The sequence below is a fragment of the Carettochelys insculpta genome, chromosome 30 (genome assembly GCF_033958435.1).
Source record: "Carettochelys insculpta isolate YL-2023 chromosome 30, ASM3395843v1, whole genome shotgun sequence".
In the NCBI taxonomy this organism is placed as follows: Eukaryota; Metazoa; Chordata; order Testudines; family Carettochelyidae; genus Carettochelys; species Carettochelys insculpta.
The window spans coordinates 12438073-12567418 of NC_134166.1; the positions used below are offsets into that span (position 1 = coordinate 12438073).

The 129346-nt window shown below is 50.1% G+C and overlaps 4 protein-coding genes across 4 annotated transcripts; 1 reads left to right on the plus strand and 3 right to left on the minus strand.

Annotated features, from left to right (window-relative positions):
- Positions 1-11237: 11237 nt before the first annotated feature.
- Positions 11238-19290, plus strand: LOC142003674 (kallikrein-15-like). The gene is made up of 6 exons (XM_074980815.1): positions 11238-11303; positions 15282-15364; positions 15538-15691; positions 16486-16739; positions 17341-17477; positions 18595-19290. Exons 1-6 carry the CDS (start codon positions 11293-11295, stop codon positions 18745-18747), a joined length of 792 nt encoding a protein of 263 aa, XP_074836916.1. The 5' UTR covers positions 11238-11292; the 3' UTR covers positions 18748-19290.
- Positions 19291-31155: 11865 nt separating this feature from the next.
- LOC142003959 (kallikrein-14-like) lies at positions 31156-82384 on the minus strand. The gene is made up of 7 exons (XM_074981353.1): positions 82279-82384; positions 80588-80747; positions 36376-36464; positions 35778-35934; positions 35081-35334; positions 32786-32922; positions 31156-31308 (listed from the first exon to the last, which is right to left on the minus strand). Exons 1-7 carry the CDS (start codon positions 82319-82321, stop codon positions 31156-31158), a joined length of 993 nt encoding a protein of 330 aa, XP_074837454.1. The 5' UTR covers positions 82322-82384.
- LOC142003962 (serine protease 1-like) lies at positions 59310-80634 on the minus strand. Its single transcript, XM_074981356.1, has 4 exons — positions 80550-80634; positions 63779-64032; positions 61301-61437; positions 59310-59741 (listed from the first exon to the last, which is right to left on the minus strand). Exons 2-4 carry the CDS (start codon positions 63939-63941, stop codon positions 59580-59582), a joined length of 462 nt encoding a protein of 153 aa, XP_074837457.1. The 5' UTR covers positions 63942-64032; positions 80550-80634; the 3' UTR covers positions 59310-59579.
- Positions 82385-89811: 7427 nt separating the features above from the next.
- Positions 89812-97562, minus strand: LOC142003961 (trypsin-3-like). Its single transcript, XM_074981355.1, has 5 exons — positions 97517-97562; positions 95222-95384; positions 91809-92062; positions 90246-90382; positions 89812-90059 (listed from the first exon to the last, which is right to left on the minus strand). The coding sequence occupies exons 1-5, from the start codon at positions 97560-97562 to the stop codon at positions 89892-89894; spliced, it is 768 nt and encodes a 255-aa protein (XP_074837456.1). The 3' UTR covers positions 89812-89891.
- Between the last annotated feature and the right edge of the window lie 31784 nt (positions 97563-129346).

Below are 129346 nucleotides of genomic sequence, written 5' to 3' on the forward strand. Positions count from 1 at the left end.
GATCTCAGTGAGGGTGTTTGTGTGTCTGAGCAGCACCTGGCGTGAGAGGGCCTTGAAGTTTGTGCCTTGCATCTGCCGGTGACAGTTCTTGAGCTGAAGTGTGGGAGGGAATGGGTGAGACCTTGAGGGTGGTTTGGAGATGTCGAGGGGGGACCGTAGCTTTCCTGTCCCTGGGGGCCTCTTGACAGGTTCCCTCCCCATTGCTGTTGGGCAGCTGATGGCGCAGTCTGCGATGCCAGGACTGGGCACCCTCTGCATGTGCCAACAAGCAGGGGAAGCCCTAGAGCTTGGGGCCTGCCCTTGGGGAAGCTTGGTTCCCACAAAGGGATGGTTGTCTCTGGGAGGGCACAGTGTCCTGGCAGTGCCTGCTGGGGTCCTCAGGGAATGCCGGCTGGAACTGAGGCAATTCACGGCAACTCTTGGGTCCAAAGGTATCCCCGAATGGGCAGCGGGTGGCTGCTTTGTGCCTCTCCTAGGAGAACAGCCACTAAGTCCCAGAGCAGGTGGGTCATTCTGGCTCACCTGCTGCCCCTCCCTAGAGCTGGGTAGCTCAGGTCCCTACTGCAGATGAGGCATCTTGACTTTCACAGCTGTGGGTCCCATGTGGCTAGAAGGGCCAGGCCTCCGGGCTGCTCTGACATTGCCCAGCCCAACTGTCCTCCTGCAGTTTTGCACAGTGGCAGCTGCTTGCAGGGATCTGGGCTGGTTTGGTGCTGCTCCTCTGGTGCACCATGAGATGGGGGAATTGTGCTCTCTGGGAGCTGGACTGTGCTTCCCACGATGCACCGCAGATTCCCCTCACGGAGGGAGATGGGGATTTTGTTCGGATGGCTCGTTCCCTGGTTGGTGGCTGTGGTAGCGTGCTAGACTACAAGTCCCAAGATGCACTGTGGTGGCAGAGCGAGGTGTATTATGGAAGATGTAGTTCTGCCGCAAAGCCTGGGTCCAGGATGGGCAACGCCAACTTGCTGGTGGGCTGCGTGAGTGGCCCTCCTTCACCTCAGTGAGTGCAGCAACCCACTGAGGCTCCACTAGTGACCCCCGCATTCTCCCCTCACTTGTGCCCTTCCATGGGCTCTTGTGCAAAGTGCTGGTGATCTCGTGCACTTACCTGCTCCTCCCCCCCAGCACTTTCAGAGCACTTGAATTGACTGGTTTGTGCTCTCCCCCTGCTCCTTCCCCTCCTGCCTTTCCTCCCAGACCTGGAGTAGTGCAAACAGCTGATCCACAGTGTTCCCGCTCTTGGAGAGAGGGGGAGGTGTGGGAAGTGTGAGGCTCTGATGCCCCAGTGCGTGAGAGGCATTGGGTGGGGGGCAGCCCTGGAGGTCGGCAGGTGGTGTCCCAGTGGGCTGCAGGTGGCCCACCCTGGCCTAGATTATGGAAAATGTGGGGAGGATCCCGACAGAGCAAGGCACCTGGATTAGCAATCCCATCATGCACAGCGGGGCTGAGCACAGGTGAGTGGTGTATTATGGGAGATACAGGTTGCATAGCTCAGCTCCCCATTCTCCTGGGAGACACCCTTGCCGTTGGCAGAATTTCTCTGCTGAGGCACTACATTCGAGAGGGCAGAGACTGAGCACGAGGCACCTCGTGGGAGACAGTCTGACGAAACCCAGATCACTGGGGGGGAGAGATGTGAGGCGGGTGAATTGTGACTCCCATGGTGCACTGTGGTTGAGCTGGTCAAGAACATTGCATCCTGGGAGTGGTAGTTTGGCTTATGACTCCAGTCTCAGCGAAGTCTACGCTCATGGTGTCCAAAGGGAAATGAAAGATCGCCACGCTTGTGGTTGGTGTCTTTCTATACTTGCCACAGCCCGCTTCCCGCCCGGCCAGGCTCCCTCTCCAAAATCAATGCCAGCGAATCACTGGAGCATTGCAGGGGACAAGGCAGTGGGACAATGGAGCATCATGAGAGATGTAGTCTAGCAAAAGTGTCCGGTGCGGAGAGAAGAACGGGGGAGTGGTACACCTGAGATAGATGTCTGATGTGGCACCATGCCAAAAAAAAAACACCTTCCTCTGGGGCATATTCTCCTCCCCCGCCCACCAGCCGGGCGTGTCCCTGTGTCCCTGCAGCCACTGCTGGAAGCTGGAGTCCTAGCTATCTTTGGAGATACAGCAAGGGCACCCTTTGGGGATGGGGTAGAGGGAGGACAGTGGTCCCCAGGCCTGGCAGTGCTGAGCCATAGCCACCCTGGTTAAGACCAAAGGTCCAGCTAGCCTAGCCTTGTCCAATGCCAGGTGCCCCAGAGGGAAGGACCGGACCAGGGAATCATCATGATTCTTCCTGTGCTCTGTTTGCAACATCTGGCAAACAGGCTGGGGGCACCACCCCTGGCTAAGAGCCAGCCATAGACAGGTCTTCCATGAGCCAGAGGAGGGATAGCCCTGTGGTTTGTGTATTGGTCTTTGTAAGCCCAGGCCTGTGAGCTCAGCCCTTAGGGGGGCTGTTTAGGAGTCTGGGGCAAATAGATTAAAACAAAAAAAATTGGCAGGGAGGGTGATGGGTCCTGCTGTGAGCACAGGGGGCTGGACTTCATGGCCTCTGGAGGTCTGTTCTGGCTCTATGAGATAAGTTATCTCCATGTATTAGAGAATCCATCTAGCTCCTTTTGAACCCCGTTATAGCCTGGGCCTTCACAACACCCTCTGGCAGGGACTTCCATGAGTTGCCTGTCACGAGGGGTGGGAGCAGGTGCCACTGGCAGTTGCTCAGAGTTTGCCGGCCCCTGAAGTCTTCCCAGTGAGCATGGAGCAGTGGTCAGTAGATCCCAGCCTGTGGGCTTAGCTTGCCTGGGGCTGGTCTCCTGGGAATCAGGGGCAGGTTTCCCTGGGGGCCACTTAGCTCCTCCAGTGCACCCAGCATGCCTGAAGTAAAGAGGCCAGGACCCTGGCAGTCTGCACTGCACCTGGGGGGGGGCTGTAGCCCAGCTTGTGTGGGGCAGCATCTACCATTGAATTCTGGTGCTGGCTGAGCTGAGGTTGTCAGCACTTGGTTCCCAGACAGCCATCGGGGCCTCTTTGGGTCAATCACTGCTCAACTCCCCCCTCACCCCCTGTGATCATGGGGTCCTCAGCAGGACACAGCAGGTGTGGGTCAGGGTTAGAGCTTGCTGGAGCCCAGCCAGGCAGAGCCCTGTCCCTCCACCTAGCCCCGTATAACCTCTCCGAGCCCTGGAGATGTGCCAGGCTCCCTTCAGCCCACTTCCTGGCTGTCAGTTCACAGTGAGCTCCCAGCGCCCCGTATAAACCAGCATCACCCCACCAATGCGCATCCCCCCCACCCCCGACAAAGCCCCTTTGCTTTCCTGCAAAGAGACGGTTAGAAATCAGAGACCCGTTCTCCCCAGGGCAGGTGAGTTCGGCAGGGCAGGGACAGGCCCTGTGACCCTGATGCGTCTCAGTCCAGGGCGAGGGCCCTGCTGGAAGATGCTTCACTCCAACCTGTACTGGGGGTGGGTCACCCCAGGAGTGGAAGGGGAAGTTCTCCGGCCTGGGAGGCAGAGGACGGCAGAGTGCAGGACTGACTGGTCCCCTCCATCCAGAAGCAATGGAGTGACTGATTGTACTACCTTCCCATGGGCTCTGGGAGCCACTGGGCTACTGACTGTCCAGGATGTTCCCTGCTGCCCAATGGTCTCTGTAGGGGAAGGCCAAGGTCAGCTGGACCCAGTTGCGTTGTGGGAAATGGGCTCTGTACAAGGCAAATCTCCAGGTTTCCAGGAGGGGGCCGCTCCTTGCACCTGCTGTAAGCCCCAGAGCAGATTCCAGGCTCCTCTAGCCTGCTCCCATCATGCATTGCGATTATTGGGGCTTGTCCCATCGTGCATTACATGAACTTCATCCTGCGCTCATTGTGCAGCTCCCATAATGCACTGACGTTCCCCCATCCTGCTCCCGCCATGCCTTGCAGTTAGTTATCCCTGCTCCCATCACACACTGCAATCCTACTCTTCCAGGAATCAAGAATCTACCCCTGCCCTAAGCGTGGAGCTAAGCTGCACCTGATTCCATTGCCTGGTCTCCTCTGCCTGCTGCCCTGGGGGAGGTGCCCCCATGGGTGGGTGCTATAGAGGGCATTTGGGTGCCCAGGGCTGGTTGGCAGACCCCAGTAGAAATGGCTGGGGGTTGGGGCTACCCCATGGCTGGTTCCCTGTGTAGGACAGCAGGTGACATCAGGGCTGGGCACAAAGAGGGTTGGGGGTGTCTTGGTTTGCAAGGCTGGGATGCAGCAGTAAGACAGAGGCCTCCATTTTATTTTCATGTCTTCATCCCCCTTGTAGCCCGGCTAGGGCCCGGGTAAATAGACCATTTTCCTGCGGGGAGCCAGGCACCGTCGCACGGTGACCATAACGGGGATGGCTTCCTTGCTGCCAGGCACTGTGGCGAACTGCAGTGGAGAGGAATGGGTCAAGGGAGGGGGGAGCACCCCGAGGGGCTGAGCTGGAGCACCCAGCTCCTCTCAGGACCCCCAACCCCCATGCAGCCAACCTCCTCTGTGTCCCCAGCCCTACATCCCTCTAATGCACCCGACCTCTGCCAGTGCACCCATCCCCTATCCCCACTGCACTCAGTCCCTCCACTGCATCCAGCCTCTCCCATGCACCCATCCCCATCCCTCACTGCACCCAGCCCCTCCACTGCACCCATTCCCTATCCCCACTGCACCCAGCCCCTCCTCTGCACCCATCCCTTACTCCTCACTATACCCAGCACCTCCAGTGCACCCATCCCTCACTGCACTCAGCTCATCCAGTGCACCCAGTTCCTCTCCTCCACTGCTCCCAGCTTCCCCAGTGCACTCACTCCTTATGCGTCTAGCCTCCCTTGCTCCCAGACCCACATCTCTCCATTGCATCCAGCTGCCACCCCTCACACTCAGCCCCCAGGTCCTGTTGCCCCACCCTCACTCACAGTGTAAGGGGGGCTCCAAGGCCCTGGCCCTGCTGCGTTGAGCGCCCGCACGCGGATCCGGTACTGGGTGCCAGGACTCAGGTTCTGAAGCCGCTCGGGTGCCTGGGCACAGAACCACTGGCTGCAGGTCCCACTGGGCTCCTGGAGGCGCAGCTCATAGAGAGACACCCAGTCACTCCCACGGGGGGAAACCCACCACAGCTGGGGACAGAGGGCAGAGCTGGGAACTGACTGAGAGATGCCCAATCCCAGCCCCCCCCGCTTGGAACAGACCAGAGACCCCCAATCCCAGCCCCCCCAGCTGGGCACAGACCAGAGATCCCCAATCTCACCCCTCCCAGCTGGGTACAGACCAGAGACCCTCAATCCCAGCCCCCCTGCTTGGAACAGACCAGAGACCCCCAATCCCAGCCCCCCCAGCTGGGCACAGACCAGAGACCCCCCATCCCACCTCTCCTAGCTGGGCACAGACTAGAGACCCCCAATCCCAGCACCCCCCAGCTCAGCACACATCAGAGTTCCCCCCCAATCCCAGCCCCCCCCGGCTGAGCACAGACCAGAGACCCCCCATCCCACCCCCCCAGCTGGGCACAGACCAGAGACCCCCCAATCCCAGCCTGGGCACAGACCAGAGACTCCCCTTGCAGCCCCCAAACTGGACAAAGATTGGAGACCCCTAGACTAAGCCCCCTGGCTGGGCACAGACCAAAAAGCCCCTTAAAGCCGGTGCCCCCCAGCCCAGTGCCCTGCCCTGAAGCCAAGGCTCTCGATCCCTCGAACCCACTGAGGCCCCAGTGCCCCCAGCACCCCTCCTGGAGGCCCTGCTCCTGACCTGCGCGGTGGCGGCGCCTGCGAGGTGCTGGCAGACGACGGGCGCCCGCGGGGGCTCCATGCAGACGGGCGACTCGGCCCCACTGTCGGAGGTGTCACCGTCGCTGCCCTCGGGGCCCGGGGGGCTCAGTGCTGGGCGCCGGCAGGAGCGGCTGCCCCTTGGCTTAGCCTCTCGGAGTCCCCCCAACTCCCGTTGGGCCAACAGCTCCTCCAGGCTGCAGTGCAGGCTGCTGGCCCCCATCGGGCCGGCCCCGGCCCCGGCCCCGGCCCCCCATGTTCGGCCCTCCACGCTGCCGGAGCTGGCGCTGTCTGTGTCCCACAGCAGGGAGGGGGGATCTCCGGGGTCCATGGGGCTGAGGGGAGCAGGGGCAAAGTCACACCCCACCCAGGTCTATGAGAGCCCCGGTGCCCACCCAGATCCCTTCCCACCCCCCAGTGCCCACAGTGGCCCCCAACCCCCACACCCCCAGACTGCCCCAGTGCCAGCTGTGACCCCAAACCCCCCCACCCCCAGACTGCCCCAGTGCCAGCTGTGACCCCAACCCCCCCCCACCCCCAGACGACCCCCAGTGCCAGCAGTGATGCCCAAACTCCCACCCCCCCCGAGCCACCTGTGATCCCCAAACCTCTTCCTGCACACTGGCCCCAATGCCAGTCGTAACCCCAAACCCCTACTGCCCTCAGGGGACAAGCTATGGGGCAGATGGCTGGACTGGGTGTCTGGGCAGTGCCTGGCACAATGGGGTCCTGATCCCAGCTGGGGCAGGGCCTGTCTCTGACTGGATCTTGGCAGTGCCTGGTCCACCCCTCCCCCCAGAATCCCTACCATGCTCCCAACCCTTGACCCCCCACAGCCCTGTGACCCCCAGCTACCGACCCCAAAGCCTGAGCCCCGACCTCTGCAACCTCAGCAGTGACCCTGACACCGCCACCCCAAAGTCTCTCCCCGATAAACCCAGCCCCACATTCTCCCCAACTTCTGAACCCTCCCCCAGCCACCACCCCAAACGTAATGCCCCCCACAGACCTCAACTGTGTCCCCAAATACACCCCATCCTCTGTAACCTAACTGCCCCCACACCTGCCCTGCGCCCCCAACCCCCCAGTCAGCACCACCCTGACCCCAGCGACCCCTTAGGCCACCGGGACCTGCCGTCCCCTCCCCACAACCCCTCTGCTCTCAAATCTGCTCACCCCTTCCCCCAGCCTGGCTAGTGCAGCCCCTCACCACGGCAGGGAGGGTACTCAGTGCAGGGCAGTGGTCAGCAGGGGCGCAGGGAGTGGGGGATGTTTCTGCAGCCGAGGGGCAGGGCCAGGCTGGTGCAGTTTAAGCCCCATTGTGACCCGCATTGGCCTGGCCCCACTGTGACCTGCTGGATAGCCCTGGGTGACTCTCCACCCTTTTGGGGGCCTCAGCAGGCTCCACTCTGTGTATGTGCAGACAAGCTGTGGGGCAGATGGCTGGACTGAGGGTCTTTGCAGCGCCCGGCACAATGGAGCCCTGAGCCCAGCCAGGGTAGGGCCTGTCTCTGGCTGGGTCTGGGCAATGCCTGGTGCAAGGAGGCCCCGATCCCAGCCAGGGCAGGGCTTGTCTCTGGCTGTGCGTCTCCCTGCACTGCCCTAGCAGCGAGCTGGCAGCTATAATGACGGACGCAGAGCCAATCTGCCAAACATGCCCAGAGCGTAACCTGCACAGTGAGACCAGCCTGAGTCTGCAGTGAGCCTGACCCCTCCTTCCAGGCTCTCCCACATTCCCCCCCGGGGGCTGCTGGCCCTTGGCCTGGCCACAGCCCAGGCAATAAACCCCTTTGGTTTTTATTCCTTGGGATCTAGCGCCCCTATGTGGCCCCATGTTCTCCATTCCCTTAACTGTTCCAGGCGGATGCAGGGAGAAGTTTGCCTTAGATTCACCAGCTCTTATCTCTTCCCGGCCCCACAATGATCCGCCTCCCCCCCGCCCCTGGGCTGTGAAAAAGAAATTAAAAGAAAAAAAGGTTTCATCTGGTTGTTGCCAACATTTTGGGGCTTTTTTGATTGAAACATTGTTTTGTTTCAAATTTTACTGCTCTTTTAATTAAAGACCTGAAAATGAAAGAAAATCCTGACAAATGCAGAAAGGCGTCATCTTTGTGTCAACTGGGATCTGGTCTTAACATAGAATCTTAGAATCCCAGGACTGGAAGGGAGCCAGGAGGCCGTCGAGTCCAGCCCCCTGCTTCAAGCAGGATCAACCCCAACTAAACCATCTCTGCCAGGGCTTTGTCAAGCTGGGACTTAAAACCTCTGGGGATGGAGATTCCACCACCTCTTCAGGTAACCCACCACCCTGCTGGTGAAATGAATCTTCTAGGTCAGCTCTCCAAAAACACAAACAGTTATTTCCACAGCTGTGTGTGACATCAGTCACCTTAACAATCGGTCATGGCTCCAGATAACTGGGGCTTTATGGACAAAATGGTTATTTGAATTGCAACTTTGTAAAAGTGTGTGTGTGTGTGTGTGTGTGTTTTGCAGGCATCTCCAGTCCTGCAAAAAATGTTGGGTGGGGGGCAATTTTGCACTGTGACATTTTAAAATGCAACACATGCTGTTTTTTTTCTGGTTTGAGCTGGTGTTTTGTAGGGCTCATTAACAGCAGCCAGACTGGGGCAGACCAAAGATCCATCTAGCCCAGTGTCCTGAGACAGGTCCTGCTCTGGCTGGGATCGGGGCCCCCTTGTGCCAGACCCTGCGCTGCCCTGCCCTAGCCAGAGACAGGCCCTGCTCTGGCTGGGATCGGGGCCCTCTTGTGCCAGGTGCTACTCAGCCTCAGCCAGCCTTGCCTCAGCTGAGCTCTGGGTCCCATAGGCTCTACATGCAGTGGCCAATACTAGGAGCCCCAGAGGAAGTGAACTGAAGAGGTAATCATCAAGTAACCCCCGTCCCCGTCCCCAGTGTAACTACCCACAGGCAGCCTTGAACCTGGGAAGTTTAGTACAGGCACCTCTACAGCCTGAACTAAAGGCCAGCGGGCTCTCAGCTTGGTCTGTAGAGGACACACTCCACTTCTGTGGAGTGGTCTAGGTACCACTACATGGGCTAGTTAACAACACACAGGTGTGTGGGTTACAGAGGCCAGGGACACCACCCTGCCTGGCCTGGCTCGAGCCATTGAAGGACCTGTTCTCTGTGAACTTAGCCACTTCCTTAGAGGCTTAGCCAGGCAAAAAGGGTAAGAGCCCCCCCCCCAAGCGAAACAAATCCTTTGGGGATGACCCAGGTGGAGAACATAAGAACATAAGAATGGCCATACTGGGTCAGACCAAAGGTCCATTCAGCCCAGTATCCTGTCTGCCGACAGTGGCCAATGCCAGGTGCCCCAGAGAAGGAGAACAGAAGACAATGATCAAGTGATTTATCTCCTGCCATCCATCTCCTGCCCTTGTACTGAAGGCTGGGGCACCATACTTTACCCCTGGCTAATAGCCATTTATGGACCTAACCTGCAAAAATTTATCAAGCTGTTTTTTAAACCCTAATAGAGTCCTGGCCTTCACAGCCTCCTCCGGCAAGGAGTTCCACAGGTTGACTGTGCGCTGTGTGAAGAAAAATTTCCTTTTATTAGTTTTGAACCTACTACCCATCAATTTCATTTGGTGTCCCCTAGTTCTTGTATTATGGGAAAAGGTAAATAATTTTTCTATATTCACTTTCTCCACACCATTCATGATTTTATATACCTCTATCATATCGCCCCTCAATCGCCTCTTTTCCAGACTGAAAAGTCCCAGTCTCTCTAGCCTCTCCCCATATGGGACCCGTTCCAAACCCCTAATCATCTTAGTCGCCCTTTTCTGAACCTTTTCTAATGCCGATATATCTTTTTTTGAGGTGAGGAGACCACATCTGCACGCAGTACTCAAGATGTGGGCGTACCATAGTTTTATATAGGGGAAGTATGATATATTTTGTCTTATTATCTATCCCTTTTTTAATAATTCCTAACATCCTATTTGCTTTACTGACTGCCGCTGCACACTGCGTGGATGTCTTCAGAGAACTATCCACTATAACTCCAAGATCCCTTTCCTGATCTGTTGTAGCTAAAAGAAGGTCTGTGGGCTAGAAACGAAACCAGTGTTGGGCTTTCCCGGCTGGGGAAAATGTTCGTGATTTTGTCTCTTTAATCCCTCTTTGAGCTAAACATTGTGGAATTCATGGAAAGATTTGGCTCAGCAGTGGGACTTTACCCACCAAAGCTTGTGCTCCAAAATATCTGTGAGTCTATGAGGTGCCACAGGACTTCTTGTTTTTGAAAAGATTTGGGGAACCCGGTGCTGTCCGGGTCAGGGCACTAGGTGGCAGCAGATGCCAGAATGATGCTACCAGGTGCACCAGCCTAAGCTCCCTGAAAGCAGGTTGCAAAGGGTTCTCTCTAGGTGGGCGGGGCCACCAGTCCCCCCATTTTCCCAAGGGGGCAGAGCCCTGGAGACCTGAGCACGGGAGTAATCGATGTCCCAGGGGAATTAGGCCCCATGGTGTCCAGCTCTGCCAGACAAACCCGTTGAGCTACTTAGGGTCAGGGCGTTGCCCCAAGAAATGTGGCTTATAAATCATTCAGCTGCTTTTGGAAAACAGCCCTGTGCCAGGCCTTGCCCCAGCCAGAGACAGGCCCTGCTCCAGCTGGGATCGGGGCCCCCTTGTGCCAGGCCCTGCTCCTGCTGGGATCGAGACTCAGTTGTGCCAGGTGCTGCTCAGCCTCAGCCAGCCCTGCCTCAGCTGAGCTCCGGGTCACATAGGCTCTACATCCAGCTGCCTCCACAGCCAGGCTTGAATTCACTCCCAATAACTCGTTCCCCTCCTTTGACCTTAGTTCAAGGAAGGGGAGGGTCTGCCACTACTGGAAAGCCCCCAGGCAAGTGACTCCTTGGGCCCAGAGCTCTCATGCCCAGGCAAACCCGGGGTAGGGGGCTGTAGGACCGAGGTTAGCCTTGGGGCAGACCCAGGCAGGGTTACTGTGGGGATAACACTCATGGTCCATTTCCAAGATCCCCTTCCCATCCCCAGCACCTAGAGCCAGAGGCTGCTTTGCCTGTGAACCCCAAGGAGCAGCCCCAGAGAACAGCTGGAGGCAGGGGTGGGGTGCGCAGGGGGACCTCCTGCTGGGAATTCCCAGGCAGACCCCTGTGCTCTCTGCTGTGCCAGAGCACACCCTGGGGCCTGAAAGGGTGAGTTTCAGGGCTGGTACATAGCGGGGTATCCGCTGGTTATTCTGGGCACATTAGCCTGGCCGGTGTTGGCACCCAGGGTACGTTGCGGCTGAGGCTGGGGCACAGCGCTGTGAAGCTTTGTTAGTAAGACTAGCTGCCATGCCAATTAGAGTGAGCCGCCTCCTAGTTATGCAGGGGTGGGGAGGCCAGCTGGCGTCTGGCGCTCTGTAAATGCGGCCTGGCCCCGCAGGGCAGCTGGGTGGGTGGTTAAAAGCAGAGGGGCGGGAGGCCCGAGAGGGCCAGTGTTGGCATTCTGTGGAGCTGAGTGGATGGTGCTGAGCCCTGGCCAGGTATGGCTTCCAGGTGAGTGGGACCGGGGATGTCGCCAGGCTGGGCTGGGTTCACTGGCTTAGGCCACAGGGAGCCGGGTGTATGGATGCCAGGTGGGCCATGAATTCCTAGGGTCTGAGCCGGGAGTGGGGATTTTGGGGAGGCGGTGGGGGCAGTCCCAGATCTGACACCTCCAGAACCCTGGGACTGGGGGGCAAATGCTGGGAACTCTCATCAGTTATTTATAGCCAGCTGTCAGCTCCTTGGAGAACTGTGTGCAGGGCTGCAATTGTCTGTCTATCCTTTCTTCTCTGCCCCCTCTATCTATCCACATATCCCTGTCCACCCTATCTGTCTATCTATCTACCTATCTATCTATCCCCACACACACCCTGCCCTGGCTGACTCAGAGAAGCAGAGACCATGGACAGGGGAAAGTGAAATCTGCCATGCAGCATCTGTCTTTTAAGTCATGCTGGAGGAGAGAGTGAGCAAACTTTTTATGTGGGGCCCCACTCTTCATCCCTGCAGTTAGCAGCGCCCCCCGGCCCTGACCTGTCTAATGTCATTGGAACCAGAAACGTCGGTTATGTGCTGGGCTGGACTCGAGGGTCTCCTGTGGTCCCTTCCAGCCCTGGGATTCTAGGATTCTATGTGAAAAGCCCCCAAACCCTTTCAGCAGGTGTAAGAAAATAAGTCTGTAGCATGTGAAAACGTCATTGATCAGTCTGTAAACGCAAATACACAGACGTAAAACCAGGAACGTGGGTCAACATGTGTAACGAGATGGATGAGCCTGAGACCCAGCTGCTGGTTGTGCTGCACCCCCCTTACAAAATGTCATGACCCCCCCCAAGGGGGCCCACCCCCCACTTTGCTCACTCAGTGTCTCTCTGCGTGGGTCCCATCTAGCTGAGATGGTAGACGGGCCTGAGAGTGGGTGGGGGGGGGCTCTGGGGTGTGGCTTGGGTTAGATAAAAACATCTTAACTTCCCCACAGGCCTCCTCTGTCTGCCCGTTGGCATGGGGGGAGAGAGGGGGTGGGAGGCAGGGAGAGGTCTATACGGGATGCAAGTGTGACCGGGGGTGCCTGGGGCACCCCTCACTGGAAACACCACAATCGAGACTGGCTACAACGGGTTAAGCAGAAACTCCTCGCTCGGATGGGTGATGCTGCCGTTAGACTCCCCAGAGTGGGCTCTCAATCTCTTGTGCTGGTTATTGAGACATCCCAGTGAGAAAGAAGAAATCCCACAGCCCCCTCTAATGCAGGCCAACTCCTGGCTCCCAGCCAGCACAGTGAGAAGTTTTTAATAGAACCCTAGGGCTGGAACGGACCTCAGGGGGCCATCTACTTCAGCCCCCTGCCTAAAGCAGGACCAACCCCTACTCAATCATCCCAGCCAGGGCTTTGGCACGCCGGGACTTAAAAACCTCTAGGGATGGAGAATCCACCAGCTCTCTAACTAACGCATTCCAGTGCTTCACCACCCACCTGTGGAAATAGTTTTTCCTAATATCCAACCTCCACCTCTTCCATCACAACTTGAGCCCATTGTTTCTTGTTCTGCCATCCATCACTTCTGAGAACAGCCTCTCTTGAACCTCCTTCAGGAAGCTGAAGGCTGCTAGCAAATCACCCCTCAGGCTTCTGCAGACTAAATAACCCCAAATCCCTCAGCCTCTCCTCGCAGGCCATGTGCTACACCCGTCTGATAGTTTTGGTTGTCCCACGCTGGGCCCTTTCCAAGGCAGCCACATCCTTTGTATACGAGGGAGGCCCACAACACCACACACATAGCCAGAACTGAAGCAAGGGGTTGTTTTGGATTTGAACCCATGGCCCCCTTGTAGCATAAGGGGGATTCATAACCCTAAGCTAGTGGGTCTTAACCTGGGGTATGTGCCCCCCCCAGAGGCGTGCGAGGTTGCTAGAGATGCCAGATTTTTTTAGAAGGTGAATCATTAAAAACACGAATTAAGCACAAGCACAGAAGTACAACTGCTTTGGTCCGTCAAACCGATGTATTTATTAACATTATACATTTTTCACCATCATCGTAACAGACAAACAAAAATTTTATTTTCAAGTTTGTCAGCTAATTGTAGTGAAATTATCTCGCTGCAAAATACAGCGTACCGCCGCCTTGTGGGGTTTCTTGATGCATGTGCAGGTCGTGACGGGGCAGCACAGCAGCTTTATTGGAATTCAGTTAGCCACTAACTGGTAGCGCATCGGTTACCGTTTACATCCGCAGAAAAACGCTGCAACATCTCTGGGTACTGCTTGCGTATTTTTGTACGCCTGCTGTAGTATTATTTGTGGTGAGTAATGACATAAAACCATTTTACAGATATTTCATATGCATTTAAAAGTGTACGGGGCCCCCGCAGCTCCGGGTTTGAGTTTTTGATAAGGGGAGCGAGAACATAGTTTGAGACCCCAAGGGGTGCAGGCTGCAGTAAAGGTTAAGAACCATTTCTCTAGGGCAACAAGCCACCCTAAAGGGAGGTGGCTCATACAAGAGTGTATGACTAGAGCTACGTCTACGCTAGCCCCTTCTTAATGAGCGAGGTCAGAAAATGCTAATGAGGTGCTTCCATGAACATGCAGTGCCTCATTAGCATAAGCGTGCGCTGCATGTGTAGACGGGGACCTTTCTAAAGGATCCCCCAGTCTTCGAAAGCCCCTTACTCCTGTTTGGTTTTAGGAATAAGGGGCTTTCGAAGACTGGGGGTTCCTTTCGAAAGGTCCCCATCTACATGGGCGGCGCATGATTCGAAAGCAGTACTTTGGAATCGCCATGGCTGCCATTACGCTAATGAGCCGTTGCATATTCATAGCAGCGCCTCGTTAGCATCTTCCGATCTCACTCATTACCGTGCCCCTTTTGAAAAGAAATGCTAGTGTAGACGAAGCCTAGCAGAGAGGCCTAGAATCCGAGTCCCCTAACAACCACTGCCTGCCCCACATCCATTAGGCTATGCTACCTTCGACACAAAAGCTCTGTGCCTTTTGTACAAACTGTTCTGGTTGCTTAGGGTCAGCCCCAGTCTGGGAGATGTTAAACAGGGAATCAGTCACCTCCCTTTAGAGTTCATTAGGTTCCTTGCAGTCTTAGAGAGTTTGCTGGGCCACAAGTTTCCGGCCCCAGCCCTAGTGTGGATGGGCCAGTCAGTCCTTGCTTCCGAGCTGGTTTGTAGCCAGGTTCCTCCCAAGGGCAGAGGTGGCCATGGAGACTCCAAGCTGGGCTGAAGACCAAATGGAGAAGATGCAGCTGCTTTTTACAGACGTGTGGCTGCTACTTGCTATGTCCCCCACGCACGCGGCCCAGCATGTGGCCTGGAAGCCTCAGAGCTCAGTCAGTAGCTTTGCCCGTATCCCTGGTGTTCTCTCAGTGGGCCAGGGGAACAGCTGAGAAGCATTGGTGAGCCATCCAGCAGGCAAGGCCCTGCAGCCCCAACCTGCCTGTGGGTGTGGCCCAAAGCAGAGCCCCAGTCGTGTAACAAAGAGGGACATACATGGCTCCCTAACCCCCGGTACAAAGCGGACGCAGACACAGGCATGAGATTATCCCCCCGGCGGGTGATAGCCAGTCTGCAGAGCGCTGAGCCGGCAGGTGGGCCAGTCTGTACGAGTGTAAGCACCGCATCCTTACAGGCCCCCCCATTCCAAACAGCGCCACTGGAGGTGGGCGCAATGGAAGGAGGGGTGCGTGTGGGAGGGTTGGATGGAGGGAGGAAGGCAGGCAGGGATGTGTATAGGATGGATGGCCGGGTAGGTGTCTCTGCTCAGTTCCCAGTGTCTACGGGCCCGCCCTGGATGTGCCGAGGACCGTCCAAGCCATGGTCACTGGGCACCCCCTGCTGAGTGCAATTCCCCCAGGCTGGGCACCAGGAAGTCCAACAGAGCCAGCCACCAACCCCCAGCCGGAGGCAGTGGGCAGAGCCTGTGGACACACCCTCCATCCCACTTCCCTAGTGACACCCCCTTTCCATCTCCCCTCCCAGAGCCAGCAGCCCTCGGCTCCGCCCAGCTCCGTCCTCCAGCTCCATGAAGGTGCTGAACATTGTGCTGCTCCTGGGAGCTGCAGGTGAGTGTGGGCGTTAGCATGCATGTCTGCACCCGGGTGCTGGCGTGTGTGGGCACCTGTGCGTTAGGCGGGGCCTTCGGTGAAGGGGCGGGGCTAGCGGCACTAGTCCGCCATGCTGCCTGGGAGCTCTGGGGGAGATGCCGCTGCCAGGATGTCTGTGTTGTATTTTCCAGTTGCACCCCAGGCCAGCATGCAGCTCCGGGGGCAGCCGTGCCAGCCCCACTCCCAGCCCTGGCAGGCAGCCATCTTCGACCGCTCCAGGTACAACTGCGGGGCCACCCTCATCAGCAACACATGGGTCCTGACAGCAGCCCACTGCCATACCGGGTAGGTGGGCCCCAGTGCTGGGTGGGTGGGTTTGGGCCATGGCCATACTCAGGCAGAGCAAAGGTCCCTTCAGACCAGTGTCCTGTCCTCTGATGGTGGCCAACGCCAGGTGCCCCAGAGGGAATGACCAGAGCAGGGAATCATCAAGCGACTCATCGCCTTTCCCCCATTCCCAGCATCTGGCAGACGGGCTGGGGACACGATCTCATCCCAGCCTGGCTTGTAGCCATGGAGGGCCTCATCCTTCTTAAACTTCTCTAGTTCTTTTTGGGACCCTGTGCTAGTCTTGGGCTTCACAACATCCCAGGGCAGGGAGTTCCGCAGGTTGGCTGTGCGCTGAGGGAAGAAATATGTCCTTGGGAGAAGGGGTGTGTCCAAGGGCGGAAGGGGGCGGAGTCAATGATGGAAAGGGCCAAGGGGGTCAAGAGCAGAAGGGGCGGGGCCATGGGCAGAAGGGGTGGGGCCAAGCACAGTTGCCTTTAGCACCGCCATGGATGCGCCGCTGGGCCCACCACAGCCGCGTGGAGTGGCACAACAGTGTCCCCACACTTCCACGGGCCTGGAGGTCCAGGGCCCCTTAGGAGGCTGGGCCCCGGGCAACCACCCCATTGCCCCCGCTGTGGGCAGGCCTGGGTACAGCTCCAGCTCAGTGCCGCTCTCCGCACTGGCCTGGCGACAGGCCCTGGCAGCGCCACCCCCGAGGGCTTGCGGCGCCACCTCGGTTCACCGGAGAGCTGAGCTCCGGCCAGCATGGGCGTCACACACCCGGCTCTGTGCTCCCCCGCCCCCTGCAGTGCCATCCACGTGCGCCTGGGGAAGCACAGCCTGTACACCCACGAGAGCACCGAGCAGTACAAAGCCGTGTCCAAAATCATCACCCACCCCGGCTACAACTACACCAACCACAGCAACGACATCATGCTGCTCAAGCTGCAGACGCCAGCCCAGCTCAACGCCTACGTCCAGCCGCTGGGCCTGGCCTCCCACTGCGTGGCGCCCGGCAAGCAGTGTTCCGTCTCGGGCTGGGGCAACACCATCAACGCCCCGGGTAGGGCGGCTGGCCCAGGGGGTGGGGAAGCCTTGGGAGTCGGGGAGCTGCTGGCGGGGGGGGATGGGGGAGCCAAGGCAGGGGGCATCAGAGGGGCTGGAGGGATCCGAGCGATGTTCCAGGCTGCCAGCCCCAAAGCAGCCGCTCCAGGGAACCTGGGCCAGTGCCTGAGGCAGAGAGGCCGCGAGTGACAGGGGAGACTGGCTGTCTATCCATCCCCATCTTTGTCCCCCCAAACACTCTAGCTGTTTATGTGTCTAGCTCCAGACACCCCCACCTCCCCGGGTGCTGGCATCCCAGGAAGAGCTGTGATCGGAGGCAGATCCCGTCCGGGGCTGCCTCTAATTTTTCCCGTCGGTGGGTGGAATAAGTTTTGTTCCGTGCACTGAGGCATGTCTGGGTGTGCACCACCCCCAGACACACTGGGGGCGCTCTGCTGATCAGCTGGGCAGCACCTGACTCTCTCCTGGCAGCTGCTCGCGTCCCATCCCTCGTGGCCTGGTTCTCCCGCCGTCCGTCTCGGCTGCGGGATCCCGGCTCGATGGGCCCCAGTGGAGCTGCCCAGCCCGCCCGGAGCTCACTGGCCGCATGTCTCCTTCAGAGAACGTCTCCATCATCCTCTACTGCACCAAGGTGCTGACCATCTCGGAGGAGGAGTGCGCGGCCACCTTCCCCGGGCACGTCAACGGGAACATGCTGTGTGCCGGCTTGGAGGGCGGGGGCACGGATTCCTGCGAGGTGAAAGGGGGGGGCTGGGAGGGGCTAGGGCATCTCTGGGGGGGCTTACTGGAGGGGGAGGTGCAGAGGCTGGTCTGGGGGCGAGGGGGCGTCTCAGGGGGTTGCTGGGGGATGGGACGGTGCAGGGGCTGATCTGGGGGCGAGGGGGCATCTCAGGGGGTTGCTGGGGGGGATGGGACGGTGCAGGGGCTGGTCTGTGGGCGAGGGGGCATCTCAGGAGGTTGCTGGGGGGGATGGGACGGTGCAGGGGCTGATCTGTGGGCGAGGGGGCATCTCAGGGGGTTGCTGGGGGGGATGGGATGGTGCAGAGGCTGGTCTGTGGGTGAGGGGGCATCTCAGGGGGTTGCTGGGGGGGATGGGACGGTGCAGGGGCTGGTCTGTGGGTGAGGAGGTGTCTCAGGGGGTTGCTGGGGGGGATGGAATGGTGCAGGGGCTGGTCTGTGGGCGAGGGGGCGTCTCAGGGGGTTGCTGGGGGGATGGGACGGTGCAGGGGCTGGTCTGTGGGCGAGGGGGCGTCTCAGGGGGTTGCTGGGGGGATGGGACGGTGCAGGGGCTGGTCTGGGGGCAAGGGGGCATCTCAGGGGGTTGCTGGGGGGGATGGGATGGTGCAGGGTCTGGTCTGTGGGCGAGGGGGCGTCTCAGGGGGTTGCTGGGGGGATGGGACGGTGCAGGGGCTGGTCTGGGGGCAAGGGGGCATCTCAGGGGGTTGCTGGGGGGGATGGGATGGTGCAGGGGCTGGTCTGTGGGCAAGGGGGCGTCTCAGGGGGTTGCTGGGGGGGATGGGACGGTGCAGGGGCTGGTCAGTGGGCGAGGGGGCATCTCAGGGGGCTGCTGGGAGGGATGGGACGGTGCAGAGGCTGGTCTGGGGGAAGGGGGCATCTCAGGGGGGTCACTGGGGGGATGGGACGGTGCGGAGGCTGGTCTGGGGGTGAGGGGGCATCTCAGGGGGGTCACTGGGGGGATGGGACGGTGCGGAGGCTGGTCTGGGGGTGAGGGGGCGTCTCAGGGGGGTCACTGGGGGGATGGGACGGTGCGGAGGCTGGTCTGTGGGCGAGGGGGCATCTCCTGCCGGCCCACAGGGCCTGTCCTTGTTTTGTGACCGCTGTGGGTTCCTTAGGGTGACTCCGGTGGCCCACTGGTGTGTGACGGGAAGCTGCAGGGAGTCGTGTCCTGGGGAGACGTGCCATGTATCTCCACCCTGAAACCCAGCGTGTACATGAACGTCTGCAAATACTACAACTGGCTCACGGCCACCATGTGGGAAAACTGAGCCCCCCCACCGCTTGTGACTGGGGCCCCAGAATAAACCCGGAGCATCAGTGCCTGCACCTCCCCCCGCTTCCTCTCACAAGTGGGGTTCCCTCCGTTAAGAACTTGGAAAGAAAAATGCTGTTTTTGCATTTCTGTTGGAGATATTTTTCACATAAATCCTCCTGTTTTTGATGAAAATGATCAAAACTGACCTCTTCATAAAGGTGCCGTTTGCTTTTCCAGTTTTTTTTCTTCACTTTCCAGCTCAACTCCCCACCAGAAATCTCAAATCTGAGAGAAAATATACGTGAGGCGTTTTCCTTTCACTGTCTCTCTGAGAGTGAAACTTTAAAACTCTCCCCGCACCACATTTTCTATTGGGAAATAAAACAGGAAAAAAGCAAAATATGGAATGAGGAATTGCCCCTCAAAAAAGAAAAAAGAAAAGAAAAAGAAAAATTTTCTTTGGAATATGTTGTCCCTGAAAAACCCCAATGAAAGTGAAAGATTTTGAATGCGAGACAATATTTTTTCCACTGGAAAAAAGGAGGAGAGGGGATTTTTTACTGGAAAAATGGGATAAAAAAGTAAAAAATGTCAACTGTGCCAGAGTCTTTTTTTCACCAGAAAAACAGGGGAAAGAGTGAAAAAACTTTACTCAAAATGTTTTTTCCTGAAAAAATGAGATTAAACAGTACAAAAAAAGTCTAACTCAACAAAACATTTTTTATTGAAAAACAGAATACAATTGTGAACAATTCTGAATGGAACAAACCCTTTTTTACCTTGGAAACTGAAAACTCATGAAAGAGTTTGATCTCAACAGAATCTTTTTTCGCTGGAACAGGTTGTGTGTGTGTGTGTGTGTGTGTGTGTGTCTGTGTGTGTGTGAGAGAGAGGATTTGAGTAGCTGGAAATGGAACAAAATCTTATTCCCAGCAAAAAAAGCAAAACAGGAGTAAAGTGGTAAGGGTGTTCCAAACATTTTTTCTCACTTTTTCATCTTTCCCAGTAAGAAAGTATAAATCAGTGCAAGGAAATGGAGTTATTTAATCAGCTTTTTAAAAAGAAAATTTGCCACTTTTTTCCCCAGAGCGGAAAAAATGGACGTTTCCTCGACTTGTCTCAGATGAAAATAATGGATTTTGTCTTCTGCCTAACGGCTCCGTCTGGACTGCGTTCCGGGGGTGGAGGGGAAGTGTTAATTATTGTGCAGAATTCTCGAGGCCAGCAGTGATTCTTGGACCTCCTGGGTCACAACTGGCCCCACATACTTCCCAGAGTCGACCCTTTAGCGAGAGAAACATCCAGCTGTGATTTAAAAACGGTCCATGTGGGACTCCCTGGGGAAGTCGCTCCAGTGGGTCCCTTCTCTCCCTGACAGAATGTCACTCCTTCTTTCTCAGTTTGTCTGGCTTCAAGTCCCGGCCCTCGGATGGGGTTAGCTCCTCTTCCGGGAGATCAAAGAGCCCATTATTAAAGCATTAGCTTTCCTGGGTACATATTGAAAACCAGGGATTATATCGTGCCCGAACCTGTCCTGGGTGAAGCGGCTCAGACTGTGCGCCTGGACTCTCATTGTATGGCAGGTTTAGAACATAAGAATGGCCGCTCTGGATCAGACCACAAGTCATCTAGCCCAGCATCCTGTCTTCTGACTGAGGCCAACGCCTGATGCTCCAGAGGGCGTGAACAGGTAATTACCAAAGCCATCCCTTTCCTGACATCTATTTCTAACCTCTGACAACAGAGGCCAGGGACGCCATTCCTACCTATCCTGGCTAATAACCATGGATGAACCTAACCTCCATGGTTTTATCTAGTTCTTTTTTGAAGGCTGCTAAAGTCTTGGTCTTCACAACCGCCTCTGGCGAGGAGTTCCCCGGGCCGACTGTGCACTGTGTGAAGAAAAACTCCCTTTTGTTAGATTTAAACCTGCTCCCCATTAATTTCATTGGGTGACCCCTAGTTCTTACGTTAGAGGAACAAGGAAATAGCTTTTCCTTCATCACTTTCTCCACACCACTCATGATTTTATAGACCTCTGTCATATCCCGCCTTAGTCTGCTTTTGTCTAAGCTGAAGAGTCCCAGCCTTCTTAACCTCTCTTCATACGCACCTGTTCCACACCCCTCTTCATTTCTGTTGCCCTTGTCTGAACCTTTTCCAATGCCAAGATATCTTTTTTGAGATGAGGCGACCGCATCTGTACACAGCATCCAAGATGAGGGCATAGCATGGATTTATACAGAGGCAATAAGTTAGTCTCTGTCTTATTCGCTAGCCCCTTTCCAATGATTCCTAGCATTCTGTTTGCTTCTTTGACTGCTACAGCTTTTAAAGCTTCTAACCTTTAATCAGCCTCGTGGCCATGGGTTAGCGGGTGAACTCTGCTTTGGGGAGGCAATCCTTCTGTCTCCACCCCTTCCACTCATCACCCCCCACCTTTGAGCTGCCCATTCCAGCAGTGCCCGGTCGAGACTCCTCAGTCCACCACCTCACTGCGCAGTTCCCAAAAGGAGGGACGCAGTGAGGACTGGGGAGCTTCGGGGGTGGAGGAGGCGGTGGGGTTCTCAGGATGGTGGAGAACCCCAGCACCGTCTGGTGGCAGGTCGGTGGCAGCACTGGCTTGTTACATGCACCATCCATGCTCATGGCTCTTCCAAAGGCATGGAAGGACTAGTTAGCTCATGTAAACCTCCTGGCAGAGGGAGCTGGAAGCAGCCCGGCCTGGGATTAGTTTTAGAGGTTCCTTTTGAACAGTATGTCCCAGGCTCAAGCCCTCACCCAATACATGAGAAATCGTCACACCTACACTGTTCTCTCTAACTTTTTCCACCCACGTGTGGAATAATTGAGTTCTGTGCCCTGAGGCATGTAAGGATGTGTACCTCCAGCAGAATCACATGCCGCCGGCTGTGGGGGTCCAGCTAATCAGATGGGCAGCACCTGAATTTCTCTTGGGTGGCTGCCTTGGTTGAGAAGTCCCACACCAAGCCCAAAATAAAAATAATAACCAAATTGCGTCAAATGAAACATTTCCTTTCTACTTGCATATCTGTATGCCCAGGTCGAGTTGCAGCCTGAATATTTACTGGATTCATTAAACCTGCTCAGGATTAAACACCTTTGTCTTTCTGCTCTGGCCACACAAAAGAAAGACCTCTCTGCAGGTAACTGCTTCGATTCAAAAGATCCCTCTCTCTTCCCATTGGCTCGCCTGGCTGCTTTGCCAGCAGAGACCCCCGTGCTCTCTGGGTTTAACTCTTTACGTGACGTTGCTTGTCTCTTGGGTGAAAGGTACAAGGACATACTCCGGACATAGGTTTGCCGACTCAGTTAGCTGGTGGCTTCCGGCACTGATGGCTGTGCTTTGTAAGCCATGCAATGGACAGCCAGTGCAAGAGAAGGACCACCCCCTCTCCCAGGGCTGTGTGATGCGTGAACCAAATGGGGTGATCAGCCATCTGAAGTTACCCACTCTCTGGCCATGACTGCCAAGGGCTGGTGCTAATGCTGTATATCGGTGCCTTGCACGCACGTCAGGACCAAAGGACAAATGGGGGAAGAAATACTTCTTGTGGCTCCTCCAAGCCCCACCCACTCTATAAGCCCCACCCACACAGCAGGCAGGGTCTCTGTTGTGTCCACCCCCTGCCAGTGACAAGCTCCTAACTCGTACTGTGACCCCTGGCACAGCATGAGTTTGATCTGCCCCGTGGGTTTCCCCACCAGGCACCTTTGAACATCAGCCAATGACGTCTTCTGTAACCCATTGTGAGTTGAGTGGGTGGGGCTTGGCAACATCCCAGCCAACGGCATCATCCGCAGCCTGCGGTGGGTGGGTTCTCCTGATGTCACGAGTGGGTGGAGCTGGGCCGATGGGCAGAGCTCAGGAGAATTCCCTCCCACCTTGTTGCGTCCCAAAGGACATTCCTGGCTCTCAGGGAGGGCAGAGGAGAGCATCCAAGGAACAGCTCAGCCCTGAATCCATCCACCATGTTGGAAAGAGACCGAGGGTGGGGGCTGGCTGTGGCCTCTCCCCACAAGTTGTGCAAACCTCCTTGCGTTGCCTTAGGGCAGCCCAGCCCTGTCCAACTGTGACCACCCGCTCCCCACCCAATCCCCCTGCAGCTTCTATCCATTGGGTCCTGTCTGTACGGAACTTTGGATGGTCGGAACTTCACAGATCTAAGGCCAGTGAGGTCCACGCTGTCCATCCAGCCTGACCCACAGGCCTCGTGCGGGCTGGAGAAGCTCCACTCTGGATCTCTGCCCACAGCCCATATCTGCAAGGTCGAGCTAGAGTGGAGCTTTCAGAAGGCATCTTCCAGTTGCAGCTCAAAGACTCCTGGTGGTGGCGAATCTGCTTCCTGCCCCAGCTCTCTGAGCTGCCCCGTTCCTGTCTCTCCAGGAAGCTGGGCTTGTTTTAAGGTGCTGCATTAATGCCAAAAAGTCCTGGGTTCAATTCCTTCCTCCAGCTCCCCATTTCTGTGAGGGCTTCAGTTCCTGCTTCATTCATCCTTCGTCTGTCTATTCTCTTGGGCCTATAATACGTCCCAGGGCCTGTCTTTGGCTGTGTCTGGGCAGTGCCTGGCACAACGGGGCTTGCGTCCCAGCTTACTTTTATTTTTCTCACCCTTGTTCTGCTTCAAGACCCTGTTTCTGCCTGGCCTCTTCCCTGTGCCCTGCCTCTTTCTGCCCTGCCTCTCCCACCCATTTGCCTCCTCCCCATGGCACCTCCCACCAACTGCTCAGTGATTGAAAGGCAGCCCAGGGGTCCTGATGAGCTGCTGGCCCATAACCAGCTCCAGGGCGGTACCACTGTGGCTGGTGTGTGCTGAGCCCTCTATATTTTGTTACATGGGTGACTGATTGTGATGGTCTGTGCAGCTAAGAGGGGGGACACCGTCTGAATGAATTGCACAATGGATCCCCAGTTGGATTTGGGCAAACATTGGGTTTTTGGGCCGCTGACCAGGCTGAAAAGAAGCCAGAGGGAAAAATGCATTTGGGCTCAAAAATTTTTTTAAAAAAGTGTCAACAATGGAAAAGAAAATTCGTTTAGTTGAAAAAGTAACCTTTCAGTTCATTGTTTCAGAGACTGCAAGGCTAGACGGGGTCATTGTGACCATTTAGTCCAGGGGGTCCTAACCTTTTCAGTAACACGGCACACTTCAATGAGACAAAACAATTCCATGGCACAGCCACCTTTTTCAGCTGAATCGATTGCTTATAAACATCACATTTGCTTATATTTACTGTGGTTACGGTCTTACCAGAGAGGTTTGCAGCATACCGGTGCGTACCACAAGCTAACCAAGGATCATAGAATCATAGAATCCTGAGGCTGGAAGGGACCTCAGGAGATCATTTAATCCAGGCCCCTGGTTCCAGCAGGATCAACCCCAATTAAGTCATCCCAGCCAGGACCTTGTCAAGCTGGGACTTAAAAACCTCAAGGGATGGAGATTCCACCACCTCTCCAGGCAACGCATTCCAGTGCTTCGCCACCCTCCTGGTGGAGCAGTTTTTCCTAATATCCAACCTACTCCTCTCCTTCTGTAACTTCAGACCATTGCTCCTTGTTCTGCCATCCGTCACCACTAAGAACAGTTTCTGTCCATTCTCTTTAGAGATCCCCTTCAGGAAGTTGAAGGCTGCTATTAAATCACCCCTCACTCTTCTCTTCTGTAAATCAAATCATTTTGTGATCAAATGCATTCACGTTTCAAATCTGCCACGGAACACACTGTCTTTGGCAGCGAGTACGGACACGTTTTCAAAATCAACTCAATGCCCTGCTAGGGATGTTGAGTAAACCACTAAAAGCAGGTTCCCGTCCCAGCCAGTTCCTGTAGGCTCCTGCCCTTCCTCTCTCTCCCTTGCTGCTCCCTTGCTGCAGCAGAGAGTGGGGGCAGCCTTCCTGCCTTCTCATTTCAGCTGCCTGCTGTTGTGAGCAGGGTCCTGTGGGGTCAGCATTTCCCCTCAAGGTGGCTCTGCTAGGAGCCGCAGCAAGCGGAAATTGAGAACATTTCATGGGACGCTCAGGGTAGGTCCATACAGCAAAGTTATGTTGAAATAAAGCTGCGATTTTGAAATAACTATCCAAGCGTCTACACAACACAGCCATGCTCTTGAAATACTTTCAGAATAGCAGCTGTCTTAAGTTGAAATTGGTAAAATTCATTCTATGAGGAATAAAGCCTATTTAGCAATACCTATTTCGAAATGGAAGAGTCAAGAATCCTGAAGCAACTCCTCTGCGGTGAACTCTCCCAGGGCAAACGAAATCAAGGTGGGCCTCGCAAGAGGTACAAAGACTGTGTGAAGGCCAACATTGCTCATGCTGGTTTAAAACCAGAACTGCTAGAGCAGAGTGCCAAAGACCGACCAGGCTGGCATGCTCTTGTCCGACACGCGTATGACAACTTTGAAGAGCAGCGACGCGTACACCTCATTGGTGCTCGTGAGAGGAAGAAAGCAACAGCAGCAGCCGCACGAACAGAGCCAGGACAATGCCCTCACCCCCACTGTGAACACCCATGCCATTCAAAGCTTTGACTCCTCAGCCACATGTGAGTCCACAACCGATGAGCCTGTGCAAGCTCAAGACGTCATCGTCGGACATGACGGACTACCTACGATTTCAAAATAGGGGCTGTTTAGACAGGCTGTGTCTACACATGCATTCCTCTTTCGAAAGAGGACTGCAAATGAGGGAAATTGAAAATGCAAATGAGGCATTGATTTACATATCTTGCGCTTCATTTAAAACCCATCCTCAAAAGAGCCCTTCTTCCTATTTTGTTTCAAGAAGAAAGGTTCTTTCAAAGATGGGGTTTATTTTCTAAAAAGCCTCATCTCCACTGCGTTTTTCCTTTTGAAAGAATCTCATCCAAAAAGGGATTATGCAAATGAAGCACAATATATGTAAATCAACACCTCATTTGCATTTTCAATTTCCTTAATTTGCATTCCCCTTTCAAAAGAGGAATGCAAGTGTAGACCCAGCCAAAAAAGCAGATCAAACGAGTGATCTGCTCTTTCAAAAGAGAGTGTCCACACAGCCTGTGCTCTTTCGAAAGAATGGGGTGGAGATTGAAAAACCAGCTGCCCCGAGGGCTACTTTTTTTTTTTGAAAGGAGCTTTTGAAAGAAAAAAGCAGTCAAGTAGCACTTTAAAGACTAACAAAATAGTTTATTAGGTGAGCTTTCGTGGGACAGACCCACTTCTTCAGACCATAGCCAGACCAGAACAGACTCAATATTTAAGGCAGAGAGTGTCTGTTTGGGTCTGGCTATGGTCTGAAGAAGTGGGTCTGTCCCACAAAAGCTCACCAAATAATAAATAATTTTGTTAGTCTTTAAAATGCTACTGGACTTTTTTGCTTTGATAGTATAGAGACTAGCACGGCTCCCTCTCTGGCCCTTTTGAAAGCAGGCGCTCTTCCTGAAACGAGTGTGGAAGAGCGATTTCGAAAGGCGTGCCGCATTCTTTCAATTTACTTTTTAGAGCAGATGTAGTCTTTGGCTCTGTACCCTATGTACTCTGTAGAGTAGACATAGCCTGGCTGTGTACCCTTTTGAAAGGGGAATGCAAATGAGGCAAATCTGAAATGCAAATGAAGCACCAATTTACATATCTTGTGCTTCATTTGCATAATTGCATTTTCAGAAGAGAGTCTTTCAGAAGAAAACCAGCAGCGTAGATGGGGTACTTTTGAAATAAAGTGCCAGTTTCAAAAGCACCCTTCTTTCTGAAAAAACCTAGGCAGAAGGGTGCTTTCAAAAACGGGGCTTTATTTTGAAAGAACCCCATCTACGCTGCTGGTTTGCTTTCAAAATGCGCTCTTTCGAAAATGTGATTGTGCAAATCTGTTGTGAACAAGACACGAGAAGTCCTTCTTCTGCTCTACTCTGCGCTGGTTAGGCCTCAGCTGGAGTATTGTGTCCAGTTCTGGGCACCGCAGTTCAAGAAAGATATGGAGAAATTAGAGAGGGTCCAGAAAAGAGTGACAAGAATGATTAAAGGTCTAGAGAATGTGACCTATGAAGAAAGGCTGAAAGAACTGGGGCTTGTTTAGTTTGGAAAAGAGAAGATTGAGGGGCGACATGATAGTGGTTTTCGGGTATCTAAAAGGGGGTCATAAGGAGGAGGGAGAAAACTTGTTCTTCTTGGCCCCTGAGGATAGAACAGGAGGCAATGGGCTTAAACCGCAGCAAGGGAGGTTTAGGTTGGACATTCGGAAAAAGTTCCTAACTGTCAGGGTGGTCAAACAGTGGAATAAACTGCCAAGGGAGGTTGTGGAATCTCCATCGCTGGAGATATTTAGGACCAGGTTAGATAGATGTCTATCAGGGATGGTTTAGACAGTTCTTGGTCCTGCCATTGGGGCAGGGGGCTGGACTCGATGGCCTCTTGAGGTCCCTTCCAGTCCTAGTGTTCTATGATTCTATGAAATGAAACGTGAGATATGTAAATTGGTGCTTCATTTGCATTTCTGTTTTGCCTCATTTGCATTCCCCTTTTGAAAGGGCGCTGTAGTGTAGATGCAGCCATTGTGTGCACATACCCTTCCTGAATTTGAACTTAGAGGGGTGTGTAGGGGCGAGGGAGCCTGACAGGCAAGCTTAAAGCTGGAGCCTGAACAACATAGGGTTTACTAGGCTAATAGCAAAAGTCAAACTGTGAATGAAACCCAAGTCTCGCTCACAGGGATTTGGCAGAGGCAGGGCTGATCAGAAACAGACACACACTCTAGTAAGGCAACAGGACATGTTGCATGGTACCAGGACCCTCCCCATAGCTAACAGCTTAGTACCAGGGACTTTCCGACCCAGGGTCGGGATGACAGCAGGGGGGGTAATGTTGTTTTGATGGTACCACTCTCTACAAGGTGATGGGTGGTGTCGAGTTACGTCAAAGGGCGTCAATTTACTACACTTACGGCAGGCACCTGGGATACGTCATAGGCACGTAACTTGTTTGTACCTGGGTATAAAAGTGTATGTCACCGGGACTGCATCGTCCGGCCCGGGAAAGAGTTAGATGGTCCTGCCCACTGGATAGTGCTGAGTCCATGGTCATGGTGTGTGCATGCACTAGTGAAAACTCTGGGCACCTCAATGTCCGGAAGGCTAGAGCTCATATGGTTCCAGTTCCTTTGTATCTCTCTTGGTTTGTGGTTATTGGGAGTCCTCAGAAATCTGCAAGGCAGACTAACTGTGCAGAACCAGCACTGGCATTCAGAGGGGGCAAATACGCACACAGCCAAAGGTTATCAACACAGCAGGGAGCAGAACAGATGCTAAAACACCACACTGGTAACAGCTTCTTGCTACAGTATGAAACATAAGTCCATTTATAAGTCTTGATACACCAGTGAAGGCCATTAGCAATACTCGAGAAACTTAATGGCCCAGTGCTCAAGATAGTGATCTGGGAATAGTCTAGTTTTTACTGTGAGCTTGGACTTTGGTTGCCCTACTTGTGTCCATGCCACCTTATGCTGGAATCCATTATGAATTTTGCACTTTTCAATAGGAGTGGGGGGAACTGAACAAAGATTTTTCACCCTGGGGAAATTCTATATGAGGAATGGGAAGCAAACAACAGTGGTCTCCAGCTGGCTTCACAGACTGCTCCTCATCCCAAGGGGAGACATGAAAACACCCAGAAACAAAAGGAGAGGGTGGATAGAAACTGCCAGACCCAGTTCAGTAAAAACCTCAGCTCTGGCCTGAGACGGACTTCACCTGAAAGAAGAAGGAGGTTAGAAATTTATGATTTGTAGCAACGTCTCTTCATGTAGAAGGCTTAGCTGGCTTCTTTTGTTTTATTTTGCTTAGTAACCTACTTTGATCTGTGTTTTCACTGGCAACCACTTAAACCCTAATATTTATACTTAGTAAAATCACTTTGGTTTATTATCAAACCCAGTGTAAATAAATGTTACCTGGGGAGACAAAACCTGCACATCTCTCTCTCTCATTGAGAAAGGGGGCAGATTTCTTATGAGTTTGTAAACTTTATGCAAAGTGAGACAGATTTATCTGGGGGTTTGAGCCCACTGGGGCGGTGCACCTGGGTGCTGTGTCAAGTCCTTTACCAGAGCTGGACTGTTCACTGTTTGTGTTTCTCTGCTGTGGGCTCGAGAACAACAAGAAGTCTTGTGGCACCTTACAGACTAACAGATATTTTGGAGCATAAGCTTTTGTGGGCAAAGACCCGCTTCATCAGGTGCATAACTCAGTGCCTTTGCTGGAGCAGAGCAAAGCTATTGGCCCAGCAAGACAGGACAGTGGGACGCTGCACAGGGTAGATTGAGGGGCTCAGGGATATGATCAGCCAATTGGGTAACACTTAAGGGATCTCTGTGACCTAACCTGTCACAACCACAATGTGAGGACATCTGTGACTCAGCCAGAGGTGAGGAGTCTCTTGCAGGACTGGGGGTTGGACTGGATGACCTCTGAGGTCTCTTCCAGCCCTAGGATGCTGCAGTACCAGAGTGGGAGGAGAGAGCCTATGCTCTGTGAGGTACAGGACATCAGACTTCATTATCTCAGTGGTCTCTTCCAACCTTAACATCTATGAGCATCAGCAGCCAGCAATTTGCCTTGTTTTCAACGTGACCCCTTCTTAAAGATTTCAAAAAAAACCCAAACATTTGGAGCCGCGGACTCCGGAAGGGGAAAAATTCTTTCCCACACAAGCAGCCCAAGGTTGAAAACCAGCTGATGCTGCACTTGGAATCACGTTTTCTCAGGTGAAAGAAGAGCAAGAATGTGGTGAAATTGACCCAATTCTGCCAAATGTTTCTCTGGTGCTGAATCTGCATTTTCTTCTTTTTGGTGGGAGAAAAAAAACCCATGTCTGAAAAACAACATTGCCTCACTCTAATCCTGGCCTCTAGGTTTCTCCTGGAACATCCATGTTAATTACGCCTGCCCTTGGAAACAAAGCAAATTAACATGGCTTTACGGCCTGCTGGAGGCATGGCGTTTTTCTCCATTCTGCCAACGCCTTTGAAGTCAGCGTTGGCACATGCCTGCTGCATCGTAATTAAAGCCATTGTAAGAATCCACGCCACTTAGTGACTTCAAAGCCTGGAGCCACCTCCACTAATCCACAGAGTGCTTCCGTGGGAGGGTTTCCACCTGTAGGCTGAACTGCATGATGGGAAATGGGGGCAGTTCACCCATAAGCCGCCACAGCTGATTTCAAGTCCCCTGCTTTATAGCTTGTGAAAGAGAGAGGATGATTCTGACACATGGCAGGGGTAACCTTTTCCCATGGTACTGGGCAGTGCTGGGATTTCAGGGGAGTTCACAAGCCAGAAAGTAGCCTGAGATGGTGCCCAGAGTAGCTATGATGGGCTAAATGGATGGGGGCAGAATCATTTCAGAATAAACAAGTGTGAGGGTTTGTCTTTGGCAGAAGGTCACTTTGGGGGTAAAAACACTGCTTTGAGCCTCAGATCCAGCTTCAACTTTTTCCCCTTCCCCAAAGTCCCCTGTGTGAACTCACTTCAACGTTCTCTGCCTCAGTTGACCCATCAGAGACATGGGGCTATTGCTACTCACCTTCCACAGAGGGGCTGGGGAGGGTTCACAAGCCTCTCAGAACCATGCTGCCTTGTTCCTACCCATGTCTGAGAACAGGCCATGGGGCTGTCAGTTAGAAACGACTCTTCTTCCTTACAGCCTCCCTCAGCCTGCAGAACTTCCCCCAGAGATACCTGCCTTCAACCAAGGCTTCAGAGTTGAGCAAGTGCACCCTTAACTCTGCCCCTTCATCTATTTCAAGCCCATTATCTGGTGGGTGAGCTAGAACAGAACTTTTAGACACATCAGATGTCAATGAAAAGACTCCCAGGAGGAGATAATCAACACTGTCATTAGGGCATATCTTCCAAGTGTAATGCCAACAGACCCAGGTTGCAAGCACCAGGGATTGAACCTATGATCAGAGGGGCTAAAGACCTGTGCTCTACCATGTGAGCTAAAGGCCCCCTGGCTCTCAGCCCAGGCTGCTGAATCTCCCCCAGAGATCCCTGCCTTTGGCCAAGGCCTCACAGCTGAGCTAGCATACCCTTAACTCTGCCCTTTATCTGTATGCCCTTAACTCTGGCCCTTCATATAGTTCTTGCCCATGGTCACATGTGGAGTGTCTGGTGCCCCCTTCTGGGGAACATGCCTTTGTGCAGGAAAGGCCACTATTTCGACTTTTCCTTCAGAGATCAGTCCAATTCTGTTCTCAGGCCATCTCCACACAAAAGCTAGCTGGACTCAGGGGACTGGAATATCCATCCCCCTGGCTGCACTGCATCCGCTGTTGCTCTGGCAGCCGGTGACTGTATGGCTGGAAGAAGACACAGAGGCTGGGTGTGTCTCGTGTGTTTTATTGGGGATCCTGGGGTGACTCACTCGGTCCGTATGGTTCCCTGGATCCAGTCAAGGAATTTGCTGAGCTTGGTGTAGACGCCTGGTTTTTTAGGTTGGGCGCACTCCTCTAGCCCCCAAGACACAATGCCTTGGAGGGTCCTTCCACACACCAGGGGACCCCCGGAGTCACCCTGTGGAGACAGAACAATGTGTTATCAGCCAGGTGCTCCCCCCCTGAGATGTACATGTGGGCTGGTGGAAGGGCTGAAGGCTCAGTGGAGACAAAGGAGATCAGCCCATGTTGGGAGGTGGGGAGCTGCACATATGCAAATCAACTGCTGAAATAATTTGCATAGAACATCACATGGAACAGAGCTGGGCGGAACCCCATGTCGATTTCAGTTCAGAAGCTCCACCCCTAATATTCCTGACCAAGCCTGGTCTGTAGCCCTCTGCTTGCATCTACAATCAACTTCTTTTCCGGTTGCTCGGACTCCTTGAAGGCCCAGTAGTGGTAGGTTTCATCCCTGATACTCCAGATGTGGGGAAGCTTCTACAACAGCCCTCCCTCCCTCTCCGCCCCACATGCTGCTGTAACAGGGTGAGAAGGGTTTGGTGTACAGCCCATGATAATCATTCTCTGCCTACAGCAGATCCCCTCTCTTTCTGCCCCTAGCGCTCAACTCAGCAAATGTTCCAATAAAACCTTTTTCCATTGCCAAATGGTGATTCGTCAGCACTGAAATTTTTCACGGGAAGGGGTTGTTTTGGAAAATGTTTCAGAAAAAAGTTCCGGAAACAATCAAAACAGCTTAGACAAATTCAGATTCGGCCAATTCCGGTCTCTGGGTTCGAAGTAACTTTTTGCATCAAAGTTTAAAGTAATCAGCATGATTTTGTTTCTTAAAGGGCTGGCATGGAATTACAATGTAAAGAGCTGATTACTAAACGGCTGGCAAAGCAAACCGTTGGCTTGTTGGTTGGCCAACATTTTGGAGAGGTCAGCTTTTCATCTTTATTCAGGATGGGAAAAATTTGGCAATCATTGAAATCCTAGAAGCATAGAATCCTAGGGCTGGAAGTGACCTCAGAAGGTCATTGAGTCCAACCACCTGCCCAAAGCAGAACCAACCCCAACTAAATCATCCCAAACAGGACTTTGTCAAGCTGGGACTTAAAAACCTCTAGGGATGGAGATTCCACCACCTCTCTCCGTAACGCATTCTGGTGCTTCACCACCCTCCTGGTGAAGCAGGTTTCCTAATATCTAACCAAAACCTGCCCTCTGTAACTTGAGACCATTGTTCCTTGTTCTGCCATCTGTCACTACTGAGAACAGCCTCCCTCCATCCTATTTAGAGCTCCCCTTCAGGAAGTTGAAGGCTGCTATCAAATCACTCCTCCCTCCTCTTTTGCAAAGTAAAGAAGCCCAAGTCCCTCAGCCTCTCCTCATAGGTCATGTGCTCCAGTCCCCTCTTCATTTTGGTTGCCTTCTGCAGGACCCTCTCCAGTGCATCCACATCCTTTCTATACTGGGGAGCCCAGAAGTGGAGGCAATATTCCAGACATGGCCTCGCCTGTGCTGATTAAAAGGGAATAAGAACTTCAGGACAGGCAATCTCTTTCCCAGGCATGTCTACCCAACGTGTCCGCAATGACATCACAGACCTGGCACGAATCAATGTTTCCTTCTGTCACTCCAGCACACAGCATGTTGTCGGTGATCAGACCAGGGTAGGATCTTTGACATTCTGACTCGGGGATGATCTGCAGGTTGGCGCACTGCAGCAAGGCCGGGAATGAGACTGTTGGCATACAAGAAAAAAAGTGCAATCATTGGTAAATGGCGCTGAATTCTCATTTGCACTGTTCTGGCGCCCAAAAAGGGAAAATTGGTGCGTGTGGGACTAGGCTGAGGACAGACAGACTAAATAGCAGTGCAGCAGAAAAGGACTTGAGGATTACAGTGGATGAGAGGCTGGATATGAGTCACCATTGCGCCCTTGTAGCCAAGAAGGCTAACGGCATAGTGGGGTGCATTAGGAGAAGCATTTCCAGCAGATCTAGAGAAGTTATTATTCCCCTTTATTTGACACTGTCAAAGCCTCATTTGGAGTACCGCGTCCAGTTCTGGGCCCTCCAGTACAGAAAAGATGTGGATGCATTGGAGCGGGTCCACTGGAGGGCAACCAAAATGATTAAGGGGCTGGAGCACATGACCTATGAGGGAGAGGCTGAGGGAGTTCTAGTTTGCAGAAGAGAAGAGTGAGGGGTAATTTGATAGCAGATTTCAGCTTCCTGAAGGGGAGCTCTAAAGAGGATGGAGAGAGGCTGTTCTGGGTAGTGACAGACGGCAGAACAAGGAGCAATGGGCTCAAGTTACAGGGGGGAAGGTCTAGGTTGGGTATTAGGAAAACCCATTTCACCAGGCGGGTGGTGAAGCACTGGAAGGCGTTACATGGCGAGGTGGTAGAATCTCCATCCCTGGCAGTTTTTAAGTCCCAAAATCCTGGCTGGGATGATTTAGTTGGGGATGGTCATACTTGGGGCAGGGGGTTGCACTTGATGACCTCCTGAGGTTCCTTCCAGCCTTAGGATTCTATTTTATAATTCTATTAATTATTCATTCAACAGTTTTTGCCCCACAACGTGCCCTTTTGTTGAACACTATCATGAAACCAGGGTGTTGCCAGCCATTTTTTCCCAACTTAAACCATGATTGGATACCGGAGTTTCAAAATTGCTGAAGAGTTTCTCAAAACTTGTTCAAATTGGGAAACGTTGCTGGAGAAGGAGCTGGAGTGGAAAGAATTTTTTATTTTGAAACTTTAAGGGGAGGGAGAAAAGAGGGAAAATTTTGAAAGCCAAAGGAAACATTCTGAAGTCGACCAAACAAAAGGCTAGGATGGACCTTCCCCAAGCTGAAATTTTGGTTCAGGATGGGAAATTTTCTCAGTATTTGGAAAATTTCACATAAGAACAGCCGTACTAGGTCAGACCATAGGCCCATCAAGCCCAGTACCCTGTTTTCCAACAGTGGCCAATGCCAGCTGCCCCAGAGGAAATGAACAGAACAGGGAACCACCAAGTGATCAATTCCCTCTTGCCCATTTACAGCCTCTTGGAGAGACTGGAGACACTCTCCATGCCCATCCTGGCTAACAGCCATTAATGGACCTATCCCCCCTGAATTTATCTAGTTCTTTTTTGAGCTTTACTATAATCTTGTTCTTCACAACATCCTCTGGCAAGGAGTTCCACAGGTTAACTGTGCCTTGTGTGAAAAAAATAGTCCCTATTGTTTGTGGTAAACCTGCTGCCTATTCATTTCATGTGGTGACCCCTAGTTTTTGTGTTGTGAGAAGAAGTAAATAACAATTCCTTTGTTATTTTCTCCACACCAATCATGATTTTATAGACCTCTGTCATATCCCCCCTTAATCACCTTTTTTTCAAGCTAAAAAGTCCCAATCTTAATCTCTTCTCATAGAGCAGACGTTCCATACGCCTAATAATTTTTGTTGCCCTTTTCTGAACCTTCCACATGGAATGGAAACAAGGAGAAGTCCTGTGGTACCTTACAGACTAAAGGATTTTTTGGACCACAAACTTTCATGGGCAAAGACCCGCTTCATCAGATGCACGAAAGCTTATGTGCCAAAAAATGTGTTAGTCTATAAGGTGCCAGGGGACTTGTGTTTGCAGATACAGACTCTCACGGCTACCCTCTGGTACTTGTATAGGATGGGAATTCAACCCCCTCCCCCCGCCCCTCCCCACTCTCTGCTTCTCTAAGGCTGGACTGAGCCCAGAACAGCTCAGTACTCCCCTCTAGTGGTGGCTGAACTGGCTTCAGCCCTGGCTAACACAGCTGGGCCTTTTAGCTCAAGCTGTCGCGACCCCCGTGCTGGGGTGCCAGAGGTCCCCGCTTCATGGCTGATGCTGTCACATGAGTCACCGTACGTTTGGGGCTGGTGGTGGTGCCCCAGCCGGACACCTGGCAGATGGTCCCTGCTGGGGCGGAGTTGCTGGCCAGAGCGATGGGATGCACATTGTTATTCAGTTGCACGGAAGAGTTGAGTTTGATGAGCATGAGGTCATTGTCCTTGGTGGCAGGGTTGTAGCTGGGGTGGGGAATGATCTTGGACGTGCTCTTCATCTGCTCCGAGTTGTCCAGCTGCCTCAGGTTGTACTCACCCACACGGATGGTGGTCGTGCTGGAAGCAAATGCAAACAGCTGCTTGTCTGGGGAAACTGACTGTGAAACTGCTGAGCGAGAGTAGGCTGCAGGCCTGGCCTCACAGCGGGAGTGGGAACCAGGTGTGCCAGGCACTGCCCAGACCCCAACCGAGATCAGGGCCCTGTTGTGCCAGGCACTGCCCAGACCCCAACCGAGATCAGAGCCCTGTTGTGCCAGGCGCTGCCCAGACCCTGACCGAGATCAGGGCCCCGTTGTGGCGGGCGCTGCCCAGACCCTTACCGAGATCAGGGCCCTGTTGTGCCAGGCGCTGCCCAGACCCTGACCGAGATCAGAGCCCCATTGTGCCAGGCGCTGCCCAGACCCTGACCGAGATCAGAGCCCTGTTGTGCCAGGCGCTGCCAAGACACACACACAGAGCCGTGGTCACCCTTTCTAGCCAGGGTACTCCCCCCAACCTACCCAGGCAGCCTGCAGTGGGCAGCTGTCACCACCCAGTCCTTGTTCAAGAGCACTGCTCCACAGTACAGCTTGTTTCTGTCGAAGACAGCGGCCTGCCAGGGCTGGGGCTTCTCGCAGGGGTAGCCCCCCACGATCCGCGTGTCCGTCTGCGCCAGGGCTGCAAGGGAAGAACAAAACAGCACTGGGGATGCCGCAGCAGGGGGTGGGTGTGCGGGGGAGTCAGTCACTCACAACCCCCAGGGCCGATGTTTAGTCTCATGCCTGCTGGACGAAGAACCAGCCTCTTGGAGTGCAGCCGAGCTACGTCTGACATACCCCGCGGGAGCAGAGGGGAATTGGCCCATGCGAGAAATGCAAGTGAAGCGCGCGCGTGTGTGTGTCGGTGAGGGGAGGGGCTGAAGAGTACCGCACAATCACAAACACACAGCGCAGGGCCCGTTCCCTCCACCAGGGGGCAGCAAGGACACACACACACACACACACACACACACACACACACACACACACACACACACCCCCCCACACACACCGGGCTCACCCCTTTAGCAGGGCGGGCAGTAGGGACACCCGCCCCCTGCACACTCATGATCCCTCTTACCTGCTGGCACAAGCAGGCACACAAAGTTCAGCATTTGCATGGCCTTCCTGAGAGAAGAGTGTATTGAATCCGGCCTCTTCGTTAAGCCACTGAGTGGGGGACCAAACGGATGTCATTTAGGGCGTAGCTGCCTGTGGCCACTGTCTCGCCCCTGGCCCCAGCCCCCTTCCCAACCCATCGTGTTCCAGCAAAGCGCTGCATAGCAGAGGGTGGTTGTGACCTGGTGCCTTGTCCCCCATGGGTATCCCCCTCCCCATGTTGTGCGGCTGCAGCAAGGTGGGAAATCTCCAAAATGTGTTGCCCCCAAAAGCCAAAATTTTGAAATTTCTTCTGAGCTGAAATTCGGCGGTCTTGGGAGATGCTGAAATTTCCCCCCACGTCCATTGGCCCAGCTCCCCAGACTCTCTGCTCCCCGACCCACCCGCTCACGCTGCTCAATAAACACACCTTGAACTCCCAGTCTCACTGCCTGCCCCCCCAAATAACCCCTCCCTTCTGCCCTTCCCCCAGACCAGTTCTCCTCCCTTCTGCAGCTGTCGCTTAAACTGATTGCTGTGTGGACACCGGGGCCTCATGTCAATTGCAGTGTGGATACCCCAGCTCTAGTGTCCATAGCTGTGTGGATGCTCTGCCTACAATGTCAGTTGCAGTATGGATGCCTCAGCTCTAATGCAAATTGCAGTGTGAATGCCCCAGCTCCAGTGTCAGTTGCAGTGTGAATGCCCCAGCTCCAGTGTCAGTTGCAGTGTGAATGCCTCCCCGCCCCTGATCAATTTCAGATATTCTTCCATGGAGCCCACTACCACGCGTGGGATGAAATCTCCCTTGAGACAGGCAGCCCGCCGGGCTCCGAACATGCCCTCAGGTCACAATCAGGCCCAACCCCAAGTAATCATCTGATGAATAGTCACTCTCTGGGGCCCGTACGGTGGCCACCCCAGTTAGCTGCAGGGCCAATGCTCCCTTGGACTCAAGATCCTTGCCCACCCTCAGGGTCTTCCGGTACCGCACGCAGCCCAGCACTGGAAGTTCCCCCAGCCCCAAGGGAGGCTGGTGTGTGTGGCTGCTCTGCACAGGGGAGGAGGGGATGGGTTGCCGACTTGCTGAGACCAGGCAGACCAGATGCCATTTACTGCAGGAACGTGCGGTCTGCCAGGTCCGGGAGAGTTGCAATCCAGAGCAGGTCCAGGAGGGCAGCGAGGGTCAGAGAAGCAGCAAGCACTGGTCCGACGGCCAGAGAGAAGAGGCGCTCTTAAGAGGAAGGCATCCCTTCTTTCCGGCCCTGCCCAGGCCTGCTGCTTGCCAGGGCTGCTCACCACTGTAGGAGAGTGGGCCCAGGGGCAGTGTGAGCCATGTGTGTGTGTGAGAGGATGGGGTGGCTGGAGGTAGGGGGTGGCTGGAGTCCTTACGCAGACCAAGGCTGCCCTGGTGCCCCACATTTGGTGGGGTGCTGAACAGCTGCGTGTTTCGGGGGTGGGTAGGGATGGCCCTGCTCACGGCTCTCCCCTGCCGCTCTGCATTACTTGCCCTGCTGGTCAGCGGGGGCTGTCGGCTGAGCGATGCACCTTTTGCATTGATGACTCTCCCAAGGGCTGGGCAGCAGTGGACAAACCTCATCCCATCCCTAGGGGACCTCTTGCAACCCACTTCTCTGTGCTGCTGATAACCAGGACCTCTCCTAGCTGAGATCAGGACCCTCGGGTGATGCAGACCTCGTCTGCCCTGGCCTCCCCGACTCTCAGGCAGCCTAGCAGGTGAGCAGCCAGGAAATCAGGTATGAAGCAGCTGAACATCGTCACAGTCAAGCTGCTTCTATGGATGATTTCAATTTCAATGAGTCGGCTTTTCCTGACCAGCTCATTAGTATCATGGTCCCTGGTCTACACGTGGGGGAAACTGAGGCACAGGCAAGCCAATGGACCGGCCCCTGTGGCTGAGAGGAGATTACAGCCCAGGTGGCCTGAGCACTAACCCAACTCAGTACTCTGGGTACTTGGACCTCTGGGAGGCGTTTCAGGCATTGAGTCATTTCACAGCTACAGCAATGTTCCTGAGACTTTTCCTTTACCCAGCGAAGTCCTTTCCTGCCTGTTTTTATCATGGTTATTTATTAGGTGCATTATGGTAGCAGTTCTGAGTGGTGAGCAGGGCTCAGGACTCGTGGTGCTAGGTGCTGTACAAACACGGAACCAAAAGCTAAGTCCCTTCCTCAAAAGCCTTAAACCCTTGTAACCCATTCATGGAAGAAGGATCCCCTTCCATGTGGGCTGGGCAGCTTCTGGCCAGGGCGTATCGACATCAGGAGCACTGACAGCTCCCAATTCTCACCCTTTTCTCTGAGAGAACCTGGGCACCATCTCTCCTGAGCTCGGAGGTCTTTAAGCAGTGCCATTGTCAGGATATAGATCAATGGAGGGGGTATATGGGGACAGATAGCTAGTGGGGTGTAAGGGGATGCATAGATAGATGACAGAGGGGTGCCTGGCAATAGATAGATATGTAAGGCTGACACACCTGGTCAGTAGCAGGAAGGACTGAAGCTGTGACCTTAGGGGCCAATGCCCTGTGCTCTACCACATGAGCTAAAGCCAAGTAGCTCTGAGCCAAGCTGGTATATCAGTGACTTTACTGTCCCTTGTATGTGGTCTTAGTACCTCTGGGATTACAGATGGATGGATGGATGGATGGATAGAGTGTATGGGGATACTGAGCCTGAAGAGGTATCATGTGAAAAGTCCTAATTAGCTGAAGTAATCTCCTGCTGGGCTGGATATGCGGCCGTATTTGGGAAGTTCTGAACTGTTGCTACAGCTGAGACTGAAAGACATTGTGGCGTTGGGAGATGCCCACAGCCAGCCTCTCATTTACCACCGAGCAGTCGCCATGAATAGCTGCCTAGTGGTGGTGTCTCACCAGTACCCCATCCCCATCCTTGGTAGCGAAGTCCATGTGCCCTGGGGTGGGGGTCCCAGCAAAGACCTTCCCTTCCAGCTGGGAGAAAGTGCAGAAGAGACGTGCTGTCATCCCTGGGCCTGCCCATCCCTACCTCCCCCCCGTCTGGAGGACAAAAGCTACAGCGTTTGGTCCCAGGCTGTGAAGGCAGGGTCAGTCTGGGGACTGAGGATCTGTTGCCTGCTTGTCCCATCTGCTGGGGGAGAAATGCCGTCCAGCTATCTCTTGAGCAGAGTAAATATTTGGGCACTAGACAAGGGCTACGGTAACACTACAGCGCTCTGGCAACAGAAGTCACTATCCGACGAGATTTCCCAGCAAAGCTTCCGTCGACAGAGTGGGGACCACGCGCTAAGAGCGGATTGGAAGAGCTCTCTGCTCGGCCAGATGGCCCAGCTGCTCTCTTGACAACACAGGCACCCGGAAGCACAGCAGACAGGGCTGCCCATTGTTCTGGGTGTGCTGTCCGTCGAGAGAAGGCCTCCCAGAGCATCCACACAGCCTTTTTGTCAACAGGATCTGTCGACAGCAGCGTTATGCCTCATGGCTGAGAGGCAGAACGCTGCCGGCGAAAGTGCTGAGTTTTGTCGACAAACTGTTGAGAAAACACATTGGCTACATCTGCACTCGAAACATCTGTCTACAGAAGTTGGAAGAGATGTTCCGACAAAACTTCTGTCAATAGATCATGTCTCTACATAAGAGCGGCTTGATCTTTTCAGCCACTCTGTTGACAAAAAGGCCCCCTGGAGTGTCTGCACAGATCACAGGGTTTCTGTTGACAAAATGCACTTTGTGTGTAGACACTCCATGAGTTTTGTCTACAAAACTCTCTAGTGCAGACGTAACCATTCAGTGTGTGCACACTCCACGAGTTTTGTTGAACAAAACCAGGATTTTGTCAGCAAAACTCACCCGTGTAATGGTAGCCGAGGTGTTTACTTTTTCCTTCCTGATGGTAACAGTCTGTGACCTTCACATCTGCCACTTACAATCACCTAAAATCCATTGCTTGGTAGTCAACAGCCTGAATGCTGTAGCCTCACCAGTGAGTTTGTCTGAAGAGATGGGGAAATCTGCTGGTGCCACCATGGATCAATCCATGGCCACTTGCCTGGGGAGAAGTGGTGAACTCAGTAGGGAGCTGACCCTGACCAGATGGTGCAGTCATGGGGTGCAGGGCTGGAGCTGGAGGGGACTAGCTGGAGCCTCCCCAGTGATGATTCATGCATGGCTGGGACACTATTTGTGCAGCTCGGGTGGGTGTGTCCCTTCCCATGGATAGCTGTGTGAGTTCAGTGTCAGCCAGATGCTTGTAGACTGACATCAGCGTCATGGTGTGAGACTGCCTGGTGGGACAGAAGGCTCAGTGGTCTCAAAAGCAAGGTTGTGTGCTGGGGATAACCCAAAGGAGCTGAGTCCACTGACAAGGGAGTGAAGTTTGCTTTACAGCCTTAGCTGCAAAACACTTGGCTTTTGGATCATGTGATAGATGCACAAAGTGTTAGCCTCCAAGGTCACAGGTTCAGTCCCTCCTGCTGATAACTAGGGTGCCTTGGCTTTCCATACAAACAGAAAGAAAGGGGTGGCAGCGGAAGGAGATGGACAGATAGAACATAAGAGCAGCCACACTGGGTCAGACCAAAGGTCCATCTAGCCCAATATCCTGTCTTCCAACAAGGTCCAATGCCAAGTGCCCCAAAGGGAGCGAACACAACAGGTCATGTGGGTCATGATCTAATACATTTGTTTGAATTCAAGAGTGCTACAGCACCGCTTGTTAGAGGTAATCATCAATCACCCATTTCCTGCCAGCCGTCTCCAGCGTCTGAGAAATGGAGTCTGGAGGCATCATTCCTACCTACCCTAGCTAATAACTAGAGATGGACTCACCCTTCATGCATCGAGATAGAAAGATAGAGGTGGGTGTCAGGATAGACAGATAGATATGGGGATGTATGCGGATAGATAGGTGGCTGTATGAAGATAGATACAGGGATGTTGGGATAGACAGATGGATAGATAAAGGGGCTGTTGGGATAGAGAGATAAAATTACTCAAAATAGTTAAGTCCTGAACTGACTTCAAAGGGTGACAAAGCAATCTTGCAAAACTGTCTTCCTGAGCAACAAAGTGGCAAATGTAATCCCATTGGTAAGCGGAAAGAAAAGCACTTGCAGAAAACGGAGTCCCAGCTGTACCTACAAAGGGATAGGATTGAAAATAGCTGCTACCGCTCAAGAAAGAGATCTTAGAGTCACAGTGACCAGTTCCCAAAAACACCTGCCCCAGGGGCAGCGGCAGCCCCCCAAAATAGCTAAGAACTGGAAAAAATACAGAGAAAGGTGACAAAAATGCCAAGGGGCATGGGACAGCTTCCATACAAGAAGAGAGCAAAAGGGTTCGGTTCAGTTCCATAGAGACAATGACAGAGGGACACTGGAGGTCCCTACAATGGAGACGGGGTGAGGAAGCCAACGGACAGGTGTTATTTACTCCCTCTCCTGACATAGGAACCCAATGCAATGTCTAGCGGCAGGTTTCAGACAAACACGAGGAAGGCCTTGTTCGCAGCCAGCCTGTGGAACTCAGTGCCAGGGGATGTTTTGGAGGCTGGGGCCGTAACAGGATTAAAGATAGAATGTGACGATGATAGGTACATCAAAGGGCTGGGATATGGTGATGCCACTTGGGTCACGCTGGGACTGGTGGGGTTCCCCAAGCCACGAGGCTGTGCTGTCATAGAATCATAGAACACTGGAACTGGATGGGAGTTTGAGAGGTCGAGTTTAGTTCTCCCGGTAGGACCAAGAACCATCTAGACCATCTCTGGTAGATGTCTCTCTAACCTGCTCTTAACTATCTTCAGTGCTGGAGATTCCACACCTCCCCAGGTAATTCATTCCAGTGTTTAACCACCCTGACAGTTAGGAAGTTAGGAAGTTTTTCCTAATGTCCTGCCTAAACCTCCCTTGCTGCAGTTTAAGACTATTGCTTCTTGTCCAGGGGAACCTGGCCCAGCCCTCTGCTTCCCTCAGATTAGTAGCTCCCTTCCTCCCAGTCTGTCCCTCCAAGCAAAGCTCAGGCCCCTTTACCGTGGTCCCTGGCTTGGTTTCCGTCTCAGACTGCTTCCTGCAAGGGCCAAGGTTGTTGCCTGTTGCCTGCAGAGTAGGGATGACTGCTCCACGTCCTGGAGGAGCCGGGTGCTCTCTCAACCTCCCACACTGCAGAGAATCTGGCAGGGTGGGTCTGGCTGGATCCTGAAGAGCAGCCTTAAAGACCAGCCCAGCAAGCAGAGGGGATGCAAACTCACTCCAAACTTTGCCCAGACGCCTGGCAGAACCAACTCTCACCTCCCCCATGCAATTCTCTTACCTCTTCCCAGGCTGTGCTGCTTTTAACCACATCACGCCCCATCACCGCCTTCCCCTGAGGCAGCTGGGAAGCTTTACAGGCAAGGCTATGCCTCTGTTGCTCTCGTTAATCTCTTTCTAATGATGAGGTGTGAGCTATTTCCCCCCTCTTTAATTAACCTTATGAGAGTATTGCTCTAGTTTGGTGAGAGCTACAGATTGAGCAAGAGCCAGGTGCTGCAAAGAAAGAGAGAAAGAAAGACCCTGTCTACATTATGCATATGCTGCTGTAATGTACATGGCTCCTAGGTCAGTGAGAGAGTATTTCCTGTTGTCAGGGCTGATCCTCACTCTCACGCTCTGAGTGCAGAAAGAGACCTTAAAAATACCTTGCCTCGAGAGGCTTCTGCTTGAAAGCTTCCCACGGTCACAGATTTCCCGACCTTGGAGGTGGATGCCACCATCCAAATGAGAAAACATCCCCTTTAAAACCCAGGAAGACACACTTGGGATGTCTCCCTGTGGGGGTGACCACAAGATCTTAATCCTCTCTTAGGAGAGAGCTTGAAAAAAAAAGAAAGAAATTAAACTGTAATCTGACATCTGACCCTTCAGTCTTAGGCATGGATATACACAGACCCTTCTCTGGGATACAGGAATCATAATCATTGGCCTAAACATGATTTATTAATGAAAGATAAAGTATACAAAGAAAGTGATAAAGCATACTTGGTTGCTAGGTGTTACAGGAAAACTTGAAAAAAGGTAGATGAAAGCTCAGAGAATCCCTCCCCGGGAATGAGTTGAGAAGTTACAGGCTGCATCTACACTAGCAAGTTCAAAAGATTTTTCAGAAAAAGGAGGCTCTTTCGAAAGATCCTGCAAAGTGTCTATAGGCAAGGAGTGTTCGTTTGAAAGTAAATTGAAAGAATGTGGTGCTCCTTTTGAAAGTGCTTTTCCACTCCTGTTTCAGGAAGAGCGCTTTCTTTCAAAAGAAAATGTGTGTAGATGTCCCACAGGGACCTTCTGTTGAAAGAGCAGTCCTTGGGGCACCTGATTTTTCGGTTCTTTCGAAAGAGTGGGGTTGTGTGGACGGTCTGTTTGGAAAGAGCAGATCACTCTTCTGATGTGATTTTTTGTGTGTGGACGCACTGTTTTGAAAGAAGTTCTTTCTGAAGACCTCTGTACTGTAGAAGTAGCCTCAATGTACAGTGGTTTACATCAGCCAGCCTGAGAAGACCGGCACCTATTCCAAAATAAAACATAACCTGATCGCATCTGACTAAACATTTCCCTTCTACTTACATATCTGTATGCCCAGATTTCCTTGTGGTCTGGATATTTATGAATTTCTTAAGCCCTGTTCAGGCTTAAACATCTCTCTCTGTTCAGGCCACATGAAAGAAAAGATCCCCCGAGTAGGTAACTGCTTCAATTCAAAATCTCTCTCTCTCTCTTCCCATTGGGTCGCCTGGCTGCTTGAGAGAACCCCCTCTTTCTGGCTACGACTGCACTCCAGCAATCTGTCAACAGAAGCTACGGTCGGAAGATACCTTCCGAAAAAACGTCTGTTGACAGATCACGGCCAGACACGAAGGCAGATTGCTCTGTCGATCCGCTCTCTTGACAAAGAGCAGCTGGTCTCCCCACCTGCTCTCTCAACAGAACAGCCAACTAGAAGTACAGCAGATAGGGCTGCCCAGTGACCCAGAAGTCCTGGCTGCTGACAGAGGGCCTTCTGGAGTGTCCACGTGGCTTTTTTTTTCAGCAGATTTTGTCTACAAAGGCATTCTGCCTCATGGGGGGCAGGCAGAGGACTGTCAACAAAAGTGCCGAGTTCTGTCGACATACTGGGTGGACATTTTTAGCGTGGATGCTCTGCAAGTTTTGTCAACAAAACCAGCGTTTTGTCTGCAGAACTCTCTGGTGTAGATGTAGCTTCTGGGTTCAACCTTTATAGGCATTCATTCCTGACACCTGTTGATGCAGGTAATCCACCTCCCTGACTGCAGGTGGATGGGTAGTTCGGCCAAAGAGGAATTCTTCCATGGGTCTAGCCCCATCTATATCAGGAATGAAGTTGGCTTAAGTATGGAATCAGGGTGTGAATTTTTCTACAGCCCTGAGTTGGTTGATCTAAGTTTAGAGTGTAGATGAGGAGAAAGAAAGAAAGAAAGAAAGAAAGAAAGAAAGATCTCACCTGCTGAAAGAATTTCACTCACAGTTGTTTACCATGGCGCTATTTCAACAGCAGCTGTTCCGCCCACATCCTGCTCTTCACCAAGGACATTCTTCACGAGCTTTATTTGCTGAGTGCTGAGGCGGGGCCGTAAGCTCCCCTAAAGGGAAGGCTTGTGAGACACACGTGCCATTAGAGTTGTGTCTTACCTCTTTTGCCCATAGACAGAGCAGCATCCCACCGGACAAAGTTAAAGTTAAACCCGTGGACCCCCAGTGGGGCATAGGTCATCCACAAGGCTCCTCCATCTGGTTCTATCTTGGGCAATGGCTTCAATCTGGCCCCATGAATATCCCAGTTCTTGTGCTTCCATGACTGTAGATCTCCTCCATGCTATTTGGGGTCTTCCTCGGCTGTGTTTCCCCTGAGGATTCCATTTCAGGGCATGACAAACAATGCTGGATGGGGATTTCCTCAAAGTATGTCCCAGCCATCCCCATTTTGTCCTTTTTATTTGGATCCCCACTGGCTCTTGGCCTGTTCGTGTCCACAGATGTTCATTCGTGACTTTGTCTTGCCATCTTATTTGTAATATGTACCTCAGGCATCTATTCAAAAATGTCTGCAGTTTGTGTGTTGAGGACTTTGTGGTGCGCCATGATTCACAGGCACACAGCAGGACGGACTTTACATTTGAATTGACAAAAGACCAGGGCAAATAAGCCAGTTGTTTGGTTGGGGAGAATCCAATATTTGTTTTGTATCATTTTGGCAGATGACGTCAACGTTTGTTTTCCAGAAATTTTTAAATCTTAGTTTTGGCAGTGCAAGGGTATGTCTACACTGCAGAGTTATTCTGGAATAGTTTATTCTGGAGTTATTATTCCAAAATAAGCTATGTCGGAATAATGCATCCATACTACAGGGAAGCCTCCGATTAAGTAAAACTTATCTGAAATAAAAAGTATAGACTAGCATGGCTTCCTCTCTGTTATTATCTGAAATAGTGTGTCGACACACAATAGAGCCTATTTTGGATTAGAGCCCCTGGAAGCCCATAAAAGCCAGGCACTTGCAACCAGTGTTCTATGTCTACCCAGCAGAGTTATTTAGGAATAAGCTATTTCGGAATAGTTTATTTCAAAGTAGCCCCTATTTCCTGTCTATACAGCCCCTATTCTGAGATAGCTATTAAAGAGTTATCACCATTAAAATAGTGTTCTCCAGTGTACACCAAGCTGGAGAAATTAACTATACTTAACCCAAATGCCAACATGTTCTCAAGTCATCTTTTGCTCGTACGTTGTGATTATTAGGTCTCAGTGGCATTGGGGAAGTCAAGGTTTTCACCAACATTGACTGTTAAAAATCTGATCCTTCCAGGCCGAAGTGAAATTAAGCAGGTGTGCTTGCAAAAGCCAGCAGGGAATTATTTAAAGAGCTGGCAGGGAGTCAGGTTGCAATAGGACTGTACATGTAGGTAGTAGTAGGCATCCTTCAGTCTGCATAGACTAGGACATTTTAAATTACTTTCGCCCCTGCTTAAAATCATAGAATCATAGGATTGGAGGAACCCTCAGGAGGTCATTAAGTCCAACCCCCTGCTCAAAGCAGGACCCACCCCAACTAAAGAACGCCAGCCAAGACTTTGTCAAGATGGGACTTAAAAACCACGAGGGATGGAGATTCCCCCACCTCTCTAGGCAACACATTCCAATGCTTCACCACCCTCCTGGGAAAATATTTTTTCCTAATAGCCAACCTACACTGACCACACTGAAACTTGAGACCATTGCTCCTTGTTCTGCCATCTGTCACCACTGAGAACAGCCTCTCTCCATCCTCTTAAGAGTCCCCTTTCAGGAAGTTGAAGGCTGCTATCAAATCACCCCTCACTCTTCTCTTCTGTAAACTAAATACCCCCAAATCCCTCAGCCTCTGCTTGTCGGTCATATGCTCCAGCTCCCTCATCATTTTCGCTGCCCCCCGCTGGACTCTCTCCGACACGTGCACATCTTTTTTGTTGTGGGCCTCCCAGAACTGGACACAATATTCCAGGTGTGGCCTCGCCAGCGTCGAATAAAGGGGAATAATCACGTCCCTAGCTCTGCCGGCAATGCTCCTACTCGTGCAGCCCAAAATGCCGTTAGCCTTCTTGGCTACAAGAGTGAATTGCTGACTCATCGTCAGCTTCTCATGCTCTGTAATGCCCAAGTCCTTTTCTTCTGTACTGCTGCTTAGCCAGTTGGTCCCCAACCTGTAGCTGTGTTTGTGAGTCTTACTGGACTCTGCACTTGACCTTGTGAAACCTCATCAGGTTTCTCTTGGCCCAATCCTACAATTTGTCTAGGTCACTCTGGACCCTATCCCTACCCTCCAGTGTATCTACCTGTCCCCCTTGCTTAGCGTCATCTGCAAACTTGCTGAGGGTGCAATCCATCCCTCAGCCAGGTCATTAATGGAGCTGTTTGAGTGGTTTGAGCATTGACCTGCTAAACCCAGGGGGTTGTGAGTTTAATCCTTGAGGGGGCCATTTAGGGATCTGGGGCAAATAAATTAAAAAAAAATCTGTCATGGAAGGTGATAGGTCCTGCTGAGAGGGCAGGGGACTGGACTTGATGACCTCTGAAGGTCCCTTCCAGCTCTATGAGATAGGTGTGTTGAGCAAAACTGGCCCCTGGACCAACTCTTGGGTAACTCTGCTTGATACTGATTGGCAGCCAGACATATGACCTGTAATTTTATATAGGTGACATTTACATTGCAACACTATGGGAACATAATGCTTTTATCTAATGAAACTGCAATGACTCAACATCACAGAACTGAGATGTTTTACTTCCACACCATGAAAGAGTTTGTCATTGCCAAAACAAAATGCTTAGAAGATTCACAGCAAGAACTGTTTGGAATCGGTGTTCCCGAGGGAAGTTTCACCTTTTTGTGCTAACTTGGAATGCAAAACAAAAAAAAATTCAAAAGTTTGGAACTTCCCCATGGAAGAGAAGTTTCAGTTTGTGGCCATTGTTTCAGGTAACCTTAACTCTGCCCCAAGAGAAAGACCAGATTCCACCCAGCACTAGGTTTGATTTGTGTCAGCACACCCTCCTGCTGGGTAAAACTGTGCCGAGCCCCAGAGCTGGGCATGCCTCTCAAGCCAAAGGGGTGACAGAGAAGGCACCAGCTGTGTGCCTGTGGTGTTCTCCGAAGCTGGTTCCATGAGGATTGAGAGAGTCAAACGTGACACAACCCTGGCATGGCTACACACACAGCCACCCCATTCCTTCCACATTCAGACCTTGGCAAGCTCCAATAATGACAGGGTGTAGCTGGGATGGGCAAGAAAAGGTCAGGGAAGGTATTATTTCAAAACACACAGGCACACCTAGCAAGCTCAAATTAGTGCTTGCTTAGCAAGAACTTGTGGAGTGTGGAAAACTAGGCTTATGTGACAACTGATGGCTTTCATTTACAAGGGGTTTTCTGGTTCTGCTAGCAGGTTGGGGGGCTCAAGGTGGAAGCCTGAGTCAGTCTGCAAAGAGCCAGCCAAGAGCAAGGGCCTCTCTGCCCTGCCAGGAGCAGCCTGTTTTGTCTTGACCTGGTTTTGGGGCTAGTGTGGTGTCAAAGAAATAAAGCTGTGTGATGTTGCAATCAGCCAGTGAGAGGATTGTACACTTAATTTAGCATGCAGGTGTACGTGCTGAAAACACATCAGGCTGAAGCCTTGAAACCAGGGGTCTGGAAAGAGGTTAGAGCAACTTTCAGAAATCAAAGTCAGGCTGTTCAGTGGAAAGTGTCAGCAGACGAATCCTTGTCGACTTGTTCCCAGCCCTGCCCCTGGGTTGTTCCAATCCAGATAGCTCAGTCCTGTTCTGCCCCTTCAATTGTTGACTTTATCTCATTGCTGGGCCTGTGCCTGCTCTCTATTTTCAGCAATGAGCCTGGGAACCAACACTTGGATCCCAATCTGCTCTAACTGCTAGGCCTGACTCCTGTTCCAGCCAGGACACAGCGCCCACCTTCCCCCATAGCAGCAGCCTTTGACTTTTCCAGAATTTATCCTTTGGGCCCTCCTTCTGCAAAACATACCCTGGAGAGAGGGTTAGTTTTTTTTTCCCCCCTCAGGAAGAGTCGGGGCATTCCCCTGCTTATGTTAAAAGCTGCTTTCATTAGCCAGGATAACCGGGGGATGGGGAAATGATCTTGCAAGAAGTGTAAGCCTGCAAGCCAAGCCCTCGGGAGAGAGTCAGGGGCCACCCAGCCGATTAGCAAGAGCACCCAGAGCCATGCCGAGCTGGCAGCCTGTGTTTCCATGGGTGGTGCGCATCCACCCAGGCCTTGGTGTGTGCAACAAAATTTATTCCACCCATGGATAGACAAAATGAGGAGGAACGCTGAAGAAGGGGCTGAGGGCTGGTTCATCCTGGGAACTGACACGGGCATAATTACAGCTGTGCGGGATGAAAAATCTTATGTAATCCTCACACCCGGGTGTGGTTCATTGTCTTGTGTAGTGGCACCTACCCCACTTCACAGAGAACGAGCAAGGGCACCCTACAGCCTAAGATGAGCACCCTGTGGGCTTTAGCACCAACACCTGCCCTAAGCTCCAGAGGTCCCCGGTTCATATCTGCTTGCAGGTGGTTACAAGCTTCCCTGACTGAGGAAAACACTGACCTTACCCTTCCATAGCCAGGGCTAGATCAATGGCAGTATTCTCCCCTCAACCTGGAGACAGAACAAGGAGCAATGGTCTCAAGTTACAGTGGGGGAGGTCTAGTTGGATATGAGGAAAAACTATTTCCCCAGGAGGGTGGTGAAGCACTGGAATGTGTTGCCAAGAGAGGTGGTGGAATCTCCATCCCCAGAGGTTTTTAAGTCCTGGCTTGACAAGGTCCTGGCTGGGATGATTTAGCTGGGGTAGGTCCTGCTTTGGTTAGAGGGCTGGACTTGATGGCCTCCTGAGCTCCCTTCCAGCCCTAGGAGTCTATGATCCTCAGATGGGGGCTGGAGTCTGCATCCTTGGGGGAGGTTCTCTAGCCTGGGCTGCATAGGAGGGCGAGAGGGATCTGCAGGACAGTCCCCACTGGCTCTAGAATGTACGGCTCTAGACCGCGTCCCAGAGGTGCGTTTCTCCTTTAGCCGCTAAGGCCCTTTGCAGAAGCAGGGGAGGGTTCGGGGAGTCACAGGGCAGAAAAAGGGAGCGAGAGGGAAGTAGCAGCGTCTGCCTCCCAAGCCCAACCGTGGACACCATCGGCCAGGCAGTGCGAGAGCTGGTCTGCAGCCAGTAGAGAGAGGCTGCGTCATGACTGTGTCCAGGAGGCGGGGAGAGAGGTTGGATGTGGGAGGCGGATGGAAGCGATTTTGTGGGGAGATCAGGAGGCGAGGGCTGTTTGTGGGAGGGGGCAAGGTGCTGGGAGACATAAATGAGGATGGGAGAGGCTCTGGGTGGGACTCTTGTCTCTCTAGCCTCAGACACCCACAGCTGTCTACCTGTGAGTCTGCCCTGGAAGAACTGGGGGGCTGCAGGTCAGGAGTGAGGGTCACTGGCAGAGCTGGGGGAAGCCCACGGCTGGGCTGGCAGGGGCTGCGGATCGGGAGTGAGGGGCACCGGCAGAGCTTGGGGGAGACTAGGGCTGAGTTAGCAGGGGCTGCGAGTTGGGAGTCGGGGCACTGGCAGAGCTGGGGGTGGAAGAATCCCAGCACCGGCTAGCAGTGAGCTGTGTGAGGGGCCGGGAAGAGCTGGGTCGGGGCTCGTTGGGACAGCAGGGGGCTGAGAGGCAGCACTGAGAGACCTGGCACAGCTGATCCCCCTTTCGCTCACCCTGGTGTCAATCAGGAGCAGCCCCACCGGAGACGGAGAAATGGATCCCCCCGGCTCGTGCCCCCTGCAACCTCCACGGGAGGGGACCGCGGGCGAAGAAGCCGGGCCAACTCGGCTGCCTTGCTGAAACAGGAGATTTCCACAGGAGCCGTGGGCAGACTTTGCCGGCTGTCCAGGTATCGGCTCAGGCCAGGGTTCCTGCCATCCGCTCCCAAGCGCACTCCCGAAAGCTGGCACCTCTTTGCCCAAAAGCTGCCCAGCATCTTCGAGGCCCTGGTCCTTCTGCTGGGAGTTCCCCCCTCTGGGGCTCAGGGTAAGTGAGGGGCCAGGGACAGGAGGAGTGTTGTGTTTATAGGGAGCTGCAGAGATTTCCACGTCTCCTGTGCCATATGCAGGGCTACCAAGCGAACCTTGTGCCAACACATCGGTAATTAGGCTGCGTGTGCTGCTGAGTGGAGCCCGAGGGATGACTCATGCAGCCCTCTCGCCTCGACATGTGCTTGGAAACCAAGTGGAATTAAAAAGGAATTAACCCCTGGGAACAACTGCCTTCGGCGGTAGGTGGAGTTGTGGCCACTTGGAGAGCTGCTGGCAAGAGCAGGCGTTTCTCTCCAAGGGCTCTGCTGGCTCAGCCACAAGATAAGGGCTTGAGAGCTGCAAAGAGTCAGAGCAAAGTGCCATCAAGCCCAGTGTCCTGTCCTCCGACAGTGGCCAATGTCAGGTGGCCCAGAGGGAGTGAACAGACCAGGAATTTTCAAATGATCCTTCTCTTGTCATCCACATCCAGCTTCTGACTGAGGCTAAGGACACCATTCCTACCTAGTCTAGCTAATATCCATTGGTGGACCTATCCTCCATGAACTTTTCTGGTGCTTTATTGAATCCTGTTAGTCTGAACCTTCACAACATCCTCCAGCAAGGAGTTCCACAGGTTGACTGTGCGTTGCATAAGAAGTACAGGTTGAACCTCTCTCATCCAGCATCTTTGGGACCTGATGCGTGCTGGACAAGAGAATTTGCCTGGCCATGGGAGGTCAATACTGTCTATCGCATCACCCACACTTCCACTGCTTGCTTAGAAGACATTTAGGGGTGAATGGCAGCTAAAGGACTGCACAGAACACTGAGAACCAGGACTGATGGCTGGAAACAAACTTTTTGGGACCCCAGGAAACTTGGCCACAGCCACACAAAGTGGTTGTCTGGCTAACTAAAATCATGTTGGATTACCGAGGTTGCTGGACGAGAGAGTTCCGGCTCAGAGAGGTTCAGCTTGTATTGCTGTTTGTTTTAGATCTGCTACCCATTAATTTCCTTTGGTGACCCCAAGTTCTTATGTTATGGGACCAAGTAAATATATTTTCATTTTTTACTGCTTACAGACCAGTCATGATTTTATAGACCTCTGTCATATCCCCTCTCAGTTTCCCCTAAACCGAAAAGTCCCATCTCTTTAACCTCTCCTCAAACGGCAGCTGTTTTTCAAAACTCCTAATCATTTTTGTTCCCTTTTCTGAATGTTTTCCAATGCCAATTTATCTTTTTAGAGATGAGGCTGCCGCATCTGCCTGCAGGTTTCCAGATGTGGGTGTACCATGGGTTTATATAAGGGCAACAAGATATTCTCTGTCTTATTCTGTATTTCTTTTTTAGTGATCCCTAACATCCTGTTTGCTTTTTTGACTGCTGCTGCACATTGAGTGAATGTTTTCAGAGAACTGCCCACAACGATTCTGAGACCTCTCTCTTGAATGGGAATACCCAATCAGATGGCACTAACGACGCACCTGCAAAGAGGTAGAGGTCAACACCCACTAATTTGGTCTTTTTTACAAGTGGAGCCCTGAACAAACTTCAGAGGGATGTGTGGCCCCCTTTGGAAATCTCAGCCACCGACTGTGATCTTCCACCCCAGCTGTGCAGACCACAGGTTGAAAATCATCACTTCTAGCTCAACCCTCAGATCTGGGCTGTAGGCAGGAATGGCTGTGGGCAGGTCCTCCAGCCTGGGTAGGCACAAGGTCCCCTCTGGCCTTGAGAGCTGTGACTGGCAAAGCCCAGCTCTAAAGCAGAGTTTGGATCCGCTAGGGTGTGTCTATTCAGCAAAGATACAACGGTGGCTCTTTCGGGATAATTATACTTGCGTCTACCCAGCACAGCTGCTAAACTGAAATTATAATTTCGAACTAGCCGATGGCTTATTTCGAATACGGTAAACCTCATTCTATAAGGAACAGTGCTTAGGCAAGGACCCAGCTGAGTCCCAGTCATGGGCTCCTTCCACTGGGCACAGATGAATCTGCAGGTGACAGCACCCTCCCTAGTCCCCCTACAGCCAGTGCCTCAGCTTCCCCATCTGCACAGTAGGAACCATGGCTCTGTCTCACCTCTCAGTTACAAATAAAGGTGCTGAGCTGCTCCGATTGGATACTAAATGAGGTCATGGGGGTACAAAAGGTTGGAATATTTCCTCTAGGACTAGTGCCAGTTTAACACAGAGGCCCTTTAGCCAGGGTAGGGTTAAAAGTCACGAGTCAGATCCTGGGAAATAGGACATTTCGCGAAAAGTCACGATCTTTTAAGACCAAATGTTTTGCTCCCTTGGCTTTCTGAGCCTTTCCGGCGTCTCCTTTCCCCAACTTTTCTCCTCTAAGACCAGGACGAGGAAAGTCCCCGCTGGTTTTGTTTTCAAAGGTGGAACCTGAAATTCCCCAATAAAGGCCCAAAGTTGAGAACTCAGGAGCCAGGACAAATTACAGTGAACGCTTGTGCAGCCGGTATTCAATCACCCCAAACTCTCAGACAACTGGCACAATGCTGGCAAACCCTGAGCCACGATGTGGCTTCCCTTTATTTTTCTGGACAGTCCTGGGATGCTGCGCAAGCCCCGACAGGCTGAGTGGGTTTATTGGTAGCTCTCTGCTCGGAGCTGCCAAGACAGTCCCGCTGTGCCGTGGGGACGCTCACAGATCTCTGGTGTCTAGGCAGGGGGTTGGCTTCAGGGGAGCAGGCGGGGGCTCCCCGTGCTGCATGGTGAGCTCCAAGCCCCGTTAGCGGCTCCTGCTGTCTCCACTGAAAGGTAAAAGGGGGGTGCCAGCGCTAAGTGTGCAGGGAGGGGGTTGAACTTTCTTATGGGGGGGGTCACTGACCCCTGTCTGTGTATCCCCGCAGCCCACTTGCAATAAACTAGAACACTTGAATATCTGGCAACCTCCAGGTCCTGGGGTTTCCAAATATGTAAGAGTTTATGGTGCATTATCCAGTTCTCGTCTGCCACCAAGAGGACAAGCAAAGTATTTTAGAGTGAAAGTTAAATCGCTGGATTACCCCAACAGGGGCACTGAGCAAAATCTCTGAAATCACAAGCACTGGGCTAAAATCATGAGAATTTGGACAATTCTGCCCTCCCAGGAGGGATGGTTAGTTAGGAACCACAGGGCCCTTTCTGCATGGTGTATGGGGTGCTTCCCTCTCTGGCAGAGATCTGCCTTATTTACCCCATGCCACTGAGACGACACCTCTGCTTACAAGGCTAATTAAACCTGGGCTCTGACCTGTCTGCTTGACAGACTAAGGCCCAACTTCTTGTGAAAGAGACAAGCTTTGATGCCACGGAGTCTCTCTTGCCATTGCTCAATGCAGCATGTCAGAACGTTGCTATGACTAGTGCATAAATAGCAGGCATTGTGGAGTGGCATTGTCAGCTGGTTAGCCATCAGGAGCCTGGCCGCTCAAAATCACGAGAGTGGCATAAAACCCACGAGATTATTTGTTGGAAAAGTCGGGTTCTTTTTATTTGCCTTCTGGTTCTTGAATCGTGAGGCCACTGGGCCCCCAACTTTCTATGTCACAGCCACTCGTACCAGCATCCCCTCTATTTTTTTCTATCCACGGGCGGAATAAAGTTTTTACATGCACCTAGGCATGTGTGGATGTGCACCACCAACAGAAGCTCTGCTAATCAGCAGGCGGCACCTGAATCTCTCCTGGGTGGCTGCCCAAGCACTCAGGTTACAGTGAACATTGACCCATACCTCCCCTGCAAGGCGTGGCTGGGAGCCAGGGTTAGGACTGGGGTCACAGCTCCTCAGGAGGTCACAGACCGGGGAAGGGGCCAAGGCTGGGGTCAGAGCTGAGTGCAGGACTGGAGCTGGGACTGGAGTCATGGTTGCAGGGTGGGGCTGGGGCTGGGGCTGGGGCTGGGGCTGGGGCCAGATCCAGAGCAACCCTCCCTGGGGGTGGTCTGGGCACCCATGCACGCCCTGAACATTGCCCAATGTCCCTCAGGAGGGCACACCCCAATAGTATGGGGACCACTTTGTAAGGGCCTGTTGCAGTCAAAAGTTATCTCAGGTTGGACACTGGATTCTCTGAGTACAAAACACCCTGATGAGGTATCTGTTAACCACAAGCGGTTTATTGCTCTGGCCGGCTTTAGCAATAAACCCTAAACTAAAAAACCAAAGCATGATAGGAAAGCAGCATCTCACACCCCTTTGGCAAAATGGGGACCCCAGTAAGCTGTGGACAGGAGTGAGTTCACTGGTCTTACGAGGCACCGGTCCCCTGGCCCATTGGTGAGGTCCAAATGGCATTGGTTTCTGTGAAGGTGATACACAGTTTTTTTGCCTCATTATACAGTTCTGTTAGGTCACTCATTACCAGTTAGGGTATTTCCTTAGCTGTCAGTTATCGATCTGTTATTGGTTCTGTTACTTCTTGGTCTTTAACCCTGCTTATGTGTTTATCACAGCTCATCGTATAAGACTGTTGTGTGTTTCTGCCCTTCCTCTTCTATCTACAAATCGTTCTACTGCAATCACACCGCTTAGCTTTAAAGACTAACAAAATGATTTATTCGGTGATGAGCTTTCGTGGGATCTGAAGAAGTGGGCCTGTCCCACGAAAGCTCATCACCAAGTAAATCATTTTGTTAGTCTTTAAAGTGCTCCATTTCTGCTGCTTTGTTTTGTCGGAGTACAGACTAACACGGCCACCGCTCCGTTACCGCCTATCTTGTTCAGTAGTTTTTCCATGAGGCTTGTGCCTGGCTCATTAGACTTGGGGGCCAGGGGGGGTCTGTGCTTCATCACCCCTAAGCTTTCACGTACAAAGCTCTTGTGCAACTGACCAATGCAGGGCCACAACCTTTCCATGACCCTGGCAGCTTGTAATTCAAGATAAATGTCTCCGCAGCTTTTTATTTACAGTGGTGAAGACCAGAGATGCATGGTTTTAATTTTCTTTCTAAATGAAAGCAAAAATCTTCCTCTGTTGTCATAAAAAGTTCCAGATGACTAGACTATCTGTTGAAAAATGAAGTTTGAGGTCCATTGCCTCAATTTGTGAACTTGACTCAACTTGGGCAAACAGCGGCCGCTGACCAAAGGTAAGATTTTTTTTTTTCTAAAAAGGCAAAAGTTTTCCAAATGAAACAGTTCAAACAGTTGCTTCAAAAAGAGGTTTCACTTTGCAGTTTAGTTAGGTTTACTCAAATGGGCTTAAACTGCAGCAAGGGAGGTTTAGGTTGGACATTAGGAAGAACTTCTTAACTGTCAGGGGGGTTAAACAGTGCAATAAATTGCCTGGGGAGTTTGTGGAATGTCCATCACTGGAGATATTTAAGAGCAGGTTAGAAAGACACCTATCGGGGATGGTTTAGATGGCGTTTGGTTCTGCTGGGAGGGCAGGGGCCTGGACTCAATGACCTCTTGAGGTCCCTTCCAGTTCTAGTGTTCTCTGATTCTATGAAATAAACCCACAAAATAGAAATGAACCTTTCTGAAAATTAAAGAAAATGAAACAAAATGAATAGCCCCTCTCCTGACCTCCCACCCCAATCATTCAACATAAAGTTTCTTTTTTTGGGGAGGGGGAGGGTTGATTTTGGCAAGAAAAAAACAACAAAAATCAATTCAGGGTTGACCTAAAATGGTCATTTTTTTCCAGATTTGTTGTCTTTTCGGACACTGGGCTGAATCATCAATTATTGGCTCAGTTGGAATCAAGACGCCAGCAACTGGGGCGTTAAGAAATAAACTAAGAAGCGATTGATTGTTGAGAACTGGTAACGGGGTGTGTGTGTGTGTCAATAGTTGGGAGTATCAAGTGAGCCACCTAGTAGCAGGGAGGTATAATAGCACCATTATACTGCTCACAAAAAGGATTGAAAATTAACCTATCTCTCCCATGAGAAAATGTGACGGAAAAGCTGTTGGCTTCTAATCTGCTGTTCCCAATGGATTCCACTTGTGCTTTGACTCCTCATTTCGAAATTAAAACTTCAGCCTTGCTTTGGCTTCGAAAGTCATTTCAGTGAGAAACATGCGAAACAAGATTTGCAACTTGTCATGTTTTTTTCTCTTTGATGTTTTGCACAGAAAAATCAGAACTCCCCCTACCAATTCCCCAGTCTCCATACTGGAATTTGCACCCTTCCAAAAAAAAAACCACCAAAAAGAAAGCAAACAAACAATAAAAGCACAACGCTGGCTCCAACTGCATTTTTTTTCTGGCAAAACTTTCTCCAGGACAAAAATGTCACTGGCCTGCTATGTGGGTACATAAGAACATAAGGATGGCCACATGAGCCAGACCAATGGTCTATGTCAGCCAGTGGCCGATGCCAGGTGCGTCAGAGGGCAGGAACAGAACAGGCCAATTACTGAGTCACACGCTCACAGCTTCTGCAGCTTGAGGTGTAGGGCCCTTAGGGTCACCCTGGATGTGGGTTCGCGTCTCTGCCCCTCCTGGCTAGTAGCCATTGAGGGACCTGTCCTCCCTGCAGTTATCTAGTTCTTTGCACCCTGTGATAGTCTTGGCCTCAGAACATCCCCTGCAAGGGAGACACATGGGGGCACAAGCCCCTGACATGCAGTGGGTCAGCAGAGCCAGAGCCTCTGGGTAGCCCAGGGGACTAGCATTGGTGTGGGGCTGGCGCTAGCAACAGCGATGGGGCTTCCCCCCTCGCACTCACATGGCTGGGAGCTGGGGGAGCAGCGCAAGCTGCAGTCATATTGCTCCATTTCCCCCTCCTGCTGCAGTTGGGTGCAGGGAGGCGCCATTCCCCACTGCTGGGCCAGAGCCTGGCCCTGCTAGTCACCGGGGCCGCATTGCTCAGGATTGGGGGCTTGGGGAGGAGGTGAAGTCGGGGGCGCAGCAGAGGCCGGGAGGGGGCAGAGAAGAGGTGGGATGGGGCGGAGCCTGGAGCAGAGAGAGGTTGTCCCTGCCCACCGCCCAGGCTAGGGGTGGCATGGGAAAGAGTCCTGTGCAGGAGGCAGTCATGTGACCTGTGTCCAACCCCCCCCCCCACAGTATCCTTCATCAGCAGTTGCCCCGGCAACAAGCTCGCTGGCTTGAGGTGCCCTTTTCTTCGTTTTAACCCTGCTGGGAAGGACATTGCGTGACGCCTGCTTTGTCCAAGTCCTGTGCAGGGCTAAATACCACCTGCCTAGTCACTCTCTCCACACAGTCATCATTTTGTAGATGTCTGTCCTCTCCCCACCTTAGTCTCTCTCTTCCAAGCTGACCCGGTCACGTCCTTTTCATCTCTCTGGAGCCGGAAGCTGTTCCTCACCCCGCCTCCCTTTTATTGCCCTTTTCTGCACTTTGTGCTGCTCTAATGGAGCTTTCCCCAGGAAGGGCAACCTGAGTGACATGCGGGATTCAAGGGGTGGGCGTGCCAGGCACGTAACATGATGATATCTTTTGCATTATAGATCTCTTTCCTAGTGGTTCCTAGAAGTCTATTAGCATATTTGACGGCTGTTGCACACTGAGTGGATGTTTTCGCCGAGAACTGCCGACCATGTCTCCCAGATCTCCTGCCTGCATGGTAACAGCTAATTTAGACCCCATCATTTTGTGCACACACAGTTGCGATTACATTTTCCAGTGCGCCCGACTGTCCGTCTATCAATGCTGAATTTCACCTGTCATTTTGTTGCCCTTTGCAACGCTTGACCGGCTGCTTTGGACTTAACTTGCCTGAGTCGTTTGCCACCTCCCTGTTTACATCTTTTTCCAGCGATTTTATATAAAGCTGTCGCTGTTATGTATGCCACGCCCACTTGGCGTTTAAGCCACACCCCCACACTGGTGCTCTGTCCTCCTCTACTGGTGGTGGAGTGCATCTAGACCAATGATTCCCCACTCAGGGGCTGTGGGCCCCTGGGGGTCTGTGAGAATGCTGCGGGGGGGCAGGGGGTCCATGCAAAAAAGATGAATAAAAATGATAACAGAAAATAAGTTTTAAATAAACTGCAAAGTAACAATTATTTGTAAATTAAATATGTATCTTCCAATAGCATCATTAACGGAGATCTGAAAATTAATTTTGTGGTTTCCTTTTTCATTTAACGAAGTCTACATACATTGGCTTTGATTGGGGTCTGAGAACAGTTTTTAGGGGGTCCATGAAAGGTTTGGGGGCTGATGGGGGGTTTGCGAATGGATTGGGGGTGACTGTGGGTCTGCAAACAATTCGGGGGGGTGATTGAGGGTTGCAAATGGTTGGAGGGGTGAAAAGGTTGGGACCCACTGCTCTAGAAGCTGGCAAGCCTTCCAACAGAAAGGGCCTCTTAGCACAGACAGCACTGACCTGGGCTCTTGGATGCAAAGACTTGTGGGTTCGAGCCTCACATTTGACTTCTCACACCGGTGCATCTATAGCAAGGTGTCCTGGGGGAAGGGCAAGCAGAGCTCTGTTTCAGATGGAGGAAGAGAGCAGATGCAGATAAGATACTGACCAAGGCTGGTCGATCCAGTAGTAGGTGCAAAGGAAGGCAATGAGCCATGGGCATTTCCACATGGTTTATTCCAGGAATCTCCATTCCCTGGGGAAGGGCCAGTCAGGGAGCAGGGTGCTGGGCACTTTGCTTCTAGCAGTGGCGGGGGCTCAGTTGCCAGAGTTCTCTTGCATAGTGCTCTGGATCCAGCTGGTGAATCGGCAGACTTTGGTGTAGACACCCAGCTTGTCTTTCGGCGCACAGATCTGTGATCCCCAGGAGACGATGCCCTGGAGTTTCCCATCGCAGACTAGTGGGCCACCAGAGTCACCCTACGTGGGGGAACAGGGAAGGAGTGGAAACAGAGGAAGGATCTCCATGGCAAAGATAAGAACACTGAGCTTGTCATATCATCAGAGAATCCAGGGGCAGGACGGGAGCTCAGGAGGCCATCGAGTCCAGGCCCCTGCCCAGAGCAGGACCAACCTCCACTAATCATCCCAGCCAGGGCTTTGTCAAGCCAGGACTTAAAAACCCCTAGGGATGGAGATTCCTCCACCTTTCTAGGGAACACATTCCAGGGTTCACCACCCTCCTGGTGAAATACTTTTTCCTAACATCCGACCTACTCCTCCCCCTCTGTAACTTGAGACCATTGCTCCTTGTTCTGCCACCTGTCGCTCCTGACAACAGCCTCTCTCCATCCTCTTTAAAGCCCCCTTTGTGGAAGTTAAAAGCTGCTATCAAATCGCCCCTCAGTCTTCTCTTCAGCAAACTAAAGAAGCCCAAATCCCTCAGCCTCTCCTCATAGGTCATGTGCTTCAGCCCCCTCATCATTTCGGTGTCCCTTTGCTGAACCCTCTCCAATGCATCCACATCCTTTCTATACTGGAAGGTCCCAGAACTGGATGCAATACTGTGGCCTCACCAGTGCCGAATAGAGGGGACTAATCACTTCTCTTGATCTCAGGCTATGTCTACACTACAAGAAAAATTCAAATTTAAGGCAGTTAGCTTGACTGGACCAAGTGACTGTCTTCACTGTAAATACCATTAGCTCGATCTAGGGAGCGCTAATATTGATCGCATAACATTGGCAGAACCAGGTGGGTGTAGTGTCAAGTTTGAATTTAACAGTTCAAAGGAAGGCCAGTGTGGAAGCGCCATATCTTTGAATCAAATGCATGAGCTTCCAGAGGCTGACTGGCGCTGCTGCATTTGGCTCCTGGCTCCCTGCCACTCGCAGGAGCCAGAAAACTGACCAGTGCAACAGCCCCAGTCAGTTACCTGACTCCTGCAAGTGGTGGGATGCTGGGAAACATGGCACAGCTGCATCTGGCTCCCAGCTCTCTGCCACTCGCGGGAGCTGAGAAACTGACCAGCACAGCACCCGGCTCCCTGCTGCACCGAGCTTGCAGTTCCGTGAACCAGGCGCAGCCATGTTTGTCATTTTCCTGGCTCCCCCTAGCTGCAGGGACCTGGGAACCAGGCAGCAGGGTGAGCACTGCCGGCGGCAGGGGTGGAGCAGGGCCTGGGGGGAGGGAGCAGAATGTGGGAATGCAGGAATTGTGGGATAGGTTCCCACAATGCACTGTTGCAATAGTCAGTGTTTAGCTACTTGAGCGTGACAGCACTAACTTGACTTTGTGTGGACTTTGTGGGAAGTGAGGATACTTCAAATCGAATTTACAAAACCCAGTTATAAAATCGAATTTAATAAAATTGAATTTATCTCGTAATGTAGATGTAGCCTCTGTAGAGCTCAGAGAACTTTGCAAAGTAGTTGGGATCCATTACAGAGTCAGTTCCCATTCTACAGAAGGATTCCCTGGCGGGGTTTGTGGTCATCTGAAGGGATCCCCTCCCCCGGCTTCAGCCCTTTCCCCCTTACCTGACAGGAATCAACACCCCCTTTCATCACACCAGCACACAGCATGTTCTCGGTGACGGCGTTGGGGTAAGATTTATCACAGTCTGTGTTGCTCTGGATGTAAACCTGGCCACACTGCAGAAGGTCGGGGTACTTCACTGGAAGACAAAATTGCCTCAAATTTACTGATGAGTTAATAGGAAGGAAAATGCTTTTGTTCATCTGGACCAACCTTTTCACAAGTGAGGGCCCCTAATTGTCTCCCAGACCATTCACAGACCTCCAATCACCCCAAAAACCATTCGCAGATCCCCAATCTCTCCTCAAACCATTCATGGGCCCCCAATCACTTGCAGTCCTCCAATTGTCTGCCAAATTGTTCATGGACCCTCAACCTTCCCCCAAAGCATTCGCGGGTCCCCATCAAAGACAATTCTAGCTGCTGTGTACATGTCATTAAATGAAAAAGGAAACCGCAACACTGATTTTCAGACAGCCATTAATAGATGATTGGAAGGTATGTAATTTAAAAATAATAGCTGATTGTCACTTTGCAATTTATTGAAAACTTATTTTCTAGGATCATTTTTATTTATTTTTAATGTTTTTTTTCATGGCCACCCTGCAATGCCCTTCTGGACCCCTAAGGAGCTGCAGACCCCAAGTGGGGACCCCCTGCTCTAGACCCAAAGAGACACCCATGTCTCAGTCACTGCTCAGCACTTTGGTTATAAGGGGAGTTCTATCTGAGACGGAATTGGGAGGAGGTCAGATGGGAACAGAATCTTTTCCCGGGAGTTCCAGAGAGGCCTCAGTGAGTTAGGCCGGCTGTTTCCAATGGTTGTGCTGCGACACACTGCTGTGCTGTGAGAAGTGTCCAAATGGGCTGTGAAATGTGATCAGTTTCCCCTCCCGTTGGCTCTTTGCTGATCCACCGTGAGGGGAAATGCCGACCCGGCAGGACCCCGTTTGCATCAGGGGGCAGCTGAAATGTTGCTTCCCGGCCCGAACGAGCTGTATTTGATCCTTGTTTAGCTTGCATGGGCTGCTAGGTGCAAACCTCTCTAGTTAGACTGTAACCACAGTGAATGTAAGTCTATGTGATGGTTATGAGCTCCTGATTCAGCTGAAAAAAGTGGAGGCGCTGTGGAATTATTTGTCTCATGGAAGTGTGCCGGGTTCCGGAAAAGGTTGGGACCCATTGAGTTAGGCAAACAAAACCCCAACCTTCATCATTAGGACTGGTGGCAAAAGGGGATGGAGGAGTTTATAGTTTGCAAGATTGTTTCCAAAAGCCACCCCCACCTGTGTTTGTGTCACTGAAAATTAAAAAAAAGCATCACAAATGTGAAATTTGGAAATCATGTCAAAATTTCCAAATTGGAAACTTCTCTGAAATTTGGAAACCTCGCTGGCCTTTTAAAAACGTGGGGGTTTCACCCCTGTTTGGGAATTTGGCATCTTGGGCGTTTCAAAATTTGGAATCTTGCTGGGAAGTTTGAAATGTGAAATCTGGGTTAGATTTGGCAGGCATGTCAAAATTCGAAAACGGTCTTGCAAATCTCATTGTGATGGTGAAATCTGGTCATCACCTTGAAAAAAACTTAGATTTGAAAATCTCATCCAAATTCTGAAAGTTGAAAAAAATCTCATTGGAATTTCTAAAATATCAAAAGTTGGCCCAGTTGAAGAAGTAGCTGGGAAAAGGTCCCCCAAATAATGCAGATATGTGGCAGTGACAGCTTGGTAGGGAAGACCCTGGCCTCTGAGGGTAGGTCAAGGAGCAATGGGCTTAAACTGCAGCAAGGGAGGTTTAGGTTGGACTTTAGGAAAAATTTCCTAACTGTCAGGGTGGTTAAACACTGGAACAAATTGCCTAGGGAGGTTGTGGAATCTCCATCACTGGAGATATCTAAGAGCAGATTAGATAGACATCTATCAGGGATGGTCTAGATCGTACTTGGTCCTGCTGTGAGGGCAGGAGACTGGACTCCATAACCTCTTGAGGCCCCTTCCAGTTCTAGAGTTCCTTGATTCTGATTCTATGATCTCAGAGTGTGGCTAAAATATTGGCTTAGAAATAAAGGGACAAACACAGAAACATCTAATTGTGACTGTGACAGAATTCAGAGCAACCCAAAAAGTATCTTTAAATCCATCCTGACATACATTCACATATCCATCTTCATACACTTTCTCCTCTTTTTATACATACTCAACAGCCATCCATTGCTCTTCATACACAAGCAGCCTCATACATATCTGTCTCTCTCTCTTCAGGAACCTACTCCATCCATCCATCCATCCATCCACCAATTTCTCTCTACCCAGTGCCTGCCATAGTACACTGGAGGAGCTCCAGAGAGGTCAGAAAGGCCATTGGCAGGGTGTTCAGAGAACTCTCACTGCAGAACATCTGCAGATGTTCTTCCTGACTCCTGCAGGGCCCTCCACCTCCCTTCCACCTCCCCCATGCCCCACTGCAGATTGGCCCTGTACCTTTTGGGGTCTGGGTTGTGCCCCACCCAGAGACCAGGCATTCTGCATCGGCTGCAGGGCATCTGTCAGGCAGGCCGATGGTCCTGACGTAGTTGGTGAGGTTGACGGCAGTCTGCAGCTTCAGCAGCATGATGTCGTAATCGTGCGTGGTGAAGTTGTACATGGGGTGAAGGAAGGATTGGGTTGCTTTGAGGCACTGCTCTGTTCCCTCCTTCGTCCTCAGGCTGTACTCCCCCAGGCGCACGGAGATGGGGCTGTAGTGGGGACATGGCTCACCGAGCCAGATAAAGATAATTGGAACCCAGCCTGACACCTCCTCCCTTCCTTCTTACATTGATGTGGGAAAAGATGGGGCTGGGGTTGGTAATCAGTAGCACACGAACTAGCCATGTGACACTGTGACCCAAAGAGTTGAAGAGCTCCCAGGATGCACGAAGAGGAGAATCTCGAGTAGGGGCAGAGAGGTTATATTGGGCCACGGTGTAACCACAGCTGGACTCTGGCACCCAGTCTTGTGGCCTCAATTCAAGAAGGATGCTGCTACATTAGAGATGGTTCAGACAAGAGCTGGTGGAATGATTATGGATCAGAAAACCTGCTGTAGAGTGATAGACTCGTGGTGTCCAATCTAGCAAGCTTAAAGAGGAGCCTCCGGAGTGACTTGATCCCAGTGTATAAATAAATACCAAGATAGGGAACAGATATTCAACATAACAAGCTCTTCAGTGGACCAGAGGAAAATCTAACACAATCAAAAGGCTGGACTTTGATGCTAAACATATTCAGACAGGAAATAAAGCACACATTTTTAATGGTGAGAGTAATTAACTATAGTAACAATTTCCCATGGGGCCAGAGGATTTGCCACCATCAGGAATTTTTATTTCTAAAAGATCAGCTCTAGGGATTATTTTGGGAGCAGGTCTGTGGCCTGTGTGGTGCTGGAAGTCAGAGGAGACCAACCCAATGGTCCCTTCTGCTTGGCATAGATGAATCTGTGAATCTAAATGACTGGGACCATGCTTATTAGTTTCTCAGGAAATTAAGTAAAAACCAAGCCAGATAAATGTTCCCTCTGCTTGTTTTCATAGACGTTTGCACTTGAAAACGTTTGGATGAAAATTTGAAGTTTTTGGTTCGCTTTTGAAAACTATTTTCAGTTACACGTGTTTTTTGAATGTTACCTCTGTTAAAACGTTGGATTTTTTTAATACCATTTTCCATTTTTGATCTTTCCTAAATTTTTTTCCAGAAATTTTTAGAAATGTTTCACTTTTTAGAAATGTTTTTGGTAAATAAAGTGCATTTTTGTCTCTCACCATCTAAACAAAAACTTTTGGAGTAAATATCTCAATGTTTTAAAACTCTTTTTTTTGGCAGGGGGCCGGAATGTCAATTTTCCTCATGATATTTTTGAGAAACATTCCCAACCCCCTTTTTGGTGAAACACATTTGCAAAAACAATTTGCACGCTTGTTTTTGTGTTGTTTTGAAATACACCTTTTGGAAAAAAAACCTTGTTGGAAATTCATTTTTATTTTAAAACCCTGCATTTGATAACCCTTTTCTGTCCAAGGTAATTTTTTGAAAATCCAGTTTGGTACAAGTGCATGATTTTTGTTCAAAAACCAAGACATTTAGCTAAGAATGAAACTGCTTAAATATTTGGGGTGATGAAGAGTAATTTTCCCACTTAAATTACCTTTCACCTTGAAAATGTTGGCCCCACATGGAACCTTCGAGCCAGAAGAGTGAGCAACTTCTTAACTGTTTACAAAGGGAAATCAGTGCATAGGACATACTGAATAACGCAGTTCTATGACGCTCTGTGCGAAATACACAACAGAAGCACCTCCATTTTAGGAAAGAACATGGCTGGCCTCTGTGTAACTGCAAGAGCGTGTTGTCTCAGGAGCTAAGTTCAGTTCTGTCCTTGGGCAATGCCCCGTAAATGCTCCGTGCCTCAGTTTCCCCATCTCTGCACTAGATCAAAGGGTGGTTGTAGGACTAAATACACTCATGACTGTGATATCACAGTGCTGGGGGTAAGTACCTTAAAGAGATCGGCAAAGAACTGTGTTCAGTCGTGAGTTTTTTAACCAGCTCAGGGCTTTTTTTTGCTATTCACCCAGCGCTATTAACGATAATTACACCTAATGAACTATGGGAATATAATAATTACTATTACAGAATTATGATACAAGCAGGCATGTTCCAAACCTTGCACATGCATGAACACAGCTCCCTGTGAGAAAGTGAAGCAAATGACTTTAACACCGGACAGGGAACCTGAGACAGGTTGATTACAGTTTGAAGTCCTTTATGCAGCAAGGGTTACGAGCTGGGAATTTCATCTCAGCCCCATAAACCATGACATACTTCCAGGTTCCCAACAATATCGTCTCATCCTAGAAGAACCCATCTAGTTTACTGTTTTTGTGCATTTGTTCCACAGTCCTTGGACAGGTTGAAAACACAGTTTTTTGGAGGCAATACTGGATTTCCACCTCTACGAAAAATTTTCTGCGCATTTCCCATTGACAATGCCAAAGTCTGTCAAAAAACAAAATGCCCCAAACCACCAAAAATTTGGTCATAGATAGTTTTATTCTGAAATGGCTCCTGGGTGTGTCTACACAGAAAAGTTATTTTGGAACAACAGCCGGTACTCTATGCACCTATGCAACAAAATTGCTATTTTGAAATAGCAGATGGCTTATTTCAAGTTCTGTAAACCTCATTCTATGCGGAATAGTGCCTGTTTTGAAATAGATATTTTGGAATAGTAACAGAGAAGAAGCCGTGCTAGTCTATACACTATCAAAACAAAAAGCAGTCAAGTAGCACTTTAAAGACTAGCAAAATAGTTTATTAGGTGAGCTTTCGTGGGACAGACCCACTTCTTCAGACCAACATGGAAAGCTCACCTAATAAACTATTTTGCTAGTCTTTAAAGTGCTACTTGACTGCTTTTTGTTTTGATATTTTGGAATATGAGGACAGAACAAGAGGCAATGGAGTTAAACTACAGCAAGGGAGGTTTAGGTTGGACATTAGGAAAAAGCTCCTCACGGTCAGGGTGGTCAAATAGTGGAATAAATTGCCAAGGGAGGTTGTGGAATCTCCATCACTGGAGATATTTAAGACCAGGTTAGATAGATGTCTATCTGGGATGGTTTAGACAATACTTGGTCCTGTCATGAGGGCAGGGGCCTGGACTTGATGGCCTCTTGAGGTTCCTTCCAGTCCTAATATTCTATGATTCTATGAATGGGGCTGTAGGGACAGGCTGGGTACATCAACACTACAGCGATCTTTTGAAAGAAGTCCTTTTGGAAGAGAACTTTTTTTGAAAGAGCATGTCCAGTCACAAAAAAGCAGCTCAAATGTATGATCTGCTCTTTTGCAAGCGAGCGTCCATACAGCCCCTGCTCTTTTGAGAGAACAGGCCAAGGATCAAAAAATCCAGCACCGTTAGGACTGCTCTTTCGAAAAAAGTGCCAGCAGAGCACCTATACACATTTTCTTTTGAAAGAAGCTTTGAAAAGAAGGTGTTTCATACAAAATGAGAGTGGAAAAGCACCTTCTTCCTATTTTGTTTCAGAAAGGCAGGTTCTTTTGAAAACAGGGTTTGTTTTCAAATGAACCTGGTCTACACAGCTGTGTTTGCTTCTCAGAAAGGTTCTTCTGGAAGTGAAATCGCAGGAGACTACACAAATGAGGTGCAAGATATGTAAACCCATGCCTCATCTGCATTTCTGATCTCCCTCGTTTGCGTTCTGCTTCCGAAAGTGGAATGCAACGTATCCGCAGCCACAGGGGATGGAGCTATTTCAAAATAAGCTGTTCTGGAATAGTTTATTCTGAAATAATGCTGCTGTGTAGACGTAGAAGACTGGTCACAAGTGCCTGTCTGTTGTGTGCTTCCAGGGGCTCTAATCCAAAACAGGCTCTGTTGTGTTGGACACACTATTTCGGAATACATTTTGCTTATTTTGGGGCTTCCCTGTAGTATGGGCCCTTTATTCTGGAACAATAATTTTGGAATAAGCTATTCTGGAATAATTCTGCAGCGTAGACGTGCCTCCTGAGAGCAACAGCACGGGAACCTTGGGTCCTTCCCGTTGTTGGGCAACATCAAATGCTATGAGCACGTTGTGTAACCACCCCCACGCCGATTTGCACCCAGACTTCTGGAGCCTGATGCAGGAGCCTCTTCAGTTTGAGCTAAAATACAAGTGTTGTTTAGCTAAGCCTGTAGAGCAGACTCACTCTTTGGCTCTGTAAGTGGTCTAGGTACCCCTACATGGGGCAGTGAACCATACCCAGGAGGTGTGTGGGTTCTCATTGCATCATGGGAGTTGCAGGTCAGTCAGGGAACCAGGTCTATAGATGCAAATGGGAACACACGGAAGCCCAGTTACAACTCCTAGCTGTGTCTACGCTCGCGTTCCTCTTTCAAAAGAGGCGTGCAAATGAGGGAAATAAAAAATGTAAATGAGGTGCAGATTTACATATCTGGCACCTCATTTGCATATTCTTTCAAAAGTGCTTCTTTCAAAAGAAGAAAAGGAGTGTAGATACAGCTCTTTTGAAAGTAAAGAGTATCCCATCCTGGGAAATAGGATTCTTTTGAAGATGGGGTTTGCTTTTGAAAGAGTCGAGTCTACCCTGCTGTTCTTCTTTTGAAAGAAAAATATGCGGATGAGGTGCCAGACATGTAAATCTGCACCGCATTTGCATTTTCGACTTCCCTCATTTGCTGCCTCTTTCGAAAGAGGAATACAAGTTTAGACACAGCCCCTGTGATACACTGTGGCTGTGGGATGGTAACACTCATCAGCTGACCCTAATGCTAGAGGCCAGACTGTGGTGCATCATGGGAGAGGTAGTCCAACCATGAAATCCAGCCTGTGCAGGAGAATAGGAGTTATGACGTATCTGGACTCAGTGGTGTAGCCACGGGGGAGCCTGAATGGGCTTAACCCCTCTGCCCTGCACTCTGGCAGGCAAGTGGGGTTGGGTCATTGGAGCTTAACCTGCACCCCTCGTTATAGCCCACCCACCTGAAGTCGGGTTCTACCCAGCTGGGCCCCTCTGCCTATACCACTGCTTTGGCTACAACTCCCATGACGCACAGCAGCAGCTCAAAATAAAAAAAAGGGGTAGATCATGGTGCATCATGGGAGGTGTAGTCTGACAAGGAAACTGGGCCTATGGGGATGTGACACACCCAGACTACATCTCCCATGATGCATTGGGGTGACTTTCCACAGAAAAATATTTCAGATTTAGATTTGTTTTTTTGGTCCAACCTCCCACCCTTCAAAATTTCCCATGGAAAAATTACACAATGAAGACCCCAGCGATCAATGATTTTCACTGGAGAGGAAAAAACTCATTTCTTACCAGGGCCATGAGAAAAGCAGCCCTGGTACAAATAATTTCTGACCTGACTTGGGTGAGGGTGAAACCAGTTTTAGTGTGTTCACACTGCAGGGAGCAGGGGTGTCCCACCAGTTCATGTAGACCAAACATATCCTCTCATGCTCCCCGCACTCCCCCTCGTGCCAGTAGTGGAATGTGTCCAACGCCCCTGCCTTCAGGGTTGAGGGCACAGTCACGGCCAAGCTGGCAGTCATGGCCAGTAGCGGAGCCATATCCAGGGACAGGAGGTTGAGACCAGCTTTCCCTGTCAGCTGAGTGCTTGGCCAGCTACCCAGGAGAGCTGCCCAGATGATTAGCAGATGGCCCACAGCCACCAACAGCGGGCAGCCTCTGTGTCTATCAGTGGTGCACAGCCACACACACTTTGGTGCACATAACAAAATTTATTCCATCCAAAAATTAGAGGGAACACTGGCTAAGAGTGGGAACCAGAGGGTCAGTGGCTGAGCTCAGATGCCGGCAGTGAAGGCTGCTGGCCAAGTGGAAGCTGGCGGTAGTGGGGACAAACCATACCTGGGAGAAGAGTCTGGGGGCTGATCAGCATCTAGCAGCAGGGCCACAGCTGAGGTCTGGGACTCAGAGCAGAGCCAGGGCCACAGCTGTAGCTGGGTGATACAGCCGTGGGCTGGCAACAGCCTTGCTATGCTCCCTGGCGGTTCGTACACAGCCCTTCCCACAGTCTGGAGCCCCTGCTCTAGACAGACCAAAGAACAGTTTAGTTAAAAGCAGAGCAGTTTTTTCCAAAGAGGCAAGGTTCCCCTGCTCCCCTGCTTTGGTCTGCACTACATCCTACTTCAGTGCATCTCTGCAAGACACAGATAAACCAGAGGCACCAAGACCAGCCCAGGGCAGCTCACAAAGGGGAAGCCCACTGGAAGAGTGCAATATGCCTAGGCTTGGAAGTGTTTGTGTTTTATTAATGAACGTCCATCAGTGTTGACTGGACACCTCGCACACACACCGTGGGAAACCCTTTCCAAGGGCGATCCGCCAAATTTAGTGAATGACAAACCAAGGAAAATGTCCTTGGAGCCCTTCTGATTTCAGGCTATTCGCTTTGTCCGGTTTGAGATGCGATGCTGGCAGTTTGTGTTTTGACGCTTATAAAGTTTTCATTTTTTGTCTTTCCGTATTTCCTGACGTTAAATCAAGAGTGTAGTGTCTCACACAGAAGACCAGCTTCAAAAACTGCTGGATCAGTTCTCCAAAGCGTGCAAGGACTTTGGGCTTACAATCAGCCTAAAGAAGACAAACGTACTCGGCCAGGATGTTGCTGAATCCCCATCAATCAGCATTGACAACTATACGTTAGAGGTCGTCCATGAGTTCGTTTACCTTGGGTCCACCATCACTGACACCCTGTCGTTGGACACTGAGCTAAACAGGAGGATTGGAAAAGCAGCCACAACTCTGTCCAGACTCAGCAAGAGAGTGTGGAATAACAACAAGCTGTACACTCACACCAAAATGCAAGTCTACAGAGCCTGCATCCTCAGCACCCTCCTTTATGGCAGCGAGACTTGGACCCTGTATGCCCGCCAGGAAAAGAGGCTGAACGTCTTCCACTTGTGCTGCCTCAGGCGTACCCTTGGAATATCATGGAAGGACAGAGTGACCAACACCGCCGTCCTCGAGCAAGCTGGAATCCCAACTATGCACACCCTCCTCAGGCAGCGTCGACTCCACTGGCTTGGCCACGTCCACGGGATGAGTGATGGAAGGATTCCAAAAGACATCCTGTATGGTGAGCTAGACTCTGGCAAAAGACCTCCCGGATGCCCCCAGTTGCATTACAAAGATGTCTGCAAGAGAGACCTCAGAGAGGCAGACATCGAGCTGGACAACTGGGAAGAACTAGCAGACGACTGCAGCAGATGGAGGCAGGGGTTACACAAGGGCCTTCAGAAGGGCAAGTTGAAGATCAGACGGCTAGCAGAGGAGAAGCGAGCACACAGAAAGCACAATAAGGACTTGCCAGACACCCACTACATCTGCAAGTGATGCAGCAAGGACTGTCACTCTCGTGTGGGTCTTTATAGTCACAATAGACGCTGTAAATGAAGTCCTCAACTGAAACTTTAAAGGGCGCGATCCATAGTCTTTGCAGACTGAAGGATGCCTACTACTACTACTGACGTTAAATAATTGTCTGAACCCTGCCCATTGTCTGCCCCGGGCAGGGGTGAAACTTTACATTAGTACAAACAGGGAGACAAAATGCTTGAAGCCTATTAAAAACAATGAGGAACTCTGTGACCTGTTCAAGACTAACAGATTTCTTTGGACACAAATTTTTGTGGGCAAAAACTGTTTCATCAGCTGCCTGATTCCATGCATCTGATGAAGTGGTTTTTACCCAGGAAAGCTTATGCCCAAAGAAATCCTTGAGGTCTCATGGGACTCTTCATTGTTTGTGCAGACACTGATTATGGCTAAGTCCACACTGCAAAATAAAGCTGAATTTATTAAAGTTGCCTTTTTACTGCTAGATTTTAAAAGGCAATGTTGAGTGTCCACACCTGTCCAGAAAGTCAACATAGTGTGTCTCCATTGCCTTTGCTAGGTTTGACTCTGTCAGCAATGCATTGTGGGTAAATATCCCACAGTTCCTGAAGTCCCATTGCGTTCTGGGTTTTTGTGCCAGTGTGTTATGGGGAAATAAAATGTGCCACAAGTGGTTGTGGATGTCTGATGTCATCATCCCAGAGTTCCGTGCCCTCCCTCCCAGTGAGAGCTGAAACCTATTGTTTTGTTCAATTCTGAAAATTTAAGATAGCAAAAAATATTTGCAAAAAAGCATCAACATTGTCCACCAAAATGATTAAAAAAAGGTCAAATCCTGCTGAGTCCCAAAACGTAGAAGAACAGGCTGGCTGGACCATGGCTTTTATATGAGTTGAAAGCTGAGGGCTAGGTGATGGGGTGGTCCCATGATTCTGCGGTGGGATGAGGAGATGGAGGTTGCTCAGCTACCATGAATAGAACACCTTCTTCCCCGATATGTGTCGTTTCTGGTTATTATTTTACTTACCTCACTCTTATGTGGCACCGCCAGCTGGAGTACTGGCGTGTGAATTGGCAAGTGCCCCAACATGTCCCAGGTTGCGTCATGGACACATTACACCTTTAAACGCGCAAGGCAGAACAAAAACCGGCCAGGACGGTTGAAAACCAGCCCAGTAGCAACCTTGGAAGTGGAGGGGAAATACACCAGGCCATGCGGTTACCTAATCAGTGCCCCTGATCCTAGACCTGCTATCAAAATGATCCCCAGAGCAGACCTTCTAGAGAAACAAGCTGGCCTTGATTTAAAATGGTCAGTGACAGAGAAGCTACCTTGGCCCTGATAAATTGTTCCATGGCTATTTACTCTTCCCGTCAACGATGTACGCCATATTTCCTGTCTGAGGCTGTCCCCCCCACTCCCCCACGAACGACTTGCCGACTGGAGTGCTTGCCTTTTCCACTCAGAGGGGCTGGAACTTTTTTATCTGCATAAGTGCTGACAGACAGCTTTTCCACAGCCTGACGCTCAGAGACCTGATTGTGTTGATGTGGCCTTGTCCCTAAAAGCTGTGGAGGGTCAACACCCTCAAGCAGCAACGAAGGGTCCTGTGGCACCTTATAGACTAACAGAAAAGTTTAGAGCATGAGCTTTCGTGAGTTAACTCACTTCTTCAGATAACTCATGAAAGCTCATGCTCTAAACTTTTCTGTTAGTCTATAAGGTGCCACAGGACCCTTCGTTGCTGCTACAGATCCAGACTAACACGGCTCCCCCTCTGATACTTCACACCGTCAAGGAGTCTCTCTTCACCTGCCAGCCTCTGGGGAGTGTTAAACCTTCCTCAGCAAGACTGACAAGCCCACCATCCAAAATATTGATGTGGGGTTATAGCTGGTGATCACGTCACCCTGGAGCCTGCTCTTTGCTGAGCTAAATAGATGCTGCTCCTGGAGTCTTTCACTCTGAGGCAGGTTTTCTATTCATCTTTAATCCACACGGCTTTTCTCTGAACTGTTTCTGATTTCTGAGCTGCCAGATCAGCTCTAGGGTGCAGGTGTAACCATGCACAGACAGACTTGAACTAGGGATCTGTGGAGCTCAGTGCAGGAGCCTCCACAGTTTGAGCTAAAAGCCTTCCAGCTCTCAGCTAAAGCAGTAGAGGAAACTCATTCTTTCCACTATGTAAGGGGTCAAGGTGCCGCTATGTGAGAGTTACATGGGGAAATGAGCAAGATCTGTATCTGATCCAGAGTGGGGGACATTGGGCTGGACAGACTCATGGAGAGTCTGACCTGGTGTAGGAGCAGAGACTGGGCTGGACAGGTCTGATTCATGGAATCATAGAATCTAGGGCTGGAAGGGACCTCAGCAGGTCATTGAGTCCAGCCCCAACTCCAACTAAATCATCCCAGCCAGGACTTTGTCAAGCCAGGACTTAAAATCTATAAGGATGCAGATTCCCCCACCTCTCTAGGAAACACATTCCAGTGCTGTACCGCCCTTCTGGTGAAAAGGTTTTCCTTAACAGATCTAGATCTCTCCCATTGTAACCTGAGACCATTGCTCCTTGTTCGCCATCCATCACTACTGAGAATAGCCTCTCTCCATCCTCTTTAGAGCCCCCCTTCAGGAAGTTGAAGGCTGCTATCAGATCACCACTCACTCTCCTCTTCTGCAAACTAAATATGCCCAAATTCCACAGCCACTCCTTGTAGGTCATGTGTTCCAGCCCCCCTAGACATTTTTGTTGCCCTCTGCTGTACCTTCTCCAATCCATCCACATCCTTTCCATATGGGGGGACCCAGAACTGGATGGACTTCAGGGGGAAGGAAAACCAGGTGGATCCCATTCTGGATGCAGGGCAGCTGACAGCGGGTGAAGATCCCGGCCTGTGCTGGCCTATTGTTCATCTCTAACAACTCCTGCATTGCTCTTATAAACTTCTCACATCCACCTCACTGTCCTGAGACTATCAGCTGGCACTCACTGTCTTCAGGCGCTCTTCAGCATTAATGCCTGGTCAGCATAAAGACGCAGGCGTGACAACCCAGCTGGGTACACATGGCCTTTCTTTGCTTCCCAGCTGCCACATACAGTGGACTATGGTGTTGACATTCATTGAGAAGAAAAGCCCTAACGTCATGGGCCAAGATCTGAAACCTGGATGTGGAGCTTCCCTGTTCGAAGTGGCAGAAAGCCCCCTCTTCTTTCATTTTGGTGCCCTGGTGGAGTTGTGGGACAATTTTTGTTTAATTTTTTATTGGTGTTTGGTTATGCTGTGTTGGGCAAGTTCTGAAGGGGACAAAGAAACAGCTTATTTGAAATTTGCACCTATTTCTAATGGGGATATACAAGATACAGCTTTTGCTTTCGATCCAGATGGACCTTTGGATTTGTTTGCCAAACCCTCAAACTTTTGCAGACATTACAATTTTGGGTTTTTCTCCTGGATAATGATCCTTCACTCTCACAAACCTTGGGAGGCAGGCCGGTCCTTGCCTACAGACAGACTGCCAACCTTAAACAAATTCTCACTGCCAGTTATAGACCACAACACAGTAATTCTAAACCTGAAACCAATCCCTGCAACAAACCTCGCTGCCAACTCTGCTCACATATCTACACCAGCGGTATCATCACAGGATCTAACCACATTGACCCCACTATCAGGGGCTCTTTCACCTGCACATATACTAGTATAACACATGCCGTCATGTGCCAGCAATGCCCCAGTGCAATTTACATTGGCCAAACTGGACAGTCTCTACATAAAAGAATAAATGGACATAAATCTGACATCAGGAACAGAAACATACACAAACCTGTAGGAGAGCACTTCAATCTCCCTGGACACTCAGTAACAGATTTAAAAGTAGCAGTCCAAAAAAATCTTCAAAAATAAACTCCAAAGAGAGACTTCAGATCTACAATTCATTTGCAAATTTGACTCCATCAACCAAGGATTGAACAGAGATGGGGAGTTGTTGGTTCATTACAAAAGCAGTTTCTCCGCTCTTGATGTTCACACCTCCACATTAGGTACTGATAACGGGCCACATCCTCCTTGACTGAACTGACTTGATATCTCCTCTCCTTTCTTTCTGTCAGGCTCATGATTTCATTTTAATTCCAGTTTAATCCCTTGAACTCCAGTTGCATGACTTCATTTATCAGCTCATGATTTTTGCTGCAAGCTCAGTAATTTTTAAACCAATCTCCTGATGTTATGCCAGTCTCATGATCTTTAATCAGAGTTGTGAATTTTTTGCGCCAATTTCCGTTCTTTGATAAAAGTTTTCGGGCTTTTCCTGGTGAGTTTTCTTATGTCTTTGAGGTAACAGTGCTGCTTGCTTTGATGATGTCACGGAGGCAGCCGTTGGAAAGCATGTGTGTAGTGCCAGCGCTCTGAACCTCCAGCCCTGCTTGCCCAAGGCTTCAGAGATACACCTACACAGGGCAGTTCTGGCCGCATCTGCTGTCCCCACACAGCGTCACCTTTGTGCAATTCAGGGTAGTGACGGAGGTTTTGAAATCCGCAGCGGGGTGGGCAGATCCAGGTGTGGAGCCAAAGAACAGAGATTTGTTGGGGAAGGAAGAGAGGTGCTGGAGGCCTTACGTTCAATTACGTTCAGTTGACCCCTGCTGGGATCGTGCTCCATTGACTCCAGTGGGGCTATGGGCTATTGACCCCAGCTGGCACTGGGCTCCATCGCGCCCTGTTGACTCCAGAAGAACAATGACTGATTGACTCTATCTGGGATTTGGTCCAATGTGTTAATGGTCTGTGGGAGGGAGGAGTGAATATCAAGCGGATGTCGTCCTTGGAGGCTATTGTGTATTCATATATCTAATCACCAAAGGCTCTTATGTAAATTAGGTGGTCATGGGATAGGAGGAAAGATCCTTTCATGGGTTGGGAACTGGTTAAAACACAGGAAACAAAGGGTAGGAATAAATGGTAAATTTTCACAATGGAAGGGGGTAACTAGTGGCGTTCCCCAAGGGTCAGTCCTGGGACCAATCTTGTTCAACTTATTCGTCAATGATCTAGAGAAAGGGGTAAGCAGTGAGGTGGCAAACTTTGCAGATGACACCAAACTGTTCAGGACAGTCAAAACCAAAGCAGACTGTGAAGAACTTCAAAAAGATCTCAGCAAACTGAGTGATTGGGCAGCAAAATGGCAAACGAAATTTAATGTGGGTAAGTGTAAGGTAATGCACATTGGGAAAAATAACCCCATTTATACATACAATGTGATGGGGGCAAATTTAGCTACAACAGATCAGGAAAGGGATCTTGGAATTATAGTGGATAGTTCTCTGAAAACATCCACGCAGTGTGCAGCGGCAGTCACTAAAGCAAATAGGATGTTAAGAATTATTAAAAAAGGGATAGAAAATAAGACAAAGAATATCATACTTCCCCTATATAAAACTATGGTACGCCCACATCTTGAGTACTGCGTGCAGATGTGGTCTCCTCACCTCAAAAAAGATATATTGGTGTTAGAAAATGTTCAGAAAAGGGCAACTAAAATGATTAAAGGTTTGGAGAGGCTAGCGAGACTGAGACTTTTCAGTCTAGAAAAGAGGAGACTGAGGGGCGATATGATAGAGGTGTATAAAATCATGAATGGTGTGGAGAAAGCGAATTCAGAAAAGTTATTTACTTGTTCCCATAATATAAGAACTAGAGGACACCAAATGAAATTAATGGGTAGCAGGTTCAAAACTAATAAAAGAAAACTTTTCTTCACACAGCGCACAGTCAACCTGTGGAACTCCTTACCAGAGGACTCTAACAGAGTTTAAAAAAGAGCTTGATAAATATTTGGAGGTTAGGTCCATAGATGGCTATTAACAAGGGGTAAGGTATGGTGCCCCTAGCCTTTTGTCGAAGGCGGGAGATGGATGGCAGGAGACAAATTGCTTGATCATTGTCTTCGGTTCACCTCCTCTGGGGCACCTGGCATTGGCTACTGTCGGCAGACAGGATACTGGGCTAGACGGACCTTTGGTCTGACCCAGTATGGCCGTTCTTATGTTGTGCTAATCTTGGGCCAGGTCTACACTAGGCATTAAAGTCAATTGTAGATACGCACTTCTAGCTATGGCAATTGTGTACCTGGAATCAACTTATCTGCAATCGACTTACCTGGCCATCCTCAGAGAGAGAAGATGACAAAGAATCTGTCATGTCCCTTATTCCTCGCGATATCGAGGGGGACAGGGGTCGACCGCCGACCCCAGATAGTTCCTTTTGTGTGTCCCTCCCAGGCATGCAAAATCGAATCCTGGACGATCGACCTTGATGGGTTGACCTTCTGTGTAATGTAGACACACCCTTGATGGTGTATAAAAACCCTGAATCCAGGGGGCTGAGATGAGGGATTTGGCAGACAGGAAGATGCAATCTAGGGCCTCCAGAAGGAGGACTTCCTTCCAGAAGATCCCCCAGGGGCCATGCCTCTACATGCTGTTTTGGAGTCCAGAAGAGCTTCTTCTGCACTCCAAATCATGTGACCCTATGCTAATGAGGTGCCAGGAATTTACTTCTGCACCTCATTAGCATTTTTGGGCCATTCAGAGAAAGTGGCATGTGAAAAACGGCTTAACAGATTTTTTGGAGAATGGGCAAAGACCTACTCCGTCAGATCATAGAATCATTGAATCCTAGGGCTGGAAGGGACCTCAGGAGGTCGTCGAGTTCAGCCCCCTGTCTAAAGCAGGATGAGCCCCAACTAAATCATGATGCTCCAAAAAATCTCTTAGTCAATAAGGTGCCACAGGACTGCTCATTTTTGCGGCTACGGACTAACATGGCTCCCCCTCTGATGCTTGAAATCTTCATGACATGCACAAGTGTTCCCTGTAAACTGAGCCCTTGTGCGGCCACTCAGGAGAGAATCAAATACCAATCACCTGATTCGCAGTGCACCCCCTGCTTGGTTTTTTCGTTTCTGCTGGTGGGGCACATTCACACTTGCCTTTGTTAAGCATAGGAATTCTTTTCCCGCGAACTGAGTCTGAGTCAGATCTGGAGTTCGTGTTTCGCTGGTTTAGTACAGGGCTTAAATGCTGTGGAAATCGAGGTTGCTAATATACTAGAAATGACATGTGCTGTGTTTGGAGCAACGCATATGTTTTAGCTAGTCCTGGGGTGGCCAACCCAGGGCTCTTGCGACTCATGCAATCAAATGCAGCTCCGGCTTGGAGCCAAGCAGCGGGAGTGCTGTCCACGGCTGTGCACATGCGCCCCCAGCGCTTGGAGGGAGAAAACTGTGGTGGTGGTGAGTCTAGTGAGTCTCAGGCATTGGGGCAGAGCTGGGGAGGGGCCTGGGGATGCCTGGCTCAGGGGCAGGGTAATGAGCCACATATTATCTATCTATCTATCTATCTATCTATCCCCACACACCTCCTCTATCTATCTATCTATCTATCTATCTATCTATCCCCACACACCTCCTCTATCTATCTATCTATCTGACCCCCACACACCTCCTCTATCTATCTATCTATCTATCTATCTATCTATCCCCACACACCTCCTCTATCTATCTATCTATCTGACCCCCACACACCTCCTCTATCTATCTATCAATCTAACCCCCCCACACCTCCTTTATCTATCTGTCTATCCCCACACACCTCCTCTATCTATCTATCTATCTATCTATCTATCTATCTAACCCCCACACACCTCCTCTATCTATCTATCTATCTATCTATCTATCTATCTATCTATCTATCTATCTAACCCCCACACACCTCCTCTATCTATCTATCTATCTATCTAACCCCCACACACCTCCTCTATCTATCTATCTATCTATCCCCACACACCTCCTCTCTCTCTCTCTCTCACTCTCACTAGATAGACATATAAAATAAATATATAATATGTGGCTCTTTGCACTCTATCCACAGCTATTTTGGCTCTTTGTCTCTAACTGGTTAGCTAGACCCTTTTTGGGGCAAAAAATCCAAACCTGGCCACACTGACTCATTCATGAATTCCTGTCGGGTTCATCAGATTGTTCACTTAAACCCAAAATGTGAAAAAACTCAAAATGTTTGATTTCGACAGCTGCACACATCAATTTCTTTTCGTTCCACATGCACTTTGTTTGATTTTTGTAAAAGCCCTCCACACCATTAAGAGAAGCTCAGCAACCAAACAAAACATTTCACTTGGGGTCAAACAAAACCTTTTGTTCCGTCCAAAACAACCAACCAAAAAAGAGTCATTATATTATTTGATTTGCTGAACATTGTGAAAAATTCCAGCCCCCGCCCTCCTCTGCCAAATCTCCCCCTGATTTTTTAGCATTGCCAGTAGATTGAAAAAATCAATTCTGTGCATCAAAACCAGAGAGAGATTACACTGGGGCTTCCTGAGCTGCCCGTCCCAAGCACTCTAAAGGAGCGACTCCATCCCTGTAAAATCATGCGACTGGCTTAAAAATCAGGAAATTACTTGCATTTTTTAAAAAACCCTACAGCTAAAATACAGCCAGGATTGCAGATTTTTATTATTTGCTTAAATTTTCCACCTGGTTTCTGACCCTTTAGATTTCTCACTTTTTCCGGCTGTCCTCCCCAGATGGAAACTGACTTTTCTGATGATAATGGAAGCTGCGATACGACTCTGGGGCTGGGATGTGGAGTAAAACACCATTAGTGGTAAAATAGCAACTCTGAGTCAGATCCCCAGCTGGCGTCAATCAGCCAAAACCCCCTTATAGCCAGCGTAAGCCATGCGAGGATCTCATCCACGTTTCTAGGTCTGCTATGAATCTCAGTTCCATTGTTCCAGGCGCTGCGCAGACGCACAGTTCCTCCCCTGGCTGAGATCGGGGACCCATTCGTACCGAGTGCTGCCCAGATACAGCAGCCTGCCCCAGGTGGGGATCAGGGCCCCACCACGCCAGGTGCTGCCCAGACACAGCCAGACAGGCCCTGCCCCAGCTGGGATCAGGGCCCCACCACGCCAGGTGCTGCCCAGACACAGCCAGACAGGCCCTGCCTAGAAGCTCTGACACGCTGCAAATCAATGCACCAGCAAACAGCAAGAGAAGGTGGGAAAACATGGACACAGTTGCTCCTGCTCTGAATCTCACACCTCCCAGCACATCACCGGAGCAGCCCGGCCTCTCTCCACTCCCAGCCCCCTGCGAAGCAGCGCAGGGCTGTCACGCCCATTGTCCAGCTGGGAGAAACTGATGCTTGGGCCAGCTCTGGGAGCTGCCACACGGAAAGCTGGTTTGAAGGCCGGGGATGGGGTGGCTGAATGCCAGGTTCGTGCTGTAACCAACCTGCCCCACACGCTCCCTCTTGGCCCCAGGCTCCTTACCGCCCGGTGTCACAGTGGGCGGCCGTCAGCACCCAGCTGGGGTCGATCAGCGCCCCCCCACAGCGGACGATGTTGGTGGATCCCATCAGAGCCACCTGGTAGGGCAGCTGGCGCTGGCCACAGGACTGTCCCCCGATGATCCGCTCGTCCTCAGCTGCCACTGAAGTCGGGGGGGAGGGAATGTCAGTGTTGGAGCTGGGGCAGAGGCCCCTGGGGCTGGGCAGGGGAGCTGCCCCATGTGGCGCGCTGCACAGGGGTGGGGGGAACTGGGATCCTGGGGAGCAGTATATGGGGGCACACAGGCTGTAGGGATCGGGGGACACCTGGCCCTGGTTTCGAGCTGAGACACGCACGGATCATTTGTAATCCTTGGCGGAGGCTCCTGCTCATGGCAGCGTGGACTTGAGAGTGGGGGCAGGGGAGCGCAGGGGGGGGCAGGGGAGGCGCATGGGGTGGGGGGAGGGGCCCATGGGTGTGAGGAGCATGGGGTGGGGGAGGGGAGCGCAGGGGGGCAGGGGAAGCACATGGGGTGGGGGAGGGGCCCATGGGTGTGAGGAGCATGGAGTCGGGGGGGGAGTACAGGGGAGGCCCATGGGGTGGGCAAGGGGCCCATGGGTGTAAGGAGCACGGGGTGGGGCAGGGGAGCACAGGAGTGGTGAACGTTGGGGGGGGCACAAACATTCTCTCCTCATAGCTCCCTCTGAACCATGAATACTCCTGGCCCAGCCATCCTCTCATGCCAGCCCCCTGCCCCTGGAGATCCCATGTTCCTGCCCACCGCCAAGGAGTCCTGGCCTCCTAACTCCACTCCGGCCCTGGGTCACTTGCTGGCCAGGGCCTCCTGCCAGGCCTCAATGACAGACACCCTGGTGTACACAGACGCATTCAAGCACACACACAGACACACACACAAGTTTTAATGCACACACCCGGTAACATACCCGGTAACACACACACACACTGTAACACACACACAGAGTAACAAATGGGCACACACAAATCACACACACATACTGTAACACGCATAGAGTAACAAACAGGCACACACAAATCACACACACATACTGTAACACACACAGAGTAACAAACAGGCATGCACAAATCACACACACATACTGTAACACACACACAGAGTAACAAAGAGGCACGCACAAATCACACACACGTACTGTAACACACACACAGAGTAACAAACAGTCACGCACAAATCACACACACACATACTGTAACACACACACAGAGTAACAAACAGGCACACACAAATCACACACACACGTACTGTAACACATGCACAGAGTAACAAACAGGCACACACATATACAGTAACACCGCACACACAGTAACACTGACTGTAACATACACCCATGGTAAGAGGCACACACATCTACAGTAACACACACACACACACACACATGAACTTTGACAGGCAGGCCCCCCCAGAGAGACACACACACACAAACACAAACAATTACTTAGGTGTATACACAAGGAGCCCGCACACACGCCTGGGCACGCTGACACACATACACACTCCCTTATGCCACATAGGGACACACACGCGCACAATCACACACTCTCACAAATACACACTGGCACCCACAAACACCCAGCCACCCATGCCACTGTGCCCCCCCCATGCACCCACTTGCCCCTGCGTGCACAGAGACCACCCTCTTCAAGCCCCTGTTCACCTGAAGCCAGCAACAGCAGCAGGGCTGCAGCCAGCGTGACCATATCTGGGACGGGTGGCTCTGCGGCCTGGCCTGCTGGCTGCTAGAGAATCGGTGGCAGAACGCGGCAGGGAGCAGATGATTTATTAGCAGGGGAATTCATCACCCTTAAATCCCTGCCAGCCCCGCCTTCTCTCGGCACTTGGCCAGGGAGAGCTGAAGCTCGTTTGGCAGGGAACACACCCTCCTGGTGGGCCCCTTCCCGGAAGGCAGCGTACAGGCGGCCCTGGCTTGCCACCACCTTCCTGGGGTGGGCTTCGTGAGGCTTGGACTGATGCATGGCTGACACAGTGCTTGCCCAGGGCACCATGGTCGGGGGTGGGCCACTGCCTAAATGCTGCAAGGCTGGAGCCAACCGGGCTGGTTGGGTGGATGCTGCTGCCTGAGGTTGCTGGCGTGGCAGGGAGGTGCATGCAGGCTGGGCTTATCCCATGAAGTCAGCGGGTCAGCTTGCAGGCTCTCCTGCTGGGTGGTCTGGGTCAGCCCCTGGGCTTGGAAACCGCTGGGCTTCTGATCTAGGCCCCATGCTGCTGGTCTACAACCCAAAGAACGGGCGCCACCATACCAGCTCGCCCGGGGAGCCATGTCCCCTCAGGCCTGCCTGGCTGGCTTGGCAGCCTCAGCGCTAGGGCCTTGCTTCACCTCACCTCACTTCGCTGTTCTCTTCATTTTTTCAGGCCCTGTAGAAACTTTTAATACAGGCCCCCTCTTCCACCCTCCCCTAATCCCTCACCTCGTACATTGAATCCCCCGAGCCACAAAAGACGTTTTATTCTGAAATTACGGTGACATGTCCCAGCTTTCTGAAGAATGCCCCCACTTCCCTCCTTTGATGGTTTGCTTTAACAGCACACCCAGCCTCAGAGGCCTGCAAGTCTGCTGACTGTTTTGCAGCTTTGGGGTCATTATAAAAATATGACGTCCTGTCGACGCCTTCAGTTGTTTTATTCTAATAGAGCAGCGTGGCAGCAAACATTTTATATTTAGGCCAATTACCTTTAAATCTTTATTGTACCAGTGTTTTCCATTGCAAATTCCTGGATTAGCCCCCAAAGTTAATTCCGCTGCAGCTTGGGACTCATAATGCATCCTCTTTTCTTTTCTTTTATTTAATCGTTTTCCCCACCATGTGCAGGCTGCGCCCCAAGAAGGAGAATGAGTTTCTCCGTGCCTTCCTTTCTCCAGCTGCCTCCTGCAGATGGCAAGGACTGTGCAAGATGCATGGATTCATAGAATTATAGAATTCTAGTGCTGGAAAGTCCAGCCCCCTGCCCAAAGCAGGACCAACCCCAGCAAAATCATCCCAGCCTGGGACTTTGTCAAGCCAGGACTTAAAAACCTCTCTGGATGGAGATTCCACCACCTCTCTTGGTAACGCATTCCAGGGCTTCACCACCCTCCTGGTGAATAGTTTGCCCTAATATCCAACCTACGCCTCTCCCTCTGTAACTTCAGACCATTGCTCCTTTTTCTGCCGTCCATCACCACTGAGAACAGCCTCTCTCCACCCTCTTTTGAAACTCCCTTTGCCTCACTCTTCTCTTCTGCAAGCTAAATAAGACAAAGTCCCTCAGCCTATCATCGTAGGTCATGTGCACCGGCCCCTTCGTCATTTTTGTTGCCTTCTGCTGAACCCTCTCTAGTGCATCCACATTCTTTCTATAGTGGGGGGGACAAAGAATGGTGGGAAGGAAGGGAAATGGCTGAAGACAGGTAATGGATATAGCAAAACTGATGGATCAGTTAATGCTGAGCAATTAATGGGGCAAGCACAAAGGTCTAAGCAGGACCACTTGAGTGCTGGTTTGGTCATGTGTGTCACAGGTTATTCTAGCTGTCCCCAACACATACCCAAAAGAATCCAAGTGGATCAGTGGATTTCATCCATAGAACACCTCCCCACAGCCATATGCTTGTGGTAGAGGTAGGGAAACTGAGGCAAGATAATACTCAGTGACTTGCCCCTGCCCCACAGTTCATGGTGGGAACCAGATTTCAAACCAGGTCCTCGACTAGTGTCTTAAAGGCAAAAACTGGCTTCTCCTGATGCCAGATCTAAAATCGCCCATTTATAGATCACCCACAAGCCTTTGCAGCCCACTCAAAATTACCCACAATCCTTTGCTGCTCACCAGAAAATTATCCACACTCCTGCCCTGTCCATCTGCAGGTCTGACACAACAGGACCCCAATCTCAACTGAGTTAAGAGCTGTCTCTTTATAGCTGTGTCTACACGTGCACGCTACTTTGAAGTAGCGGCACTAACTTCGAAATAGCGCCCGTCGCGGCTACATGCGTCGCGCGCTATTTCGAAGTTAACTTCGACGTTAGGCAGTGAGACGTCGAAGTCGCTAACCTCATGAGGGGATCGGAATAGCGCCCTACTTCGACGTTCAACGTCGAAGTAGGGACCGTGTAGACAATCCGCGTCCCGCAACGTCGAAATTGCCGGGTCCTCCATGGCGGCCATCAGCTGGGGGGTTGAGAGATGCTCTCTCTCCAGCCCCTGCGGGGCTCTATGGTCACCGTGGGCAGCAGCCCTTAGCCCAGGGCTTCTGGCTGCTGCTGCCGCATCTGGGGATCCATGCTGCATGCACAGGGTCTGCAACCAGTTGTCGGCTCTGTGGATCTTGTGTTGTTTAGTGCAACTGTGTCTGGGAGGGGCCCTTTAAGGGAGTGGCTTGCTGTTGAGTCCGCCCTGTGACCCTGTCTGCAGCTGTGCCTGGCACCCTTATTTCGATGTGTGCTACTTTGGCGTGTAGACGTACCCTCGCAGCGCCTATTTCGATGTGGTGCCGCGCAACGTCGAAGTTGAACATCGATGTTGCCAGCCCTGGAGGACGTGTAGACGTTATTCATCGAAATAGCCTATTTCGATGTTGCTACATCGATATAAGCTATTTCGATGTTGGCTTCATGTGTAGACGTAGCCAATATGTGCTTGGCAGTGCCCGGCGACTTAAAGCAGCCTGGATTTCCGACAATGGACATTCAACAGTTCTAAATACTGGGTCTCAGAATGAAGCCCCAGAATCAGATATCAGTAATGGAAACCTGGATTCTCCCCAGCTTAAGCTAGGTAACTGCAAAGTATTATAATTTTTATTATTAATAATAAGGCACACAAATACAGTCATTCACCCTTGCACCTGCATTACTTCTAAGTCAAGCATTGTTCCGAGGGGAAACTGAGGCACAGAGCAGTGCAGGGACGGGGCAAAGTCACACAGAAAGTCTGTGGCAGTCCAAGGTATCAAATAGACGGCTGGGGTCACACCTTTCCCACAAGCCCATCGGTGCTCTTTGATACAACTTGCAAAACAGGAGAATTTGCAATTTTTTTCTTCCCTTTAAGATGGAGAGAAGTGGGTTGCATGCAGTCCTAACCAAACAATTACAAAGCCCAGTCTGGTCCCAAGTGTTTGGTGGGTGTTTGAGTTAAATAGAGAGCTCAAAAGTTTGGAACCATCCACACTGAAGAAAAAATATCGCTCCAGTGCTGGTGGGTAGGGTATAAAACCTTGGGTCCAGCTCTCTCTCTTTGGGTAAGGCGGAACGGACGGGGACATGCCGGAACTGCAAACCCTACTGGCAGTTTGTGCAAGAGGTTTTGAAAGTAGCTCTGTGGCGTGTATCATCCAGGAGCTGCTTGGGTTTGTCCCGCCTCTTGTGAGTGGCTTTCCCTGACTGGGCGTGTCATCTTTCCGGCTGCCAGGTTTCCAGATGAGGCAAAGGCAATGAGGCACTTGGTGCCAGAGATTAAACTGGGAGTTAATGCAGAGTGGATGCAGCAAGGCCTAAAGCAGAGAGCACTGGCCTCAGGAGCCAGCCTGCTGCTGGGCAGATCAATTCCCCTCCCCGTGCCTCAGTTTCCCCATCTTTAAAACAGGCTGAACGTAACATGCTTTGAGATCCTGGCTGACCACGGGGATGGAAGCGCTCAGGATTAATACTGTCTCTGCCTTTGGGAGAAGGGTGGAGCTAGCAGGGGACTGGGTGCAGAGGACCCCAGCTCTCATCCAAGCAGCACTGCATCTGGAGTTCTGTTCATAGGGCCAGCTCCTGGAGTCCTGGGATTATAGGGGAAATCTCTTTTCCATTTCTAGCCCCTCAGGGTAGGGAAGAAAACCAGGACAATACAATTCCCCTAAGGCACAGAAAGCAGGAGGCTCCTCCTGCTGTTTTTACTCTGCCTCCTTCTCTGGCTTCCTTGGCTCTGAATGAATTTGAGGTCAGTGGCTGGTACCCTGCAGTGCCCCTGAACCCAGGAGATAAGGGTTAAAGTGGCCCCACAGCCAGATCTAGCCCTAACTTCCACCACCAAAAAAGGGCTTTGATTGCTCAGAGTTATCCTGGTTTACACAATGGTGAGTGAATGGTGAGACAGGTTACGAGCAGTATCTATAATAGACCAGAGAGCTGCCGCGTGGCAGGAAGTCAGGCATGGTTTACGCCCATCTGCCCAAGACAGATCGGAACGCGCTGGAGGTAAATTACACTGGGGCTGGGTGGGTCTCATGTGTCAGACTCAGCAGCTTGCAAGATGGGGGTGCAGCAATCTGTCAGCACCCAGGCCTGGCTCTGGGCTGCTGCAGGAGCTGGTAATGACAGGGCAGGGCCCCTAATCGTGGCGCCACGGATGTGCAGGGCCTGAGCTAATGCCAGCCACGCCCAGGAGTGTCGGGTTGGTTGTGTGGTGGTGCTGAAAGGCACGGGGGAGGGGGCGGGGGTGCACAGATTCCCAAGGCCTGGGGGAAGGGGAGAGTCATGGTTAGAGCCAGCCTGGGGATCAAAATAACATACACAAGAGCTTATTCTCTGCAGAGAGCCAGAGCCTCCATGTGTAACTGATGCTGCCAAAGTCCACCAAGAGCCCGAGTTCTCTTTTTTCCCAGGGAAAACAGAGCACTTTCTATTCAGGGACACAATTTGATTTGGATACTAATTAGGGAGCTATTTAAGAAACTGCTGGGCTAGATTGACCACATATAAACAGGGCTATTTCCAGTCGCCAAGCTCATTATCGCTTATTAATTCTTATTATTGTGGGGAAAGCACCTCACTCTTCTCTTCTGTAGACTAAAGAACCACAAATCCCTCAACCTCTCCTCATAAGTGACATGCATCTATCTCTCAAAAGTGAGGTAAACGTCTGCTTAGCTGCTGCAGACAGGGTCAGCACTTGAATGCCTGGAGTTGACCTGCAGTTGTGTGAGATTTGCGTGTCTAAAACCCAGAGGGGCCCAGGAAAAATCTAAGCATGAGGAATGTGGGGGTGCTTGTAAGTGCATTCACACCCCAGGCTCAGGGGCTAGAGCATCGGCCTTGTAAACCCAGAGTTGTGAGCGCAATCCTTGAGGGCAATCCTTTCAAGGTTCTGCAGCAAATTAGATTAAAAAAAAATCTCCCAGGTCTGGTGCTAGGTCCTGCTGTAAGTGCCGGGGGCTGACCTCGATGACCCCTTGAGGTCCCTTCCAGCTCTAGTGGAAATCAGCCCAAAGAAACTCTATATGACAAAGGAACGCAGTAAGCCAAAAATCAATACCCTCAGTACCAGAGATGCGCTGAAATGTTCTGTCTTCACAGATGATCTCACTTGCAAAATGGAACACAAATCTGACCAACAAACTGTTGATGAAACCCATGCTGAGAGATGCAATATACAAATGTGCCAAATCTGCCTTTGGAACATGTAAATTTTCTAACAAAGCCTGGATCGATGAAAACGCTGACATTCTTAGGCCTCTTCTTGAAGAAAAACACAAGGCACATCTGAGTAACACAAAGAACCCATCTCAAAGCACAAGAGATCAACTCTGACATGCAGGATCTGCTCTTCAGAGAGAATCCAGGCAGTGTGTGAACAAGTATTGAGCTGATCTATGTTCCACTTCTCAAAAGGCATCTGATTTGGGAGACCTGAAAACCATGGATGGTGGACTGAAGAAAGCACTTGGACCAAACATTACCACAGTCACCTCAATGAGACATTTACCTGGACAGGTGATCACAGACAAAAAGCTGCAGATGTCCAGATGGGTGGAACACTGCTCAAGTCTTTATTCCCACAAGCATACAATACAACCAAACTTGACAACCTCATCCCAACTCTTCGGCTGTGGCCACACTAGCCCCTGCTAGGACCTCTTTTGAAGGGGCTATGGTAATGTGGCACATTGGGATATGCTAATGAGGTGCTTCCATGAATATGCAGTGCCTCATTAACATAACGACAGCTGCATGCAGTTCAAAACTGCTGGTTTCGAAATGCATGCTGCCTGTGTAGCCGAGGGGCCCTTTCAAAACAGACCGCTGATTTTGGAAGCCCCTTCTATCCATCTGGTTTTGGGAAGAACGGGCTTTTGAAACCGGGGGGGGGGCGCTGTTGACAGACAGGGCTTCTGGGTCACCAGGCAGCCCTGTCTGCTGTGCTTCTGGTTGGCCGTTCTGTTGAGAGAGCAGCTGGGCAGTCCAGCTGTTCTCTGTTGACAGAGCGATCTGCTTTCATTTCTGGCCTTGATCTGTCAACAGAACTTTTGTCAGAAGATGACAGTAACTTCTGTTGACAGCTCACTCCAGTGTAGACGTAGATCAAGTCTAGAAAGTGACTTTTTTCAACAACAGCTCAATTTCTCCTGGGGTCAGATATGATGGAAAATCAGCTGAACCTGAACTTGTGTTACTGCTGCCATATTCCTGGAGCAGCACCTGAGAACGCTTCAGTTCCATCAGATCTCAGACTTCCAGACTTCAGAGCAGTTATAGCCACTCACATCACCCGTACCAATGCAAGAGATCAGATCAAAGACCTGTGCACTTCAAAATCAGTCTAATCGTTTTAAACCCAGTGTGATGCTCTTTGGGTGGAGGAAATAACTCAGTGGTGAGCCCAGTAGCCTTGTAAATGCAGGGTTGTGAGCTCAATCTTTGACGGGGACTTTCAAGGACTGGGGGAGGTTAGATTTAAAGAAAAAAATCTATCAAGGTTGGGGATAGGTCCTGTGGTGAGAGCCGGGGACTGGAACTGATGATTTCTCAGGTCCCTTCCAGCTCTATGATACATACATTGTAAACCCACTGCAGAACCACTAGGCAAGTTTCATGAGTTTAGAAGTGATGTCACCACTTTCAAAGCCATCTCGTGGGTTTCAAGCTGATCTGATTAATCTAATCCAAATCTCATGATTTTTGAAGTCAACCTCTTGATTCTTTTCAAGCAGTTCCAGTAATATCAGGCTGATTCATGACTTTGAAGCCAATCTTCCCATTTGAAACCAAAAAAACCCTTGTAATTTTTTCAGGGGATCTCATGATTTTTAAACCAGTCTCACAACCTTCAGGCTGAGTCATGCTTGGTAAACGGGTCACACATTTTTAGTTCAACCTGAGGATATTGTCAGGCCTGGCTACGTTGCCTGCTGGCTCCACTTCAGCTCCCCCACCCCAGTCCCATCTGGGCCAGCTCTGGGCACCCTACTCAGCAACCCCTGGGTGTCACAGCAAAGTGAGGAGAGGCCTGGTTGGGGTGGGTGTTTGGTGGGTTTTGGTGCAGGGATCACACTTCTCTGGTCTCTCATTCTGTTCCAGAGCATCGCCTGCTTATAACGTTCTTCACCCACCGGACAGCTTTGCAGACATTGCCGTAGACCCCAGGTTTTCCCTTACGGCCACAGACACGTGTCCCCCAGGAGACCACACCTTGCAGCTTCCCATTACAGACCAGTGGGCCTCCTGAATCACCCTGCAGAGACGAAGCAGAGTATCAGCAAATCAGCAAACAGACACACACACAGAGCGGGGACTGACCCCTCTGAGAGGGGGCAGCAGAGACATACCCACCTACCCACCCACACCCATTTGGAGATTGTGGGGGTAAAGAGCATTGAACATTGACATCAGCCCGTTTGATTGCCAGGCTACCCCTTACCTTGCATGTGCCCAGTCCAGCCTTTTCTACTCCCGCACACAACATGTTTTTTGTAATCTTGCCTGGGTAGATGGCCCGGCACTCAGCCTGGCTGAAGCTATGGACATTCGCACACTGGAGGACCTTGGGGTATTTCTCTAGGCAATGACAGGAAAACAAGAGTTCATGAGTAGGGTATAAAGTGCAACAGAAAAAAAAAAACTTAGGGTTATGTCTTCACTACCTGGAAGATCAACTCAGTTAGGGTTGATATTCTGGGGTCCAATTTTGCACACCTAATGGTGATGCTCAAAATTGAACTATTGGGAATTGACAGTCGCCCCTGTACTCTGGAATCTCACGAGGAGTAAGGGAAGTCAACGAGCAACTTTCTCCCGTCAACCTCCCTTTGTGAGGACTCCCAGGTAAGTCAATTGTAAATAGGTCCGTTCCAGCTACGCAGTTGCCATAGCTGGAATTGTAAAAGCAATGAGGGGTCCTGTGGCACCTTATAGACTAACAGAAAGTATGAGCATGAGCTTTCGTGGGCAAAGACCCACTTTGTCAGATGCAGGTCACACCTGCCACTCACACCTGCATCTGATGAAGTGGGTCTTTGCCCACGAAAGCTCATGCTCATACATTTCTGTTAGTCTATAAGGTGCCACAGGACCCCCTCGTTGCTTTTGCAGATCCAGACTAACACGGCTACCCCTCTTATAGCTGGAATTGTGTATCTACAGTCAACTTTAAGGTCTACTCTAGACTCTAGTGTGAGACCCTCAACTGGGGTAAACTGGCATAGAGCCTTTGACCCCAATAAGATTTTTGATGAACCGAAAAGCCAGAATAAACCCTCTTATCAGGACAAACAAGTCACTTCATTTAGATACAGTGTTTTACATTATTCCATGTTTTCTTTTGATTTGAAGCACGCCAGGAAGGGTTAAAATTGTTCAGAAAATAAATGAAAAGAAAATTTCGTAAGGAAACTTTTCAATGGGAAAGAAAATCAAGCGATTGTGTCTTGGTGTTTTCAAAATGCAAAGTTTTCCCTTTTTGGGGACCGTTTTTTTCTGAAAAGAACGAAACCATCCTGGGCTGGTGTGACATAGTGAGCTCAAAGCTGTATTTTTCACTACAAACTATTTTGGTGAAAAAGTTCTTCTAGGACAGTGGTTCCCAACTCCTGGGGGTCCGTGACGATCAATGAAAAAAACAAAAGATAAATACAAATGATCATAGAAAATAAGTGTTAAATAAATTGCAAAGCTACAATCAATTATTTTTAAATAAAATACCTTCCAATAATGTTATTAATTGCTGTCCAGAAGTCAATGGTGTGGGGTCCTTTTTTATCTAAGCAAGTGCACAGTGGAGCTAGCATTGGCTTTGAGGGGGGTCTGTGAACGGTTTGGGGCACCACTGGGGGTTTGCATTAGTGAAAAGATTGGGATCCACTGCTCTAGGAGAAGCCAAAGACCCTCGACAGCCCATTAACAAGGTCTCCTGATGGAACATCCATTCCCTCCTCAAGCTGAATCCAACTTCAGTTCCACCAGTCTACACTCTAGCGCTCCCTACTTTTGGGGGACTTGATGGTGCCCCATCCCGACACGTGGCATTGCGTTTTGGAAGTGAGACATCTGGTGGCCAGCTTGATCGTTTCCACATGGTCGTTCAGTTCAGCGGGCTCATCCAGCTCCAGAAGCATCAGGTCGTTGTCACGAGGGCAAAGGTTGTACTTGGGGTGCACGAAGTAGTTGAGGATCTTTCGTATCTGTTCTGTGCCATCCTTCTTTCTTATATCATAATCCCCCAGATGCACCCGCAAAGAGCTGCATGGGAGAGGACACACGAAGAGATCAGTGGGAGGCTATTCCAAGGTCATGGTGGGCACACAACTAGAATTGGCCCAATAAATGAGGCTGGGGAGGCCTCCAAGACCTCATTAATTTAATTCTGCACAAACTCAGTTTGACTCCAGTCTTGTCAAAGCTTGCTTTAATCTTGGCATGTACTCAAAACATGTCCTCACTTGATTGACCTAGGGATCCATTTCATGCACCTAGCAGGGACACGTGAAATCAAACTATGAGGGACTGACAGCTGACCCCTGTCCCCCTCGATATTGCGAGGAGTAAGGGAGGTTGATCTGACAGATTCTCTGTCGACCTCCCTCTGTGAGGATGGCCAGGTAAGTCAATTGCAGATACATCAATTCTAGCTATGCAATTGCCATAGTTAGAATTGCGCATCTACAATAGACTTTAATGTCCAAGGTAGACCTGGTCTAAGACTTCACAGAGCTGTAAGGGGTGGGTACAGGGCCTACTACAGACCTGAAGAATACAAGTAGTCATTACTTTATATACACACCTAATTCTATTCTGATATCATGATATAAGGCACATCATGGTTCGTCTGGGTATTTTCAAGCCCTGTTCCTGCACCTTTGTTCTCCAGCTACAGGTAGACAGGCTACTTTATTAGATTTCTCCCTGCCAGCGTACTCTGTCCCCATGTTCTTAGCCACTGTTGCAGACATTATCATTTCTTGTACCTGATTTTACACGGCAGAAATGAATAATTTGTTAAATTTGCCTTAAACTTGTGGGATGTTTTGATACTATGAAAGCTGCAGTTTTCATTAAAAATCTTGAATTCATTGCCCTTGTTATTTTGGAGAAGTTAGCCAGATGTCTCAATATCACAGAATCAGAGAATCATAAAATACTAGAACCGGAAAGGGCCACAATAAGTCAGCAAATCCAGTCCCTGGTGCTCACAGCAGGACCAACCACCACCTAAATCATCCCTGACAGATGTTTATCTAATCTGCTCTTAAATATCTCCAACAATGGAAATTTCACAACTTCTGTAGGCAATTCATTCCAGTATTTTACCACCCTGATAGTTAGGAAGTTTTTCCTGAAGTCCAACCTCAACATTCCTTCCTGCAATTTAAGTCCATTTCTCCTTGTCCTATCCTCATGGGTGAAGGAGAAGATTTTTTCTCATTCTTTTGTAAAACCTTTTAGTCACTTGAAAGCTGTTATCATGTCCCCCATCGGGCCAGGTCTACATTATGTTGAAAAGCTGATTTAAGATATGCAACTCCAGGTATGACCATCGACATATCGTAAATAAATTTTTCTGGCTGTCCCCACAGTGGGACGTCAATGGAGGAAACTCTCCTGCCAACCTCCCTTACTCCTTGTGAAAGTGAGGAGTACCAGGGCTGACAGTGGAGCCCTGATGGTTGGATGTAGCACGTCTCTGATAGGTGTGCTAAATGGAACCCCAGAAGATCAATTGCAACTGAGTTGATCTTCTGGTAAGCATAGACATACCCTCAGTCTTCTCTTTTCCAAACGAAACAAAGCCAGTTCTTTCAGTCATCCCTCATAGCTCATGTTCTCTAGACTTTTAATCACTTTTGCTGCTCTTCTCTAGACCTTCTCCAATGTCTCCCCATCTTTTCTGAAGTGTGGGGCCCAGAATATTCCAGCTGAGGCCTAATCAAGGCAGAGTAGAGTGGAAGAATGGCTGCTTGAGTCTTGCTTATGCCTCTCCTATTAATGGATCCCACAATGATGTCTGCATTTTTTACAACTATATTAAGGGATTTCTCATAATATGTAATGCAACATATCCCTGGGCTGCGGGGAACTGGGTGGGCAGCTAAACAGGTTCATTATGTCTGGCACCCCTCTTTAGCATGAAGACTGCAAAATCCTACCTTCCCTCTACCCTGAGACCCATTCTAAACCTCTCTAACCAGCGGTCTGCAACCTGCAGCTCCAGAGCCATATGTGGCTTTTTAAGGACTTTTTTTTGTGGATCCTGACACTATGATTGCAAAGGAAAAAACACTCTCCTGATTTTTTTTTTTATAAACGGTGAATGGCTAAAAGCCCAACAACGAACAATTATATCTAAACAGCGAACAATGTGTGATCTTGAATTGTTGCATAACTCCCCTAGTCCTGGGGGCTGGACTAGCTGACCTCCTGAAGTCCCTTCCAGCCCTACAATTCTATGATTTTATGAATTCTGTGAACAAATGCAGTGCATGATATGATACCGTATCTGTGTTTTGATCGTGTTGCTAATAAAGTCTTGATTATGAAAAGGAAAAGGGAGCTTCCGGCATTCCTGCTGGGAAGGGCAATGCGCATTTTAAGAAAGAAAACAGAAATTAAACCTGAAGGAAAATTGGCATCACTAAAATAAGTTGGGGAATGCAAGTCAGGAAGACAATGGTACAAACACACACATGTCAAGTAAAAGGAAATAGACTATGTAAAAAGTTTGTGAACATCCTACAGTAAACATGGATCGCATTACAAATCATTGAGTGTGCGCTGTTCTTAACAGGAGTTGCAAAATGTATAGTTTGACGGTGCTTATTAAGGACCGTCTTGTATTCACATGCATTGCAGCTCTTGAATTACTGAGTTTTTGACTGAATTCGAAACAAAAAAAACCAAACCTCTTCTTGCTATTCTGGGTGCCGACCCCTGTTCCAAGCCAACTCTGTAGCTGATGGACACTCTCACAGCCTGTCCCCATAGCTTCACTAGATTATGGTTTAATGCTTTGGAAATCAAAGGACATTAAAGCAAGGAAAACAAGTTGTTTTCCAAAGCACCCCAGCCATTTGCCCAGACAGCAGAAGAACTAGGCAAAACAAAGCTTCTGAACACAGCTTCCCTTGCAGGCCTTACACACCCCAACCCCGTGCCCTGGCTTCTGCACCCTCAAGACCCTTACCCCTGCCCTGAGTCCCCCCCAACTCACTACAACCTTCTACCCTGAGCTCCCCACACCCTGTCTGAGCTCTTGCCCTGGGCCACCTGCCCTCCAGCCTGCATTTAATATTTTACAGGTACTGTCATATCATAGCCACCCCAACCCCTGCCCTGAGCCCTCCACCAAGTTAATTCACCCCTGCATGCATCACCCTCTCTCCCTCCACAACCGTGGTGATTTACCCGATCCGTTTGCTGCAGTGCGCGGCAGTCAGCACCCACTTTGGGTGTATCAGGCTTCCTCCACAGTAGATACGGCCTTTTCTTATGAGAGCCACCTGATGCTTCTTGGCACCAATGAGGCAGGCGCTCCCCCCAATGATTCGGTCTCCCTCTGTTTGTGTGTCTGCAAGTGAGAGAGGCAAACATCAGCTGCAAGCATGGTGGGGTTGGGATGAGCATCAGTCACATCTGTATGGATTCACTGGGAGCTGCATGACCACGAGTTGCTGCTCACTTGCACAAGGCAATTTGAGGACATACTAGGTGAGGTATCTCCAGTGAGGACAGGGACACATTAATGTCACTGGGGAAACCTTGCATTCCACTCACCCGTGTTCCAGCGAGAGGAATCCCAACTGGAACAGCTGTTGAGCAGCGTGGTAAGATGGTCAGGGGCGCAAAGGGCCAATGGTACAACTGATGAGTAAAAGAACTTGGCTGGTTTAAAAGGAAGGCTGAGGTGAGACCTCATTGTTCTTTCGAAATGCAAAGGGAGGCAGGGGAAGGCACATTCCAGCAAGAGAACAACCAGAGGAGATGGAGACTGGTGATGGCACAACAGCAAATGGGGTTAAGCAGTGTGGATAAACTGAGGCTGAGGGTATGTCTTCCCCACGCAGAAGATCGACCTGCTCAGGGTGGATCTTTTGGGGTTCGATTTTGCATGCCTAGTAGGGACACGTGAAATTGAACTATCTGCGGTTGGCGGTCGACCGCTGTACTCTTCAATATTGCAAGGAGGAAGGGAGGTTGATGGGAAAGTTTCTCCCATTGAGCTCCCTCTGTGAGGACGGCCAGGTAAGTCGATTGTAGATAAGTCGATTCTAGATACACAATTGCTGTCACTAGAAATGCTTATCTACAATGAACTTTAATGTCTTGGGTAGACCTGGTCTGAGAATTAGCAGTGGGTTACTGCCCATCAAAAAGGGAGGAAGCTGTGGAAGAGGAGCAGGGGGAAAAAAAGGCCTCCTTAGATTCAATACTCGAGACATTTATACAACAGAGATGCCAATGGAAGTGGGGGTTGGACGTGATGACTCAAGAGACTGCTTCATTTTTGTAATGTCTAAACAATTTTCCAACCACTTTCTGAAGCATTTTAGCATCTTGGCAGCAGGGACGTGAAATTTTGCAAGGGAATGGTGCTGGAGTCAGGGAGATGCCTTTTCCTGGTTTCTTGAAAGTTCACCCAATTGTGGTCAAATAACAAACTTCTGGAAATTGCAAATTACACATACTCCGGAGAGCATGGGGTTGGTCAATGACTCTCCCGCAGTACATATCATTAATACAACTATTTTGCGTGGAATGTTTAAAAAGCCATTTTGTCAGCGTTGAAAATTCGCATGGGAGAGTGTTGATTGTGATACATATTTTTTTTTAAAATAGATCAAAGTGGAGCAGTCGTTGATATGGACTCAGCTCCACAATCAAACTACAACTCCCATGATGCCTCACAACAAGGGAGTCCCACAATGCACTACACTCTCCTCACCAAGGGGTGCATCTTGCTTCCGTCGTAGGGTATGCTATCAGACCAGAGCAGTGGCGATTATCTGAAAGGGCCATTTTGATTTGTTTTTTATTTTTAAAAATAGTTTTGTTCACATTTTAAACAGAATTAACATTATATGAAGACTGACACTCCATAAAAGTTATCACAGAGTCAGCTGTGTTAGTCTGTATCTTCAAAAAAAAACAACCAAGAAGTCCTGTGGCACCTTATAGAATAACAGATATTTTGGAGCATACGCTTTCATGGGCAAAGACCTGCCCACTCATGCATCTGACAAAGTGGGTCTTTGCCCATGAAAGTTTATGCTCCAAAATATCTGTTAGTCCATAAGGTGCCACAGGACTTCTTGTTGTTTCTTATAAAAGTTATTTATTTCATATCAGCCTTACATTTAAAAACGCTGAAATCTCAGTGAGGTGGGTCTATTTTTTCCCAATTCATATATTCTTAGGTTGGAAAATTCCAAATTCTTTTCTCCTGTCCTGATTCAGGAAGAAAACAAATGCAAATTCCCTGCCTTCTCCACAAGCACAATCAGCAGAGATAAGGCCTGCATAGATTAATTCCCTTTCGCAACCTGCAACACCTTTAAAGGAACTGCCATGAATGTCACACTTTCTAAACAACAACCTGTGTTAAGCAATGGCTCTGAGACACTCCAGAAAGGGCCTGTGGTGAAACGGCAGAACTCTCTCACCCCACCCCTCCTTGGCTTCTCGCTTCACTCTTTTTCCTACCTGCTGCTATCCCGACTACCAGCATCACGATGATCAGAAGCTTCATGGTGGTCGTGGCGATGGATACAGTCAGGGGAGTCACTGGCTTTACTGCAGGAAAAGAGATTTACAGGGAATTGTTGGCCAGCTGCGTCTTAAGGAGAAAGGGGGACTAGTGCGTAAGGACCCTGAATCCCTTTTCTTCCACAGACTCCCAGGAGCCATGAGTTTCTCTTCACCTCAGCTACCCTGCCTGCACCAGGAGGACGATACATGCCCTGCGTGGCAAAGAGAAACAAACTGATTTTCTAATGGCAATGGGGGACCCATTCTCCCCCAGCTCGGCTCTATCTTCCACTTTCGCCCTGTCCCAGTTGCCATCAGGGGCCTGTTCCGTGAAAAGATCTGATCTGTTGGACACTGAGGGACTAAAACTTAACCCACATGACAAAGATTTCCATGAGCTGGACTAAGAGAGCATCTCTCCTCTCCTCGTTCCCCCCTTGTGTGTTGCCCCAATTGCAGAGGGGAGCGAAACCCCCGTAACCAGCTTATTAAATGAGAATTTAATAGCTGTAAGGTGCTCTCTGCCCTTCCTTTTGGTAGTATCTCAGCCCCTCCTACCCTTCACTGCATTCCTCCCCACAACTCTCCCATGAAGCGGGACTGGGCTCCGAGCCCCAGTGTAAAGATAGGAAAACTGAGGCACAGAGTGGCTAGTTGCTTGGGCCCATGTCCTACAGAGCGACAGTGGCAGCCCAGAGATTAGAATCCTTGTCTTTCTAGTACCAGCTGAGCAGTCAAACCACAAACCATTTCACCTGCTAATCTGCCCCCCGCCCCATAACAGGGCAATACTTACTTTCATTGCACTGTCAACCTAATACCAGAGCAGAGGTCCAGTTCCATCCTACCTTCTCAAAACAGAGCAATGCCCCAGAGTAGCCCAGAATCATCCCCATAACAACATGACATCCCCAACCCACCTCTCTACCTCTCTTCACCAACCACAGCTATCTCCTTTGCACCCGGCCGCCTAGCCCCCCTTCTTACTCCAGCCTGCTGACAGCAGCTGGACTGACCCTGCTTTACCTGTAGTTCCTGGCCAGGGCTGTCGGGAGTGGAAGAGACACCAGCCGTTGTGTCTTGGAAAAAAGGAAGGATAATCTGGGGGGGGGGATAGGCCACTTTATATGCCAGGGAAAAGGGCTGTCCCTGTGATTCACTGTGATTGTCATATCTAGGGTGATGCCCCAGATGCCAGCAGCCAGGCACCTCCCTCCACTCCCAGACACGTGGCTCCAGTATACTGGATCCCAGGGAGTTGTGGAAGCAAATCAGTCTTTGTTCCTGTCCGTGTTCCCTGCAGGAGAATCTGGAAGAAATTGGCCCTTAGAATAATGCCTTCTCTGCTGCTGTGACACATTCCACCCCGCTCTGGAATGTGTGTCTTTCTCTTCCTGTTATTAGGACCTGGCCTGACTCTGGTTGTTGATTTGTGGTTCCACTCTCAGTTTGTGCTGATTGTTTCCTGATCACCAGGCCCTGCCTCCTGACACGCAACTCTGTGTCAGCCCTGGGACTGCCTTGGACTCTGACCTACAGGAACACGGCCCAACTGGATTTCTGAGCACTAAGTCAGACTGACAAGACGATGGTTTTCCTGCAAACAACGGGTGACCAGGAAACAAAGACGGCTGGAGATCATCATCCTGCCTTGGCTTGTCTTCACAGCCACCAGGAGAACCTCACCCTTTGCCCGCCTGGTCTGCAAGGGAGCACTTATGTGAAATGCAAGCCCTGCACTGACTGAAACGAAGAAGGAGCTTGTGGGATTGTTCCCAGCGCTTGGAGCCTTATTGATGATGTCTAGGCTGATCGCCACTCAGATACTCTGAGTGCAGAAGATGGGGGCCTGCGAGAGGTCTTAAAAATACCTTGAATCTATAGGCTTCTGCTTAAAAGCTTCCCAAGCTCACAGATTCCCTGACCCTTGGAGATAGCTGTCATCAGCTGTGTCTACACGTGCATGCTACTTCGAAGTAGCGGCACTAACTTCGAAATAGCGCCCGTCGTGGCTACACGCTTCGGGCACTATTTCGAAGTTAACTTCGACGTTAGGCGGCGAGACGTCGAAGTCGCTAACCTCATGAGGGGATTGGAATAGCGCCCTACTTCGACGTTCAACGTCGAAGTAGGGACCGTGTAGACGATCCGCGTCCCGCAACGTCGAAATTGTGGGGTCCTCCATGGCAGCCATCAGCTGGGGGGTTGAGAGACGCTGTCTCTCCAGCCCGTGCGGGGCTCTATGGTCACCGTGTGCAGCAGCCCTTAGCCCAGGGCTTCTGGCTGCTGCTGCTGCAGCGGGGGATTCATGCTGCATGCACAGGGTCTGCAACCAGTTGTCAGCTCTGTGGATCTTGTGGTGTTTAGTGCAAGTGTGTCTGGGAGGGGCCCTTTAAGGGAGCAGCTGGCTGTTGAGTCCGCCCTGTGACCCCGTCTGCAGCTGTGCCTGGCACCCTTATTTCGATGTGTGCTACTGTGGCGTGTAGACGTTCCCTCGCTGCGCCTATTTCGATGTGGTGCTGCGCAACGTCGATGTTGAACATCGACGTTGCCAGCCCTGGAGGACGTGTAGACGTTATTCATCGAAATAGCCTATTTCGATGTTGCCACATCGAAATAGGCTACTTCGATGTAGGCTTCACGTGTAGATGTAGCCATCAAGTGAGAAAAAAGCCCTTTTTAAAACCCAGGAAGACACATTTGGGATGTTTCCCTGTGGGGTAACCCCAAGCTTTTAACCCTCCCTTAGGAGAGAGCTTGAAAACAAAGAAGAAGAAATTAAGCTGCCATGTGATAGTTGACCTTTCAGTCCTAAGCATGCATGTACACAGACGCTTGCCTAGCACAGAGGAATCAAATCGCTGCTTTAAAAATGGTGATTTTTAACAAATCAGGAGAGCTGGGTGACAAAGCACACTTGGTTGCTTGGTGTTATAGACCAGCTTAAAAAAGAAAAAAAAAAAGATAGGTTTAATCACAGAAAATTCTCTGGGATTCAGTTAAAAAGTTATAGTGTAGCTGGGGTGCATCAGCTAGCCTAAGAAGTCCTGCACCAGTCCCCAAATCAAAAATCACCTCAGTGCATCTAAGTAAGCATTTCCTTTCTACTTTCATATCCGTATGCCCAAATCTTGTGGCCTGGACATTTACTGAATTCAGTAAGCCTGCTCAGAATTAAGCATCTCTGCCTCTCCCCTTCAACCACACAGAAGAAAGACCCCTCAGCAGGTAATTGCTTTAATTCAAGAAATCACTCTCTCTTCTCATTGGCTCCCTTGGCTGCAGGCCAATAGAGAACCCACTCTCTTCGGATTTAACCCTTTACAGGCATTCATTCATAACTGATGACAACAGGAAGCAGAGAAACAGGATAAGAGGAAAGATTGCGTGGTAGCCTGACTCAGCAATCTGGAGCCACCACTTCCCCTGTTGGAGAGAAATGGGTTAGATGCATGTGCGATTTATACAGTCACTATCTTGGTTACAAGTATCAGAGAGGGAGCTGTGTTAGTGGATCTTCAAGAACAACAAGAAGTCCTGTAACAGCAACGAAGGGTCCTGTGGTACCTTATAGACTAGCAGAAAAGTTTTGAGCATGAGCTTTCGTGAGCACGGACTCCCTTCATCTGATGCTGGTCATGGAAATCTGCAGGGCCAGGTATAAATAAGCCAGAGCAAGGCTGGGGATAACAAGGTTAGCTCAGTCAGGAAGGATGAGGCTTACTACCAGCAGCTGATCTGGAGGTGTGAACACCAAGGGAGGGGAAGCTGCTTTTGTATTTAGCCAGCCATTCACAGTCTTTGTTTAATTCTGAGCTGAGGGTGTCGAATTTGCAGATGAATTGTAGCTCAGCAATTTCTCTTTGGAGTCTGGTCTTGAAATTTTTTTGCTGTAGGATAGCTACTTTTAAGTCTGCTACTGTGTGGCCCGGGAGATTGAAGTGCCCTCCTACAGGTTTTTGTATATTGCCATTTCTGATATCTGATTTGTGTGTGTTTATTCTTTTACGTAGAAACTGTCCAGTTTGTCCGATGTATATAGCAGAGGGGCATTGCTGGCACATGATGGCGTAAATTATATTGGTAGATGTGCAGCTGAATGAACCCATGATGGTGTGGCCGATCTGGTTCGGTCCTGTAATGGTGTTGCTGGTGTAGGTATGTGGGCAGAGCTGGCAACGAGGTTTGTGGCATGGATGGGTCCCTGAGTTAGAGTGACTGTGGTGCGGTGTACAGTTGCTGGTTAAGAAGTCCTGTGGCACCTTATAGACTAACAGATAGTTTGGAGCATCAGCTTTCATGGGCAAAGACCCGCTTCATCAGCTGCAGCTGATGAAACGTGTCTTTGCCCACGAAAGCTTATGCTCCAAAATATCTGTTAGGCTATCTTGGTTACGGTCGCCATCTTGAATTGGCAAATGGGCAGCCTGGCCTCCATCTTGGTGTCCCTTCTTCTCCAGGCTTTTGGTGCCCTTTTTCCAGCTGGGCTCCAAAATGGAAGGTGGGATCATGGAGTGCCACGGAAGAGCAATTCTGTCCAGCAACTGGAATGGAGAAAGGGGAGGGTCTGTCACCGTGACAGGGCTCTGTGTCACAGGACGCCGTGGAAGCAGGTCATCTCACTGTGGCATAGAGATCTCCCACAGTAAGCCAGCCTGGCTGAGAGCCAGAACCTGAGGGAGCAACACCTAGAAGGGACCCTTTAACTTTCCTTCATGCAGAAAACCAGGTAGGGAATGTCCCCAGACCACACGCAGGATGGAGTGACAAGAACAGAAGACAGAAGACCAAGGGAAGCCCACTCCTTTGTTCTGGAGGTTTTCGGAATCCAGTTCCTGGCATTCCTGTGTCCTCCTGTGTCATCACAGTGTCTCCAGGACATGGTGTAGTCCTTCTCTACCATCCTGGTTCCTATTGTCAGGGTCTGGGCTCTGGGGTTCATCCCCTATGATAAACATCTGTGCTAACATCTGAGCTGTTGTTGTTACGTTATAGGGAGTCCTAGTTTCTTTATTTGTGTTATTCAATAAAGATCTTATTTTCTTAACTACACTAAACACCTAGCAGAGATGAGGAGGGGGTAGGATACTGCAGATAGCCCATCTTCTGACCAGTAAAATTATATGTAACCCTAGAGGCACTGAGACCACGTACTAGGGAGATTAAAGTCTCAGTGAGAACCAGCCGGCTTTTGGCTCATGTGGTACAGCACAGGGTGTTAGCCTCTAAAGTCACAGGTTCAGTCCCTCCTGCTCATGAGTCTAAGGGCCTTACACATAGATTTAACTGTTTCAGGCTAGCACAACCAGGAATTGCTTAACTGCACTAAGAGCGGTGGATCCCAGACTTGTCATACAGGACAACGGCAGCTCCACCAGCAGTAGTTATCATTTCATGGACAACGATGTTGCTGGATTGTTTAGGGCAAAACCCAAAATCTAAAAAATTCAAAACATTTTGTTTCAAAAATTTCTGAACAAAACATTTCCCAGCTGTCACTTCCAAAGGACTTTTGTTCAGAAATTCCCTGTAGCTTTTGTGCTGAAAAAAGTGTTTAAAAATTCCGAACACCCAAATGAAGCACTTGGATGGATTTCAAGTGATTTTTTTAAAATCCAAAATTGCTAGTGAATAGAAAAATGCATTCTCTGCCCAATTCTCTGTGCTACTTTTGGTGCTTTTTATAGTAAACGGCTGAAAGGATCATTCTCAATAAGGTTCCAATAGTTTGTTTCAATATAGTTGATTAAATCATAGAAATGTAGGGATGGAAATGACCTTGTGTCACACCCCAGCCATTTCCGCATCTCCATGCAGAATCCATCCAGCTAACCACTCACTCACCCATCTGTCTGCACAGCCAGCCACGCCTCCCCCCTGTATTCTGAGCTATGCATAAAATCATATATATGTAGGATGGAAAGGACCTTGAAAGATCAGAGTGAAATCCAGTGCCTCACGCTAAGTCCACAGTCAGTACATTTAGACTATCACTGAGAGGTGGATATCTAACCTCTTTTTAGGCTATGTCTACAGTACAAGATAAAATCGAATTCATGGCAGTTAGCTTGATATTAAAATGTCATCAACCAAGGACTGAACAGAGACTGGGAGTGGTTGGCCTATTACAAAAGCAGTTTCTCCGCTCTTGATGTTCACAACTTCATATTAGCAACTGACAATGGGCCACGTCCATGTTGACTGAATAGACCTTGTCAGCTCTGGCCCTCCCCTTTACTGAGACTCCCTCTTTAAATCCTCCTCTGAAGCTCTCCACTCATGCATCTGATGAAGCCCACCAAAGCTTATACTCCAAAATATCTGTTAGTCTGTAAGGTGCCATAGGACTTCTTACTGTTTTCACTGTAACTACCATTAGCTTTAATTCGGGAGCACTAATGTCAATATCATAATATTGTCGGAACCACCTGGGTGTTGTGTCAAGTTCAAATTTAAAATTTCGAATAAAGGCCAGTGTGAAAGCTCCATGTCTTAAAATTGAATTTATTAGCCTCCAGAAGTGTACTGTATGTAACCCACAAACCTATGCAGTTACCTACCAGCTATGGCTGCTCCTTTCTTTGCTGGTCTCCAGCTGTGCAGGAAGGAGGTCACAGGAAGCCCGTGAATTTGAATTTGATTCATCAGCACCCAGGTCTTGAAATATAAAGGGAGCTCATAATGAAAAATTTCTTTTACCGATTGCATCGTACTGCATTGGTAGCCATCTCCCACAATCATGAGCACTCAGGATAGTGATCTGCCTAGTAGTTCTCAGTCTTGCAAGGGAGCTCCAGCCTGGAGCCCTCGGGAGATTCTGGATCTTCTTGCAGTTTGGGGAGCGGAATCAGTGGTGAGCAGACTTCGAGCATCCAAGAAAAATGCGGCGCTCTATGGCAAGTTGTCATGCGAGATGACCGTCAGAGGTTGCTCCTGAGACTGTGCAATGCTGGGTGAAGGTGAAAGAACTCTGACAGGCATACCACAAAGTCCTGGAAGCCAACTGGTGGTCCAGGTCATCTCCACAGTCCTACCGCTATTATGAACAGCTGCACGTGCTTCTTGGGGTTGGGGGAACCCCACCACACTGTCTACTTTTCATTTCAACACTTGCGGAGGCCCTGGTCTGGACTCGGTGGTGAGCTGAGAGGAGCTGGGGGCCAAGAGGAAGAAGCCAATAGAGAGGAGGATGGGGGTAACCAGCCGGGGGCTGAGGAAGCTCTTCCTGACAGCCTGGATCTGTTCCCCCTAGATCTGGAACTGATCCCCACTATGCAGGTCCCCTCTATGCCAGTCTCCGAGCCCCTGGGATCAAGTGGTTCTGGTGAGTATTTTTTTCTGAATGTTAGACGCGGGACGTGGCTGGTTATAAGTATGGGTATAGGTTTTTCTATGGATCTGTGCCCCTCAGAACATTGTGTTAATAATTCTGGGGACGGAGCATTTATCATTTTTGGAGATCTCCTTGAAGGCCCCATCCAGGCACTCTTGTATTTTTCCCACGAGGTTTTCGGGCAGGCCTGACTTATTGCGGCTTCCCTGGAAGCGCACCTTGCCACACCAGCCAACCAGATGGTGATCTGGTGTCATGGCACCACACAGCACTTTGGCAAATTTTCCAGGCTTGTGGTCACACGGGATGTCGATATCTGTTAGTTTTAGGAGGGTGACGTCTTCTTTGGCAACCCACATAAGCACAGGAATTTGGACTGGATTTTTTTGCAATGCTTCCTGCCTTTTTACATTTCCTTGGAGCACATTGCCACACTCCATGGCTAGTGCGTGTTCCATCTCCCCCACCTCCGTGCAGCTGGCAGGCTCTCTGGGCCTTCTCCCCTCCCATGTTCCTTTCTCCTTGCATTTTTTCCACTTTACAGGGATGCCTCCACACCCAGCCATTCATGTGGCAGGAACTGAACTCTTCCCCACCCTTCCCCCTTGCGATGTGGCTGCTGGGCTCTGTGGACCCTGCTACCACAAACCGGCATGCGCAGCACAAGTGGGTTTGCCCTCCTTTACATGCCTTTTTTCCCTGATGACAGTGAGTGCTGAGAAGCTTTTTCACCCTGACCTGGAAGATGTGTGGAAAGCACCCCCCCACCCCCAGCATTTCTTTCCACTTTACATGGATCCCCGCCCATCCAGCCATCCATGTGGCTGGAACGGAATGCTTCCCCAACATTTCCTTGCGTGATGTGGCTGCTGATCTCTGCAGACCTTGCTCCTTGCAGAGAAAACTCTTTTTCCCCTGCTCCAGGACACTGGATGGCTTCCTATTCTTTGCACCCCTCCCTTCCCCCGTAAAGCAGACAATAGCTTACCATGACCACAATGAAATGTTCTTGATAAATCATGGTAAATGGTGGAATGTGCACTGCACACTTTGAATCCCATCATTAATAAGCCTTAAGCAGCCCTGCCAGAAGAAACTGTCCCACAGGACCCTTCGTTGCTCTACAGATCCAGACTAACACGGCTACCCCTCTGATACTTGACAACATGCAAGGCACTGCATTTAGCCGTATGGAATGGGGCATCTGAAGAAGTGAGTTAACTCACGAAAGCTCATGCTCTAAACTTTTCTGTTAGTCTATAAGGTGCCACAGGACCCTTCGTGTGTCCCTGATAGTAGACACAGCGACCCATTCATTCCATGGGTAAGTGCTTAGTGTGAATTGTATCTCAATTTTGACCTTCAGTTTCCAGCTGGCATGCCCAGAGAGGGAGACAGGACAAGCAAGTGCAAAAGGTCCAAGCAGGAGCTGATCCTGCAGCACATGGAGCAATCTGAAGCAGAAACCAGGATGTGTCTACACTAGGAACTAACTTTGAAGTTAGGCACTACATTGAAGTAGCCAGCAGAGCATCTACACACATCTTCCCTTACTTCAAAGCTAACTTCAAAGTCCTTACTCCATTTCTGGGAATGGAATTGTGCCCTACTTCGAAGTAGGGTGTGTGTAGATGCTTTGGAGTTATTTTTGTAGTGTAGACAGTAGTGGCATGAAAAGGGAGACGGCACAGTGGCAGCAGAGTATGCTTGAGTTCCAGAGAGAGTAAGCAGTGAAACAGAGGGAGGAAGCTCATAACCGCAGTGAGTGACCAAACCGGAGGTCCTGTGCCCCATGCTGGAGCTGCAGAGGGGCTCCCAACACAGCAGTTGGTAGTCCCCTGCAGACAGGTCATCCACCTGCTATCGTTGCAGTCCCTGAATGAGGAGAGGGAGGGCAAGGACAGCCTGCCACTGTAGCCCCAAGACTCACTGCAAGAGGTTATTCCACTGCCCTTGACAATGCTTCTCTTCCCTGCCTCTTAAACTTCTCCTCCCCACAAAATAAACTTATTCTTTGAGCTTGGTGTGATTTTTCTTGGCATAAACGGATGGTAGGGTGCGCAAATCATTGCAGGGAACTGGGTGGGTGGTGGAGAGGGCCAATAGACAAGGTCCGAGGATGACTCATGGCCGAGGCACCCGGGTGAGGGTGGGGGAAAGGGTTGAACACACAGGTGCCCTTTTTTCTAGGAAAATAACACTCTCTCCACATCCATTCTTTTGCGAGCAACTTAACCCCCTCCCACCAAGTAAAAGCATTCTTTCTGTGCAAGATGCGGTCTGATTTATTGGTTCACATTTGGTGGGCAGCACAGATCAGTTTGGTGAGGGGTGTTGGTCACTATTACAACAGGGAAATACATTGCTATTGTGTGCGTGGCAGATCATTCAGGAAGCTATGTTTTAAAGCATCCCTGATTGCTGGTGCCTCCTCATGGTTATTGGTGAATGGCTGTGTAGGAGGTTGTGAGTAAGCCTTGCTCATGACTTCAGCCTCAGTATTGCAGGCATTCAGGAAATTCTACGGCCTGGATTCACAAACTCTATGCAAAATAACACATGCTGTAATCTCGGTGGGGACATTAGCTTCATAGAGGTCCAAATGGGTCTATAGGCATCTGAATCTCACTGTTAAATGGTCAAAGGCGCATTCAACCTCCAGTCTCCATTTGCTGAATCTTTGATTGAAGTTTTCCTTGCTGCATTCATAGAATCATAGAATTCCAGGGTTGGAAGGGACCTCAGGAGGTCATCTAGTCCAGCAACCTGCCTAAAGCAGGATCAACCCCAACTAAATCATCTCAGCCATGACTATATCAAGCCAGGACTTAAAAACCTCTGGGGATGGAGATTCTACCACCTCTCTTGGTAACACATTCCAGTGCTTCACCACCCTCCTGGTGAAACAGTTTTTCCTAATATCCAAACTACACCTCTCCCTCTTTAACTTCAGACCATCATTCCTTGTTCTGCCATGTCACCATTGAGAACAGTCTCTCTCCATCCTCTTTAGAGCCCCTTTCAGGAAATTGAAGGCACCTATCAAATTGCCCCTCAGTCTTCTCCAAACTAAAGAAGCCCATATCTCTCTGCCTCTCCTCATAGGTCATGTGCTCCAGCCCCCTAATCATTTTAGTTACCCTCCACTGAACCCTCTGTAATGCATCTACATCCTTTCTATACTGGGGCAACAAGAACTGGATGCAATACTCCAGATGTGGCCTCACCAGTGCTGAGTAGAGGGGAATAATAACTTCTTTATGTTGGAGTTTAAAGTTTTATTCTCTTTTATTCTCTGTTAAACTTTGAATTTTAAGCTTAACAGGTAGCAACAATGTAAGGTAACATATCAACACATGTAACATTTATTGATTTTATTGCTTAAGTTCTTTAATTGAATATATGTCTCCTGTTTTAGGGTTCAGTGAACTTAGTAAATAAGAGACAGTTTGGGTATTATGTCTATGTTAATAAGATTACAGGATGATGTTGAAGGCTGAAGCCTTAATTGTTTGATTTACAACGCCTTTTACTCTGCTTTTCTCTGAGAGTCCTTGTAAGAATTTGTTTATGCGTGAAAGTGATGTGTCTGTGTTGAGATAAAGGTGCGAAGGTTATCCCCAGAGCCAGATGGCCAAGAAAGGAGGGGTGAGGTGTGGGTGAAGACAGACTTCACGGCATCAGAGGAGGACCATTGGTGTGTCTCCCCGGTCGAGAAGTGATTGGCTTGGCAGATTGACGACTCTAAAGCATGGAGCAGGCACTCCTAAGGACAATCTATTACAGGATGAGCCTTTCGGAGGTGTTTATTGGTTACAGGATGACCCTTTTGCAGATGGTTTGAGAACGATTGGTATCCAAAGAAAACACACCAGTCACAGCCTGACAGAGCAAACCTCAATAGAGGAAAGAATTATGAAAGTAGGGTGGTTTGCCATGGGACTTTGGGTTCGTCTTGCCACCAACTCCAGGAGAGCACTGGATTGAGACAGACAAGGCCCTGCTCCCCCTCTGTGATAAGTCTAGCTGGACACTAGATTGATCCAGGCTCTGGATTGGTGACTATAACATCGTTTGGTGGGACTCTGTGTGTGTGTGTGTGTGTGTGTGTGTGTGTGTGTGTGTGTGTGTGAGAAAAGCATATGCTACTGTTATATTCTCAATAAATGCGGCGTACTCCCTTTTCCCCTATAAAAGATCTCGTGTGCTTTGTTTAAGCACAACATATTTGGTGGAGAATGCGAAAGGGGAGAAGTGCACTGTAATTGCTGACAAATATTGCAGGAAAAGGTGTGCACACCCCGGTCAGGAGGTACCGGTTAAGAAGGAACTTATTGGAACTAATTCTGATAGTGATTGTTGGTATATGCACCCTCGGTCATAGCATGGGTGAGTATCAGGAGAGAGGTTTAGTAAACCTTTCTCCACCCTGGAGTGCCGGGGGGTGGGGGGGAAATTTGACTGCGGGGGGCTGTCTGCCTAGGGAAATACCCCAAGTCAGGTGTATATACCCCGGTCGTAGCATGGTCGGGCAATAGGAGGAGGACTGAGATCCTCGCTCCAAACTGGAAAGGAAGCACTAGGTACATACACCCTCAGTTGTAGCAAGGCTGAGAAACAAGAGGGAGAACTTAGCGCTTCTCTCTTGGGCCCGGAGCGGGTTGATTTACTGGACTATGGGGGGCTGTCTGCCTCGGGAAATACCTCGAGTTGGTGTATGACCCCTCAGTGGTAGTAGTGCCGAGCAATACAGGGGGAGGCTTAGCGTCCCTCCCTCTAGCCCGGACAGCGGGTTAAGTTCAGCAGCAGGAGTGAGAGAAGCAGTTTGTGAGCCCTGACACCAACAAGGGCAAATAAGAAATCTGGGAAATAATTAGAGATAACAACAGAAAGACCTTGAATAGAAAATGTTCAAGCGGAGGGAGTCCCCTAAGTATCGAGCTCAAAGTGAGCTGAAATCAGCTATCAAAACTGCTGTGCGGAAAAGAAGTAACCCCTTTTAAAGAAATCTTGCAAAATTTGGTGATAGCCCGGGGACAAAGTAAGCAATGGCTGATGTCCACACCATATCTCATTTGGAAGATAACTGGCAAAATACCTATTGATTTATAAACCCTCAAGCTCACTAAAAAAGGATGCTGCTGCACTCTGGTTATTGTGGGAAGCCTGTAATGAGGCGTTCCTTAAGTTGGCTGGTAACCATACACAAATCACTACGCTGCGTGAAAAGCTCAGTGCAGCTTCCAGAGATGCAGACAATTTGAGAATATTGACTACAGGGATTCAAGGCCAACTAGATATGCTTAACATCTAGATCTGCTAGAAATGCTCCGCCTAATGCACCCCAATATGCCATTAGCCTTCTTGGCTACAAGTGCACGCTGTTGACTTGGGGGAGCAAAGTCTGGACACTGCATATGAAGCAAGCAGGAGGGTTTATTACACACGGTGTTGGTGGAGTGCCACTTCACCCATCAGAGCTCAGTGGAGCACTGCCAGAAAATAGGTTACAATTGATTATATAGGATGCTGATGGGCAGAGGGAGGTTGGGGTAGGAAATGGGTGTTATCTACACCTGGAAAAGTTACAGCAGCAAAACAAAACGAGCACAATAAACCAATAATCTAAAAAGATGACACAGTGTTCCCACCCATAGTTTATAGAACACTTTGTCTTTAGTACAAGTGGTTTTCCTTAACAGGTTACTTAAATAAAGCAAACATTTAATGACATCTATGTGTCTAATTGCATTAATGATGTGTCTACAGGAGTAATGATGATGCCTTCATACGGGCTTATCTAGAGGTGCATTATCTAGAAGATTAAAGCAAAAGACAATAACAGCATAACACACCTGTTTTGAGCACCAGCCTGGGATAGCAAATAAGACGGTGCTATATCCTGGCACTCACAAGCACGGCCTCTTCTTGGTATGTGGTTGCTGGGGCAACTATCCCTCCCTCCAAACTCCAAGGCCCTGTCTGAGTTGGGACAACCTTTCCTGGGTCTTGTGAGTGAGATGAGAGGGACCAAGCGGGGGGGAGGGGTAACCTTCCACTCATGCTAACTCTGGACTTTAGGATTTGAATAGGGGGTCTTGAGCAGAATAACATAACCTGCTTCAGAAATTTCCATCCTACAAACCCACCTCTTAACCGCAGGGTTCACAAACCCGCCAGGTTAAATACAACAATTTTAGTGTTTGAATTTGTTCTGGAAGTGCTGGTACAGCACCAGTACTACTAGGAATGTCAGGATAGACACTTCCCACGTAACTTGGCAGACCACCACCCAAATCCATGCCAGTGGGATTTGTCACCAGTAAAGGCACTGCCCATAATCATTGCCTTGAACTCTACTGCCTGGTTGTGTGCCTCAGAGTATTTGGTTTTGGCCTGGTCCACGGTTTCCCCTATCTGTGTGTACAGATGGCCACCAACTCCTCAATCTTTGCCTGCAGGGCCGCTAGACCCTCCTCTAGGTTCTTACTTCCGCTGGGCCATTAAGGATCCCATATTGGGTTACCCGTCATTGCCAGAGTATGGTAGAGCTGTGTCCCAACAACAGTAAGGATTGCCCAGTGAGGGACCATTATGCACACGGACGGGTATGTGGAAGGTCAGTACGTTCCAATCAATTTGATGGCGTGGTCAGTCTGGGCAGTCAAACACTAGTAGGTACAGTTCATTTGGATGAGAGCTGTATGCATTTGGTTCTTGGTGATGATCACTCCAAACCTAGACAAATTCGTACACAAAATCTTCCTATTGGAATGGGTGCAGAATTCACTGGGGTACAAGGTGCCTCCAGCACCCTCAGACAATGCAGTGCCTTCTATTCTAGTAATATGGCCCTTCCTCCTTACAGGCAGGGAGGTCACCATTGTAGACCACTGTGAGTGTGGGATGCCCAGGGATGCCAGGAGGCTGAAGGTTACGCTATGCCCTGTTCACAATGGCTGCTGGACACCCATTGATTTTCTGCTTCCCCATTCCCATGGTGGGGCACTGGGGAGAAGGGGACTTACCACCTTCTTAAGGACTGGGTGGACCCAGCCATCTAAGGGATCTGTTACAATACCCTGGGTGGTAATGGCTAGAGTTTGTTCTATTTACCACCCATTCCTTTCCAGTACCTCTTCCTTAGTGCCATTCAACCACCCTTCAGTCTAGATAATCTGTTATACTGAGTGAGGTAGACAACAAATCTGACAGATCCTTCAGGCTATTCAGGATCAGTCGGTTGGGCTTGGCTGGTTTGTAATTCTCCACAGGAGTTGGATATTGCTGCATCTGCTGGCCTTGATTCAATACGGTCCCTTTCCTCAGCCTGTTGTACTATGACATAGGTGCACCAAATCGTTTAGTTACTCTGGTAATGTTGGCACATTGCTGACCTATATCCTTTAGGGCAATATGCTAGGTGTGAAACACCACCAAGGCGAGGACCAGTAATACTGGTCCTATTGTTACTAGTCCAGGTTCTGGGACAGGGGTTTGCTCAAGGCATGATACACAATCGGGGGTTCTACCCTATCCTTCAGGACTTGGTTGATGGTTTCCAATGGAGGGCATGTCAGTGTGGGCCATTGTTCAACAAATGTTGCCAGGCCTCTGGGGGTACCTCTGTTTGGGCCTTAAGTGGTAAACCCCCGTGGGAGTTTGGCGGCCCTATTTCTAAAGGCACCATGCTGGTACAGTTGGTGCATGACCTGATGTTGGTATTTGGTTTTTTCCCCACAACATCCCACACAAATTGCAATGCCAAGAACTTTGTGTTTCTCTTGGTTCCTGTGCTGTTACAATATGCAAAGTAATGATGTTTCAATGAGGGGTGGCCCAGGGCCTTGTATTCCCCATCACTGTTAGTGTGCATTTGTTTCCCCATGTAGGAGATCTGGAGGCTGGTTGCATTGACTGGGATTGCTGTTCCCCTTCTGGCACCACAGCAGGGTTCAAGAGTATTCTTCCTTTTAAATGGAGGGCCAGTGCAACACCATGGCTCCTTCCCATGTCGTCTCATAACTTCTGGCACCTGGCTCTACTGAATGACTGGGCAGTCGGCCGTTATGGATATGGTGATGTTACTTGTTTCCCTGTTTATGTGGGCATGAGAATATGACTTTATGTGGATTCTTTTACAATCTGCTGGCCCATGTTCCAGCCACAAGTTGGCTCTTATCTCTGGCCAGACCTTTGTAGGGGTTAGAGTTCGTGCTCTGCAGAAGCTAAGTGTTTCGTTAGTATAACAATTTAGATGAAGCAACCTCGGTGTGGGGGTTAGTGACCCAGTTCCAGTCTTCTCTCTCACATGGCACACTTTCTGCTCCATCCCTCAGGCGCCACAGGGGTAGCAGGAGTCTCTGCTGTAGTGACTTCATGGTCATCTTTCAGTCCTTCTTGTGTACCTGGGGAGACTGGAGAGGCCTTGGTAGTATTTGCAGTTGCTGGTTTAAACATTTTCAATTGATTTTGGTGCTTCCAAAACGTCCCCATTTTTCCCACAAGTTTGCACAGTTATTTGTGTGTTTGTGGTTAACAAGACCCTTGTGAGACCTTGCAACTGTGGTTTTAGGATCTCTTTAACCTCAGAATAAATGTGACTCGTTACCAGATCCCCAACTGGAAATGCTGGTTTATTTAGGCTTCTGTTATTGTTCACCTGAGTTTGATTTTTCTTTTATTACAATGGAGAGAATTTGCTGCTTGGAGCACCACAAGGCTGAAGCAGTTTCCTTGTACTAGCTTCTTCTGATTTTCTTTTGAAAGACAAAAGAACATTTTTCTACCCTTTTGCGTGTGGCAGATTACATCTTACAATACTCCTTTTACCAAAATATTTGCTGATTTGGGGTAAAACAGGCATTGCATTGATTCCAGACTTAATTGGATTTTGTTCTGTGTTCAGGCAAGGTTTTAATGGCTTCTACCCTGTAATCTGGTTTGGGGTGAATTAATTATTTTACTGGTTAGTTATCAAAGTTTATGAGGTGGTGTTTTTTAGTTTTCCTTTTTATACAGCAGACCAGGTTTGTAATGGTTTTTCTGTTGTGCTAATTTTTGGGACTATTTAAAGCAACCCTTTTATCATGAGGGATGTTTCCAGTTACCATTTTTAACATTGCTTAAAGACCTTTCTTTTATTAAGAGAAAATTATATTCATTGCACCTTATTACAAGGTCACTCATTTTAAGCGTATACATTTTTAACACACTTTACCCTACATTAACTAATTTTACACTGCTGTACATAGCTTACATTCCCTTTTATACATTTTGGGCAGTTAAATTCCAATAGAAACCCTTAACTGCTCTTTGCAAGTTTTACTCAATTATAGACATTTAAATTTGATTATCTCTTTGCCTGCTTATTTACAGACACTCCTTTGGATAAAGGGCCCATTTTTCCTTTAGAATGGCTGCAATGAAAGCAAGAATTGTTTTTTATAGCATTTTACAAAATTAATTTACAAAGTTTAACTGCTTAGTTTCCTCATAACTCTGCAAGGTTACTTTACTCTTTCCTTGAATTATTTGCTTATTCCCCAAAATGACATTTTATTGGCTATTACCATTTTAAGTATTACTGCAGGGATTTGGATCTTTTATGCCTTAATTTAGTGTGGGTTTTTTTTTGTTTGTTCTATCACTATACTCCTGCCCTGGACTTTTAGCAAATAGTCTACTTCTTTGTTTCTGGTACCCAGGATAGGACATTAGGCATAAGGGCCATGTCTATACTAGCCCAAATGCAAATGGCCATTTCGAAGATTACTAACGAGGTGCTGAAATGCATATTTAGCACCTCATTAGCATGCCGTCGGCCACGGCTCTTCGAAATTGCTGATTTTTGCTGCTGCATGGCTCGTCCAGATGGGGGTCCTTTTCGAAAGGTCCCTGCCAACTTTGAAATCCTCTTATTCCGATGAGCCGCTAGGAATAAGGGGATCTCGAAGCTGGCAGGGTCCTTTCGAAAAGAACCCATCTGGATGAGCCGCACGGCAGCAAAAAGCGGTAATTTTGAAGAACCGCAGCCAGCGGCTTGCTAATGAGGTGCTGAATATGCATTTCAGCGCCTCATTAGTATTCTTCGACATGGCCATTTCGAAGATTTGGGCTAGTGTAGACATAATCAAGGTGACTACAGGAGTCATAGCAGGGGTTTCTGTGTTTATTTTTCATAATTCACAGTGAGTCACCAGGACTTTTCATCCGCCTTTAGAACTGGCCAAATTTGGGCTTTTGAAGGGGCTCTGGGTCTTAATTAGGACCCCTTTAGTGAATCTTAGATTACCCCTTCTATTCCTGTCTCCACTTTGGCAGGTTAGGGATAGCCAGGATTAACCTTAACGCTGACAGCTGTTGGCAGATGGGTATTAAATCTTTCCTCTAACTTACATATTTGACTCACCAGACCCCACAGATCCCTGTGGTCCTGCTGGGCATAACCCTAAGCAACTGATTCCAAATACATTTTACCTATTGTTTTTGTATATTGATGTTACCTCAATTATTTGCTTAATTTTACAACAGGAGCGAAAACTTAACCCTCTGAGCCTATTTAGGTTTTACACAATTTCTTTTCTCTGACATTGGAAGGTGTCCAGATCAGGTGTCCCCTCCTTATGGATATACAAGTAAGGCTAGTTAACAAACAAATGGACAAACAAAATTACCCCAAACAGGTCATAAAAGCAAAGAAGCTCCAAACACAAAGGAGGAGGAGGAGTATGGATTAGTACAGATTCTACTTGCCAGACACTTGGCAGCACAAAACCAAAAACAGCTCCTTGTCACCACAAGGGCAAGCTGCCGGATTCTGACACAACCACTTGCAAGCAGGACAATTAATTTAAATTAAGACCCCACCACCTGAATGCTTGTAAGAGTATACTCTACACCACGAAGAGTTAATGAGTTGGAAAAAGACCTCGGCTAAAACAGCTTTCAAAGCTGGGCAGTTTCTTCAAGGTCTTATAGTCTGGGCATCTGTGCAGAACGCTACTTCTCACAGCTCAGATGAAGCTGCCCAATTAGGCTTCTGTTTGCTGAACTTATTTTACCTATCTCCTCTATTTATAACATAAAGGGTGCGTCTCTACTAGTGGGCTACTTCGAAGTAGCTGGCGCAACGTTGAAATAGTACGCATCGCATCTACACGCGCCATGTGCTACTTTGACGTTGAAATCGATGTTACGCGGCGAGATGTCAAAATCGCTATTGCTATCCAAAGATGGGAATAGTGCCCTACTTTGATGTTCAGTGTTGAAGTAGGGTGTGTGTAGATGATCTGCGTCCCACTACATCGAAATAGCAGGGTCCTCCATGGTGGCCATCAGCTGAGGGGTTGAGAGATGCTCTGTCCAGCCCCTATGGGGCTCTATGGTCGCTGCATGCAGCAGCCCTTAGCCCAGGGCTTCTGGTTGCTGCTGCTGCTGCAGCTGGGGATCCATGCTGCGTGCACGGGATCTGCAACCGGTTGTCGGCTCTGTGGATCTCGTGCTGTGCAGGCCAAGTGTGTCTGGGAGGGGCCCTTTAAGGGAGCAGCTTGGGGCTTTGCTTGCCCCTTATTTCAATGGGGAGAGCTTGTGTGTGTGGACGCTCCGCATTTCCTTCTGGGGCACCTCCTTTCACTGTTCTCTGTCACTACTTCGACGTTGAACGTCGACGGCACAAGCCCTGGAGGATGTGTAGATGATATGTGTCAAAGTAGCCTATTTCGATGTCGAAATAGGCTACTTCGATGTAGTGTGCTAGTGTAGACGTAGCCAAAGTCACAACAACTCCTTTCTCTCCTTAGCCGCGTCTACACGTGCCGGCTACTTCGAAGTAGCCACGCCAACTTCAAAATAGTGCCCGTCACGGCTACACGTGGCGGGCGCTATTTCGAAGTTGACATCGACTTAAGGCGGCGAGACGTCGAAGTCGCTGTCCCCATCAGGAGATGGGAATAGCGCCCTACTTCGACGTTCAACGTTGAAGTAGGGAACGTGTAGCCGTTGCGCGTCCTGCAACATCGAAATAGCGGCGTCCGCAATGGCAGCCATCGGCTGAGGGGTTGAGAGACGCTCTCTCCAGCCCCTGAGCTCGATGGTCACTGCGTGCAGCGGCCCCTTAAAGGTCCCCGCCCCCTGCCTTCCTGTGCAGGAAGCTGAGAGAGCGTGCAGGCGGCAGCCCAGCCACGCGGCCAGCCTGCACGCCCCTCTGCAGCCACACACACCCCCCACCGCTGCAATGGCCGCCTCCCAGCCCTCTAGGCGGCCCCAGGGCACCCCCCCAAGGGGAGCCAGGGCTCCCAGACTGGCAGCCAGGCTGGCAAGCGGCAGCGGGGCCCCTCCTGGACAGAGGCCGAGCTTCGGGACCTGCTGGGGCTCTGGAGCGAGGAGGAGGCGCTCCAGGTAATGGGGAGCAAGAGGCGGAACGCGGATGCGTTCGCTCGGCTGGCCGAGGGCCTGGCCGCCTGAGGTCACCTTGCCCACACTCCTGACCATGTCAGGAGTAAGGTGAAGGAGCTGCGGCAGGGTTATGCCCGGGCCCGGGATGCGGCCGGCCGACATGGGGCCGCCCCCGTCACTTGCCCCTTTTACAGGGAGCTCAGGGCCATCCTGGGCCCCCGGCACACCTCCTCCCCTCTGGCCACGCTTGAAACATCGGCCGACGAGCCTCAGCAGGCCCTGGAGGCGGTGTCCGCCCCGGAGGTAAGCCCCGCACTCTGGGGGCCCCCCCAGAAGCCCATCCCTGGGGCACCGGAGGAGGAGGAGGAGGGGGAAGGGGGGGACCTCCTCCAGTGATGGGGGACTCCGGATCCACATCCCGTCCCAGGGCTCCAGCAGGGCGTCCGCCCACCAGGTGTCCCCAGACCGTGGGAGTGGACCATCAGGTATGAACCCCCGCCCGGTGTGCACCCCCGGGATTGAGGGGCGGGGGTAACAGATATGACCAGGGCCCTTCACATGCCCAGATGACCATGGCCCCAAGGACAGCAGTGGCATGTCCCTCAGAAGAGTGCGTCAGCCCTTGCTTCCCCCCAGCACGACCGTGCCATGCCCCATCCCTGGGGATGGAGGGAGCGGAACCTAGGGTCCCCTGGGGGGAGGGGGTGGGACACCCATCAGCAGCAGCAGCAGCATCTCCTGGGGACGGGGATGGGGAACCAGCAGCAGAGGGGTGGGGGGACAAGGGCCACGGCTCGGGGCCCACCCTAACGGCTGCCTCCACTCTTCTTCCCCCTCTGTGTTCCGCAGCTGCACCATTGGAAGGACCGGAGAGCACCGGCGAGGTGTCAGTGGTCCCGGACAGCCCACCGGGGCTATCGCTCCAGGCCAGCCCCTCGGCGGAGAACCGACCGGCCCCAGGGCGGGGATGACGGCGGAGCCAGCAACATCTGAGGACGGTAACGGACCCCCAGCTGCTGGCCATCCTCCGTCAGCAGCTGGAGGTCTCCGAGCAGCGCCTGCGGGTGGAGGAGTGGCGCCTCCAACTCCAGGAGCGGGCGCTGGCCTGGCGCCAGGAGGCATGGGGGGCCTTTATGCGCACATTTGAGCGCATCGCAGACTACGTGGGCCCCCATGCCGCACCGGCTGCCGCTCTGCCCACCCTGCCTGCTCCACCCGCTGCTCCACCCGCTGTCGCACCGCTGGCCGCCACCGAGGGCCCTTCCGCTGAGGGGGACCTTGGGCCAGCTGACAACTGCCGGCCTTATCTCCCGGTCCACCCGGCCCCCAGCCAGCCCCGGTGTGGGCTGCGGCCGAGGTGCGGGTCGCGGCCGCCCATCCCCAGCGCTGGACATTAGGGAGTGTGGGGCCCAGGACGTGCCCCCCCCCCTTTGTATATATCCCCTTCACCTATCTTTTGTAAATAGTTTGTATTAGACCCCTGTTCTGTTATGTTATGATGATACCTGCCCCCCCATGTAAATAGTTCTCCCCTTCCTTGTCTTCCCCTTTTTTTTCCCTTCATCTTATAATACGTATATATACAATATTTATTTTGGCTGTACATAGTTATGATATAATAATGAGTTCAACATATATATTCTGGTTTGACGAAAAACATGTCTGTTTTTATTTACAAGAAAAGTGTGGGGGGGTGCTCTTGGGTGCTCTGTGGTGTGGGTGTAGGGGTAGGGAGTGTTGTGGAGGATGGGGGGGGGTGCAGTGGGGGGGCCTGCCAGTGTTCACCCTGCGGCCTCATCGAACTGGGCCCCCAGGGCCTCCTGGACCCGGGTCCCTTTGGGGTCCACCTGGTGACTGGGGGCAGCGGGTGGCTGCACATCGGCCCTGCCGGCCTCCACAGCCCAGCCCTGAAAGAAGGCCTCCCCCTTGCTCTCAACGAGGTTGTGTAGGGCGCTGCACGCGCCCACAATCTGGGGGATGTTGGTGGGGCCCGCATGAAGGCGAGTTAGGAGACACCTCCAGCGCCCTTTGAGGCGGCCAAATGTGCGCTCGACCACCTGGTGCGCGTGGTTCAGGCGCTGGTTGAAGCACTCCTGGCTGGCAGAGAGATGGCCTGTGTACGGGTGCATGAGCCAGGGCCGGAGGGGGTATGCCGCGTCTGCGATGATGCAGAGGGGCATGGTGGTGTCCCCCACAGGGATCTCCCACTGGGGGATGTAGGTCCCCGCCTCCAGCCAGCGGCACAGGCCCGAGTTCCGGAATACCCGGGCATCGTGGGTGCTGCCAGGCCAGCCCACATAAATGTCCAGGAAACGGCCCCAGCTGTCCACCAAGGCCTGGAGGACCACTGAGTGGTAGCCCCTCCTGTTTAGGTAGCGTCCTCCACTGTGCTCCGGGGCGTGGATGGGGATGTGGGTCCCATCCAGAGCCCCAAAGCAACCGGGGAAGCCCAGGGTGGCAAAGCCCGCGATGGCGGCATCTGGGTCCCCCAGCCTCACGAGCCTGTGGAGGAGCAGGGCGTTGATGGCGCGGACGACCTGCAGCGGAAGCACATGGGAGAGCACCAATGAGGGGTGTGCAGGGTGTGTGTGGCCCTCCCCTGCCAGGGCGCCCCACCCCCTCCCCTCCCCTCTCCTGCCAGGGCTCCCCTCCCATCCCAGGGCTGCCTCCCCCTCCCCCCGTGTGTCCTCTTACCTCCATGAGGACAGCCCCGACGGTGGCCTTGCCGACGCCGAACTGCTGGCCCACGGATGGGTAGCTATCTGGAGTGGCCAGCTTCCAGACAGAGATGCCGACCCATTTCTCGACGCTGAGGGCACGCCGCGTGGCGGTGTCCTGGTGCCTCAGTGCGGGGGTGAGCCACTGGCACAGCTCCAGAAATGTCTGCCGGCTCATGCGAAAGTTCTGCAGCCAGCGGTCGTCGTCCCACTCTCCGAGCACCAGCCGCTCCCACCAGTCGGTGCTCGTGGGGTAGCTCCACAGCTGGCGGCGTGTGAGGCGGGGTGGGGTGGGGTGCTGCAGGGTTGGGGTTTGAGTCCTCCTCCCCTGCGGGCAGCTCCTCCTCTGTGGCTAGGATGTGCTCAGCTGCCTCCTGCATGGCATGGAGCAGGGCAAGCACTGCTCCTACAGGGGCGGCTGGGTGGACCTCCGGCTGCTGCTGCTGCTGCTGGGGGTCCATGACTGCGTCGCCTGAGGTGTGCGTGCCTATGGCTGTGCAGACCGCGTGCTGTGCAGGCTGAGTGTGTCTGGGAGGGGCCCTTTAAGGGAGCGGCTAGCTGTTGCCCCGGAAGCTCTAGTCCACCCTGTGATCCTGTCTGCAGCTGTTCCTGGCACCCTTATTTCGATGTGTGCTACTTTGGTGTGTAGACGTTCCCTCGCAGCGCCTACTTCCATGTGGTGCTGCCCAACGTTGACATTGAACGTCGACGGCACCAGCCCTGGAGGACGTGTAGACGTTATTCATCGAAATAGGCTATTTCGATGTAGCGTTCACATGTAGACGTAGCCCTTATGTCCGTCCAGACTACTACAGCAAACTGAATCTTAGTTAAACCCATCACAGGGATCTTCCCTCCAGTATTACACATGCTGGCTGCAAAGCCTTAGCTTGCATTTCCTCCTTCATATACTCTGTCTTTTTTCATGAACTTGCTTTTGTTCAGATGTTTCCAAATCAGCCAGCAGCTGTCTGGCTTACGCCTCCTCAGGTTGCTTGTGCTGCAATCCTTCCTTTCTGCAGCATACCTGAGTAAAATTGCTGTTGCCAAACTATCCTTTTGCTCTGGTCGCTATCTCTGTGCGGAATCCTCGATCGGCTGTGCCGTCTTCCCCAACATTCCTTGTTCTCCTAGTTTGTGTTTTAAATCCTCTTTGAAAGTTTTCATTATTCTCTCCTTTAATTTTAGGGTGTCCAGTAACATTATTGCTGCCTTATCTGTTTTATCACTTTTCTGATTACTCCACCATTTAATCAATTCCTCTTCCAGTCTGGCTGCAGCATAGCCTGTCCCCTTAAGCGTTGCCTGCCAAATCTGCGTATGTTTGTACTCTAAGTCTTCTCATGGGTCAACTTTCGCCTCCTGCTTGGATGTCATGGCTTCTGTCTGCTCTGACTTCTCACTGAGGATGTACATCTCCCCCTTGGATACCAAGGTCTCAAGTCCCATGGATCCGTTATCAGCCTTATGTGGGAATGTACATCTTCCCCTTTCTGTATACAGCTTATACAGCAGTCATAGCACACACAATGGGGACTTGTACTATTCAAAGGTGTATATGTCATGTGCCTGCCAGGGAGCTTCCACCAGGACTTGCAATATTATGTGCAATAAGGAAGTGGGACCATCAGTTCATGCTGCCTGACACCTTGCGTATCCAGCTGGTCCTGGGCTTAACACACAGCTCAACTGATTCCAGGAGGTTTATCCAGTCCCTCCATAACACGCCCCCCTTAGCTTAAACAGTATACAACCCTCTTGTACTCATCCTCCTTCTGCCCCTATGCTTGGATCACACAGGCCCGGATTCCTCTTGGTTTAAAGTTGGAAAAGTGGAACCAATATGCATCTGCAGGGAGAGAGAGACTTCTATCCTGGCCTAATGGGGTGTTTAAGTAAACATACTCACTCCTTGCATCAGTCTCTGACACCCATGCAGCTCACAAGCTTGTATCCTGGATGAGCCCCCAGTTGTTGGAACGAAGTCTGGACACCATGTATGAAGCAAGCAGGAGGGTTTATTACACACAGTGCTGGTGGAGTGTCATTTTGCCCATCAGGACACAGTGCAGCACTTCCAGACAATAGGTTACAATTGATTATATAGGATGCTGATGGGTGGCGGGGAGAGGAGAAACTGTGGCATGGGTGTTATCCAGGCCTAGATAGATTCCAGCGGCAAGAAGAAATGAGCACAATAAGCCAATAATCTAAAAAGCTTCCATAGTGTTCAGAAGAGCAGACTTTGACTCCCTGAGAGAACTGATGGGCAGGATCCCTTGGGAAACAAAGATGAAGGGGAAAAGAGTTCAAGAGAACTGGCAATATTTTAAAGAAGTTTCACCGAAGGCACAGGAACAAACCATCCTCCTGTATAGTAAGAAATGCAAATATGGTAGGCAACCGTCTTGGCTTAACAGGGAAATCCTTGGTCAGCTTAAACTCTAAAGGGATGCATATAAGAAATGGAAACGTGGACAGTTGACTAAGGAGGAGTATAAATATCTGGCTGGAGAATGTTGGGCAGTAATCAGGAAAGCAAAAGCGCAATTGGAACTGCAGCTGGCAAGGGATGTGAAGGGTAACAAGAAGGGTTTCTACAGGCATGTTATCAATAAGAGGGTTATCATGGAAGGTGTGGGATCGTTACTGGGTGAAAGAGCTAACCTAGTGTCAAATGATGTAAGAAAAGCTAAAATACTCAATGCCTTTTTTGCCTCAGTCTTCATGGACCAGGACAGCTCCTACACTCTGGTGCTAGACAGTCACAGAATCATAGACTACTAGGACTGGGAAGGACCTTGAGAGGTCATTGAGTCCAGCCCTCTGCCCTTATGGCAGGACCAAGTATTATCTAGACCATCCCTGATGGATGTTTAACCTGTTATTAAATATCTCCAGAGATGTAGATTCCACAACCTCCCTAGGCAATTTATTGCAGTGTTTGACCACCCTGACAGTTAGGAACTTTTTCCTAATGTCCAACCTAAACCTCCCTTGCTGCAGTTTAAGCCCATTGCCTCTTATTCTAACCTCAGAGGCCAAGAAGAACAAGTTTTCTCCCTCCTCCTTATGACACCCTTTTAGATACCTGAAAACCACTATCATGTACCCCCTCAATCTTCTCTTTTCCAAACTAAACAAGTGCAATTGTTTCAGCCTTCCTTCATAGGCCATGTTCTCTAGACCTTTGATCATTCTTGTTACGCTTTTTTGGACCCTCTCCAATTTCTCCACATCTTTCTTGAAATGTGGTGCCGAGAACTGGACACAATACTCCAACGGAGGCCTAACCAGCGCAGAGTAGAGCGGAAGAATTCTTGTGTTTAGCTCACAACACATCTGTTAATGCACCCCAGAATCACATTTGCTTTTTTTTGCAACAGCATCACACTGTTGACTCATATTTAGCTTGTGGTCCACTACAAGCCTTAGATCCCTTTCTGCCATACTCCTTCCTAGGCAGTTGCTTCCCATTCTAAATGTGTGAAACTGATTGTTCCTTCCTTAGTGGAACACTTTGCATTTGTCTTTATTAAACTTCATCCTGTTCACCTCAGACCATTTCTCCAATTTGTCCAGATCATTTGAATTATGACCCTATCCTCCAAAGCAGTTGCAACCCCTCCCAGCTTGGTATCATGTGCAAACTTAATAAGCGTACTTTCTATGCCAATATCTAAATCATTGATGAAGATATTGAACAGAACCGGTCCCAAAACAGATCCCTGTGGAACTACTCTCTGAGTATGGTTATCCAGCCAGTTTTGCACTCACCTTATAGCAGCCCCATCAACACTGTATTTGCTTAGTTTATTGATAAGAATATCACGTGAGATCGTATCGAATGCTTTACTAAAGTCTAGGTATACCACATCCACCACTTCTCCCTTATCCTACCACTTCTCATTATCCTATCAAAGAAAGCTATCGGATTGGTTTGACATGATTTGTTCTTTAAAAATCCATGCTGGCTGTTCCCTATCACCTTCCCACCTTCCAAATATTTGCAGGTGATTTCCTTAATTACTTGCTCCATTATCTTTCCTGGGACAGAAGTTAAAATGACTCGTCTGTAGTTTCCTGAGTTGTTCTTATTCCCCTTTTTATAGATGGGCATTATATTTGCCCTTTTCCAGTCTTCTGGAATCTCTCCTGTTTCCCATGATTTTCCAAAGACGATAGCCAAAGGCTCAGATACCTCCTCTATCAGCTCCTTGAGTATTCTAGGATGCATTTCATCAGGCCTTGGTGACTTGCAGATGTCTAACTTTTCTACGTGATTTTTAACTTGTTCTTTTTTTATTCTATCTTCTAAACCTACACCTTTCCCACTAGCATTCACTACGTTAGGCATTCCTTCTTCAGAATTCTCGGTGAAGACGTAAACAAAGAAGTCATTAATGTCAAAATGTGGTATGGGAAGGCAGAGGGCAGCCATTGGTGGGGAAGAAGTGAGTTAAGAGCTACCTAGAAAAGCTAGATGTACACAAATCCATGGGTCTGGATTTAATGCACCCAAGGGTACTGAGGGAATTGGCAGATGTCATTGCTGAGCCTTTAGCCATTATCTTTGAAGACTCTTGGAGATCGGGAGAGATCCCGGATGACTGGAAAAAGGCAAATGTAGTGCCCATCTTTAAAAAAGGAAAGGAAGACAATCCAGGAACCTATAGACCGGTAAGCCTTACCTCAATCCCTGGGAAAATAATGGAGGGAATCCTCAAGGAATCCACTTTGGAGCACGTGGAGGAGGGGAAAGTGATCAAGAGTAGAGAACATGGATTTGCCAATGGCAAGTCATGTCTGACCAATCTGATTAGCTTTTATGGTGAGGTAACAGGCTCTGTGGACATGGGAAGCCAGTGGATGTGATATACCTTGACTTTAGCAAAGCTATTGATACAGTTTCCCACAACATTCTTGCCCATAAGTTGAGGAAGTATGCATTGGATCCAGGGACTATATGATGGATAGAAAGCTGGCTTGACGGTCAGGCCCCACAGGTCGTGGTCAGTGGCTCATTATCTGGATGGCGGCTGGTTTCAAGCGAAGTGCCCCAAGGTTCCGTTCTGGGGCCAGAGTCGTTCAACATCTTTATTAATGATCAGGATGAGGGACTGGATTGTACCATCAGCAAGTTTGCAGACGACACTAAGCTGCGGGGGCAGAAGTAGATACGTTGGAGGGTAGAGAGAGGATCCAGAGTGACCTGGATAAATTGGAGGACTGGGCCAAAAGAAATCTGATGTGCTTCAACAAGGAGACGTGTAAAGTCCTGCACTTGTGTCCGAAGAATCCCAAGCATTGTTATAGGCTGGGGATAGACTGGCTAAGCAGCATTACAGCAGAAAGGGACCTAGGGGTTATGGTGGATGAAAGGCTGGATGTGAGTAAACAGTGTGCCCTTGTAGCCAAGAAGGCTAACAGTATATTAGGATGCATTAGGAGGAGCATTGTGAGCAGATCTAGAGAAATGGTGGTTGAACAGCAAAAGGCAGGTCTCTGACCCTGGGGTCATTCCCTTGCAAAATTGCAAGCCTCTCCTGCAACGTCTGTAGAATAGTTTAAGAAAATGATTGGAAAATAAGTTGAACCTTGCCAAACTGAAGGGGCTTCTGGGTCATTCTGTCCAGTCCCTGCTCCAATGGGCAGCTCCATCGAATACACATATTAAGCTCCATCTTCAAATAATGAGGATTTTTGTCCTCCTGCCGCTCCTATTCCACAGGTTCCTTCCTTCTCTGCTCGCTAATTCTCAGTCTTGATTTATCCATGGTGCTTATCTCCATTTGTTCTCGTCTCAAGAGTAGTCTCCATCTCTTAGAGTACTTCTCCCTCCTTGGTGTCCCAACCCTGCCTGTGCACCTTGTGGCCAGGGGTCAGCAACCTGCGGCTCTGGAGCCTCAAGTGGTTCTTTTTTAAGGAGCCACTTGCGGCTCTGAGTGCTGCTGTTGCTGGCTCTGGCAGCTGCCACTGCTTAAACAAAAATCTAAATTCAGTTGCCTGCCATTAAACCAACTGAATCTAGTTTTGTTGCTGTTGTTGTTTAAGCAGCAGCAGCCTCCAGAGCCCACGAGCAGTCGGAAGAACAAAGCTGCGGCAGGGTAGGGAGCTCTGGAGAATTCAGCTAGCAGGGGAGAGCTGGCGGGAGGGGCGGCCAAACCTGCATCTGCCCCTGTTGGAGCCGCACAGCTGCGCTAAGAAGGAAAATGCAGGGGGAGGCAGTGAGGGGGAGGAAAGGGGAGGCCGTGTAGGAGCAGTGTCTGCTGAGGCAGGTTAAGCCTGGGGATGGAGGGGGTCAGGTTTGAGGCTGAGAGGGGTTAAGCCTGGAGATGGGGGCTGTAAGAGCGTACATGTTGCATATGTGACTATTTAAACCTTAACATATGACTCACTGACCATACTAGACATTTAAAGCATTTTAAGCAACATGTAAAAAAGGGATCCGAACCTAAAATACATTATTAAACCCCATGTTTATCCTACATGCAGTATGAGACAGAAGGTGCTGGGAGGGTGCACTCATTTCTGCTTTAGAAAAGATATAATGACTTAAGCGTGAGGAATTTTTATGTCCTGTTCATCAAAGTTTCAATGGCATGAGTGCGAAACAACTTATCAGAGTGACTTCTAGTGACGACTGACTGCATGTGTGTGCCTCTGCTGCCCCCTGCTGGAGAGGAGGGGCCCTGCTCTGTGTGTGTGTGTGTGTGTGTGTGTGTCCTTTCTGCCCCCTGCTGGAGGGGATCGGCGCTGCTCTGTGTGTGTGTGTGTGTGTGTGTGTGTGTGTGTGTGTGTGTGTGTGTCTCCTTGCTGCCCCCTGCTGGAGGGGATCGGCGCTGCTCTGTGTGTGTGTGTGTGTGTGTGTGTGTGTGTGTGTTGCTAGTGCCCCCTGCTGGAGCGCATGGGCCCTGCTGGATATCTGTATGTGTGTGCATGTGGCTGCTGCCTCCTGCTGCAGAAGACAGGCTCAGCTCTGTGTATGTGTGTGTCCCTGCTGTCCTGTCCTGGAGGGGACAGGCTCTGCTCTGTGTGTGTCCCTGATGCCCTTTGCTTACAGTCGAAGCTCCTGAGGGGGAAAAAAAATCTTTCTAACTCCATGCAGATTTCAGCACAGGAGTAGTTTACCTGGGTCAGTAGTAAGAACAAGAAGTATTGTGGCCCCTTATAGACTAACACATATTTTGGAGCGTAAGGTTTCGTGGGCAAAGACCCACTTCATCATCTTTCACGAAAGCTTATGGTCCAAAATATGTTAGTCTATAAGGTGCCACAAGACCTTGTTGTTCTTGAAGCTACAGACTAACATGGCTCCCTTTCTAATACTGGGTCAGTAGTGAAATCTGCATCACTGGAAGTGATTAGGAACAGGTTAGACACCCACTGTTGAGTCAGTGTGAGGCCCTGGGTCTCACTCTGTTCTCTTAAGGTCCTTTCCATCCTACATGTGTGTGATTTTATCCACAGATCAGAATACAGGGGGAGCAGTGGCTGGGTGTGTGGATAGAGGCGTGAGTGAGTGGATGGATGGATTCTGCATCAAGATGTGGAAATGGCTGGGGTGCAGCACAAGGCCATTTCCATCCCTACATTTCTATGATTTTATCGACTACACTGAATATTAAATTACCATCTTAATGAAAACGATCAAGTTGAAACAATATTGGAACCATATTCAAATGAATTGTTCTCACATTATCAAAAGGAGAATGATCATTTTCTATGAAAAGTAACAAAAGTGGAACAAAGAACTGGGTGGATAATGAATTTTTCTATTCACTAGCAATTTTGGATTTAAAAAATTCCCTTGGGATCAATCACATTGTTTCATTTGGGCATTCAGAACTTTTAAATGCCTTTTTCGACACAAAAGTTATAGAAATTTTCTAAACACAAAGTCCTTTGGAAGTGAAAGCTGGGAAATATTTTGTTTAAAAACATTGAAATAAAATGTTTTGAATAGTTTTCATTTTTTAGGTTTTGGTTTTTGCTCTATACAATCCAGCAACACTGAGACATAATCGTATACATGAAATGATAGTTATAGCTTGTGGGTGTGCAGGTGGCTTATAACCCCACTCAGGAATCTACCACTCTTAGCACAGTTAAGCAGAGAGTTCCTGCTTGTGTTAGCCCTAATCAGTTAGATCCATGATTTTACTGCTCAGAAGACGGGTTGTGTGCAGTGTCCTAACCCCTCTGTATTTCTCATAGGCGTTTTGTGTAGATAAGATGCAGGCAGGTTACATGAAAACAAGAAGATATTTCTTGAATAACACAAACAAAGAAACTAGAACTCCCTGTAATGTAACAACAATGGCTCAGATGTTAGCAGAGATGTTATCACAATGGATGAAATGCAAAGCACAGACCCTGACAATAGGAACCAAGAGGGTAGAGAAGGACTACACCATATCATGGAGAAACTGTGATGACACAGGAGGACACAGGAATGCCAGGAACTGGATTCCAGGAATCTCTGGAAAGGGGGACTGGGCTTCCTTCAGTCTTCTGTCTCCTACACGCCGTCCTGCAAGCATGTGGTCTGTGACAGTCCCCAGCTGGTTTTGTGCATGGAAGTAAGTTAAAGGGTCTCTTCTAGGTGTTCTTCTCTCAAGTTGTGGCTCCCAGTGAGGGCTGATTCACTGCGAGAGGTCTCTGTACCCCACTGGGAAGATCTGCTTCTGCAGTGTCCAGAGACATAGAGTGCTATCAGCGTGACAGGCACTCTCCTATAGCCATTTCTGTTGATGGGCAGATTGGCTGCCCTATGGCACTCCATGTTCCTACCTTTTCATCCGGTTTGATGCTCAGCTGGGAAAAGGGCACCACAAGCCTGGAGAAGAAAGGACACCAAGATGGGGGCCAGGTTGTCCCTTTGCCAATTCAAAGATGGCGACCCTAACCAAGAGAGCAGCCATATAAATCAAATACACATTTAACCCGTTTCTCTCGAACAGGGAAAGTGGTGGGTCCAGATTGCTGAGTCAGGCTGCCACACAATCTTTCCTCCTTTCCTGTTTCTCTGCTTCCTGCTCTCATCTGTTAAGAGTGAACGCCTGTAAAAGGCTAAAGAGAGGGGTTCTCGGCTGGCAAGGAGACAGCTGAGCCGATGGGAAGAGAGGGATTTTGTAAATTGAAGCAGTTACATGCTGAGAGGCTGCGTTCCCAGAGCTCCCCCTTTGGAAACACCCTTCCCCTGGGGCCCTTCCCCGGCTCAGTCCTCACCCAGTCTCTGTGTACGGGGACTTAGCCCCTCAATAAAGCACCAGGGTTTTTTTTGGGGTGGGTGGTGGGCTGGCTAGCCCCAGTACCAAAGGAAAGGGGAGGGTTCAA

What these genes read in the sequence shown, in the direction of transcription:
- LOC142003674 (XM_074980815.1), top strand. An exon ending in GCTGCTCCTGGGAGCTGCAG is followed by an intron (nt 15,365 to 15,537) that starts GTGAGTGTGGGC and finishes TGTATTTTCCAG; the next exon opens with TTGCACCCCAGGCCAGCATG. An exon ending in GCAGCCCACTGCCATACCGG is followed by an intron (nt 15,692 to 16,485) that starts GTAGGTGGGCCC and finishes CGCCCCCTGCAG; the next exon opens with TGCCATCCACGTGCGCCTGG.
- LOC142003962 (XM_074981356.1), bottom strand. Translation starts at nt 63,941, where the DNA reads ATGTACAACTTCACCACGCACGATTACGACATCATGCTGCTGAAGCTG. An exon ending in CACAACCCAGACCCCAAAAG is followed by an intron (nt 61,438 to 63,778) that starts GTACAGGGCCAA and finishes TTTGTCTTCCAG; the next exon opens with TGAAGTACCCCGACCTTCTG. An exon ending in GGGGTGTTGATTCCTGTCAG is followed by an intron (nt 59,742 to 61,300) that starts GTAAGGGGGAAA and finishes TCCCCCACGTAG; the next exon opens with GGTGACTCTGGTGGCCCACT.
- LOC142003959 (XM_074981353.1), bottom strand. Translation starts at nt 82,321, where the DNA reads ATGGTCACGCTGGCTGCAGCCCTGCTGCTGTTGCTGGCTTCAG. An exon ending in CACCACCACCAGCCCCAAAC is followed by an intron (nt 32,923 to 35,080) that starts GTACGGTGACTC and finishes GTATGCCAACAG; the next exon opens with TCTCATTCCCGGCCTTGCTG. An exon ending in GAAACATTGATTCGTGCCAG is followed by an intron (nt 31,309 to 32,785) that starts GTCTGTGATGTC and finishes CTGTCTCCACAG; the next exon opens with GGTGACTCCGGGGGTCCCCT.
- LOC142003961 (XM_074981355.1), bottom strand. Translation starts at nt 97,562, where the DNA reads ATGAAGCTTCTGATCATCGTGATGCTGGTAGTCGGGATAGCAGCAG. An exon ending in GGTAGTCGGGATAGCAGCAG is followed by an intron (nt 95,385 to 97,516) that starts GTAGGAAAAAGA and finishes TCTCACTTGCAG; the next exon opens with ACACACAAACAGAGGGAGAC. An exon ending in CACCATCAAGTCCCCCAAAA is followed by an intron (nt 90,383 to 91,808) that starts GTAGGGAGCGCT and finishes GTCATTGCCTAG; the next exon opens with AGAAATACCCCAAGGTCCTC.